This window comes from Erpetoichthys calabaricus, chromosome 15 (genome assembly GCF_900747795.2).
Source record: "Erpetoichthys calabaricus chromosome 15, fErpCal1.3, whole genome shotgun sequence".
Classification (NCBI taxonomy): Eukaryota; Metazoa; Chordata; class Cladistia; order Polypteriformes; family Polypteridae; genus Erpetoichthys; species Erpetoichthys calabaricus.
Window position 1 is genome coordinate 38,814 of NC_041408.2, and position 144,179 is coordinate 182,992.

The following is a 144,179-nucleotide window of genomic DNA, read 5'->3' on the forward strand; positions in this document are numbered from 1 at the left end:
CCTCTTCTACGCAGTGGTGTGCTGGGGAGGCAGCATTAAGAGGAAAGACGCCTCACGCCTGGACAAACTGGTGAGGAAGGCAGGCTCTATTGTTGGCATGGAGCTGGACAGTTTAACATCTGTGGCAGAGCGAAGGGCGCTCAGCAGGCTCCTAACAATTATGGAGAATCCACTGCATCCACTAAATAATGTCATCTCCAGATAGAAGAGCAGCTTCAGCGACAGACTGCTGTCACTGTCCTGTTCCACAGACAGATTGAGGAGATCGTTCCTCCCCCAAACTATGCGACTCTTTAATTCCACCAGGGGGGGTAAACATTAATATTTAACATTATACATAGTTATTGTCTGTTTTTTTTTTTCACCTGTATTATTATCATTCTTTAATTTAATATTATTTATTGTATCAGTATGCTGCTGCTGAAGAATGTGAATTTCCCATTGGGATTAATAAAGTATCTATCTATCTATCTATCTCTACAAATGGCATTACTAAGTAATGGGTTTATCATAATATGTGTATTTACAAAATGATTTCCTCATGACTTAAATAAATCTTTCTGACACTCTGCTTCAGAGTTGCTCATTATGTCCTACTGTAAATGAAATGCTGGGGTAATTGAGAATATGTGCCTCCATACTTTGAACTGACCAGGCCACAGAATCTGAAGGCCAGTACATCCACAAATCTCAATGGGATGAGATTTTGGTTGGTGGTGTGCTATACGTTAGAGTCTGAAGAACACCACATACAGTATGCCTATCATCAGTGGGGGAAAAAACAAAGATCACTCGCCTGAATCAATCTATGGGACGACATGGACTGGGGAGCCTGTCCCCACTTTATCTAGCTGAATCTTGTCACTGGTTGTGGCTGTTGCCATCTTAAAGGGTTGCTGAATACCCCAGCTAAAGTTAAGAATTGTAACTCATCTCACTATGCGGTCCTATGAATATAGTTTCTTGTCTTACTATTATTCTTTATCAACTGTACTCTTTGTACGATATGTTTTTTCACTTTCTTATGTTCTTGTTTCTTGTAAGAGTTGGTACAGGATTCTGATTTGGCTCAGACATTTGATGTGATTGAAGAGAACAAGTTGTTACAAGTTAAAAATATCCCATGTGTGCAAGTGTATGAGACTAAGAAAAAGGAACATGGGCACAAAGTACAATGGAGGCACACTTGCCTCATATTTTAACTCTGATTTGTCAGGGAGGGCGGCACGGTGGCGCAGTGGGTAGCGCTGCTGCCTCGCAGTTGGGAGATCTGGGGACCTGGGTTCGATTCCCGGGTCCTCCCTGCGTGGAGTTTGCATGTTCTCCCCGTGTCTGCGTGGGTTTCCTCCGGGGGCTCCGGTTTCCTCCCACAGTCCAAAGACATGCAGGTTAGGTGGATTGGCGATTCTAAATTGGCCCTAGTGTGTGCTTGGTGTGTGGGTGTGTTTGTGTGTGTCCTGCGGTGGGTTGGCACCCTGCCCAGGATTGTTCCCTGCCTTGTGCCCTGTGTTGGCTGGGATTGGCTCCAGCAGACCCCCGTGACCCTGTGTTCGGATTCAGCGGGTTGGAAAATGGATGGATGGATTTGTCAGGGATCCTGCGATGAAAGGGCTGTACTGGGTCATGGTGGGACCTGAGCGTGGTCATGGACTGTTGCTCAGGAATGACATGACTTAAAATTACTGGAAGAAAAAGGCACATACTAAAGTGTTTGGGTTCATGTGCTGCTCACAAAGGAATGGTACCAAAATAGACAAAATTTGTGACTTTCCCCTTGGGATTAATAAAGTATCTATCTATCTAGACTTTTAATATAAAAAAGTGAGTAAACAATCTGATTTGTCTATTATTTAATTAATAAAAGGAGAGAAAACAAGTTGAAGAATCAAAACTGAATAGGGTATCATATTAGTGCACCATTCTTATCAGAAAGGAACAAAGCAGGGACAGCAGATTTAATAGGACACAAAACCAGCTCACCACAGGTGAAAGTGTATGGGTGACACTCTGTAGATCTTACGAGTTCTTACATAATGCTACTGGTACCATTTCTAGCTAACTACAACTATGTAGCTATCAAAGCAAGTTCATAAAATGGATAGATGGAAGCAAGTGATGCACTACTGCATTAAAAAAAAAACAATCAGGCTGAAACAAAGACGTGTAAGTGCTACTAAAGTGAAAATGTCTGAACATCAATGGGAAATTGAAACTAAAAGCAGCTAACGCGATTTACAGATTCATACAAAATACAAGTACCTTTTGGAGCCGAAGATTCAAATTAAATTATTTAAAAATTTCAAATCTCTTTCAACAATAAAAGGAAACAGCTATAAAAAGGGGAGGAAGAAGAAGAGAATATAGTGCAGTTACAACAAAGGATCATGTATGGCACCAAATAATAAAAGATCAATACGTAAATCAATACAGCAAACAATTCCCCTAGTGAAATGTGTTTGCTTGAATTCTAATAAATGGAGAACTTAGACTTAACTTAAATGTAGGTAACAAGAAGTAAGAAGAGCTGATAAGACAAGATGCCCACAAAGGGCATAAAAAACACAAATGAGTTTAGAGAAGTTATTTTAATAGAATGTGTAGAGCACCTTAAGACAGCATGCTTCGAAATGAATTTTTGAGCTGCACTTTCTGTAACATAAAAATTATATAAAAAAAAGAGGTATCTTTCAAAATAAATAAGTCAATTTTACCTACAAGGTATTTAAGAATCCTGCAGTCAGCATATGGCCATTCAGTATTACAGTAGACTTCATGCTTAATACGGACTGCTGAGCATTTAAATATCTGAGAAAGTTAAGAAGAACAAATACAGCTTCCCTTCAAATATCAGCTTAGGAGAATGTAAACAGAAAATTCTATGCTGGTGTTTTACATTTGTTAAAAATACTAATACATACAAAATCTGGCAGTTTTACAGATATATTTATTTAGTTATTTGAATCTTCACCTTTGTCATCTTCTTTATCCCAGTCTTTCATTGAAGATTTCATCATAAAATCATCACGTAAAATGTTCCAAGATGGCTCTTGTTCATTCTTTATTTCAGCCTAAAACAGTAACAGCAAAGAATTAGAGTCTGATTACTATTCTCTCTAAACTATAATCTCAATTAGTTACATTCTTTTACACTATAAGATATTGGAAATGGATAAGGCATTACCCCAGGTAACACACTAATTTCAAATAAGTGTGCATTGAAAATACTTTACACCATGCATGCCACTATTCACCTTATTAAATACTGTTGTAGAGCAGAAATAAAAGCTTGAAAAAATCTTGCTAGTAATAGAGTAAAATTGCAGCTTTACTGTAATAGAAAAACAGGTTAGGAAGACAGGTTAAGACACTGGGACTCATTTACAAGGAAGTGCTGGTAGCTTATGTTAAATGGGGTAAGGCGAAACATTCTTTAGATAATTTGACAGAAACACTATCCAGGCACAATATTGCTTATTTAATGTCCAGTATATGTGTACATAATGACAAGGGTCTGTTACTTTCAGTGAATTATATCATTTGACCTCAAAAAGAGAACCATAGGCATCTTCTATATACTCACTGACATGTAATGACATGCACCTGAATCGTAAATGTATATCATACAATAATGCATTGATTTTAGGAAAGAGCTCATCACACTTCTGACATTTACCATTGGTATTGACCCCAAGATGGGGTTTAACAAGCAATTCAAGTCAGAGTTATGCAGAGTCCAAATGCAATAACACAGCTGGGTCAAAGGGCTCACTATCAGAAGACAGACAGGCCAAGGCCGTAGTAGCAGAATGAAAAGAGGCTTTTGGGGTTATGTGGAGGTTGGCCAATGCACTGCTTTGCATTTTTTTTTTTTTTTTTTAACTGTTGCTGGCATTTAATGAAAAAAAAATTCCATACAGTGGACATCTTAACCTGGCATTGCCTATAATTTTCAGTGTACAGTAAATCAATTGGCTGTCTCACAAAAGAATTACCGTAAATACCCGCAGATAGGATGCACTTTTTTTATTAAAAAGTAGGCCTAAAAACCCAGCTGTCTCTTATACATGGATACTTTTATTACAAAAATTATACATCTATATATATAATTCACCGAGCCCCGCCCACCAACAATTCACTACGCACGACACAACAGAGCCCCGCCCGCCAAATCTAACCCTCCTCCTACCACACTCGCAAACTGTTTTACACGCTGCATACAGCAATTCCCAAACGCGATTACCCTCCTCCTGCCACACACGCAAACTATTTTACACGCTGCACATAGCGATTCCCAAACATGATTACAGTACCCTTCTCCTGCCACACACGCAAACTATTTTACATGCTGCACACAGCGATTCCCAAACGTTGATTACAGTACCCTTCTCCTGCCACACACGCAAACTATTTTACATGCTGCACACAGCGATTCCCAAACATTATTACGGTACCCTTCTCCTGCCACACACGCAAACTATTTTACATGCTGCACACAGCGATTCCCAAACATTATTACGGTACCCTTCTCCTGCCACACACACACAAACTATTTTACATGCTGCACACAGCGATTCCCAAACATTATTACGGTACCTTTCTGCTGCCACACACGCAAACTATTTTACACGCTGCACACAGCGATTCCCAAATGTGATTACGGTACCTTTCTGCTGCCACACACGCAAACTATTTTACACGCTGCACACAGCGATTACCTTTCTGCTGCCACACATGCAAACTATTTTACACGCTGCACACAGCGATTCCCAAACGTGATTACGGTACCTTTCTGCTGCCACACATGCAAACTATTTTACACGCTGCACACAGCGATTCCCAAACGTGATTACGGTACCTTTCTGCTGCCACACATGCAAACTATTTTACACGCTGCACACAGCGATTCCCAAACGTGATTACGGTACCTTTCTGCTGCCACACATGCAAACTATTTTACACACTGCACTAGTGCTGGGCGGTATACCGGATCATACCGAAAACCGTTTTTTATTTTTTTTATGATATGGATTTTTCTTATACCGCAACACCGGTTTAAATTGCCTAAACGACATTCGGAACGTGGCGCAGCGGGAAACTGTTCAAGTGGGGACATTTTTCACTGCTACACCGCTAAACACAGATTTGTTGCACTAGGGCTCTTTTTCACTGCTACACCACCAAATAGTGGGCGGTAGCATAGGTATGCCGCACGGTGAAAATGGACAGAGAGCCGAAAAAAAATTAGTCACGTCTGTCGCCTGGAGATGCTTTAGTTTTAAAAGGTCAGGTGTATAAAAACTGTTTCTATATTACTGGATAATACTGCAAGCCAAGTTGTACTTGTTTTATTTGTTTTCAATACAGTGTAATGTATCTGGGTACTGTGTAATATTGTGACGACATGTTCACTTTATTCTCGTACTTTGTAATTAAAGTAGAACATCGTAAACTAAACTTCATCGTAAAATGAATATTTAATTTACTAGATTTTCCCAAACCCCGTCATAAGTTATATAGCACATTAAATGCTTTGTGTTAAGTGTTCCCCGAGCTTCTTAAACTGACTTCCTCTGCACTAAGAGGAGGCAACGGCAGTGATCGCTGCACAGAATCCATTCACATGATATTTATGCTCTCTGAACATTTAGAATGCCAAGATAAATACTTGATATAAATAAATGATATAAATTCTAAATTTTCAGAGAGCAGGAATATCATACAGTGAATGGATTCTGTATAATGATCGCTGTCTCCTATTAGTGCGGAGGAAGTCAGTTTAAGAAGCGTAGTGATTAACAACTGGGTCAGGGAACACAACACAAAGCATTTAATGTGCTACATTAACTTATGACGGGGTTTGAGAAAATCTAGTAAATTAAACGATGATTTTAGGATGAAGTTTAGTTTACGACATTCTACTTTAATTATAAAGTAAACTATGAGAATAGAGTGGAAATGTTGACTTTATTCTCGACGTATAGTTTTTTTATTCTTCCCTGTGTCCGTATTTTTTTTTTCTTCACTGTGGCCCTAATACGATTCCGTAGGGCTATACCACAAATACAATTATAAATGCAAGTTGCAGTTGTATTATTTATGTATATAGCTTAGCTTGAAGCAAGGTCCATATTAATGCAGTTTGCCTAAATGATAGTTCAGTTGGTAAAGATGTCATCACCAAGATTGCACTTGTTTTATTTTATTTTAATTTGGTGAATACTGTGTAATGCACCTGGGCTTTTGAAGCCTTGAAGTAATAGTGCAACTATCAGTAATAATACAATTATTTATTTTATTGTTATTATTTATTAGTTTAAATATTATGCAGTTTAATGATGGTAAAGTTGTTTTAAAAGTCACTTTAACTTGTCAGTGGACAGAGATTGTTAACATTAATGGAAAGTGTAGTTGTTTTACAAAAAATATTTATTTATTCCTTTTCTAAAACATGTTCAGTGCAATACAACTTTTGACAAGCACTTCTGGATATTTTCCTAAGTCTAAATACCTCTTTGGATGGTTGAAAATATGTTGTCAAAATTATAATTTAAGTTTTTGCAAAATTTGTTAAATAAAAAGGTTCTATATTTTGACTGCATCTGTCATGCAATGTGATTTCCTTCTCTTCATTAGTGCCACCCCCTTGAAAAGTATCACTTTATGGGGCAATGCAAACCTGTATTAATACTTGTGTGCACATTAAAATGTTTTTTTTTTGTACAATGTACTTAGCCAGTAATTGCAGTGGAAAATGTGCTTAACATCCACTCATGCATGGGAAAAAAATACCGTCAAATACTGTGAAACCGGGATAATTTAGAAAAATACCGTGATATAGAATTTTGGTCATACCGCCCACCCCTACACTGCACACAGCGATTCCCAAACGTGATTACGGTACCTTTCTGCTACCACACATGCAAACTATTTTACACGCTGCACACAGCGATACCCAAACGAGCCTCTGTTCGCCCTCTCTACTTTTCGCATTTCTTTGATGGTACTTTCGGCTTTTCTCCATTTTCTGATTACGCATTCTGTTGGACCAAACTGCTGCTCAGCTGCCCGGTTCCCGTTTTCTTTCGCATACGTGATCACTTCCAGTTTAAATTTTTCAGTATAGCTCTGTCATGTTGTCTTCGACATGTTGACTGGGTAATAATGAACAGCTACGTCTTTAAAACTACGTAATGGGATATTGGACTTCATGATCGTGTGCGCATGTGTCAGTGCCTCTCCTTCGCCTTCGATGGCTGTGTGACGGGGACAGAGAGGAGTGGTTTGAATCCAATTTGAATTTCAAGGTTTGTTTTCAAGCAACAGTCAGTTAGCAGTGCTGCAATTGTAGCTACCGGGGTATGCCTCAGTCCATGCGCAATTAGCCGTTGCCCCCGCACTGGCATTTCACACCATTTCAAATGAAAGTATTTTTCAGATGTAGCGTTGCTAATACTGTATCGATTTTGGAGAATGACACGGCATTTGAAAGCTCATTTTACTATACATCCACCTGTATGCCTTATTGTAACATTTGGAAATTGTTTTATTTTGAATACAGTAGCCTCCCGCTTAAGTACGCACTCGTTTAAGTATGCATCCCAGTTAAGTACGCATATTTTTCCCTAAAATTCTGTGTTCAAGATTTATTAGTTAAACATGTCATGAATCGTCATTTGGCGAAGGTTTTGAAGTTTCTTGCATTTGGCTTTGAGGGAGACAGCCCGGATCTTGCTCTGAAAGGATTCAAACGATTTCTTAAGATCATTGAATGTATCATCAGCTTCAATTTGAACTTCAGAGCAGAGCAGCTAATCCTCGATGTCGAGAGCACGCTATGGCCCTCTTACTGGGTACAGACGTTTTGCTTAGCTTCGAGATGATTTTGCAAGCGTTGAGACTCATTGCCGTTTGGTTTCTTTGACATCATAGCGAAATGCAAGCTATTTGGGAGTGGCGGCTAAGTATGCATAACCTTCGCAGGTTCAAGTTGCGTTTGGGAGTGGCCAAACTAAAGTACGCACCTACCAGCTAAGTACGCACAAACTTCGCAGGTTCAAGTTGCGTACTTAAGCGGGAGACTACTGAATTCACGTCACCGATACGTCATTTTCGCCATCTAGTACCGGTATGTTTCTCGCTCTTTGTTGTTGTTCAGAGATACTCCAGCCTAACACAAACACATTGATACAATCACTGGCACTGGCGGCAGCAGCTTTTAATTAGTACCCCGGTAACACAAAATCAGGATGCGTCCTATAAACAGGTACACAGGTTTTTCCATAGTTTTTAGAGTCAAAAATCCACTGTGTCCTATACATGATATCATCCTATATGCGGGTATTTACGGTACAAAGTGAATATGTCAGTTCAGCAAATCAACAAGCAGCTTGACTTTATATCCAATGAAGACAATTTAGTTTTACTCTATTGTTTGCCAATTTTGATGTGTTCCTTGTTCTACTGGACATTCAAAGCCTTTTATGTAGGGCTGTAATGAACAAATATGCTGTGAACCCCGCAAAAAAGTGTAGGGTCCACAAACCTAATTATGATTGGGAAGCATTGTTCATTTATTTAATTTACCCTTTCATTATTGTGGATATCAACAAGACATTGTTTAAAAACATCTACAATGTTTTTAACCCAAATGTGTAATGCATGACACAAAGTAAATACCGTGTACGCACTAAACAAAAAGAAACTGCCAGCCATAGAAGGGTACTGTACACATCTTCCTTATAATGCACATATGTACTTAACAGCTATGACAAACACAAATATTACAAATATATATATGTACTCTTTGTTATACAATTTGTTAAGTTGTACTATAATTACTAAGCAAAAAAGGACTCTGTATTCTAACATTTTACTACCACTGTCATATCAAGCACCAGCTCCTTGTTGTCTAATCTTCACTTGTGGCTCCTGCGTGCATATTTTGCAGTTCCTATATTTCCGTAAAATCAAGTGCATCATGACTCTCAAACATCACATGCTTAAAAAGATGTGTGAAGAACAGCAGCATAGCAGGTTAGAGGGTCCATTTAGGACCTGGCCAAGGAAAGAAGGAAGCCAGTGAGGTGTGAAGACTTGAGGACAGGGATCCCCCCTTGAAAATGAAGATGATAAGCGGCGTCTGGTCAAGGCCAACACTGGGAGATGATCAGGGTCCTTCCTTAAAGGGAAAACAAATGTTCTTTCCTTTCAATGACAATTAAACAGCTGCTTATGGTGGTGTCCGCTGCACTGTACATCAACTCAATTTTTAACTGGCTTCAGCACACATGGCTCCCTTATTCAAAGTCTGACCTGCTATTGTGGAGACTTACTTGATTGTTCTCTCACAGGTTAAGTCCCTACACAACATTACAAATTATCAAATAATATGAAAGTGACAAAGCAGTGAATGTTACAACAGCAATTTTGAAAAACAAGGTGGGTTACCTAAATATGTGTGATATTATTTAATTGTATGCTTTATATTATATTTAGCCTCTCCCGTATAATTATAATTATGAAAATGTGCCCTGACTGACTTGCATCTCCAGTGCTGGAACCATTAATATTTGGGAAAAATAATGCAAATATCCATTATTAAAAAGGCTGCACAAAACTGATCTGTCTGTTCAACTCCATTTATCAGCTGCATCTGAAAGATTTTTTTTTCTACAGCTGGTGACAGTCACTGCCAACAGAATCTGCTTTGACTCAGAATATGCTGACACATTAATATTTTAAAAACTGGAACTTTAATTATGCTATCAGCATCAGTAATGTGCCAATGCAATTGTAAACTATTGATAACGTGACATGTTAATATTAAAACACTGAATAACAATCAGCATTCTATTATTACAAACATGAAGTTAATCTGCACTAGAAAAGACAGCTGCAGCTCACAGACAATAAAGCACAACTTATGCTCTACTTCCTACACTATGCCTGTAACCTTCTGCTCATACAGCACTTTAAACACACTCCTCACCACAATTATTTTATATACAAAGAGCTTTTCACACAGGAAACCATTAAAAGTCGCCCCTAAAAGGTGACTCAGAAGTAAGAATTTTGCACTTTTATTTCACTGTTGGCTTTTACTGACCCTTCTAACTTTTTAGAAGTCTGGAATCATTTCTCATTTTCTGTGATATGGTGTATTCACTGGTCACCTCAAGACAATTATGGATAACATTACACCTCTCCCTGCAATTGCCAAAACATTCTGTCTGGTTTAATAAGTGGCGTAACATCCAGACACTGGCATTTCAAAGAAACCCAAAAGCACCACTTAACCTTTCCTTCCCAGGACTGGCTTTCATATACAAAAAAGGAAAATTCCTTTACAATTATTATCACTGAGCAGCAAGGTAGGGACAGCCAGCTAAGAATTAAGAGATTTCACAGGATAGGATTACAGTAATCCCTCGCTATATCGCGCTTCGCCTTTCGCGGCTTCACTCCATCGCGGATTTTATATGTAAGCATATTTAAATATATATCGCGGATTTTTCGCTGCTTCGCGGGTTTCTGCGGACAATGGGTCTTAATTTCTGGTACATGCTTCCTCAGTTAGTTTGCCCAGTTGATTTCATACAAGGGACGCTATTGGCAGATAGCTGAGAAGCTACCCAGCTTACTTTTCTTTCTCTCTCTCTTGCGCTGACTATCTGTGATCCTGACGTAGGGGGTGTGAGCAGGGGGGCTGTTCACACACCTAAACGATACGGACGCTCGTCTAAAAATGCTGAAAGATTATCTTCACGTTGCTACCTTCTGTGTGCAGCTTTTAAGTATGCTGCACAGTGCTTCGCATACTTAAAAGCTCAAAGGGCACGTATTGATTTTTTTATCTGTCTCTCTCTATCTCTCTCTAACTCTCTCTCTCTGCTCCTGACAGAGGGGGTGTGAGCTGCCGCCTTCAACAGCTTTGTGCCGCGGTGCTTCGCATACTTAAAAGCCAAACAGACATATTGATTTGTTTGCTTCACTCCTTTGAAGAGGAAGATATGTTTGCATTCTTTTAATTGTGAGACGGAACTGTCATCTCTGTCTTGTCATGGAGCACAGTTTAAACTTTTGAAAAAGAGATAAATGTTTGTTTGCAGTGTTTGAATAACGTTCCTGTCTCTCTACAACCTCCTGGGTTTCTGCTCAAATCTGTAACCCAAGCATGACAATATAAAAATAACCATATAAACATATGGTTTCTACTTCGCGGATTTTCTTATTTCGCGGGTGGCTCTGGAACGCAACCCCCGCGATGGAGGAGGGATTACTGTATCCCAAAACGAAATGATGCTGGGTCAGGCATCTTCCATTGACCAAGAAGCGGCAGAAGTTTATCTTGAAATGCCTGCTGAAACAACCAAGGAGCCGAGTACACACCAGAACAAATATCAAATAATAAAAAATCATTAAGTGTGACAAACAGCCAGCCAGAAAAATAAATACATCAGATGTTAAGGCAGCTAAACACTGACTGATGAATCTTTAGTATGGCAACATAACAGGCTAAAATGTTGCATGTTCTGGGAGTGGAGCTGTTTTGGAAAGAGTGGTCAATTTGTGGATTTTCATTTTTCATGGTTGACGTGGATCTCTGGGCCTACACCATGTTAAAGGTAAGCGAGGAATGTAGTTAAATCTCTGTACATGTCATCTTTTGTGATCAATAACACAAAGCCTTTAGATAACAACAATACTCTCAACAAGTGAACAGAACACCTTTAGTCATTATTGAGTATTCCACACATTCACTGCCTCATGTAACTTAACAGGATAGACTATTGCACGGGTGTGCACGGTTAGCTCACCCCAAATGAAGCTAGCATAGCTGCCTAAAACTCAGTGAGCAAATAGAGCCAGGAGATAAACAGCCTTGCAATCTAAGTTGTTCAATTTAATTGGAAAACGTGGATCATCCTCACTCATGGTTTGGTTTTGAAAAACACTGATGTTGCTTAACTCTTTTAGGGCGGATGTCGACTTTTGTCGACAGGAGGGGTTGAGGGCGAATGTCGACAAAAGTCGACATAGAGGGCGACAATCAGCTGTTAATGGCGACAAAACTCACTGTCACGTCGCAGGCATTCCCTCTGTGCTTGGAGGAATGCTAGACTCGTTGACTCGGCAACTAATCCTTGCGTGTGCGTGAGTTGCGAAATGTAAACAAAGGCAAGATGGCATCGACATGTCACAAGGGAGCGAAGCGAGTGCAGAAAAGAAAACACTCGGCAGACCATGTTTTGCGCATTATCGCGGAGTCGGACTCTGATTTTTCAGAATTGGATTTTATTGACAGCGATCAGGAGATCGAACAAGAGAGTGAGAAGCCGGCATCAGCTGATCGGACACCAGCCGATGCCACGCCAGCTGATCCGCTGCCAGCTGAACAATTCGTGCAGCCGATGCATCTACGGCAAAGTTCGCGTGGGAGGAATACAGAGACATTGATCCGTGGGCTACCGGACTTCACAAGACGGCATGGCTTGCTGTTGGACACGACAGATCACCAGCTGCTGAACTACTTCAGGCTGCTCTCTCCTGATGCTGCTTTTCAGCTACTGTCAGATGAGACAAACAGGTAGGCAGAGAAATTTTTTGAATCGCGGGCTGCGCTTGCATCGCATTCTCATTTTTCAAAGTGGAAACCCACAACAAAAGACGAGATGAAGCGCGCTGTGGCATTACAAATAGAGATGGGACAGAACTGGTGATATAACTTCAGAGAGCATTGGTCCAAACGTGCTTTGTCCCCTGGTGGCTTTGGACAGGTTATGCCGCGTGATGATAGGTACATGCTGCTGCAAAGTTTTATTCAGAAAACTTGGTGGCAGTGGCATGGCACGATGGCAAACGGGTGACTTGTCTCTCTACAGTACACACTAACAATATATGTGAGAAAGTACAGCAACAGACAATTGAAAAGTAGGCACCAAAGCAACACATATTGTAAGCAGTGCAATGTGGCAATGACTGAAATTGGCTGCTTTGAGCGAGATCAGGCTTTGCAGGACTTTGCTGTGTAAAATGTATGTGATATGTATGTGAAATCATAGAGTATGCAGGCTCATACAACATGCAAGACAGTAACATTTGTCAAAAGTAAATATTTTTTGTTGATTTCAATTGCTTTGTGTTTTTTTTTTTAAAAAAGTTAGTTTTTGGAAAAATATTCAGCCCTGGGAGAAAAGAAACAAAAAAAAATTAGCCTTAAAAGAGTTAAAAGACAGTAATCTGCAAACTAGGTCAGAAATCGTTTACTGTTAAAGACAGCTCAACATTTGTTCACCATCTGTGAAGTGAAATTGATATACTACAGAGTCCTGTGTCAGGTAAAAAAAAAATCAGTTTGAACAAATTATGTAATTCATCCAAACAGAGGAGTTTCATTTCCATAAGAAACACATTTTATTTCACAAGCCGCCTCTGGGGGGTGGTCCTTGATTCCAAACAACATTGTTTTTCTTTCATTATCTAAAACACTTACACAGATTCCTGCCTCCTCGCCCTGCCTGTGATGACAGAAGGAAAGGAGCAGTTATTTAAAAAAACAGGAATTCAGAGAAGGCAAGTTTCTGCACAATGCCACTGAAAAAGAGATCAAGAGCTACTGCTGCACAATTCACCTTACAGCAGAGCAGTTTATTTTCATCCAGACTATGATGGTCATGCCCTGTAGTTCAATTATGATTAGTATTTTATTCCCTTTGGATTCATATCTTGTTAACATTAAGGTTAAGTGTCTGTTTAAAATTATCACTTATCAACTCATGGATAACGGATTTCTCATTCAGTTGATTAAGGTGCTTTTTTAACTTTTGGAAACTAATAGCCCTTTAATCAGCACAACATCTGAACAGTTTGGTATTTCTGTAAGATTACCTCTGCTGCTATTGACATATTGCTAAGCTCTCGTCAGAAACAACCTGTAAAATTCATGGTATTCACCATTTCTTTATCAGTCAATTTTACTCATATTGATCCTAATAAAGGTGCTATATAAATAAAACGTATTATTATTAATAAATACTACTACCTCTTAGGCCATTGTGATGAGAGAAAATGGACTGTTATCTGCAATATCCTTCCCCAGATACATTTTTCAAATTAGCCTGTACTCACAAGTTCTGCAGATAGTGCTAATGTTAGTATCTCATAAACGCTGCTCAGCAACCTTTTCCTCCAAAGTCTCATTTTTATCTACAGAGTGTTTAGGTATATATGGATATACGGTTAGGGACTGGGCCACTCTTGGACAATTCTGCCTACCTGTTAAGACAGTATTGGAAGCATTATTACTCCTCAAACATTTACAGCATTATCTAAAGAATCAGAGGGGTGGTATAATACTGAATACAGAAAAATCAATTGTGATGTCTTGTAATGCATTCATTCACCTCGCTATTCAATTAGAAAAATCCTTATCCACTCACTATAACAGAAAATCAAGAAAAAAAAAAAAAAAACGTCCACCCCAAGTGGAAGTGGTTAAAGCAGCAGTACTCAATAGGTGGACTCTGGCCTGGTCTGAGAAGGGGAAAAAAAAAAAAACGCACAAAAATTCTGCGATTTGGGTTATTTGCTGTCAAGCACACAAGAAAAAAAAATAGCACTATGCAAAATGTCTATCTTCAAAGTGCTCATCACTGGTACTCATATCTGGTTCAGTCACAGAAGCTGCAACGCTCTGCTCTGTGTGTGAGCTTGATGACTGCTGCACTAGACCTTATCCTAGCACTCAAGACAGCGTTAATACGTTACACCTTAAACATCTAATTATGTCTTTCTGCAGGCTGCTGTGAGAATATTCACTGCAAATTAACAATGGTTAAACCTCTCATGAAATAAAGTAAAAAGGATGTTTAAAAATGTTCAGCACAAAGTTGCTATTGAAAAATGCATATTTAATGACAAATGGGCTGAAAAACTTCACTTTAATTCTTACCAAAAAAAAAAAAAAAATTAAGATACCGATGTGCCTAATTTTAATCACGGTGCTCTAGCTGAACTCATTTTAATGCAACAGTCTCAATCAGCTTTACTAATTGCCTTCATGAGTTTTAAACACTTGAAATTAAGTCTCCTCTTAGGGCGTTAGGGATTGTGAGAGCTGCAAGGTTCCATTCTGCATTCAAACGGACAAAAACTGTCTGTCTGTGGCACAAAGCATACATTAAAGTGATTTTTTTTTAATTGTCAATAGATGTATTTTTTATAATTGTTCTTGTATGTTATCTTTTCATAATTGGTTTTGTACTTGGAAATGTAAAATAAGCTCATAAAGAAAAAAAAAAACTTTTTTTTCTTCATGTTTCATTTCAAATCTTATTGACTGTCATTACAAATCAACAAAACGATACAAAAAAATACTGGTTACAGACATTTAATTTTTTAATGGTGATCCTAACTATTTCGACACACTGTATTATTGTTATGGTCTTTGAAAGAATATTCCAACCTTTATGATAGTAAAAGCAATATTGAAAATGTATTTTTGGGTAAAAACATTGCTCAATGTTGTAACTTTATTGTGCTATTATTTACACTTACATCATGGTTCCTTCACCAGACTTGTATATTCTGAAAGAATAATGTCATTATGACACATGGAACATGCACTTTCAGACATGCTTCTTGATGGTGTGGTTGCTTTTTTGAAAAAAGTAAAATCGTGAAGAAAAAAAAAAAAAAAACCTGCTTTTTATACTGCTTCAAAATGGTACAATAAGAAATATTTCTTGTAGATACTTCATAATTTTTCCTGGATGTTCCTGAAACTTCTATGGTGTTTGGAAGCTTATTCCAACACTTATGGAAATAAAAACATTTAAAGTACAGTTTTTGGTAAAAACTCCTCTTAAATTTTCCAATTTTTTCTCCTCTAACATGGGTATGTAAAAAATCTGAAAGAAAATTTCCTGCCATTTATTTTCAGGGTTGGAACATGAATATTGGGTGGAGTGAAGTTAAGGTTAGTTAAGCCAAAGTAGCAGAAAACTGGTTAATATACGGTACTCAGTGTGGCACCACATATTACGCACAGCTCTGCCAGAATAAACACAATAAAGCTTTCATGCAAGTCAGTTAAGGAGGGATGGAGTGAGAAGGAAAAAAGGGTGCCCAAAACTTTAATGCTACAAGTGAAGAGAATGGAGATTTTTTTTTTTTTTTTTTAGCACTTATCAAAACACTTTCAATACTTGCAGCAAATGTCTGATTACTTGACAACTGAAAACACTTAACTAATATAGGCTGTGGCCTTACCGTGGTAACTATCTGAATAAAAACTATATATATATAAAAAAAACTTACCGATTTATTTTTCTCTGTTGTATGTGGGTTGTCGCTCATATTGCCTCTTAAAACATTAATAAAGTCCTTTTTGGTTACTGATGACAACATTTTTGCTTTCTTTCTTTCTGATCCACCTGCCTCCATCAGCTTCTCATCCACATTCTTCTGGTGTTTTCTAACCGCATTGAAGAGCTGAACTACTCCTCTAAATGAAGAAGCAATGTTAGATGTTTGCAACCAGTCTATTTCTAACAGAACCTTTAATAGCAAACAGTCAAATGAATTATTAAAACAATGTACAATAACACAGTATATTATCTGAACTGCAACAGTGACTGCAGTGAGCAATAAGAATTTTAATACATTCTTAAATACAAATGATAGCCATTCTTAATAAGTGATTCTCATTCCACTCTAACTCCTTTACTTAATTTTTGAGTTTCCACTGTACTTATTGCATTCAATAAATACTTTGATTGCCTTGCTTACATCAGTGTGTCAATTGGTAAATAAGGCTCTCTCTCACTCTGTTTGGCTGTTTATAATGTAATGAAAGAAAGCTCTTAATTCATCACTTCACAAATTACAGGGCATAAAACATGTAAATACATATATTGTACAATTTTTTTATGATTTACATAATTTTTAATGGTCCCAAATTATGTATTTGCACATATGTTCTTTTTCCACCTTAGAGAGTCATAAAATTTAGTACAGAGGACAAACAGTATATTTAATCTTTTTTCTAAATAAAGAATCCAGTTCTTCAATCTGATAACATTTACTTGTATGAGTAGGCTAAAGTAATGAAACAGAACTTAAGCTACATCAAAATGAGAAAAATCTTTTTTTTTTTTAGTTTTTGACTGCTCAAGTTAAAACCAAGTTATAAACCAATTCTTGAAACAGAATTACAAAATAAATCTTATAATTAAACAATTAAAGGCACATGAAAACTGCACCCCAAACACTGCTACATATTATGTTTAAACAAGTCAATGAACACTTTCTTGAAAAGTAATATATAACTTGAGATAAACATCACATACACACTAGCTAACATTTTAGAACAATTGTGTTATTTTTAATTCTATATACTCTTACTTAATGCACTGCAAACTGTTTCTTAATGAGGCAAAACACACAGAACGGATAGTACACAAAGACGAAACAGAACACTAAACAGAAGGATACAACAAAACACCATAACTTAGACTTCTTAGTGTTAGACCTAAGTGCCACTCAGACTGTAAAAATAGCGCTAAAAGGATTAGTCCCTAGCGTCACTTGGGCAACTGTATTGATGCGTCTTGAATACGTGTTAGACCAGAGGATTACTCTGGCTGTAAAAATGCCAACAGCGTTAGTGCTGAGCATTGCTTGGGAAATTATATTGGCTTGTCTTGCTTAATGACAGATCTGAGTGTTATCCAGGCAATAGCGCAGGTACATGTTCTAATAAATTCATAATGGCATCTCGAAAGAAATGTTTTTCAGCAGCTCAAGTGTCGCACGCTCTTCACAGTGATACGGAGCAGTGATGACTAAATGAATTTGTCTGAGGCAGTGAAATTGGAGAGTGATATCAAAAGTGATTCTGATGAATCCGAAAATGATACTCATGTCAACCACACATGTGCAATGCGCTGTTCAAAAGCTGATCATTCTGGTAAAAAAAAAATCCGCAAGGAACCACACTACTATTCTCTGAGTGAGACACTGGATTGTGCATTTCACCATGCTACAAGATATTCCACACACACAAACACATTTTGACAGTATAAACAGTATTGGCATTATTTTTATTAGTATTTGTATCATTATTATACTTTCTACACTTCTGACTTTGTTCTTTTAGGGTTTTGCACATTTTACAGTAGAATTGATGAGATTTAATAAACATGTAATTTTTCAAACCATAAAATTTAACACATTTTATGTGTTTTTTCAAGATTAAAACGTAATGCTAAGGAAGTTAATCATTCAACACAGGCTTTATCACAGTAATTAGGAAGCTCAATTCACCTGCTAAACAAAAATATAAAATCAATATGGAAATTAAATCACCTGTAATGTAGTGTACCCCATTCTGTTTTACTCCTGCTTGTAATGTTTCAGTAGCGGAGAGCGCATGAAATAAAGGAACGAGGGCTTATACACCGACATCTCACTTCCACTGTGATGTGAATTATTGGCTAGTGTAGATATTTGACATTAACAAAGTGTGAGTATATTCTTGGTACAAGCAGGCAAAAGCGTGTTATGAAATATGGTAGTCATTGCAGTTCTTAAACCCCCGACCCACTGTTGCTCATCTGGTCATACGCTACGTCTCTGCACAGCAAACATTTCATGCAACTTTGCTTAGTAGGGAGACAACACAGCAAACTGAAGGCACCAGAGTAACCTTTTCATATGTGGTGACATGTTTTATCTTTAGATGCTGTACTGCTTAAACGGTCTTCCTAGGAAAATCAAACCAAGTACAAACAACATTGCTGACCATATGCTTCCTCTAATAATTCCCACTCTTATCACTTTCACACAACCTTGCTAGACTACATGGGCAGAATTAATGCAGACATGCTTAGAAACAGTGATGAAGACGGTGTGGGTTTTATTTAACGTACAGATGAAGTTGTGGAAAATAAGTGCTGAACATCATGACAGACTTTTGAATACTAATTTTTATTAAATATAGAATGAAAAATTTGATATTGCCCAGTCCAATGTGGCTGTTCAATTAAAAAAACCAGTCATGGACAAAAGTTCCATCTATAGTTTACCTTAAAAAAAAATAAAATAAAAATGAACTGAACATCTGGGGATTTCTATTTCTAGTCCAATTACAAAATGCCTCATTTAATCATGTGTCCCAGCCGCCACCTGGTGGTTAAATGCTTAAACTGACAACACTTCCCATTTTACCACAAATTAACACGGATACACTAAAAATACATATGTACGCTAAAAACTAGCAAAAAGATGCTTGGTATTGAAGAATTTCCATCTTTTCTTTTCTAGCAACAAACTGACATTGTCTTTTAGTCCTCTGTTTGAACATTTATTTAAAAAAAAAAAAAAAAAAAAAAAAAAAAGAGTGGCTAACTTGATCATAAAGGCACATTCAAGTCATTATTCAATACATTTAAAAATACTTTTACATGCTATATAAAGTTTTTAGAAAACCTTAAACCAATTTATTGATATTATAGATTTCAAAATAATATCAACAATACTCAAATGGATGAACTTCAATAGCATTGATGAATTACTAAAGGAACAGAAACCTGATGTACTTGATGGCCTGCTGTCCAGAAAAAGAACTTTTACCTTGGACAATTTACATGTGTTGTTTGCAGGTTAGCACTGGTCACACAAACATCTCCACTGAAGTACAAATGAAGAATTTAAGAATGTTCTTTCAGTCTTTAATAGGATGTGTTAATAATACCTGGTAGCAATTCTTTGAAGGTTCTTTTCCCTCTCTCTGTCCTGAACAATGTTTGGTTTCACTCTTCCGATCAGTTCCCAGTCCCTTCTTTCACATATCTGTGGCATAAAAAGAAGATTGGAAAATTACAACAGCGAAGTATATTATAGACATTAAAATTTACCATACGCTAAAGTCACTTTGGTTACAAATTTATTGGAAATACATTAAATCACAATGTTCACCTTTTTAAATTGGTTACACACATGACACAGTGTATTAAAAGGCAAACTGAATAAAAATATATCTGACATATATTTAGCCAAATTGATCAGTTTTGTGAAAATTCAAGCATCAGTCTGATTTTAGTACTGGCAAAAATTCTAATAGGCAGAAATTCCCTCTTCAATACAACTTTTGCTTTACCAACACACAACTGAAAATGAAATTCCAAAGTCACCTTTTTCTGCTTTTCTGCTTGTTCCTGCTTCTCCTTTTCTTTAAGTCTCTCCAGCTCCTTGTTCTTCAACAATATAGTTGGCTTGCTTGGCTGGGTTTTCTTATTTAAAATTTTTGCCATGGCTTCTGCCCAGGAGGCATCAATGTTTTCATTGTGCACTCCTTCATGTGTAATTTCACTTTTTTGGTCTGGAGATTCGTCATGATCATCTGCATATTCACACCCCTCAGATGAAGAGCTACAGCCTGAAAACACAACATTTATTTAAATTAAAACAGCAAAACTCTCTCTTTTAAGGTGTCTGTTGCAAATTTCAGAGGAATCCTAAATGATAAAAATACATTGGGAAATGACAATTTCAGCAATGTTTTATCAGAATTATAAAAGTATTGTACTTCTGAACACTCAGATCATTCCTTACAGTTTGAGAACTGATGGGCTTATTACCATTAAAGACAAGTAAGTCTGAACTAAGTAAATGTATGCTGCTTGCCTCAAGGATTCTCTCTTTCTTTCTGAAACACAACATCAGTGAGACACGTCAATCATTCAACTTCTGCATTCATATCCATGTCTGGTGATTTTAATCATGCCTTCCTCTCCTTTAATGTGTGTGTGTATGGCTCAGCTACACCAAGTAAACCTTTAAATGAGATGTGGGCTGATGATGCACAAAGGTCCACTTTCAGCTCAGTGTCCGGTGTTTCTCATATCCATTTATAAGCCCAGTGTGTGACAAGAACCACTGAATACTAAGACAGTGAGAAGGAGGCTAACAAGGCCCTGTGGAAAATTCTGTGGATCACATGGGGTGAGGAGGTTAATTTTCTTACTCGCTATGTACCCAACTGCACAACAACATGCACACACAGAGAATGACTGATTAAAGTTTTTAAGTTTAAGAATAAGGAATTTGAAGAAAGAATTAAGATTTAAGAATTTGTTTTTTTCCCTCACTTATTTCAAAAGACCTCTTGACCATCAAAAAGGTGGCCTTTATAAAGATAGAGTGGGGCTTAAAATATGTCCAGAATATCAGAAACTACAATGACAATTAATGGAGGAGGAACATGAATAACAAGGTGCAACCAAATAAAGACAATCGATAAGATTTGCTGGTCATAAGCATCCAGATGGACCACTGGCGAAGGAAAATCTGACCTGGGCAGATAAAGTGGAACCTGTAATTCAACAAATTTGACTGGACTCTTTTCCAGCATCCTCTGACTCGGTCCTCACACCACCTCAGAGAAGGAAGACGCCAAGTTTTCCTCCACACACCTGAACTTAACTCCTTTACAGCCAAGTCCTCCACTCTCAACTTTACACTTTGTGTCATTGCTTGGGCATCGTCTCACTGCCTTTACCACTTAAGAATTTCCGAGGCCGACGAGTCCAGCATTCTAACCCCCATTACTAAGGCGGCGGGGTCGAATAGCGCACTGAGCCGCTGACCAGTTTGGTGTTTTGCTCGAAAACATGTGGGTAGGCCGCATTAACGGAGGACTGCATTTGTTCTTTCTGTTAATTTCGCACCGTATCTTGAATCACAAAGACAAACTAAAATCCAAAAAGGTATAACGAATGGTACACCGTCATTCACAGAGGCCAAACAGGATGTAAGAAAGCTTGGTTGTGGTACGCCGAGTACTCAATAACTTTGAAATGCTCTCGTCTCCTCTTACAGCTTGGAGTGCCACTTGTGTTTATATATAAAAAAAAAATCACGAATTGCCGTTTAATGAGATGTTGCACAACAGCTAATCACACAGAATCAACAACAAAATGCAGGTTTAAAACTTCATAGAAATTCCAAGCTACAAGAACTCCACGTTCAAACAACCAAACGTTGTTTGCTATAAAATTAGCACTTTACCGCGAATAAACGTTGTCATAAGTATACTGAAAATTACACAGAACAGAAATCAGCACAATGGCAACAGCTGTATTCAAAACGCCGGCATAAAAACACTACAAGTATCCAAACACGCAAGAAAAACGACACCGTGAAATGAGGACTAATTTTACATGCGTGCGAGACGCAAACCTTCTGCATGTGAATCGTCTGAGGACGCCGCCATCGTCTTCCGGAAGTGGACGCTGTGTCACCCCGAAGTTGTCCGCACGCCCCCTCTGAGCCGCAAAGCATCGAGTTCCGCTACATGAATGCAGCCCCACTTTCTCCGACAAGACAAAAGGTGTCATTTTGCTTGGCTTTTCTCTACATTCATAATGGCTAACACGGTACAACACCCTAGTACTACAGATATACAAGACACCGAAATGTACCGCTACTACATGGAACTGAAGACCCGGTGGAAGAAACTGGCACACATGGACAGCGACATCTTCTTCTTAACTACCAATGTTGTTTCTTGTCCTAGAGTGTGTATATAAACATAGGAAACTTCAGTTTCTGTATTACATCTTGCCTGAAGAAGGGGCCTGAGTTGCCTCGAAAGCTTGCATATTGTAATCTTTCTAGTTAGCCAATAAAAGGTGTCATTTTGCTTGGCTTTTCTCTACATTCATAATGGCTAACACGGTACAACACCCTAGTACTACAGATATACAAGACACCGAAATGTACCGCTACTACATGGAACTGAAGACCCGGTGGAAGAAACTGGCACACATGGACAGCGACATCTTCTTCTTAACTACCAATGTTGTTTCTTGTCCTAGAGTGTGTATATAAACATAGGAAACTTCAGTTTCTGTATTACATCTTGCCTGAAGAAGGGGCCTGAGTTGCCTCGAAAGCTTGCATATTGTAATCTTTCTAGTTAGCCAATAAAAGGTGTCATTTTGCTTGGCTTTTCTCCGACAAGACAAAACGTCTTCTTCATTAAATGTTATGGCAGTGTGGTTACTCCTGGTATATTATCGCCATCTACTGTACGGAGTGAAAATTACGAGAGGAAATTCCTCATTCCATTTAATATGTTAAATTCTTTTCTCAAATCCGGTGTTTTTAATGGATTTCATTTTAATGCATTTTTATCAGTAGTGTTGTCTTTTCCCCCCAGAAGATCCTTTAATGATATTCTATTCACTTTAGTTTTGAAGAGACTTTTAACTAGTGTTTGCCTTATTTTTCTATACAGAACACAGTGGAGTAACATGTTCAGTTGTTTCCACTGATCCACATTTTGCACTGCTTCCATCTCGGTGTCTATCTATTAAATACAGGGCGTCAATTTAAGGCACAATGACCTATCCTTAGCCTACTTAATAGTACTTCTCTTCTGTTTTTATTTACATATTTAATAGGGGTAACATTATTATGAATCATATGCAAGAGTCTGTTTTTAACTACATATTTCCCATTTTTTTGCTATAATTGCAAAACCTGACATTTTATACTATTTTTGATTTCATTATAACACATTCCCACTTTCCTTTTCACAACATTTTTAGCTAATGCATTACCAACCTCATTTCCTTTCACCCCATCATTTGGTGGAACACAGACCAACTCTATAAACATTCCCAATGGACGTATACTATTATATACAGTAAATGCAAGACTTCCAGAAGCATAGTATGTCTGGACAAACATTCAACTGCTTTAATCAACATTAATGCTGACTGTGAATCTGAGCAGATAATTACCTGTGGTGGCTTTACTTCTTCTACCCATTCTAGTAATAAAAACACTGCCATCAGTTCTGCTGTGAAGCTTATTAAATCATTGGATAGTCTTTTTTCCCATTCCTTCTCTAAATTCCATTGCATAGAAAGCTGTTCTTGCATTCCCTAAAATATGATCTTTCGATCCATCTGAAAATATTTGAATATATAGTATATCATCCACTTGCTTTGTAAATAATTCTCCACTAAATATTTAATGTTAATATTCATTTCCCCTTCAATTCCAGTAGAGTATTATCTATAGCAGGTTTTCTTAGGAGCCAAGGAGGAACTGCTGGTTGTATAAAAGATATTACATTATCAAATTTTTCATGAATAACTTTACAGAATTACATTTCTCATTTATTGTATCCTGTAAATCATTTTTGAGAATTATATTCCAAAGTTTAATTCAAAATATTGTTGAAAACAAAAAATAACCACGGATGTGGCATTTTAACAGTTTCAGCCCTTAGGCTTTATAAAATATGGCAGCTACAGATAGAACACACGTTCTTAACATCAAGGCTCAGGTGACTGATTCTCGATCAAAGTAATTAATGTAAAATTGATTTCTGGGGATAATTTGTGGATGCCTGTAAGCATAATTTATGTACCAAACAAGGTGATGTTGAAATTTCTTCAGAGAATATTGACTATCATTAAAATGCACAGCACAAGGCTGAAGCAATGTGTAACACTTCTGCCTGATGGGTCAGTTTTCTTTGGATTGAAACTCATGTATGGTCACTATCTGTGTGGAGTTTGCACATCTTCTCTGTGTTCTTTGGATATTCTGTTTTTCTTTCTACATGGCACATACCCCAGGCCTGATGGTAAATTGATTATGTGCAAAACTGGACCCCATTAAGGTGTGCCATCCCATCCAGGATTTGTTCCTGCGTTTCACCCAGTGTTGTTATGGTGGGTTTTGGCACCCTTTGACCTTGAACTGGATAAACAGAATCACCAATGGATGGATTCTCACGCATATCCGTACATATTTTGTAGATTCAAGAAATTTTCGGCTTGTGTGTTAATTTACAAATATTGTTAGTAAAGTGTATCATATTCAGTTTGTTCTTGTCTATATCATTTAATTGAAACAGGCTACATTGTGATGAAAAGACACAGGAATGATCAACCTGATACAATAATATGCTGGTATTTTACCTCAGTGCTCTTGACTGCTTGCTGCTGGGAAACAATTCAGGGAGCCTCCTTTATCAAGACAGACTAAAGGCCATTTCATAATTTCAGGGTATGAAAATCTACCCTTGGCACAGTGACACTGCTTATAACAACCTAAATCACTCTGAAGGAACTTCTCCTAGTTCACTGGGCAGACCTCACCCTCCGAGCTCATTTTTACATTTGTTCACACCGCTGCAAAATTTCTCAGGCTGACATACAGACGGCTTAGCTCGGCTGGCTTCAAGCTTATGGAGAAGCACTTCACCACTATATAGGGCACATCGAACTTCTCGTTTTTATATCTCACGGAAACTGCCACTGGACGCATTTGTTATCTTGTATTTTATTATACTACGCTCAGACGCCGGCCCTTTTATAGCAAGTTGGGCCGCACAGACACACTACGTGACGTTTGTTAATAAAGTTCATTGAAAGACGCGCCGATACTCCGTCACACTTCCGTTTCCTGTTCCTGCATTTCGGTTCCGCCTGCAAAGGCTGCGCTTTATTTTTCTGATGCACGTGTCTCTTTTGCACAAGTCCAGTACTGTTAAATGCAAACGTTAAAGAAAGTCCTTGTATCGTGGTGATACGTGAGGAGGCAGACTGTGAATGCACTTTCTGACGATTGACTTTTAAGTGTAATTCACGAATTATTTTGTGTCGTATACCTACAGTGAGGTATAATTAGCGCTTTTATTTTCTTTAGGCACTGATACATTTCATTTTAAAGAACTGTGGAAAAGACGGAGTCCTGTAATTGTATATTTTAAAATATGGGAGCTTATTTGTCTCAGCCAAACACAATGAAGTCCAGTGCCGATGGGGGAAACGAACATCTGAGCTTCGGATATTCCGCTATGCAGGGCTGGCGGGTGTCAATGGAGGTGAGTCTGGAAAATTAGCTCTTTGTGTGGCCGAACCCCTCGGAACCGAATCCGCAACCACAGAATGTGCTTTAGGTTGATCGAGAACTTGTACAGGTCTGTATTTGACATTTGTTCTTTATGGGTGAATATAAGTTTTCTGTCAGTAAAAAATCGGCCAGCGACCCGGTATTGGGAAAACTGTCTGTCACAGAAAGGCGCTTTGAACTTCTAATGCCTCGTAACATGCGCTGTAAGAGCTTATTATGACATGAAAAATGTCCCTTTTATTTTACTTCAAAATACTCTTGTCGTAATTCTTTAGCTGTGTTTTGGACGATTATGGAAGAAGTGTTAGTTTTCACAGCGGTTATGTTAAAACTAAAATTTTTTTGGTTTAAGTGCTGTGTCTTTTAATAGGCCAGCCTCAAACTTTCAATCCCCTTAGCCTACGCAGGCGTTAACTGTAAAGCAAAAAAGTTTGTAAACAATAAATAGTTATTACCGAGACTGTAATAAATATCTGCTAAACTGAGTGAGATTAAAGAATGTAAAAAAAAAAAAAGTAAATAAATAAAACACTCTAAAACCTAGAAGAGTCAGCCATAGTGGGGAAGCTTCGCGTTCATCAGTCCTTAAAAGTTATTTCATTTCCTATCTGCATGTCGTTCTTACTTTATTGTTGAACCTTGTGGCATTCACAATGTAACCTGGTCATACATACAAGTCGAGATCTTTTATGGCACAGATTTTGTGTTTACTCAATACCTTAATTATAGGGTGTTTCAAAAGCTTGAAGGTACAGGTATGTAATGCTGTGCACAATTGGACGCAAACTGATACGACATATCCTTCTGTACATTTTTGATTATTTTTGTATACTCTTTATTTACAGGATGCCCACAATTGTATTCCCAAGTTAGATGAAGACACAGCCCTGTTTGCAGTTTATGATGGCCATGGAGGTATTTTTGTTTAGCTTTTATTGTACCTTCAGTCTTGGATTGATTTTTCTTGACGTTCGTTTGGTTTTACTGCCAGTCCCTATTGGAATAACCTGTCCTAGAAAATTAATGAAGAGTATTTTGATAACTTCTTCAAGCATGAAACAGTTTCAACTACAAACTCAATTTAAATGAAAATCTTGTTTCAGTGGACTTAGTCATTGGAGGAATTTATTCTTATTTGGTTATAAATGCATCCACAGAATGAAGAGTATCACCTTTATTTGCAAGAATTGGCCCCAAAAAGCCTACAGTTAACAATGGCTATGATTTAGCTTTTATGTGGTCTCCAGTATCTTCTCACCTTAAATGTTTAACTTCTGACTTCTGCTTATCTTTGAAATTAAAGTCTGTGCTGTATTTTAGACAGCTTCAATTTCTGCTTTTTACTGCGATTTACTAAAGCAAGTAGTACACCCTGCTCATATACCAGTTTTATGTCCTTTCCTCCTTGAACAACAGTAGCTGTAGCCAGCCAAACCAGAGAGTTTCTTTTGCTGAAGTAATTGTTTGGGATTTTCGTTGGAAGTGCTTGTCTTGCAATACTTCACTTCTTTTGAACACTGTTTTATATAATAGTGTAACTTTAGTTTAAAATGTTTTGTTGTTAATGTCAAGCCACTTTTGTAGTGATCAACACCTCTTTTAACAGATGAACATTCTTTGTTTATTTTGCACCAGTTAAACCCCTGATTCTCTAAAGAATCGCAAATCCAAGAATGACAATCACTTTGTATTCCCTCTTTGGAGGGATGAAAAATCATGGAGGGTGGGAGCGTCCTGGGAAAGTTTTCATTTAATTAAATAAATATATTTGTACTAAAGCTGTTTCATTTTGGAGCCATGACTCCTTTGGTTCTGGGTTTGACTCTGGGCCGCTGTGCGCGTGCGCTTTCGGCACGGCTTGCTTTTGGCATCCGTGCATATATACAACCTTCGTTTGGTAATGTAGATTCGTATGTACCCTTTCCACACAAAACAAATATGCCACTAATTTTATTCTGGCAAATCAGGTCACTGTAAATTATACATGGGATTTATAAGGAAAATGGTATATGTTTTCTAAACCCCAGCTCAATAGATCTACTTGGCCTGTAGTGACTGACAGATGGGTTAAGAAAAACCTCTCTATATGTATTTAGAAGGTGAGTTGATTGGTTATGAAATAGGCCTGGCATCACCCATCACAGATTGGCTCCTAACATTTGCAGAAGTTTCCTCAGTGCCAAACTGCATCTGTTACTTTTTGGTTTTAATCTTACATGCCTCACAAGAAAGCAGTTAGGAACTTGCATTCGCAGTAGGAGGCGAACAAGATTCCTGTGCTCTGTTTCTTTTAGCAGGAGTGCACGGTAGCTTAGGGAATGCAGCCTGATCAGTGTGTCACTTGCAAAGTTTGAATGTGAAGAGCTCAGATGTATTTGTAGCATCGTAATGTTGTGGTGCTTGCAATCTTTACATTGCTGTTTTAGGCAGCCCACTGTCCTTAAAATAATTGCTCAATGTGGCCACACAGTTTGGAATTCTTTTGTGATTTTGGCAGTTTTGTACCTCCTAAAGGGTCCTTGAAGGTACTTATTTGGGTGATGAAGTATTATCTGGGCGGCATGGCGGCAGTGGGTAGCGCTGCTGCCTCGCAGTTGGGAGACTTGGGGACCTGGGTTCGCTTCCCGGGTCCTCCCTGCATGGAGTTTGCATGTTCTCCCCGTGTCTGCGTGGGTTTCCTCCGGGTGCTCCGGTTTCCTCCCACAGTCCATAGACATGCAGGTTAGGTGGATTGGCGATTCTAAATTGGCCCTAGTGTGTGCTTGGTGTGTGGGTGTGTTTGTGTGTGTCCTGCGGTGGGTTGGCACCCTGCCCAGGATTGGTTCCTGCCTTGTGCCCTGTGTTGGCTGGGATTGGCTCCAGCAGACCCCCGTGACCCTGTGTTCGGATTCAGCGGGTTGGAAAATGGATGGATGGAAGTATTATCTTATACTGTGGGTGATTCATCCCCAAGCTAATGCATCTTGTCAGCAGTGTTGCAGTATTTTTCATTCACCATCTGTTTTCACAACCTGCTTATCCTGGGCAGGGATGCGGGGTAACTGAAGCCTGTCCTTGTGGTGTTGTATTTTGCATAACATGTACAATAAGATTTGGGCACCGGGCAAGGAAAGTGGCAGCATTGTGGTGTTTATCTAGTTTTGTGAGGAGTGCTTAAACTGAGACAACATGAATGGAGCTTGGAGCTTCAAGGGGACTGCAAAGTTTAACACTGTGATTGTAGATTTAAAAGGCCCCCCACCGCCCAATACCCTATACAAATTAACATGCTCCAAAGGGGGCACCCCCCCCCCCCCATCTCATCGTGTAAAAGTAATAATAAATTAGAAGGTAGAAGGAACTAGACACTGACTAAATAGTGTACTGCCAGTAATTTGGTTACACTTCAAGCACTGCTTGTGTATAAATTAGAATGGATTTGCATTGTGCACACAAGATAATACATTGAAATAAATTGATTAAGGAATTGCTTTGATATATATTGTACAGTTTATTTTAAATGCCACTGATATTGTCCTCCTGTGTACACCTTGTACTTTGCAAGCATGCAATACCAATCAACATTCAGTGTTTTCCATTTTTTGGGCCATGTCATTTGCACACATGATAAGAAAAGGCAAAATATGTGCCAGAGCCAAGCCACAATGAAACAAAACAAACTAATTTTTTTTTTCTAATAACACATTCTAAGTCACTTGTTTTGTTCAGAAGATGGTAGAAAGAGAACAGCTTAGGACTCGGTGTTTAAGTGAGTAAAAGTAACTTCTAGTTTATTCATTTATTATTCATGTCCATTTTATGATAAAGCAGATCTACTTTTAAAATTTTTGATTTGTAGGCATTTAAAATGACCTTGGAGTAAATCACCCTTGAGTCATCATCTTAACTTTACCAAATACCACTACGTGTGCTGAGTTGCAGCAGTCTGAGAGATCGCAAAACTAACTCCTTCATCCCGAGCTAAAACACCTGCATGCCATTCTCCCAGTGCCCTTTGTAGACACACTCCATGGTACATATGTAACGCAGCTCATTATCCACAATCCATAATCATCTCGCCAAACCCCAAGGTGATGATATCATAAATGTTTTGAAATGATGGCGTGAACTTTTAAGATGTTGTACAGCCTACTGCGAAAGGTTTATACACACTTCTACCAGATTGTGACCTAACCTTTCCATGTGCCCTTGATAGTGCCCTTATACTTAAAACCCAAGTAATATTCTACATTTTTTTTAGTAAGTATTACATGCATTCTTAGCAACAACTCTATTTTTTATTTGTTTATTACAAGGTGAAGAAGTTGCATTATACTGTTCTAAATATTTTCCTGAAGTCTTAAAGGAGCAGAAGTCTTACAAGGAAGGAAAGCTTCAGAAGGTAAATTTATCATATAATTTTATGAATATTTTTGATTTCTCTAAAAATAAAATAGTTTAATATCTATACTTTTTTTACAATAACATTCAGTTATATTGTTTAAAGAATTTTTGAAAATGTGCTAATATTGAAGAGTGCTGTGGGTTAGGACAGGTGGTGCTGGGGATGTGCTTAACTTAGAAGTCAGTGTATTAGGGTCTAGAGCTCCCAGAAAGCACATTACACATTTACTGAATTGTTACAACTCAAGAAAATTAAACCTTTGAGATATGAGAGATCATCTAGACTATTGTCCTCTTCTGGTTAGCGTATTGCTATGCTTCTCCGTTTTTCACTCACTTACAAAACTTGTTAATGTTACTACCTCAGCTACTTGCACTGTTCAAGACTGTCAAGATTTTTAGTTGAAGTGTTTCTTGTGTTTAGCTCTGCATGCTTTGATTTTAGACTTCAGATAGATAATTCAGTTTATTCTTATTAAGCGCTAATCCACTTGTGTACATTAATTACAAATATAATAGGCAAATACAAAAATATAAGCACAAAACATAATGCTGTAACTTAATTAAAGGTGCCTCTTGCAATGTGTACACAAATAGCATTTTAAATCAATTATTAAAAGTACCTGATTGACACACTGACTGATGGCCAGAAAAATTCTTGGCTATTTGCAGACAGCCTAAGGAAAAACAGTTTTTGATAATGGGTTGATTTCATGACCTTGTAGTCCTCAAAAATTCTACCTCACTGAAAAATTGTTTTTATCTATAAAATTAGAGAAAACTGATGTTTTGCATGTGAACTGAAATCTTATTACCAGTCTTTGGTGTCTAAAAAAGAAAAAAGGTTTTGAAATCAAGAAACTCCAGCAAATCTAGTAGTGAGCTGCATGCAGGCTCTTGTGTTATGTTTGTCTCTTCTGTGTCTTGTCTTTTATGTCAATATATAATCATTTATCTTCTTACTATAAATCTTATGTTCATCATTAAATTGTAATGTTCAGTTTCTTAAAATGAATGTGCTTGAGTCACCATGATGCATGTGTAACAGCCAGGAACCCCTGCCTGCAGAGAAAGGTAAAATAAAGTGGGGGCATTCCTGTAAAGTCAGATTCATTTTTAGCATTGTCAGAAGCAAGGCTGATGAATGGTTGATTGATTGCAGTCAAACTGCCTGTTCCTGTCCCTTTTGAATTTTATTGTTGTGAGTGAAGCAGCAGAGTTCTGTGAGAGCAGTTAGCAGTTGCTGGGATTCCTGCAAGGAGTCCAGCTGAGAGAGTACAAGAGCCTGAATAACAAGTATTGTGTTACATTAAAGAACCATCAGGCCTTGTATGTTTTATGAAGAGCCAACCAGTAGGCCTTTAAACAAAAAAAAAAATGTACTGGCTGACAGAACGGGGCTCCTGACAGTAGCATGTTGTGAAGGAGGAATCTTAGAGAAAGGACTTTGGATGAAAGACTAGAAAAAAAAAATGACAAGATGCCAAACCTGGAGATGTGATGCTTAAGCCGATGTTCATTTATCCACATTGACATGGCAGGGAGAGGTGGGAGTTGTGGACTTGAGGTTTGAGAGAGTAAAATGGAAGGAGAATCACTGGCACAGAGTGGGAAGGGCAGGGCATATTATAAGGTTGTCTAGCGAATGAAAGTAGAGAAAGAAGGCAGTCTGCACCAGTCATTGTTGAGAGACTGCAACTCGTGACTAAAGGTTAAGATGGACATGTGAAAAAGATGAACCTGGAATCTTCACCTCTTCAGGACCTATGGAGAAAGAGGAGATAAGCAGGTAGTGGTTAGCTTTGTTAAAAGCTAAAGAATGACTGACAGTCATAAAGACTGACCAGAGAGAATTAGCATTAGGTGAGCATAGAGATGAGAGAAACTTGATGTTTTAGATTAATATTGGAGTCAAAAAAACAACGTGCTCTTTATTTCACTTCATTTATTTTCTAAAATTTTCCTTTTTCAAAATAATTTTTTTTTATAAGTAAAATTATTCATTTTCTTCTTCTTTCTGTGTACATAGTGCAATAATGAAATGATGTATAATATCAGATTTACTTTTCTAACCAAATAAATGTTGGCTTATGTTAAACTTGTGGCAGTTGATGTCGGCCCTCGTAAATGACTACTGTAACGTAGGCTTCAAGGTTTCTCCAAGTGCCTCATTTATGCTATGGTAATACCAAAGATAGTAACTGTCAGCATGTTTTGGAAATTTATTCAAGTGTAAATTAAAAGTATGTGAAACTATGTTTCAACTTGTTCCTACCATTAATTCATAGTATTTCCTAAAACTTTGTCAGCTGGCTAATATATTTTTACATGTATCATGGTGTTCAAATATGCACATATGTTTTGATGTTACCTGAATTTTTGGTTACATGGATTATGGACAATTTATTTTTTCATTAAAGGGACTTGAAGAGGCTTTTTTGGCAATTGATGCCCGAATGACACAAGAAGATGTAATAAAAGAACTGTCAGAGATTGCAGGGCGCCCACGTAATGATGAGGAAGAAAAGGGTAAAGTAGCTGAAGAAGATGATGGTAATTTGGTTTGTGTTAACTGGGAAGCAAGGCTAAGGTGGACGTGATAGTAACATTAATATTTTTGTTTTATACAGTGCAAAGGTAATAAACAAACTTTTTCGTTTTAGGATTTCATAAGTGACAACTTTAAATGCATCTCATAGAGTCAAGAAGCTGTCAGAAACCAGGTGTTCAAAACATAGCTACCTTAGTAGTTCAGACTAACCAAGTAACTAATTCAGCTGCAAACCTTAATGGCTGGGGGACAGAAGGCTGTAAGATGAATTGAAGTATTGTACTGAACTGGTGTCTTTCCTGGTTATTGACCAGTTCAGGGAAAATTGGCCTTTCAGAAATAAAAAATTCCTGTGCTTGCTGCATATTTAGCTTTATGCAGGCCTTTGCATTACCATCCATTACATACGCACACATCTTTTCTTAGTCATGTTTAAATCGCCCTCAGGAGGGATGATTGTTGAATTAGCTTAACCTGTTTTTAAACACCCAGTGCCTGTTACTTAAAATAAGTACATTTTTCCAACTAACTTGTTTAGAGGAAAACATTTTCGATAAAATATTTGTGTGTGTTGGACCATTTCCACATTTGTGTATTATTAGGAATTCGGAATTAATGTCTGGGGTCTACACAAAGTTCCTGATTTGGCAAGTTAAGTTGCTTGAAGCCATATTTTGTTAGCTTTATGGAAATAAGGTAGAAAGCATCAGAAATATTTATTAGCAGCATAAAAGTACTTTAGTTTGGAATCTTATGATAAATTTGCATATTTTTGGCACCTTATCAATATCTGTAAATCTTCTTTTTGTTTAGTTGATAATGAGGAGACAGCCCTTCTTCATGAAGAAGCAACAATGACAATTGAAGAACTTCTAGTTCGTTATGGCCAAAACCTGAACACCGTGAATACAGTTAGCAAAGCATCTTCTGTAAATAAATGTGTGGACAAAGAAGATATGGAAAATCGTGAACTGCAAAAAAATGCCAATGGACAAAACAGCTCTGAAGAGCTTTTAAATGATCAGTCTGCCAGTCATGACAGTTCTAAAGATGATGTTGAACAGATATCATCAAGCTCTACAAGCCTTGAAAGTGAAGGTGCTAAAAGGGGGACCAGTCTGTCATCTGAGAAACATGAGAAAAGTGAAGAGGAGGTGTCCTCTTCTACAGGTGATTCTAGACCTTCGTGTTCTTCAAATACAGGCAGACTTCAGTGGGGAACTAAATCAAAGTTCTTTGAGGACAGTGAAGATGAATCAGAAGGGGCTGAAGATCAAGAAGAGGAATGTAGTGAGGAGGAGGAGGAGGAGGAGGATGACGACGACGATGATGAAGAGGAGGTGTGTATTTTTTAACTTGGATTTTAATCATAGCTCAGTCACAGTTCCTGCTGTGCTTATACATTCTTCCTGTGTCTGTGTGGGATTTTTGAGGGTGTCTTGGTTCTTAAAATATGCTTGTTAGGTTAATTGGTAGCTCTAAATTGGTGTGCTTTTGTACCCTGTGGTGGACTGGTGGCCTATTCATAGGCAGTATCTCTGTAGCATTGTATATAAAATAATGGATTCAGAAGAGGGATAAATGGTTTTATATAACTTGAGTGTATTACAGAGTAATTTGAAATATAAACCAAATTCACAAAATGAGCAGCATTTATTGACTTGAATGTGGCCTATTGCAAAGCATAGTTGTGCATTAAAGTCGACTTAAACACTAAGTAAACTAATAACTTTGATATCCTGTGTTGCAAGTCGAAGACCTGCGTATAATAACTTGGGTAAATAGTGGAAATGTTAGTTATGAACAAAACAAAAAGTTAAAAAATGTTTAGAATATATAAATGTGATGTCATAAAAAGTTTAGGATACATAGCAACTGTTTACGAAGCTCAAAGCGACTAATGAAAATAATTAATTGAATCATTGCAGCGCCAACAAAGTTATGAAATTTATGGGTTTGTGCTGTTTACTTCTTAAAATATTTATATAGGACCAGCCTTTGTGTGATAATAAAATACTATTTTCTTGAAAAACAATTCTATAAAACAATGTTTTTAAATGCCCAGCAGCATATTGTTCGGCCAGTAGAACATTGTAGATTCCTTTTGAATGCATTAGTAATCTAATTATTAACTCTTTGAGGGCTGAATATTTTTTCCAGTTTTCTGAAAAGCACACAAAGCAATGGTTTCACGCATAAATCAATATAAAATGTGTCAGCACCCGTTTGGCGATTCTGGCAGTAGTGGCTCAAGGACCAGCAGGAATACGCAATGGGCTGGCAGTTTTCGCCCAGCAGTAGCAGTGTGCATTGTGATGGTCTGGTTTGTACCTCTTGTCATCGGTTAGAGGCAAGTGAGGTGCGTAGGTGCATTAGCTACACAGATATGTTCAGCACCACGATCAGCTGATGCTGACATTTTCAATCTGCAGATCATTTACTCCAAATCCGACAAGTCAGTCTGACTTCGCAATATGAAACACAAAACGTCGTCCAGAGTATTTTGCTTTGCGCATTCGCTTTGGGCTTTTGTCAGATGTCGATGCCATTTGAGGGGTTTTCTCTTCGCTACTCATGCACGTGCAGGAAATCTGAGTCAGATCAACGAAGCTAACTTTAAAGAGATTCAAACTAAAACATAATGGCGAGTTTTGTCATAGTTTACAGCTGATTCCCGTCTTCTACCCCTGAATTTTGACAAAGTCGACATCCGCCCTGAAAGAGTTAAATGTCTTTCCATACTTTGATCCCAATAAAGTCATGCTTCATAATGAACAGAATTATTAATGAAAAGAGAGGACACTAAGATAAGTAGCACTCAAGCAAGTGGAAAGTATTAAAAAGATCGTCCGAATGGGTCAAACCAAACAACTTGCTTCCACAAACTACTGTCATTTGTAAAAAGGTGAGGGTGAGTTAAACTGTACATATAGCACTACTTCAAATTATTTTGCACCATTAAACACTTCACCTACCCAGAGATGTTCCCTGTCTCTGTTACCTTGTCAACAAGCATATTCTCTTTGAGGGGTATAGTTCCTTTTGAGACACCATATATTGAAGAAAGTTCAAGTACAGATATGCACAAGGTGAAATATGTAGCCTTGCTAGAGCTTTATATCAGGAAGACCATATTTTTACATAAATGCAGGTTGTTTTCTGAAAAATGTGTATTATCAATTTACCGTTTCAGTTTGCCATTTAATCAATAAAACCTTTAACAGTCTTAAATTACATCAGAAAAATTATCAGAATTTCAAAAGAAAATATTGAGCTATGTTGTGAAGGAGGTAAGTATTCAGTCATTATTTGTCATAGAACCTGGACTCCTTGTGATTATATTCTTTAGGAATGCACAGATATTATGTTATAGAAAACATGAAACTTAACAAAAGATAATTTAAGCCTGCATTTGATTTTGCTTGTCAATATTCTTTTACTGAGGTGAATGAGATCATTTGGAAAGTTGTTGTTGTTCTTTGGATGCCAGTCACACCAGCAGTCTTTTCTTGCAAGTTTAAAAAGGTGTAATCCCCAGTGATATTCGCATGTGCAGTAAGCTCCTAGCCAAACTTTAAATACTGGGGTGAGTGGACTTGAGGAGTCGTGGGGTCCTGCTGCCGCATTAACTCCAGTGTCATTATGGTGGTTTGATTGCCATGTCCAGGCATGAGTGCTTCTGGAATAGACACCAAGGAAAGAGCAACTTCAGAAAATGAATGGATATTTGCATGTTGGTTAAATGTCTTCACTTATTCATTAAGAGCAAGAAGGATCTACAGTATTTTCAACCTGCTTTTTTAACTACACCAAATGCCACATTCTGATTTGTGAGTGTTGTATTTTCCAGTTGCTATAGAACAGAGGTTGGCAAAGTATGACTCAACGTGTGTACCAGTTATTGTCTAGTAGTCATTTGTGCCATAAAGGAAACATTAGTGGTACTCATATGCCATTGTTGGACTATTTTCTGTGCAAAAATTCCTAATTGTTTACATTTTTTAAGTGTTGGAGTAAATGTTCAATTTTCCTGAAATAAACCTTTTTAAGTGCTAATCCCAAACACTCAATATTAAACATGTCAAAGGAACATGAGCTAAATTAAAACACAAAAAACTGAGTATTGTGTCATATTGAAGCTCAGCAAATCAGAATGGTGTTTTACATACAGTGGCAATATAAAGTATTTTAGCCCTTGCATGTGTATATATACATATGTCTTAAAATAGGGTCACATCTTCATCAAAGTTATACTAATGAACAAACACAATGTGTTTTAAATAATGTGCAAATCATTGTGCTGTTCTTCCATACATTGAACATGGAAAACGTATTTGAACCCATAGACTGATGACTTCAACAAAAGCTAATTGGAGTGAGTGAAGACATGACAAATCTGGAGTCCAGCCAATGAAATGGGATTAGAGGTGTGATTTAGTGATCCTTTGACCAATAGAAAGGACTCAAACATTTTGAGTTTGCTACTCACAAGAAGCATCTGCCGACGTGATGCATGCCTAGAAAAGAGATTTCAAAAGATCTACGATCAAATATTGTTGATTTGCGTAGAGCTGGAAAGGGTTACAAAGTCATTTTCAAGAGTTTAGATATTAACAGTCTAAAGTTAGACAAGCTGTGTTTAAATATAGATGATTTAGTACTGTTGCTGCTCTCTGTAGATGTGGGGACCTAGTCGAGATGACTGGAGAGGCACGACACAGAATGCTCAGTGAGTTAAAAAAAAAATAAAAGAATCCGAGAGTAATGGCTGAAGGCTTAATGGAATCAATGGAATAGGTGAACATTTTATGTTCATAAGTCTATCATACACAATACATTGAACATGTATGGTATCCATGGCAGGAAACCGAGGAGAAACTTACTGCTCTTCCCAAAAATTATCACTGCCCACCTAAAGCTTGCCAATGACCACTTTGGCACTTTACACCATACTGTTGCTTATTGTTCCTGGACAATTTCTCCTTATTTTCATCAGTCCACAAAACACTTCTTATGGCATTGTAAACATGAAAACACCCTGACAGTGAAGTACAGTGCAAGGGGCAGTGTGGTTTGAGGCTGCTTTGCTGTCTCTGGACCTGGACAGCTTGCCATCATTAAGGGAAAAATGAATTCCCAAGTTTACCAGGGTATCCTACAGGAGAATTTCGGGGTAACTGCCTGTCAGCTGAATCTCAGTTGAAGGTGGGTGATGCCCTAGAACAATAACCCTAAACATAGAAATAAATTTGCTAAAGAATGGCTTCAAAAAATAAAATCCACCTTTTGGGATGGCCCAGTCAGAGCACAGACCTTAACCCCTTAGAGATGATGTGGAATGACCTCAAGAGAGCTGTTCTCACCAGATATCCTAGGAATATGGCTCAGCTGAAACAATTCTGTGGGGGAAGGATTGTCCAGACTTCCTCCAGAATGTCGATCTGCAGCTTCTGGAAGCACATGCAAGAGGTTCTTAAAGCCAAAGGAGACTTGACCAGTTAATAAGTTCAAGGGTTTGCCTATTCCATAGTAGACTGCGAATGCTGGATGGATTTGTACAATAAAAACATGCAAGATTACAATTGTTTGTGTGTTATTAGCATAAGCATATTGTGTTTTGTGTGTATTTGTGTACATGCTTGAAGATCAGATCACACTTTTTGACCAGTTAATCCAGAAAACGAGGTAATTTTAAAAGGTTCACGTGCTTTTTCTTGCTACTGGAAGTTAGTACATACCTAATCACATGCTATATAACTTTACAGATGGTAATTCTTGAACCCCCTGTTCAGGTTTGACGGGTGTGCCAAAAACTCTGGTCGCAACCCGATTTGGCTGTGACCTGAACTAATTTCCTCCCCATAGGATTTTATGTACAGTAATCCCTCCTCCATCGCGGGGGTTGCATTCCAGAGCCACCCGCGAAATAAGAAAATCCGCGAAGTAGAAACCATATGTTTATATGGTTATTTTTATATTGTCAATCTTGGGTCACAGATTTGCGCAGAAACACAGGAGGTTGTAGAGAGACAGGAACGTTATTCAAACACTGCAAACAAACATTTGTCTCTTTTTCAAAAGTTTAAACTGTGCTCCATGACAAGACAGAGATGACAGTTCTGTCTCACAATTAAAAGAATGCAAACATATCTTCCTCTTCAAAGGAGTGCGCCTCAGGAGCACAGACTGTCAGAAAGACAGAGGAAAGCAAACAAATCAATAGGGCTGTTTGGCTTTTAAGTATGCGAAGCACCGCCGGTACAAAGCTGTTGAAGGCGGCAGCTCACACCCCCTCCGTCAGGAGCAGGGATAGAGAGAGAGAGACAGACAGACAGAGAAAAACAAACAGTAAAAAATCAATACGTGCCCTTCGAGTTTTTAAGTATGCGAAACACCATGCAGCATGTCGCTTCAAGAAGCAGCTGCACAGAAGATAGCAACGTGAAGATAATCTTTCAGCATTTTTAGATGAGCGTCCGTATCGTCTAGGTGTGCGAACAGCCCCCCTGCTCACACCCCCTACGTAAGGATCAGAGAAAGTCAGCGCGAGAGAGAGAGAAAGAAAAGTAAGTTGGGTAGCTTCTCAGCCATCTGCCAATAGCGTCCCTTGTATGAAATCAACTGGGCAAACCAACTGAGGAAGCATGTACCAGAAATTAAAAGACCCATTGTCCTCAGAAATCCGCGAACCAGCAAAAAATCCGTGATATATATTTAAATATGCTTACATATAAAATCCGCGATAGAGTGAAGCCGCGAAAGGCGAAGCGCGATATAGCGAGGGATCACTGTAAATACAATTAATCCGTTCCAGACCGTACAAACTATGTAAATATATATATATATTTTTAAAGATTTTAAGCACAAAAATAGTTAATTATACCAAAGAATGCACAGTGTAATAGTAAACTAAATGTAAAAACATTGAATAACACTGAGAAAACCTTGAACAGAGAAAACTAACATTACAAGAGTTCACGCTACAGCCTTATGAACCGCTCGCTGTAAACACCTTTTTTTAATGAGTTTTAAGCACAGGGAAAAAAATGAAAATTTGAAAAATCATTAATTTATACATAAACATCCATGAAAACTAACCTTGCATGAGTCGAGTTCTGGCATGAAGGAAGTAAGGAGGAAGCTGGGTGGAAAGGAGGTTACAGTTTTGAGGGAGAGTCCCTCTGCGTGATGGAGGGATGTTCTCCTTCAGGTGTTTTCTCTCTTGTGATTTCTTGGTTTTCTGGTGTTTTTAGCTGTTTAGCTGGGGGATCAGACTTCGCGAAATAGCGGTCTAATGTGACTTGCCTTTTCCTACGTATTAAAATTTTTCGGAAATGTGAGACGATATGGTCGTTCATCAGTGTTTAGCACTCTGTTCGCAAACGCTTTGTCAGGGTGGTTCTTCTCGAAAAAATCCTGGCACTCGTTCCATTTTTCCATGATGGCTTTTATTGCATCACTTTTTATAACCGCCCTTTCCTCTTCTTCTCCTGAGGACTGCTCCTCGGTGAGCAACTTATGCAGCCCCTGCTGGAGTTCAGCGAGTTCCTCCGTCATCAGCTCCTCCTTGTGATCCAGGACCAGCTCCTCGATGTCCTCATTGTCCACTTCAAGACCCATGCTCTTGCCCATGGACACAATCTCATCCACAACAGGAGGCTTGTATCTTTCTAAATCCTGTTCAGGAACGCATTCAGGCCAAAGTTTCTTCCAGGCCCAGTTCAAGGTCCAGTATGTGACGTCTTCCCAGGCTTTATTGATGAGGTTGTTGCAATGAACGATATTAAAACGCTATCCCCTGCAAGTTGCTTCTTGTTCAACCACACTAGCAACAGTTTTTCCACCTCTTCCAGCACTTGAGGCCTCTGCTTGGTTAACACTGTAACTCGTTTTGCAACATCCGCTGCTTTAATGGCTTCTTTCTGCTTTAGAATAGTCGAAATCGTAGATTTTGACTTCTTGTACTCAGCGGCAAGATCAGTAACACAAACGCCACGCTCATACTTTTCAATAATTTCTTTCTTTAATTCGATTTCAATTTTCTTGCCAACTAACACTACCACTCTTCACTTGCTTAGAGGCCGTGGTTAATTGCAAAATTATTGCAAAAGCATACGAAATAGAGCACAAAGAGTTCAGTGAATGCATGCACGTCTGTCCGAGAACAATGTACAGGGAAAGACTGAACACATGCAGAAATCATCGGCGCGTACGAACCGGAAGGGAAACTGGCTTGTTCGTCACCCGCATGTGTGGTCGTGAACAGATGCAAAAGTTTGGCAAACTTTTTGGTTGTAACCCAATTTGTACATGTTCCGAGACGTTCGTGACCCGAGGTTCCACTGTGTTTGTTTGTGTATATACTGTGTGTGTATATATATATATATATATATATATATATATATATGAGAGAGAGAAAAGCCAAGCAAAATGACACTTTTTATTGGCTAACTAAAAAGATTGCAATAAGCAGGCTTTCGAGGCAACTCAGGCCCCTTCTTCAGGCAAGGATGCCTGAAGAAGGGGCCTGAGTTGTCTCGAAAGCCTGCTTATTGCAATCTTTTTAGTTAGCCAATAAAAAGTGTCATTTTGCTTGGCTTTTCTCAACACTCATAATGGCTAACACGTTACAACACCCTAGTACTATATATATATATATATATATATATATATATATATATATATATACCCTAAGTTCTTGTCAATAAGCCGCGGCTTATCTAAGGAAAAAAGTTGTGAAAATGAAAAAATAGAATATCGGCTTATACATAAGTCCGGCTTATACATCCATCGCGGGGGTTGCGTTCCAGAGCCACCCGCGAAATAAGAATATCCGCGAAGTAGAAACCATATGTTTATATGGTTATTTTTATATTGTCATGCTTGGGTCACAGATTTGCGCAGAAACACAGGAGGTTGTAGAGAGACAGGAACGTTATTCAAACACTGCAAACAAACATTTGTCTCTTTTTCAAAAGTTTAAACTGTGCTCCATGACAAGACAGATGACAGTTCAGTCTCACAATTAAAAGAATGCAAACATATCTTCCTCTTCAAAGGAAGAAACAAATCAATATGTCTGTTTGGCTTTTAAGTATGCGAAGCACCGCGGCACAAAGCTGTTGAAGGCGGCAGCTCACACCCCCTCCGTCAGGAGCAGACAAAGAGAGGGAGAGGGAGAGTTTGTTTTTCAGTCAAAAATCAATACGTGCCCTTCGAGCTTTTAAGTATGCGAAGCACTGTGCAGCATGTCTTTTCAGGAATCAGCTTTACAAAAGATAGCAACGTGAAGATAATCTTTCAGCATTTTTAGACGAGCGTCTGTATCGTCTAGGTGTGCAAACAGCCCCCCTGCTCAATCCCCATACGTCAGGATCACAGATAGTCAGCGCAAGATTGACAGAAAAGTAAGCAATCTAGCTTCTCAGCCATCTGCCAATAGCGTCCCTTGTATGAAATCAACTGGGCAAACCAACTGAGGAAGCATGTACCAGAAATTAAAAGACCCATTGTCCGCAGAAATCCGCGATATATATTTAAATATGCTTACATATAAAATCACAATTTAAATGACCGCTACGCGCTCGTGTTGACTCGGCGACGCCCAGAGCAGAAAAACGCGCTCCGGCCGCTCCAACCGCGCCATGCGGGGAGTGAGAGAGACGGCAATATCTCACACTCTCTCCCCCCTTAAAGAAATTAAATGGGCGCGAGTGAGACCACTGACCTCCCTCCCTTCTATTAGTTATAGGTTATAGTATGTTCGGCTTATCCATGAGTCCGGCTTATCTATGATACGATTTTATTTTAAAAATTCGTATGATTTTTGGTCTCCGGCTAATACATGAGTCCGGCTTATAGACAAGAACTTAGGGTATATATATATATATATATATATATATATATATATATATATATATATATATATATATATATATATATATATATATATATATATATATATATATATATATATATATAGTAATATATATATTAATATATTAATATATATATTAATATATTAATATATAAGTAAAATAATATACACATACAGTTAGGTCCATAAATATTTGGAAAGAGACAGCTTTTTTCTAATTTTGGTTCTGTACATTACCACAATGAATTTGAAATGAAACAACTCAGATGCAGTTGAAGTGCAGACTTTCAGCTTTAATTCAGTGGGGTGAACAAAACGATTGCATAAAAATGTGAGGCAACTAAAGCATTTTTTAACACAATCCCTTCATTTCAGGGGCACAAAAGTAATTGGACAATTGACTCAGAGGCTATTTCATGGGCAGGTGTGGGCAAATCTGTCGTTATGTCATTATCAATTAAGCAGATAAAAGGCCTGGAGTTGATTTGAGGTGTGGTGCTTGAATGTGGAAGATTTTGTTGTGAACAGTCAACATACGGTCAAAGGAGCTCTCCATGCAGGTGAAAGAAGCCATCCTTAAGCTTCGAAAACAGAAAAAACCCATCCTAGAAATTGCTACAGTATTACGAGTGGCAAAATTTATTTTGCATTGTTACATAAGCTCAAATTTTCATATTATAGGAGTGCAGTGCTGATGAAGATGATGACCAGTACAGCAGTGCTGATGAGGGTGATGACAGTGATGATGCAGAAGAGGAAGTCCTGTTACCGGGAATGGATGGAAAAGAAGAGGTGAGCTTGTTTAGATAAAGTAGGTTGCTTTTTCACAGATACATATTCATATCTAGAAAGTGCTGTTTTAAGACATTTCTCATGACAGACTGTTGACTGCCCTTTCAATGAACAAACCTAATTGTGCAGTTTTCTAAGTAAGTCTGTCTAAGAGAACTTGCATATACTTTTAAACTGAATGTGGAAAGAGCTTATGAAAATATGACAGCAGAATGGGACATTGGATAGAACCTGATGGTTTTGCATGTGGAGTTGGCACACATACATGGGGTTTTTCCCTCATACTGCTTTTCCCTTCCACATTTGCAGAGACACGTAGATTAGAGTGGCTGGCAATTTCAAACCGAGTGATGGGGTCATGTGATAGACTGGTCAACTGTCTAGTGCTGTTTCCTGCCTTACATACAATTCTGCTGGGACAGGCTGTGTCCTCCTGCAGCACAAAATTAGATTAACAAAAGGAAAAACATTCATAAGCACATTTGAATTTTTTGATTCAGCCTTTTTCTGAACACTATTTTTCCAGTACATGGTGATGATGAGTTGGTGCTTCTCCTGGCATCATTAAATTCAATGTAATGTAGCATTACATTCTTAAACCCACTTAACAGTTTTTTTTACATTATCAAATTAAGAAAATGGTACTGGTGTGCATAGAAAGCCCCATCCCTGGTATAGCGTTTTTGTTTAAACTGTTATTTTTATTTAACCCATGCTAAAAGAAACTAATGCCAAGAACAGATTAGACCAGTATATGTCTAGAGAGAAGTAAATTTACAGCTGTAGGTCAAGCATCGGGGACCCCTGGTCAAACAGCAAATTTCACAAACTCTCTAAATGATACAACTTATGGTAGGCAGCATGGCAGAGGCTAGCAAATGTTTACTAGATGGTGGTGGCAGCTCAGTGTTGTGATTTGTGTAGTCCTGTGGCATGAAATGAAGCACCTTAGATTGTAGCTTCATCTTGCTTTGTTGGCTGCTAAGACTGGCAGATCACAATACTTCCAAGTTTCTTGATTATTAAATGGTAAAATTAGCAGATGTATTGAACAAACTCTTATCCATCCATCCATCCATCCATCCTCTTCCGCTTATCCGAGGTCGGGTCGCGGAGGCAGCAGCTTGAGCAGAGATGCCCAGACTGCCCTCTCCCCGGTCACTTCTTCTAGCTCTTCCGGGAGAATCCCAAGACGTTCCCAGGCCAGCCTAGAGACATAGTCCCTCCAACATGTCCTGGGTCTTCCACGGGGCCTCGTCCCGGTTGGACGTGCCCGGAACACCTCACCAGGGAGGTGTCCAGGAGGCATCCTAATCAGATGCCCGAGACACCTCATCTGACTCCTCTCGATGCGGAGGAGCAGCGGCTCTACTCTGAGCCCCTCCCGGATGACTGAGCTTCTCATTCTATCTTTAACTAAGGGAAAGCCCAGCCACCCTGTGGAGGAAACTCATTTCAGCCGCTTGTATTCACGATCTCATTCTTTCGGTCACTACCCATAGCTCATGACCATAGGTGAGGGTAGGAATGTAGATGAACCGGTAAACTGAGCACTTTGCCTTATGGCTCAGCTCCTTTTTCACCACAACAGACCGATGCAGAGCCCACATCAATGTGGGCGCCGCCGCAACGATCCGCCTGTCGATCTCCCGCTCCATTCTTCCCTCACTTGTGAACAAGACCCCAAGATACTTGAACTCCTCCACTTGGGGCATGATCTCGCTCCCAACCCTGAGAGGGCACTCCACTCTTTTCCGGCTGAGGACCATGGTCTCGGATTTGGAGGTGCTGATTCCCATCCCAGCTGCTTCACACTCGGCTGCGAACCGATCCAGAGAGAGCTGAAGATCACAGCCTGATGAAGCAAACAGGACAACATTATCTGCAAAAAGCAGTGACCCAATCCTGAGCCCCCTCAACGCCCTGGCTGCGCCTAGAAATTCTGTCCATAAAATTTATGAACAGAATTGGTGACAAAAGGTAGCCCTGGCTGAGTCCAACTCTCACTGGAAATGGGTTTGACTTACTGCCTGCAATGCGGACCAAGGTCTGACACCGGTTGTACAGGGACCGAACAGCCCTTATCAAGGGGTCCGGTACCCCATACTCCCGGAGAACCCCCCCCACAGGATTCCCATAGGGATACGGTCGAACGTCTTTTCCAAGTCCACAAAACACATGTAGACTGGTTGGGCAAACTCCCATGCACCCTCCAGGACCCTGCCAAGGGTGTAGACCTGGTCCACTGTTCCGCGACCAGGACGAAAACCACACTGTTCCTCTTGAATCCGAGGTTCGACTGTGTGATGGACCCTCCTCTCCAGGACCTCCGAATACACTTTTCTAGGGAGGCTGAGGAGTGTGATCCCTCTGTAGTTGGAACACACCCTCTGGTCCCCCTTCTTAAAGAGGGGGACCACCACCCCGATCTGCCAATCCAGAGGCACTGTCCCTAATGTCCATGCGATGTTGCAGAGGCGTGTCAACCAAGATAGTCCTATAACATCCAGAGCCTTGAGGAACTCTGGGCGTATCTCATCCACCCCCGGGGCCCTGCCACCAAGGAGTTTTTTGACCACCTCGGTGACCTCAGTCCCAGAGATGGGGGAGCCCACCTCTGAGTCCCCAGGCTCTCCTTCCTCATTGGAAGGCATGTTAGTGGGATTGAGGAGGTCTTCGAAGTACTCCCACACCCCACTGCCCCCACCGACCCACAACTTCCCGAGTCGAGGTCAGCAGCGCACCATCGACTATATATACAGTGTTGACACTGCACTGCTTCCCCCTCTTGAGATGCTGGATGGTGGACCAGAATTCCTTCAGAGCCATCCAAAAGTCGTTCTCCATGGCCTTCCCAAACTCCTCCAATGCCCGAGTTTTTGCCTCCGCAACCACCAAAGCCACATTCAGCTTGGTCTGCCGGTACCTATTAGCTGCCTCCAGAGTCCCACAGGACAAAAGGGTTCTGTAGGACTCCTTCTTCAGCTTGACAGCATCCCTCACTGCTAGTGTCCACCAACGGGTTCGGGGATTGCCGCCATGACAGGCACCAACTACCTTACGGTCACAGCTCCGGCCAGCCGATAGAGGCACGGAACATGGCTCATTCGGACTCAGTGTCCTCCACCTCCCTCGGGACATGGTCGAAGTTCTGCCAGAGGTGGGTGTTTGAAGCTACTTCTGACAGGGGACTCTGCCAGATGTTCCCAGCAGACCCTCACAACACATTTGGGCCTACCAGGCCTTACCGGCATCCTCCCCCACCATCGAAGCTTACTGATCAGTTGACAGCTCCGCCCCTCTCTTCACCCCAGTGTACAAGACATGTGGCCGCAGGTCTGACGACACGACCACAAAGACAATCATTGAACTAAGGCCTAGGGTGTCCTGGTGCCAAGTGCACATATGAACACCCCTGTGCTTGAACATGGCGTTCGTTATGAGCAATCCGTGACGAGCACAGAAGTCCAATAACCAAAAATGGCTCGGGTTCAGATCAGGGGGCAATTCCTCCCAATCACGCCCTTCCAGGTCTCGCTGTCATTGCTCACATGAGCATTGAAGTCTCCCAGCAGAACAAGAGAGTCCCCAGAAGGTATGCCCTCTAGCACCTCCTCCAGGGACTCCAAAAAGGGTGGGTACTCCAAACTGCTGTTTGGTGCATACGCACAAATAACAGTTAGGACCCGTCCCCCCACCCGAAGGCGGAGGGAGGCTACCATCTCGTCCACTGGGGTAAACCCCAATGAACAGAGGGTTCAAGTCGGGGGGCAATAAGTATGCCCATACCTGCTCAGCGCCTCTCACCGGAAGCAACTCCAGAGTGGTAGAGAGTCCAGCCCCTCTCAAGGAGATTGGTTCCAGAGTCCAAGCTATGCGTTGAGGTGAGCCTGACTATATCTAGCCGGAACCTCTTGACCTCGCGCACAAGCTCAGGCTCCTTCCCCATCAGAGAGGTGATATTCCACATTCCAAGAGCCAGCTTCTGTAACCGAAGATCAGACCGCCAAGGTCCTCGCCTTCAGCCACCACCCAACTCACACTGCACCCGACCTCCTTGGCCAACTCCTACAGGTGGTGAGCCCATGGGAAGGGGGACCCACGTTGCCTCTTCGGGCTGTGCCCTGCCGAGCCCCATGGGTGCAGGCCTGGCTACCAGGCGCTCGCCATCAAGCCCCACCTCCAGGCCTGGCTCCAGAGGGGGGCCCTGGTGACCTGCGTCCGGGCGAGGGAAAAATGCTGTCCAAATTTTTTGTTCTTCATAGGAGGTTTACTGAACCGCTCTTTGTCTCATCCCTCACCTAGGACCAGTTTGCCTTGGGTGACCCTATCAGGGGCATAGAGCTCCTAGGATCATTGGGACACGCAAAACCCTCCACAATGATTAGGTGGCGGTTCGAGTACGGGACAAACTCTTCTGCAGTGATTAAATGCACTCATCGTTTAGGTTATTGTACTTTCATCCCAATTGTTTATATTATGAGATTATGTTAGGATAGATTATCTGCATTCTCTACATAAAATGACTGTTTAATTGCACTTGTTTCTGATTGATGCCGTACAGTACAACACTAAAATTTGCACTTCTTTGTCACCTTTACTTGCAGCCTGGTTCTGATAGTGGGACAACAGCTGTTGTTGCATTGATTCGTGGAAATCAGTTGATTGTTGCTAATGCTGGAGACTCGCGATGTGTGGTTTCAGAAAACGGGAAGGCAGTAGACATGTCTTATGATCACAAGCCAGAAGATGAAGTCGAACTGGCAAGGATCAAGAATGCAGGGGGCAAAGTTACTTTGGATGGAAGAGTTAATGGGGGTCTAAATCTTTCCAGAGCTATTGGTAAGTCTATTTTCTATCAGATTCTTGAGGTCCATTGTCTTGTTTGAAGTTTCCTGTATTTTTTGTATTTTTTTTTTTTTTTTTACAATTTTGGCATGAAATTTTATGTTGATGTATAGTCACAGTTTTAAACATATTCTTCAATGTTGAAGTCAAGATTGAAGAATGTTTTTGTCTCTGCAATGTTCTGTAGGAACTGTGCCCTGTACAAGTAAGCATTTGGCTCAATGTAATTAATCAGCACTACATCTGGAATTTTAATGTCGCCCATCCAGCTTCATTAATCATTACATGCACTCAGACATAAGTACAGAGCTGCCATTTATCTCTGCATTGTATGCTGTGATCACAAACAACTCATACTTAAATGAGCATTGTGCCTAGAGCACTACTCATTAATTTTTTTATATTTAAATTTCAATGAATGGGAAAATGTCTAAAGTGCCTCAAAATATTTCAGCTTTTTGGAAAACAAAAAGCAACATGAAGTATACATTTTCATTTATTACTGTTTCAGAGTTCTTATTTGTCACTTTTATCACAGAAATTCTTGCCCTTTGCTTTGCTTCCTTTTTGTGTTTAGAAGATCAACTTGTGCTCTCATTAGGTTGACCAAAGCTGAAATAAGAGTTGAAGGACAGTTACAGAAATAAAACACCAACAAGGGTTGTCTGCTTTGTGGATTTTGGACAAAGAATTGATATATTTGTGGCTTTTCAACAATGAGGCATTAGGACACCATCACATCATCTTTGTCTATCAGTTCAAGGTCATCGGTTTACATTTAGATAGATAGATAGATAGATAGATACTTTATTAATCCCGATGGGAAATTCACATTCTTCAGCAGCAGCATACTGATACAATAAATAATATTAAATTAAAGAATGATAATAATACAGGTGAAAAAAACAGACAATAACTATGTATAATGTTAAATATTAACGTTTACCCCCCCTGGTGGAATTAAAGAGTCGTATAGTTTGGGGGAGGAACGATCTCCTCAATCTGTCTGTGGAGCAGGACAGTGACAGCAGTCTGTCGCTGAAGCTGCTCTTCTGTCTGGAGATGACATTATTTAGTGGATGCAGTGGATTCTCCATAATTGATAGGAGCCTGCTGAGCGCCCTTCGCTCTGCCACAGATGTTAAACTGTCCAGCTCCATGCCTACAATAGAGCCTGCCTTCCTCACCAGTTTGTCCAGGCGTGAGGCGTCTTTCCTCTTAATGCTGCCTCCCCAGCACACCACTGCGTAGAAGAGGGCGCTCACCACAACTGTTTGATAGAACATCTGCAGCATCTTATTGCAGATGTTGAAGGAAGCCAGCCTTCTAAGGAAGTATAACCGGCTTTGTCCTTTCTTGCACAGCGCATCAGTATTGGCAGTCCAGTCTAATTTATCATCCAGCTGCACTCCCAGATATTTATAGGTCTGCACCATCTGCACACAGTTACCTTTGATGATCACTGGGTCTATGAGGGGTCTGGGCCTCCTAAAATCCACCACCAGCTCCTTGGTTTTGCTGGTGTTCAGGTGTAGGTGGTTTGAGTCGGACCATTTAACAAAGTCATTGATTAGGTCCCTATACTCCTCCTCAAGCCCATTCCTGATACAGCCCACGATAGCAGTGTCATCAGCGAACTTTTGCACATGGCAGGACTCCGAGTTGTATTGGAAGTCCGATGTATATAGGCTGAACAGGACCGGAGAAAGTACAGTCCCTTGTGGCGCTCCTGTGTTGCTGACCACAATGTCAGACGTGCAGTTCCCAAGACGCACATACTGAGGTCTGTCTTTAAGATAGTCCACGATCCATGCCACTAGGTATGAATCTAATCCCATCTCTGTCAGCTTGTCCCTAAGGAGCAGAGGTTGGATTGTGTTGAAGGCGCTCGAGAAGTCTAGAAACATAATTCTTACAGCACCACTGCCTCTGTCCAAGTGAGAGAGGGATCGGTGTAGCATATAGATGATGGCATCTTCCTTCTCCCACCTTCTCTTGGCATTTCTTGAGATCTGAGAGTTTACTTGGAATTTGATTGGAACTTTGGTCGATGAAGTAATTAAGGGATACAAAATGTCCAGCTTGTAGGGTCCACTTCTGTTCCAGACACTTAAAAGTAAGGGTCCTCCTGTATCTGTTAGTAGTGTACTTCCCACTGTATTGTAGACAGGTAAGTTGTCAGTAATTATCAAATCAGATTTGATGTAAGAAGAATCACTAACAGCTCTAACTACAGTGTTGTTGCACATGAGTGTAATATTTTTGAAAACGTTGGTGAAAGTATAATGTAACAATGTTAAGAAATTTATAAGTAAAATAAATATGTGGCGCAAATCCCAGATGTTGGCTGTGAGGGAATGAACTCCCAGTTCAGCAGATTGTGATAAGGGTGGTAAACCATCAGTTTCAAGTAAGGTGACCACATCTAAAATTCAATGACTGGCAGATTGCTAAAGTGCACTTCTGAGCCTAAGGAGGATTCTAGCAAAAGAACGCTTAATATACGAAATAATGAACTATTTTTTATCAGAGGCATGATGTCCAAGAGCTGCACTTCTTACTGCTATATAGTGTCATCCACAAAATTGCATTATTTATACTCTCTTCAAGCATATGAATTGTAAGCATGTCATATGTGGAGCTGAGGTATTAAGGTAAGCTGCTGCCTGAAGTACAAATTTAACTGGAGCTGCAGTGAGGCTCCTTGAGCAAAAGGAGTTGAAAGATGGGATAGACCATCACAGACGTGTTTGTTTTGTCAGTGGTTAATTTACATGGAAGTTTTATGTGAATTGAGAACCAAACTACTTTTAACACACTGGCAGGGCAGCAAAAATGAATGTTGAATTGTCCAGGCTGTGACTCTGCATACATAAATAAGTTTATAAGCAGACAGTGAAGCATAGAATTAGTTACAATTACATACTTGATATGCAGGCTATTCAGGACTAGAGCAGTGTTGGATCCAAGCAGATGCAGTAGCAGTCTGTTTTCATGGTCTGCTTATTTAGTCCATTTGAAGCTTATGGCATTTGTGAATCCAACGTGCCTTTCATGAGTGTGCTTTCTACATCAGCGCCTTGTACTCTCAAGACTGTCACCCAGCGTAAATCTCTATCCTTCAAATGACAATTTTAATTTGCTCCTTTGTAAATATGAAAATGTGTTCACTTTAAGACTGCCTTCCTCAGTTCACATTGTTATTTGAGGTCCTTTGCTTTAGTCCTTAGGTTTGTACTTTCTGTCTTTATGTAGGAGATCATTTTTATAAACGAAACAAGAATCTTCCTCCAGATGAGCAAATGATTTCAGCTTTGCCAGATTTGAAAGTATTAACATTAACTGACACACATGACTTTATGGTCATTGCTTGTGATGGAATCTGGTAAGTAATTGTTTTACAATTTGAAGTTTGTCTTCTACTGTTCACAATAGACAAACAGTAAAGTGTCTTCAAAAGTTTGTATTAAGACACACTGTTTTGTTTGGATAATGGATGCATATTTTTTCAATTAAAATTTTATTTTATAAAAGAATGGGCAAGCTGGTTTCTGCTATACTGAGTCCAAGTTCACTGTTCAATTGTTGGTCTTGTTATTCAAGTGTTTGCAGGGCAAATTTTTAATTGAACCTTGCTTTGCGTTTTATTGATTTTTTTTTTCCTAAATTAAGGCAAAACAGACTTGCTCAATAATTATTGACATGTGTCAGCTACATAATAAATCATCCATCCATCCATTGTCTCCCGCTTATCCGAGGTCGAGTCGCGGGGACAGCAGCTTGAGCAGAGATGCCCAGACTTCCCTCTCCCCGGCCACTTCTTCTAGCTCTTCCGGGAGAATCCCAAGGCGTTCCCAGGCCAGTCGAGAGACATAGTCCCTCCAACGTGTCCTGGGTCTTCCCTGGGGCCTCCTCCCGGTTGGACGTGCCCGGAACACCTCACCAGGGAGGCGTCCAGGAGGCATCCTGATCAGATGCCCAAGCCACCTCATCTGACTCCTCTCGATGCGGAGGAGCAGCGGCTCTACTCTGAGCCCCTCCCGGATGACTGAGCTTCTCACCCTATCTTTAAGGGAAAGCCCAGACACCCTGCGGAGGAAACTCATTTCAGCCGCTTGTATTTGCGATCTCGTTCTTTCGGTCACTACCCATAGTTCATGACCATAGGTGAGGGTAGGAACATAGATCGACTGGTAAATTGAGAGCCTTGCCTTGCGGCTCAGCTCCTTTTTCACCACGACAGACCGATGCAGTGCCCGCATTACTGCGGATGCCGCACCGATCCGCCTGTCGATCTCACGCTCCATTCTTCCCTCACTCGTGAACAAGATCCCGAGATACTTGAACTCCTCCACTTGAGGCAGGATCTCGCTACCAACCCTGAGAGGGCACTCCACCCTTTTCCGGCTGAGGACCATGGTCTTGGATTTGAAGGTGCTGATTCTCATCCCAGCCGCTTCACACTCGGCTGCGAACCGATCCAGAGAGAGCTGAAGATCACGGCCTGATGAAGCAAACAGGACAACATCATCTGCAAAAAGCAGTGACCCAATCCTGAGCCCACCAAACCGGACCCCTTCAACGCCCTGGCTGCGCCTAGAAATTCTGTCCATAAAAGTTATGAACAGAATCGGTGACAAAGGGCAGCCCTGGCGGAGTCCAACTCTCACTGGAAACGGGTTCGACTTACTGCCAGCAATGCGGACCAAGCTCTGGCACCGATCGTACAGGGACCGAACAGCCCTTATCAGGGGGGCCGGTACCCCATACTCTCGGAGTACCCCCCACAGGATTCCCCGAGGAACACGGTCGAATGCCTTTTCCAAGTCCACAAAACACATGTAGACTGGTTGGGCAAACTCCCATGCACCCTCCAGGACCCTGCTAAGGGTATAGAGCTGGTCCACTGTTCCGCAGCCAGGACGAAAACCACACTGTTCCTCCTGAATCCGAGGCTCGACTATCCGACGGACCCTCCTCTCCATGACCCCTGAATAGACTTTTCCAGGGAGGCTGAGGAGTGTGATCCCTCTGTAGTTGGAACACACCCTCCGATCCCCCTTCTTAAAGAGGGGGATCACCACCCCGGTCTGCCAATCCAGAGGCACTGTCCCTGATGTCCATGCGATGTTGCAGAGGCGTGTCAACCAAGACAGTCCTACAACATCCAGAGCCTTGAGGAACTCCGGGCATATCTCATCCACCCCCGGGGCCCTGCCACCAAGGAGTTTTTTGACCACCTCGGTGACCTCAGTCCTAGAGATGGGGGAGCCCACCTCTGAGTCCCCAGGCTCTGCTTCCTCATTGGATGGCATGTTAATGGGATTGAGGAGGTCTTCGAAGTACTCCCCCCACCGACCCACAACGTCCCGAGTCAAGGTCAGCAGCGCACCATCCCCACCACATACAGTGTTGACACTGCACTGCTTCCCCTTCCTGAGACGCCGGATGGTGGACCAGAATCTCCTCGAAGCCGTCCGAAAGTCGTTCTCCATGGCCTCCCCCAAACTCTTCCCACGCCCGAGTTTTTGCCTCAGCAACCACCAAAGCCGCATTCCGCTTGGCCTGCCGGTACCTATCAGCTGCCTCCAGGGTCCCACAGGACAAAAGGGTCCTGTAGGACTCCTTCTTCAGCTTGACGGCATCCTTCACCACCGGTGTCCACCAACGGGTTCGGGGATTGCCGCCACGACAGGCACCGACCACCTTACGGCCACAGCTCCGGTCAGCCGCCTCAACAATAGAGGCACGGAACATGGCCCATTTGGACTCAATGTCCCCCACCTCCCTCGGGACATGGTCGAAGTTCTGCCGGAGGTGGGAGTTGAAGCTACTTCTGACAGGGGGCTCTGCCAGACGTTCCCAGCAGACCCTCACAACACGTTTGGGCCTACCACGCCTGACCGGCATCCTCCCCCACCATCGAAGCCAACTCACCACCAGGTGGTGATCAGTTGACAGCTCCGCCCCTCTCTTCACCCGAGTGTCCAAGACATGTGGTCCTAGGTGAGGGATGAGACAAAGAGCGGTTCAAACCTTCTATGATGAATGAAAACTTTGGACGCCGTTTTCCCTTGCCCAGACGCGGGTCACCGGGGCCCCACTCTGGAGCCAGGCCTGGAGGTGGGGCTCGATGGCGAGCGCCTGGTGGTCGGGCCTGCACCCATGGGGCTCGGCCGGGCACAGCCCGAAGAGGCAACGTGGGTCCCCCTTCCCATGGGCTCACCACCTATGGGAGGGGCCAAGGAGGTCGGGTGCAGTGTGAGTTGGGTGGTGGCCGAAGGCGGGGACCTTGGCAGTCCGATCCTCGGCTACTGAAGCTGGCATGATAAATCACATATGCTTTAAATGTAAGTTCAGATTAGGAATTCAGAACAATATTTCCAGAAAAGTATGTTAATACTGGCTCTTTCTGAAAAATTAAAAGCTGTTTATATACCACTTTTCAGATGAATACTATTTAGATAGATAGATACTTTATTAATCCCAAGGGGAAATTCACATACTGCAGCAGCACCTTACTGATACAAAAAAAACAAAAACAATATTAAATTAAAGAGTGATAACAATGCAGGTATACAGACAGACAATAACTTTGTATAATGTTAATGTTTACACCCCCGGGTGGAATTGAAGAGTCGCATAGTTTGTGGGAGGAATGATCTTCTCAGTCTGTCAGTGGAGCAGGACGGTGACAGCAGTCTGTCGCTGAAGTTGCTCTTCTGTCTGGAGATGACACTGTTTAGTGGATGCAGTGGATTCTCCATGATTGACAGGAGCCTGCTGAGCGCCTGTCGCTCTGCCACAGATGTCAAACTGTCCAGCTCTGTGCCTACAATAGAGCCTGCCTTCCTCACCAGTTTGTCCAGGCGTGAACCGTCTTTCTTCTTAATGCTGCCTCCCCAGCACACCGCCGCGTAGAAGAGGGTGCGCGCCACAACCGTCTGATAGAACATCTGCAGCATCTTATTGCAGATGTTGAAGGACGCCAGCCTTCTAAGGAAGTATAACCGGCTCTGTCCTTTCTTACACAGAGCATCAGTATTGGCAGTCCAGTCTAATTTATCATCCAGCTGCACTCCCAGGTATTTATAGGTCTGCACCATTTAAGGCACATTACACGCACATTTTCACAACTGGAACACACTGAGTTATCTGACAGGGCAGAAATTCTATTTATGTAAAATTATTCCTGGAACCAGAAAGTTGAATGTAATTGCATGCATATAAAATAATTAAATACATGATTAGGCATTTTTCCACTGTGCACCAAGATGGTTGGTTGTGTTGTGTTAATTGGAGTATCTTAGTCCATATAATTGGTTTAAAATAATTTTATGTACTGGAGGAATTAGGCAATGATAGAATGGGGTGACTTACAGGAACCAGGCCTGCTCTGTGAGCATGGAGTGTTTCAGAGGCCCAACCTTCTGCAAGTTGTCCATGAATGTGTGTAAAGTGATGGCCTGTTGTAAATGATAGTCTTGTACAACACAATAAAAATGATAATAATAATAATTGTGCACACATTTAATGAACCAGATTTTCAATGAACAAGCCCATGTTGTGATCTTTTCTAGGAATGTTATGAGCAGTCAAGAAGTGGTGGATTTTATAAGTGAACGGCTTCTTAAAGAAAAAAAAAAAGAGACAAGTTTGTCTTCCATAGTGGAAGAGGTGAGCCCCTGTTTTCATTTTGCTTCTCAAAAGTTGTCATTTTACAGATTAGTTTGCTTTTCTTTAAGTTGATATTTTACTCATTAGGCTTGTTTCACTATTGTACACACTGCTCTTGTTTTAGGTGGTTCATAGAAGGACTTGTCTTATGTTTGAATTGATAGGTTTGTTTAATTTTAAACATGTAATAACTACTGTTATCCATGGTATAGTTGTGGATATTTTCTGCTATTGATCTTTCTCTCAGAGCTGTATGTATTGAAAAATTTACTGACTAAACATCCATTTGCATTTGATTTTTTTCATCACAAAAACATACGGTATGTTAGTGTAGGCTGATCTGCTGTGATTTTAAAAAGCTTACAGCAAAACTACCTCTCACTTCCTTTGAAACCTGACTCCTGAACTCCTGAAATTTATTTTTTCCCACTTCAGTAAGCTGATGTGTATTTGTAGCAATCTGAAGTGTGAGAGGAATGGAGAAGTCAAATAGTTTGACTAATACTGCATCTTCATTTTGCTAGCCTTTTTGTTTTATAGCATAAGAGGTTAAAATTCAAATTTAGGTGCTGATTTCCAATTTCTTTTATTTTGTATTTTAGATTGCAATTACAGAATAAAATTTCATTTTTTTCCCCACTTATATTTATTTCATACCTTGATATGCATTCAGATTGTTCTATGACCTGCATTGCCTGAAAGAATGTAAATCAGCAGGGCGTCATTGGCATTTCATATCAGGCTTTGATTTCAGTCTTCCTCAAATCAGACTCTTGCAAATGCCCCCATTGTTTTTAATCTGCTGCGGAGTTAAATGATTTCCCTTGTCTATGCTTTTTATCAAATGTAAATACCTCTCTACATTATAGAAATTCCCAAAACCTTTTTGTGCACCCATGCAATCTGTTCGTCACTGTTCAGGATTGTCCCTGTGTTCAGTAAATCCTGTTTGCATTTTTCCCAATCGCTCAGCCATTATAATAGCAGACATGATAACTTCCTTCCTTGAAGATGGTCAATTTTCTGTTTCCTCTTTATCTGTCTCTCTGCCAATTACAGGCAGCATTACTGAATGCAATGTCTCCTCTGGCTTTATTTAAAATTCAGAATATCTGACATTTCTTTGTTTCATTTTTTTGTCAGCCCACAGTTGTAAAATAAGTAAATATGAGACTTGCATTAACACCACATAAATTGAAAACCTAAAAACTGAAGTGATTTTATAGAGCTCGTTGAAGGTTTCATTTATTACTGTTCAGACTAAATTTGATTAGTTGTCAGATTATAATTCATTACACTTTGTTCTTGGTTTGCTATTTTTAAAGTTGTGTTGCCAATATTTTATTGACTACAATTTCAGAATAGTTTGTTTTGAAAACGAATTTTTCTTGTGCCGCAGTTTTCATTGCTTTTCATAATTTGACTGTGCTCTACAGATGATGATAATAAACGAACTCCAACATATTCTGCAAGGGGACTTTCTTATCCTTTTGTTATGCATTCTTGAGTTGCTTTATGGTCATATTTCCAAAGTTAATTTTTTTTTCTTTATATGAACAAATGAAAATATTTTTCCTCTAAGCACTTGCCATACCCCATAATAATTTGATGTCCTATTTGGTTTGCACTCCCCCTAACACATTGAAATCCACTCTCCACAAAACTGGTATTTGGTTCAACAGTGCTAAGATGCCAGTTTGACACTTATTTACTCATGACTTGTCTATTTTGTTCATAACAGTTTGGTTCCTTTTCAATTTTATTGATATTCATTTTTTGTTTTAGTGGATTTTTCATGCAATTCATATTAGGAAAAATCCACTGAATATCTGACAACAGCGCTTCCATTCTATTCTTGGTACTGCTTGTTTTTTAAACCTCTGGCCAGAGCTGCTGCATCGCAACACAACATTCTCAAATGCTGTAAATCTAATTCATGGGGTTGGGGATTCTCACGATGGCATAAGGCAGAAACTGATTTGGGACTGGAGGACCGTTCATCAGAAGGTCCAATCAAATAATGCACATGTACAGTCATGCAGACGTGATTCATCAAGCCTGCATGTCTTTGGACATGTGTGAGGAAACCCACACAGAAATGAGGAGGACATGCACACTGTCCAAAGACCACTTCTGCTACCCACTGTTTTGGAGTAAGAAATTGAGATAGGAGTTTGATACCTTGGAGGTGACCCACTTACTATAATTATCAATGAAATAAATAAACCTTTTTTGCTACTTTTTAAGTCTTGGTACCAATAATGTGTAAAGCATCCTTGCTATTTTCAATATTTAAGTTGTTCTGCTAAGCCGTTAAGTTTTGCTAGTCTATACATATGACATTCACTTATACTTGGTAAACAATAGCATGTAAAATAGAAACATTACAGTGGTCTTCTCATTGGCTAAAAAATAAATGTGGTAAAAGGCATTGCAGCTTATAGTACCCTGTACTGGTCCTTCGTGTTTAACTGTAATGACAGCACTTGCTTAGTTGGGATGCATTAATGACATGCTGCTCACCTGGTAGGAGAAGATGCTGAAAATCCTTGCGTGTCTGCTGTTATTCCAGCGTATTCTTTCATCATCTTGATTTATGATTGTCCACAAAGGCAATTATGGACCTTTGTCTGACTCTGATGCTCACCTGACAACTCCAGCTACCCAAAGAATCTTTTTTCCAGTGAAAACCAAACTTCTATTGACAGAGGCCTTATTTGAGCAAAAATGAGTAAATCAGAGACACTGTGGTAATTTAATTTGCAGAAGACACAACAATTAAAGGCTAAGCTGAGCAGGATTGTAAAAGTTTTCATTTGTTGATGGAGGAAAGACAAACGAGACAAAACTTTCAAGTGTTCTAAAGTGGCCAGAATAAGCACTTGAGAAATAAGTGGGGCGTATATTTTTTTTTAAAAATATATTTAATATTTTGAATGCTTACATACTCGAATGATCCATTATTGCACCCTGGAAACCTAAACAAGACTGCTCTTTGGTTATTTGAATATGTTTCATGTGTGCTCAGCATGTACTCATTTTAATAGAATAAGTGGCAGCAGCTGTGCTGGGGGGGCTGCTCTGCTACTTTCACCAAACACTCCAGTGAACTGGGGATTTGAGTCAGGACATCTTGTTTGGGTCCCCCTGTTCTCACAGTTATGTGCTGCAGAACGTGATTTGTGAAAGATCCTGCTAACTTGTGATTGTTGAAGGCTTGTTGTGTTTTTTCTGAACACATTAGAATGCAGCGCTCCATGCTGATCCTTACGTCTTTCATACTTCTACTTTTTTCCCTGTGTGTGCAACGAATAACCCATTAATTAATTAATGCACAATCATGAAGGCTGTCTGCTCCATGGCCCCTAATTACGGTGTATCGTGTGAGTTTTTGGAAAGTCTACTAGGAATTGTCTCATCAGGACAGGTGGTGGGCATTTCTTTAGGGACTGCAGACTTTCTGTTCTACTAGTAATTGAAGTTACTGAGCAGGCAGACAAAGGGAGCAGACATGTTGTCCTTTGGTACTGGAGATGAAGGCTGACTGCATAGGCTACATTGTACTTTGCTTTTATTTTTATTTTTTAATTGAATGGAATCTAGAAAACTGATACTAATGCTAGGATGAAATATGTCTGGCCAGGGTTACTTCTTATTGCTCTGAGTGACGGGTAAAGATTGTTTTTATTTGCACGACTTGGCTGTTGACAGAAAGCCCAGCGCAGCAGCTCCTTGGTCCACATAGAACTCGCACAGATGCATTCTGGTCATGGCAACTTGTGTGATGTCAGTGACAGCCTGCCAAAGCGGCTAGTTGTCTGAGAAGGGCAGGCCGATGCTGCAGGGTCAAGCTCACCCTTGCCATCCCTCGACTGCAACAGCTGAGTTTGAAAAACATTACCCTTGGCATCATCTTGGAGTGTTTTCAAGTGCAACATTACTTTGATCTTCGAGCTCCACACTTTTATTATTTTTGCAGAGTGTCTCCTTACTTGTAAGGACCATTAACAACTGTATTTGAAAATCATTGTATTCTCTTTCCACAGCTGCTAGATCAGTGCTTGGCTCCAGACACGTCGGGTGATGGGACGGGCTGTGATAATATGACCTGCATTATTGTTAGGTTCTTGAAAAAGTCGAACTGTAGCCAAATTGACAGTAAGAGAAAATGGACAGTTGAAGAGGAGAATGGCAATGTGGACAGTAAGAAATTAAAAACAGAATAAGGTTAGAACTTTTGAATTATCCCTGCCGCTCAGTTTGAATCAAGGAGAACAAATTGTTCCTTTTTTATTTTTATGGACAAAATGTTTGTTTTTGGTACAATTATAGAAACCTCCCATGAACCTCTTGTCTGGTAGAACAATAAAAAAACAATTTCTTGTATTTGTGTGTTCATTGCTCATTTTTTTTTTTTACTTTTTTCATACTTTCATTAATAGTATTCAGATGTTTTGCATCTGCCATTTTGTAATTAAATTAACTCTTTCTCTTTTTCTACCAACTGCCACAATTGTACTTTTGATTTTATTAATTTTACTCATGAAGACCTGCTTTTAATGTAAAAACCACTAAGTGTATTGTATTTCATTTAGTGTTACTTAATTTACTAGTATGTGTTCGACCTTGCAATTTAGGATCTGGTGTTCTTATTCCAATAAATTTCAATGTGAAATAATTCTGGCCTATGATTCAAGTCAAAGCCAACAAGGCACAGCTATCCCATCTGTCTGTTCATGTTTCGAATGGCAGCCGTCACCTCAACTGAACTCGGACACTCCGAACCGCATCACTGTAATGGAGACCTGGTGAGGCAGGTCATTGTGCCACACCATGGAACACACATTTTGTCCCTTTTTTGTTTTTTTTCCAAAACTGACAATAGTTTACATGAACAGCATAGTTTGCCTTGTGGCAGAATTCAAATGTTACTGCCCTCTGGTTCAGCTGCATGCAAGTCCCTTTGCTAATCTCTTTGCCAGGTGTTGCTCTTTTCTCAAGTGACTTCTGGCAGAATTGACTTTAGACAGGAGAGCGGAGTCTGGACAGCATAGCAGACCTTAGCCAGGACCAGCATTGTAGGTGCAGAGTTATTGTACAAGCAGGAGAAGCAGCCAATAAACTGGTATGTTATTTAAGCAAGAAAAAGGTAATGCAGAGAATTAGATTCATGAAAACATAGCTGAGCCAGGAGCTTGTTTTATTGACATCATCGTGTCAACAGCACCATGTCTACTAAACTGCTGTTGAATTCATTTATGTAAATGAACATAGTAACAAGACGAAAGGGAAATTAGAGTCAGGCGGCAGCAGAAAGAGAGAGAACACTTCACTTGTGGAGATGTTAGACACCATAAAAATCCTTTTATTTGAACCCAGAGACGTGCTGGGTGACATTGTGTGTGAGGTTTGGGGCTCAATGGTGCCCCTTGTAGTTAAATCAGATTTACATTACACGTTTGGGGCCCGAGAGCCTTAAAGGGGTCCAGAAGTTCGACAACCAGCAACTGCAAACCCTTTCAAATAAATAGAGATTAGTAGCAAAGACTGAGTGCAGAGTCAGCTCTCTGTACCTACTTAGCTGCTGTATATTATATGAAAATGACAAAGATGCATAGGAGACCTAAACGGCACTATACTCAGACGTTGCTGTGATCATTGTCGTTTTACTGTCCCTGAAAGCCCCTGTAAGCTGGCAAGAGGCACTGGACATAAAAAGCTGAAGTGATTTATAAGCTTTCGGGACACTTGGAACACACAGATGAACTTAAAAACTGAGAGCAGAATGTTAAGCGAAATTAGTTTGCAACAAAAACCTACTGCCACGGAGCCCCGGTGAGTGAGTTGCAGACCACCGCTGTGCTCATTCCAGGAGTGTATTGCAACATTCAGAAAACAAGCATGGGAGGGGAAACTGGCGACTATGAACCGGCATCTTATCCGGTGTCCGCTGTAGCTCCGCGAACTGGAATAAGAAGGGGACACCTAATGGGTGAATCGAGAGGCATCTGTTATGACAATGTAGAAAGATGTATCAAAGAAAAGATTCTAAACACGCTTTCAAAGAAGAGTGCCAAGAAACTTAACAACGAAGAAATGTCGCAACTCGTCACCGCCGTTCGCGCTGACCCATCAAACACGTCAGTCGCATCAGTGACCCGGAAGTGTTCTTTTAAAGGTCGCGAATGCCCGCGCCAAGCCCCCGGATGCACTACCTTTTAACTGCGCGCACTGATATTTTTTTCCGGAGACGAGTATGTCTGTAGTTCGAAGCCACCTCCTTTGTAATTTGGACGCATTGGCGTTGATTTTATACGGTGAAATCTCAGAAGAAAACAGGGTAGTGGCTTAACTCCATGGTTCAATGGACGACAGTTTGAAGGAGGAGAGCAGCCAGCAGAGAGATGAGATTTGGTGTCTGAAGAGGACAGGGCAAAAAACGGGATGGCTGCTCTTGCAGGACAACGCGGAGGTAAACGGTGGTAAACCTTCGTCGTGAAGTGAGCGCTAACTGGACGTCTTGAGCAGGTGTCTTTAAGGGCAGCAAACCGTGCCGCTGATTTGAGATCGGCCACCGCTGTCACTTAACCAGAGTACCTCGAATGAAATGCGCCGCCTGTGTGGCCGTAGCCACGTTCACGCACTCGGGGACATGATAAACGTGAGACAGGGACTGCCGGTTTTGGACAACAAAGCGTATTGGAGAGTTCGTAAACAACGCGCCGCCTTGTCAGTGTGCCGTGGTTTGTAGAGCAAGTGTACAAATAAACTTTCAGGCAGCGACCGTGCCGCGGACTCCCGGCCCTCCTTCTTTTAAAACGCGGAGCTCCTGGCGACTCGCGCTGCCCGCTGTCATCGTGGCCTCTTTCATTAGAATCGTACGCTGATCCGCCTACAGTGACAGCGCATGGTTTTGTTCGTCGCTGTCGGTCACTTTGTCAAAATCTAGACGTTGATTATATTGTTACCTTGGCGACTAAGCGAGTTGTTTTTTTTTTAACTGTTGAACCTTTTACTTTTATGTTGACTGTGTCACGGTGACACTAAGAACATAAATAAAACATCCCTGCGATCTAAAGTCCTCCTTATTGGACATTTGAAGCTGCGCATGCTCTTCAGATAAACAGTCGGTGTCGCAGGCGGTCTTCTGTAGATTGGCACTACTGTCCAGCAAAATTCCGGGGGGTGTTGATGGTCCATGGCACAGGTATGATTAATAACGGTGGTGATCCACGCATTCATCATGAAGACATATTCTCCCTTGTGACCTGCCACACTCCGTACCAATGCACAGTTCGTTTTTTCGACCCCACAGCTCTTTTGAAAAACCTTTAAAAAACTTTGGGATGTCTCCATTCTCTCCCTCACTGATTGGATATGGGTTTTTTTTGGGGGGGGGGGTGGCTTGGAATTAAGGGCAGCGTTTTCTGCAGCAAGTGACAGGCATTTCGGTGGCATCCCTCTGCTGCCCATCTGCATCTCCGCAGATCAAAGGAGGGCTCTACTTGTGCCCTGATTTTTTTTTTTTTTTTAGATCCAGAGGCAAGCACTTGAAGTTCAGATTAGATGATTTTAAGAGTGTGGTGTTGGACATAAACTCTCACATAGAGCATACAGGACAGGAGCAATGGCATTGTTTCATCAATACATTTTACTTGGATCCTAATAGTGAGTGAACTGACCTGGAAAACATCTCCATGGCATAAAAAAGTGGGCATGGTGATCTGACACAACCAACTGCTTCTGCTTCACATGAGAAAATGTTCTGTATTAGTGCTTCATTCAAATCTGTCACAGTCCAGGCTGGTCACATTTCAAATTAACACGTCACAGTATTTTTCATTTTTAAGATGGAGCGAGGCTTGCTTTTGGAAATGCATTATTTTGGAAGTCAAACTAAGGAAACCTTTTTAGGTGCATTGAAATATTAAAATCTGTTTTGGCTTGAAATCTCCCAGTTTAAATGAAAGATTTCTGATTTCTGTATTAAAGGGTGCCTAATAATGGTTCCTGTCTTGCACCCAATTTCCAGGGTAGGCTCCAGCCCTGTGCATCCATAGATTGGATCAAGTGATTTTGAAAATGTTCTGTGAAGATCAATGACAACAACGACAACCATACTGCCGACTGTCCAAGTTCTGGGTACTTCAAGGTATTCTACCAAATGCCAACAGGCTGTTAAATCATTTGGTCATGGCAGGAATTGGCTGTGTTTGTACTCCAGTGTGGTCAAATGGATATGGAGTTGTGGTGGGATGCATAAAGTGCTCTGCTTCGCTGCACTTCACCTTTGTTCAAGACACCTGAGAATTCTAACTGTGGTCCATCTGAAGAGCTGTTAAGGCTAATGACTGACATCAGTAGTTCTTCCAAATCACTAAAGTAAATTTTGTCATGGTAGAAATTATTAAAAAAAACAAAGGTAGTGTTATGTAATTCAAGGACTTTAGTTTGGTATGAGTGACCAGCTCATTTGAGGCAGTGCCTACGTGTCCAGTGCCCACTTTATCCCAGGGAGTTTCTTAATTTGTAGGCATATTGATTGTTTTTTCTATTTGTGTTCTGTAGGTGTCACTTGGTCGAGGACTTGATGTCACACACCGGCTAGTATCCCTCACCTGTCCATTCATGATTTCAAGAAACCACTGCCTTCTCAAGCAGAATGAAGAAGGCCAGTGGACTGTCACCGACAAAAAGGTAAGCAAAACTCTCCAAACAGAGGCTTTTTATATTGATTTTGACACTTTTGCCCTAGCAGGAGCCACTGGCAAACATTACATGGTGGTGATCTTATAACTGCGCCTGGTAAAGGGTGGCACCATTGGTGGACCTGAAAACAGGGCAGAAGTGTAATCAAGAATTTCAGTAGTATATGACAGAAAAAAGGGCCAGTTTAGTGTCCTTAGGTTTTCCAAGGGCTTTCTCATTATCTGAAATTAGCATTTGGCGTTCATTCATAAAATATTTTTAACATGCTCATCCTCATTTGTTAATGTACATTTCTTGTTAGGGAGTAGTCCTTAAGTGTACTTTCCCAAACGCAGTTAATTCACATCTCTAAAGTTTTATTTAATGATTGATTTGCACCTGGGGGAACACCTGATGTCACCTGACTCCATATTTTGTAGGATATATTAGAAAATGTAAAGTAATAATAATAATTCTTGCATTTATATAGCGCTTTTCTCACTATTCAAAGCGCTCAGCAATTGCAGGTTAAGGGCCTTCTTGCTCAAGGGCCCAACAGAGCAGAGTCCCTACTGGCATTTACAGGATTCGAACTGGCAATCTTACGATTGCCAGTGCAGATCCCTAGCCTCCGAGCCACCACTCCGCCTAATGAGACAGTAAAATGTCATTATTACAATTTCAAATCCACTAAATGAAAGCATGGCAGTCTGGTGTTGCAGTGGTTAGTTAGCACTGCTGCCTCACAGATCCAGAATCAACTCTCTGTCCAGTCTTAGTCTTTGCAGAGGTGGCCCATTCTGCACACGTCTGTGTGAGATTTTTCACTGGGCACTCCACTTTTCTACCGTTTGGTCCCTCAGTTTAATTTAACATATGTAGTCATTTTGTTAGATCTTTTATTCTGGTTAGCTGCCTAAATCTAAGGGCCCCTTAGGATGGCTGTGGTATCTTTTGGTTTTTGCTTGGTTGTCAGATCATCTCACTCTTATTTTAACTTGCAGAGTCTTAATGGTGTCTGGCTGAACAGAAAGCGAATTGAGTCTGACGCTGCATGTATGCTTAATGAAGGAGACATTGTTCAACTTGGAGTCCCCATTGACAACATGGGAGCTGAATTTGAATACATTTTCACAAGGGACAAACTTCAGAATGTTTTGCCATTTTTGTTGAAAGCTTCAAAAGAAGATGTGGTGGACCAGAGGATTCAGAGCAGAAAGAGAAAGTTCCACTCGTTAGATGAGGAACAAGTCCGATCAGTTTATTCAAAAGCCAAGATATCAAAATCCTCTACTGATGGCATGTATAAAAAGCGGCACAGTTTCTGTACATTTTTAGCAACATCTAGTCATACATGTGACTCTGAGGTAGCCGCTGGGCCAAGTGGATGTTGTGACGGAGTTGCTGTTCTTTCAGATGAACAAAGTACTGAGTTAAGCACTCAGTGTCACATAAACTTTGCAAAAGAGCCCCAGTGCACAGAGCAAAGTGTGGAGGAAAGGCTGGTTACGGAGCAGCAACAATCTGAAAAACTGAAGACTCCAAGGGATGTAGAAGAGCAAAAGGTAAGTTTAGGTTGGCAGAACGTAAAAGTTAGTATTTCTTACAGTTCAAGTTTATTTTATTGTAAGGATGCCCCATTTGTACTGGCTGGAGTGTTCAGTTTGATAAAAGTGGCACACCGTTTAGGGCTAATGCTGCTCCGCTCTAATCTGTCTCGGTGTAAGGATTCCACATGTTCTCTCGGTGTCCCCTTTCACTGTGTAAACGATTTTTGTGGATTTTGATTAATGAAGCTACTAGTGTCACCATTGACTCTGGATATGTGGGTTAGAAAGTAAAAGGATGAGCACTCAATTTGTTTGTTTGTTTGTTGTATTCTTCTGCATTTTTCCCTTTTTTCTCTTCACAAAATCAAAACATCCATGAAAAATCTCAAATTAGACATCTTGCCCTGTTAAGTCACTGCTTTAACAACCAAGGTTTTGACATTCGTTTAAATCATAACTCCCTCAGTTGTAAGGAGAGGTGACAGATATTTTTGAATAACTTTTAAAGATTATATTGGAATTATTATTTTTTATTTTTAGCAACATTGTGGAATGAGAAATGAAAGTAAGCACTGCTACAGAGATGTTGATGAGATTATTCAGGCCAAGGAAAAAGAACTTCAAAAAACAAAGGTATGTATCAAAATATACGATAGGCTGGCTGATCTTGCTCATCTGATGTTACTGAAGGCGGACGTTCTTTCAGGCCCCTTTGGCCAGCCAAGTGTGAGACATTTCCCTGTTTTCTGAAGTCTGCTCTGAGGCCGGTCATGTATCTTGTGTTCATTTTATATTGCATCATAAGCCAATCTGTGACATATTCAGTGAGGAGGGAACTGCAAGTGGGTCAGTTTCTGCTGAGAATTGATTTGGAAAATGAAAGAGATGCTCCATATGAAATGTTTTTTTTTTTTTTTTTTTCCTTCTTCTTCCCCATGCGATGTTTGTAGTGATGGCTGAGGATGACTTTTATTGTCATGTTTTCAAGAAAATTGTAGCTGAACACAATCAAAACATTCATGAAAAATCTCAAATTACTCGTGTGGCATCATTGAGATATCCAGTTGTATGCTCACAATGTCCCAAACATGTATTTTCGCTAAAATATTGTTAAGTAATCAATTTCCAGAAAATATTCATATGAGCTGCTTTGTTTTAGAAAACTGAATGAGATTTTGGTGATTACCTATTATGTCATTGATCAGGAGACCTGCTCACTGGAGATCGTGGGACCTAATGCCATTTCAACATTGTAGAGAGATGTGGACAGTTAGCAATTAGAAGGTGAAGAATACCAAGTGACAGTGAGATCAGGTGGGCAGTCAGCTTTGTGTTTGTGCAAATTGTGCAGATAACGAACAGAAAGGAGTTTCACAAAACATGGGATGGTGGGGAGAATGAAGATCTGGTTTAACAACCAACAAATGAGGAGAAATGTGGCTCTTCTAGATGGTGCTTTTGAATTAAATGTCCTTTTTTGTGCACAAAAGCATTTTCTGGAAGTCCTACTTTTATTTATTTATATATATATATATATATATATATATATATATATATATATATATATATATATATATATATGTCTGTATGTCTGTCCGCTTTTCACGAGAGAAGTACTTAACGGATTTAGATCGGGTTTTTTTCTATAATATGCTTTAACATTGCGGTTGATTTTGTGACTTCTCTCATTGTGCTAAGAATCATACTTTGCTTGCAGGAGCAATTTATTCTCGGTAATCCGAGACAAGAGGCTGTGGGCCAAGGGGAGGGGGAAGCGTGATGTCAGTAGGCACCCGGGCCACGTTTTGGAGTGGACCTTACCTCTGCTTAGCGAGTGATATCTGTTTATTGATTTTTAAAGTCTGTCCTGTTTCACTACCACACGGGCGGAGCTGTGGGGAACGGCTAGTGTATGTATTACATACATATACATGTATATTGGGTGTGTGTGTGTGTGTGTATATATATATATATATATATATATATATATATATATATATATATATATATATATATATATATATATATATATATATATATAATATGCAGTACACCCCCAGAATTCGCGGGGGTTATGTTCCTAGAGCACTCACGAATTGTGAAAAACCGCGACTTTTGGTTGTGGTTAAAAAATGCCTTTTAAATGCCTATTTTTATAGTTTAAACCCTAAATACAGTATGCCCCCTAAGCACTTTAATTTTGTTGCAAACTCAGCTTAATACATTACCTAAAAACAGAATGTAAAGGTAAACCCGTATGCTGTACAGTACTGTACTGCTATGTCTCCCGCGGTGCTAGAATGTAAAAATTTTTTTTTTTTTGTTCTTTTATTTCACCTTATACAATTTCTTGTATTAGGAATTTGTTAGTTTTCGCGTACCCCTTGGGGTCAGAGTGCAGGGTCAGCCATTGTACAGCGCCCCTGGAGCAATTATAGGTTAAGGGCTTTGCTCAAGGGCCCAGCAGAGTAGGATCTCCTTTGGCAGTGACGGGGATTCGAACTGGCAACATTCAGGATACCAGCACAGATCCTTAGCCTCAGAGCCACCACTCCGCCGCCCTACCGATGTTACTGCTATATGTACTGTAATTCATGCAAGCGCGTTTTCTTTGGTATGCGCTGTCATTTTCTTTGTTATAAGTAGAGTAAATACATAATAATTTCATTTAATTAAAATACAGTAAAATGTACGGGTACTAACCAATGATGAATGATGATGAAGTAGCTGTGCAGTACGATGCAGAGGATTTAAAACTCCTGGTGGCGCCTCTTCTTCAGGTGCTTCAGGAGGAGTCGTATCTTTGTATGGGTCTTCTTCTGGTGGGGTTTCGTGTTGTCGTTTCTTTATAGGTTTTAGGAACATTGTGATGGGAAGTTGCTACATTGTCTCCTGTAGCGAACTGCTGGTACAATTTCCGTGCTTTCTCACGGATGATGTTACCATCCAAGGGGATGTTCTTCTTCCTGCAGTCGGTGATCCACAATGCCAAGCAGATTCCATCCTGACGATATTTTTATTCCTTACGGGTCGTTACCTTTTTGGCACTATCACAGAAAGTTACAGATACGGTACTCCAGATCGCTGCTTCGTTCTTCTTTATGTAGCGTGCGGTGCTTTCATTAATGCCATAGTGGTGCACTACTGCAGCATGACTTTTTAGTTCCCGGAGCAAATCCAGTAGTTCAACCTTCTCCTGGAGTTTTTTAAGCTTCTTCTGGCACTTAGGTTCAGTGCCAGAAGCCTTAGAAGATACAGGGCGTTTTGGTGACATCTTGTGCGTCTGAGAATAAGAAAATGAATACAATAACAAAATGGAAAACACGAGGACACTCAGCTGGAGACGTGTCACAGGGCAGCAGTCAATCAGCAGCAAGGAGAAATGAATAGCGCTCTTGGATTGGCTACTTTCACCATCCCAAACCGGGATGCACAGCACAGTATTGCCACGAAAAAGCCATAAAAAATTGCAGAGTATTTTTGCGCTTTCTGCTAACAATTAATAGTTAGGTTCTAAGGAAAAATCCGTGAATGACTGAGTCCACAAACCCTGAACCGTGACTTTGCGGGGATCTACTGTATATAATTTTGATAGGGTTTTAACCAAAATAGTTTTGTTTTGGAACAAGGACTGTAGGAAGTTTTCTTTTTGTTTAATGATGTGTTGATATTGCTTGCTTCTGTTCAAGTCGGGTTCACATTCAAGCCTATTACATCAAAATATTAGCTATTTCTATTTTGCATGAGTATATGACATTAAACATGATTCCTGTCCATCTCTACACACAACAGGGAGTAAGTCACAAACACAAAAGTGATCATTTTTTTAATAGAATGCAGAAATTATTTTTAATTAATAAGAGTTCTCCACATTTGTCATTGTTAAGCATTTGTGTCACTCCTTATGTCTCCTGACAGCTACACTAAAGGATATCCTGCCTATAAAGATGAAACTGATAATTTAGAGTTCAGCTAAGTCTTATTTGCAGACGAAAATAAAATATGATGAAAACCAGCAGGATGACTGTTTACATGTTTGGCAGAAAAGTGCAGGAAACAAACAGGAGGTTTAAAAGAATACATACCCTATATAATTGTAGTGGAGGATGAGAAAAATGGGGAATCTCATATTGTCATGCAGATTTGAGAGAAAAATGTTTATGGTATAACAGAAGCCAATATTGACCAATACTGTACAATGACAAATGATGCGAAAAACATCCACAGAGAGGGTAAAAAAAAAATCTTAAAATCTCCCATTTTGAACCGAATACAAAACTCTTGAGCGATAAATGAAAGGGAGAGATTACAGTATCTTCAATTAAAAACCACAGTCCCACATGAGCTTGGCATTCCTGTTTATGATGTGCGCTGATATTTATCGAACTATCACTTTAATTATATTTCAGCAAAAAAATAAATAAAATATTTTGCATATTTGAGATATGACTGACAAGTTTATTATGTGACACGAGTAATGTGAATTCCCATCCTCCAGATAATTTGCCACATTGTTTGCCTTTGTACAGCATTGGTATTCGATTACTTCTGGCTTCTATTATCAGTTTTTCTCTCCATTTTGCATGAAAACATCAGATTGAAATTTTTTCTTGGCCTCCACTACAAACTACAGGAGGGCTAAGTGACATTTAAAAAATAACATTTTTTTGTGGAGTTTTCCTGTAATGTCACTTAACTGTGAAACAAATTAGCCATCGCAAATGTGTGTATGTGTGTGTAATCCAAGGTGTACCTTAGAACTGTGCTTCTCAACCAGTAGGTCTGACCCTCTTTTGGGGATTGCAGTTTGCCACCTTGGGAAGGTGAGCTGGATTGTATCTGTTTGTATCTGTCCGCATTTCAAGAAGGGAGAAGCTCTTCTATTTGCATTCATTCCACCAAGGGGGACCTGGCCTACAACTTCAAGTGAGTCATCCGCCATTTTAAAAACGAAAATCTGGGTGTTGGGAATCTAAAGGTTAAGAAACGTGGCCTTAGAAGAAACTCATTTTTTTCCAATGTATGAGTGGTAATTGAATGGTGAGATGGGTGTCATTAGTACAAACATTTAAAATGTGTCTTTTTCTTGGTAACAGGTAGAGACAGAGAAGGCAATAGCACAGAAAGAACAGTTTTTCACTTTAATGACCGATGTATTGGAGAGTGAACTACAGTGTGCCGTCTGCTCTGAGCTGTTTATTGAGGTACGTTTTTTTTTTTTTTGTGGAAGACATTTGTTCAAAACAAGGTAGGGAAAAAGGTTTGTTTTTTTTTTTTCTTTTTTTTTTTTCTAAATGATATATTGTCCCCACCACAGTAACAAAACTGTCCATGAGTCTGAAGAGTCCTCCCTTGTCAGTAATAAAGGAAGAAAATCTTATAGGATGTCAGTGGCCAAAAAGAGACCTGGCTAAACATCTTTGTGGAGAGTCTAAGGGGTAATGTCTTTTGCTACCAGAAGATCCCATTTCTGAACATGTAGCAGTGGTTTGGTCCAACTGACATGTGGCTAAGTAAACAGTTGAATTACAAGTGCATACTGGGAACTGACAATCCAGAAAAGAGTGGTTGTGAAGTCAAGTCACAGACTGCCATAGTGGCTTTGCTGCAGTTTTCCGCTACTGATTGAACTTCTTTTTGTTTGTGCTTTCCTACTTCTTTTGTTATGTAAATTACTTTTACACATTTTTGTTTGCAATCTATGGAGTATGTAAGTATACATTTATTTTTGAAGTCAGTTTTGTGCAATACATTAATCTGCTCCAGAAACTTCAATTGTTTGGTAAATTAAAAAAAAAAAAAAAAAAGCCAACAAAAACCTAAACTTTTCTGAATATTCAAATATGTCCACTTCAGAGTATTAATTGCCCTGATTGTAGAAAGCATAGAGATAACAAAAGACTGGAGGTAACTCATTTTGCCCCCAGCTATTTATCAGTTTTGTTTTGTTTTTTTTCTTTTCGTTTTAAGGTTATTCTCTGTTCAAACTGCCTGGCATTGATGAAATCTTTAGGTGAACTGCAGCGAGCGTGAAGGAGGCTTTAGAACCAGTGGGTAGAGAACGTCAAGAAGCAGGCATGAGACGACCCGCATACGATTCCTATTGCAGTTCAGGCTTCACAATATGACATTTTCACAAAAGGAATGTGCAGCAAGTCTAGTGTGGCGCACTATTAAATTAAAACACAGCAAAATGTATAAACCTGTGCATTTGTACACTGATTTGACTTTAGGTTTTTGTAGATTTCTTCTTTACAAAAAAAAAAAAAAAAAAAAAAACTCACTTTAAATATTAATATATTTGCATGTCAGTAATATAAGACGTGTTGAGGGCATTGACTTGGTACAGTGCATCTGGAAAGTATTCACAGCGCATCACTTGTTCCACATTTTGTTATGTTACAGCCTTATTCCAAAATGGATTAAATTCATTTTTTTCCTCAGAATTCTACACACAACACCCCATAATGACAACGTGAAAAAAGTTTACTTGAGGTTTTTGCAAATTTATTAAAAATAAAAAAAACTGAGAAATCCCATGTCCATAAGTATTCACAGCCTTTGCTCAATACTTTGTAGATACACCTTTGGCAGCAATTCCAGCCTCAAGTCTTTTTGAATATGATGCCACAAGCTTGGCACACCTATCCTTGGCCAGTTTCGCCCATTCCTCTTTGCAGCACCTCTCAAGCTCCATCAGGTTGGATGGGAAGCGTCGGTGCACAGCCATTTTAAGATCTCTCCAGAGATGTTCAATCGGATTCAAGTCTGGGCTCTAGCTGGGCCACTCAAGGACATTCACAGAGTTGTCCTGAAGCCACTCCTTTGATATCTTGGCTGTGTGCTTAGGGTCGTTGTCCTGCTGAAAGATGAACCGTCGCCCCAGTCTGAGGTCAAGAGCGCTCTGGAGCAGGTTTTCATCCAGGATGTCTCTGTACATTGCTGCAGTCATCTTTCCCTTTATCCTGACTAGTCTCCCAGTCCCTGCCGCTGAAAAACATCCCCACAGCATAATGCTGCCACCACCATGCTTCACTGTAGGGATGGTATTGGCCTGGTGATGAGCGGTGCCTGGTTTCCTCCAAATGTGACACCTGGCATTCACACCAAAGAGTTCAATCTTTGTCTCATCAGACCAGAGAATTTTCTTTCTCATGGTCTGAGAGTCCTTCAGGTGCCTTTTGGCAAACTCCAGGCGGGCTGCCATGTGCCTTTTACTAAGGAGTGGCTTCCGTCTGGCCACTCTACCATACAAGCCTGATTGGTGCATTGCTGCAGAGATGGTTGTCCTTCTGGAAGGTGGTTCTCTCTCCACAGAGGACCTCTGGAGCTCTGACAGAGTGACCATCGGGTTCTTGGTCACCTCCCTAAGGCCCTTCTCCCCCGATCACTCAGTTTAGATGGCCGGCCAGCTCTAGGAAGAGTCCTGGTGGTTTCGAACTTCTTCCACTTATGGATGATGGAGGCCACTGTGTTCATTGGGACCTTCAAAGCAGCAGAAATTTTTCTGTAACCTTCCCCAGATTTGTGCCTGGAGACAATCCTGTCTCGGAGGTCTACAGACAATTCCTTTGACTTCATGCTTGGCTTGTGCTCTGACATGAACTGTCAACTGTGGGACCTTCTATAGACAGGTGTGTGCCTTTCCAAATCGGGTCCAATCAACTGAATTTACCACAGGTGGACTCCAATGAAGCTGCAGAAACATCTCAAGGATGATCAGGGGAAACAGGATGCACCTGAGCTCAATTTGGAGCTTCATGGCAAAGGCTGTGAATACTTATGTACATGTGCTTTCTCAGTTTTTTTTATTTTTAATAAATTTGCAAAAGTCTCAAGTAAACTTTTTTCACGTTGTCATTATGGGGTGTTGTGTAGAATTTTGAGGAAAAAATTGAATTTAATCCATTTTGGAATAAGGCTGTAACATAACAAAATGTGGAAAAAGTGATGCGCTGTGAATACTTTCCGGATGCACTGTATGTATACGATACAATGCCATATGTCATATTACTAGTATTTTGTATTGCAAAATTGTTTCTTGCCTATCAAGAAGTTCAATGTGTGACTTTTGTTGTTTTGCAAGTTGTGGTCTTCAGCTGTTCAATTTATTGGACAATTAAGCAGATATCATCATAAATCATCAAATGCCCTAAAGCTAATTTGGGGTCCTGCCTTGCAGAGCCCATCTTGTCAAAGTCAGACAAGGACAAACTGAACGGTCGGTCGCACACTCGCTCTTGTGTGGCCAATTTCAAGTCACCCATTAACCAAGCATTGCGTCATTGGGGTGTGGGAGTGAAAGCAGAACCTGGGGAAGACAGTTAAGACATGCAAGTGTCACACCATCGCTAGGAGCGTTAACACTATTGGACGACATGCACTTTTCTGATATTTCTGCAATCTAAACATCTGAATTAATGCGCTGGAACATTCTTAAGTTTGAAGTGCATGGATTTGTGAGTTTTATGGCCTTTGTTTCAGTTTGACCACCTTTTTTGCATTTCCACCTGTGCAGTGTTCTCTCTTTTTGGGCCAATGTACCAGTGTCTTTTATATAGCACTTTTCTAGAATAATCCACGTGTCAGAGGCGGGTTTAACCCCAGCACCCTTGAGGCTTGGCCTGCCATTTTGTGTTATTTGGTAGGAAGACATCACAGCATGTGAGCCTTCCTGCTTATACTTCTGTAAATGGCATGTGCTCTGTGTCTCCATTTTAAGAACTGTAGACAAGAAGCATGTGGTGAGTTTAAAAGTGGAGAGATGACAGTAACTTGGCTAACATATCGGAGCGCAGGTCTGACTAACCTGTGGGCAGGTGAATTGTGCTCAGTTAACTCGCCAGACCCTGCACTAAATCATTTGTCTGTGCCTCCTTTTTATCTTACGGGAACTTGATTGTTTTGCAGTATTTACTGCATCTCAGTGGGACATTGTTTGAGTACCTCTGTTTACTGGAGGGTACTCGTGTAACACCCTACGCACATGCTGAGGTACGTGGATATCGGAAAAAGGGAAGCCAGACTGAGGTCATCCAGGGACTTTTTATCCCCCCTTTGTCTCTTTGTGCAATTACACGGGGAAGAAAAATGAAATCTGTATATGTTCTTAACAGTGAAAATGGGTTTGGTTTGCTCCAGTAAAAATCAATGACTTTTGTCTCAGCACTGAGCAAAAAGTATAATTCTACCAAGAAGAGTAAAGCAAAAGAGTTCTGCTTTGCTGAAAATGAGACAAAGGTGCAAATTCATTCTCCAGTAACGGTGAAGGCAGACTTGAAACTGAGCAGAACTGTCGAGGTCTTCACACATTGCTGTGTTTTTCACATTCTGCTGTGTAAGTGTGTTTTGAGCTGACATTTTAGTTTTTACTCTGAAGTTGTTTTAATGCTAAACAGTTTTTGATTTTTAGTTGATTTCCTTTTGATGATTTCTGTGTCATTTCACTTGTAGTTGGTTAGAATCACAATCACGCCAACTCCTGCTGATTTGTTTGCACGTTCTAATGCCTTAGTGAAACTGGCCATAGTGCGGTTAGACTCTGTGGGATCGATCATTCATCATTTCATCACTAGTAGAGGTGAACGAAGTTGCCTCTGGTTAAGTGAATTCACACAAAAGGCCAAATACCGACTGCTGTCATTTTCAGGTGAATTTGGCTCCTGGGGAACCAATTTTATTGAAATGTTGTACACTTCAAATAAATTTGTTTGGAAAGTTCAGTTTATGTTGAAACATCTTCAACAGAGAATGCTATACAAGTATTAAACATTTCAAAAAGTCCAGTTTTAAAAAACAAAACACAAAAGTGTTTTTACATTCTTTGTTGAAACAGAGAAACATTCATTTTGACCTAAATTATTGATTATTTCCGTATTTTCAAAGAGGTTCTTCCAGCTTGGACATCTGTGATGGCCGCTTCTGAAGGTGAAGTGCCCACTCACACCTAAGCAGTTTTTTAGTGTTTTAGTGCCAGACTTGAGTGCTCTAAATCACTTGTAAATCTGTGTGCCATCATTTTCAATGACATTATTCACATCCAAACATGTTAGCAGCAAACCGTGCAGATAACCCCTGCATGCGGCAGTTTTGAGTATTTATAGCCAAATGCATATCCAATTGAAGTAAATGGTAACTTGCTTAAAAAGCTCATTTACGTATTCAAAAAAGCATTTTTACAGGAAGTCATGAAGTAAGGAATGAAGCAGCTCATCAAAAATAGAAACACGTCTATATAAAACAGCTGGGTTAAAAAAGTTCCTGTTACTGGATTACATGCAGAACACTCTTTTGTGATTTGGTTGTACAGCTGAGTCTTAGAAAGGCTGGCGTATCGTCCACCAAATTTGCTTCCTGCGATTAATCACTGGCTCTGTGACCGTAAATTGAGACATTAAATGTGCCCCTCAGCATGTGCAGGCTGAATGTATCCGAGTAGAACGTCTGTTCACTTGATTACCCAATATCCACTCCGCTCTAATCTCTTGCTTACTGGCTGTCAGACAAACGGATCACACTCTTACACAATAGCGCTGACCACGGCAGGCAACTTTACTCTGCAACATAACGTGATTTTTTTTGAGTGGTGGGAACAAGCTTCTGTAAATATCACTAAGACACAATCACACATCGCTGTACTTGTGCGCTTATTGACCTCTGTGTGAAGTCCTGGAATTTTTCAGCATGCTGCCGGAGTTCTTTATAGTGAATCCAAAATTGCCCTCTAGATTCCTTTTGCCAAAGAGCAGCGTCACCTCTTCAGTACTGTGATCTCCAGGATTAAAAGCACTTAATCATAAAAGATATTCTGAATTTTAACAATTGCCTCATGACCCACCAAATGGTGTCATATCCCCTGCTAAATGCTTGCAAAATACAATCCCCCAAATATTCTTTCAGAACGGCATCAAAAAAGTTTGAAAAATGGCAAACTGGAAATGTACAATACTCGAGCGTGAGTAGGCCCTACCTGCTGTGGCCGGAGGTTTGGTTGTAGGTCTGGCACTGATCTACAGCGGACCACCTCTTTTGAATGGTTTGCCAGTGCTGCACGAGGCTCACTGTGATCTGTGCTTTCTCTCCAGGCTGTAACGCTGAATTGTGCGCACAGCTTCTGCTTCAAGTGTATAAGTGACTGGAGAAAACGGAAAGATGAGTGTCCAATATGTCGTCAAGCAATAGTGTCCCAGACAAACTCCCTTGTGCTTGATAACTACATTGATCGAATTATTGAAAATTTAAGTCCAGAGATGAAGAAGAGACGGGAAAGCTTGATCAGTGAACGGAAAGCTGAAAGGTACATTTGTCATGACAAAGATTTTAACAACCTTGATTTTATATAAACTAACAGGTTGACTCGGTAGAGTCCAAGTAATCCAGACCTGAAATGCTGTAGCCATGTGCAGTATACGTGTAAGGCCTCTGAGCTTGGATTTAGTGAAGAGAGCAATGGAAGAATAAACTGAATAGAATTGATATGTTTTCCCATGTCTCTGTGTTTGGCTCACGTCCACTACAATCCACCAATCCCAAAGTTGTGTGTTAGGCTGGCTAGTGACACTTAATAGGCTGGGGAGGGAATTTGGGACAGGTCCAATCGGATTGTTCCAGTAAGGTTTAGATGGCACTGTGAATGAATGTGAAGCTGGTTAGTGGCGGGTTCTCTTTCTAGTGGTCAAGTGGAACGACTGACTTGTGGACAAGTAGGATTGCTTGCTTCTTTGAAGATGACCCTGGTCAAGCTAATTTGTATTATTGTGTTTTTGTTTTTCAGGCAAACGTGACCTGGAAGCAAACCTGCCGGTTTTGTTATGCACTAAATGAAGAGCTCTGCTTGGGATGGCATCATTGGATGGCTGAGTTTTAGTTGACAGTGACTTTGGAAATAAATTGTGAATGTGAGTAATTAAACTAATAAAGGGGTGAAACAGTCTATACATAGTTTAAGGAACTCAGTTTAATGAAAACAGTCGGATGGGGAGTGGCTGACGTCCAAGTTGAAATTAAAATTGCTTACAGAAGGCATGTTGCACACAGTGGAAGCAAAAATTCTACTCTTGTGTATTGAACTCTCACTTTTAAGTGGTTATAATTTAAAGGTTTGCTAGCTGTAACCGATGAAGGGCTTTTAGAAAGACGTTTGTTACAGGTGACCAACTGCAGTCTCCTTTTGAGGGCACTTGTTCAGAGCAAGAAACAGGAATCCAGTCTGACCTCTGAAATGTCAAGGAATCATTTGAAGGAGGGAGGACAAGAAGATATTGAAGCTGGCATCAAAAGAAGTTTTCATAATTGCTAGCCATCCTGTTAATTCTGCGTGAGGAAATTGTGGAACTTCAACGGCAAATGTGCTCAGCTGTTGTGACACAAACCTGATCTTTACAATTGGCTCTTTTGGTAAGATCACCCTTGACATATCAGCTGCTATGTGATGAAATGCTCTTTCCGTGTATTTAATTGAAGGAGGTCATTGTGAACCATCCATCAATGCATTTCCTGGGCCTGCCCAAAATACAGTTGTATAGAAGGACATTTCCGAATAATCCCTTGGTCATCTTGGTGCTGTGTTGGGGTTCTAGTCAGGCCAGTACTCTTCAAGAACAGCACTTCACTGTTTCTTTTTTAGTCTTCAGCAATACCAGCTGGGTGCTTACACCCCCAGAACAACATAAGAATAGAGCAGGATATAATGGCATCGGGCAGTGAGTGCATCTTTGATGTGTTCACTGTGCCCTCGTGAAAACAGAAGGCAGCACCTGGGGGTTGTGGAGGATGTCCTGAAAGTAAGAAAGCTCAAAGCTAACATGGGCCTGACAGACAGACAGACTGATCACACACTCTACTAGGTTTTGGCGTTTGTGTTACTACACCAGATAGCCATGCCATGACGCCTGTGCTGCTGGTTCAAGACGCTAATTAAGACATTGAAATTGTGCGAGCACTAATAAGTTTACTTTCATTTTATAATGTTCTCTAATACATTTACTTGCCTTTTAAACGTTATGTAGGTTTTTACTTTTCTCTGTCCCCTTAATCTCCATTTGAGTGTTCCACATACGCCCGATGCTGCAGTTTGATGTTCTGCGCTCCTTATGCAGTGGGAGGTAAGTGCTCTACGTGTACCAGACTCTCATGGTTTGTGGGGCTCTTTTTTTACTGCTTGGTATTTTGTGATGTAAAATGAGATATCTGAAGCGAAGCCACCTCATTCTGTCAAGGCTAAACTAACGTAAGGTGCAAAGGACCAAAAGCTCACTGTCTCAAATATGTCCAGTCACGATTTGTGGATTTAACCAGCTCTGCATTTCTAGAACAGTTTAGGCCTGAATTATGTGATTCGTGAGGCCAAAGATTCAGATAACTCACTACTCCTGCTTTTTGGGGAAGATTTAGATGTGCCTGTTCCCTAAAAAATATTTGACAAAATTCATCTCGGTTATTAGGGCAACCAATGCTCTGAAACAAATCTGCCGATTAGCGGGAATAACACAGAGGTTTTGGTAATTAAGGAGCTGAGCGTCTAATCCTAATATAAAAATCCATAAATATCCCGTCAGAAATGTTAAGCCCATCTGCACTATTTAAAAAGTAGAAAAGACGATGAAATGTTGACAATATTGTGCCATTCCTAGACTAACAATCGACACGGAAGCACAAGTCCTTCATATTCTGCCCAGAAAAGCTTGATCAGACAGCACTGAGGCACTCCAGCTTATCCAGAGCGGTGCCTTCATGACTGTTACCGTTTTACATTGGAGACTTTCTGAGTAAGCTTTTGAAACCTGACATGTTCAGAGTCGCCCAGCGTGGCTTTGTAAGTCAGGGTCATTTCTTCTCTTTTTTTGTAAGGGGCAGTTTTCTTCACCACATTGGAGGGAGATGTTGTACATAATTGGCAAAATGATTGCAGAAGCGTGCCTATCCTTGAAGCAAGGTCTGCTCCTACAACTACCTGCATGTGTGGGTTTCACTTCTTGTTTTCTTTGGCATATAATTACCAGACAATACAGGGGACGTCTCTTATAGTAACACCTACAATAACTCCACGTATGCTGAACACGATGGACGTGCAGGTTAGGTGGATTGGGGATCCTAAATTGTCCCTTGTGTGTGTGTGCACACCCTGTGGTGGGCTGGTGCCCTGCCTGGGGTTTGTTTCCTGCCTTGCACCCAGTGTTGGCTGGGATTGGCTCCAGCAGACCCCCATGACCCTGTAGTTAGGATATAGTGGGTTGGATAATGGATGGATGGATGCTGAACACTTAATCTCATGGTTCTTGGATGTCTTTGCCTCATTGAACAGAATACAATGCTTACGTGAGGACATACTATGTTTCAAGTGCTGCAGTAATGGCAGCGGTACATTTTGCATAATTCAAAGTTTACATGGATTGATCGTTTTATGCCTTCAGTCAGTCACTCCACACCATTTCTTTCTTCAGAAGCTGGTGCTCTTCTTTACTCAGATATGGCAATAATCTCCATGCAGTGGCACCAACACCACACCTGTTGGCGTGAAGCTGTTGTTCCTGCGGTGTCTCAGCCTTCCAAATTTTGCCACTGCTGCAGGGGGGAAAAACAAAGAAAGCACTCCAGCAAGCCAGAATTTCTTGTGAGATCCAGGATTGTCTAATCTCGCTTTCTGGAACAGCCACTGGAGACAAAGCCACAACAAAAGAAAGCCCACGCTTAAGTTTCAGTACATTTTAGTTTCCTATTAGGTAACCGTATTTATTATAAAAGCAGATAAAACAAATAAATTAACAGAATTAACTCCAGTAGATTCCTTGGTTTTCCCACTTTGTCCAGAGGAGGAATGTGTTCTTGTTGCCAAAGCCTGCTAAACCTCCATCAGGCTAAATTACCGAGTGGTCCCAAAGTTTTAGACTGCTGGCAAATCAAAGCCCCCTCCTCTGTCATCAGGCTGGGCCGGGCCTTTCCCTTGGTGGGCCTCCCTATATGAACTTAAAGCATTTTGTCTTGTCGTGTGGTAACCGTGTTTTAAACAGAACAGAGTCCACTCGAAACTGAGTGTACAGCAGTGGCATGTAACCGTATACCTTAACAAAAAAATTAATGCACTTGTGCCGTTCGTGGAAGTGTGAATCATCATGAGAGAGTGCCTGTGGACATCCCGGGCAGCGAAAGGTCCAACGAGAGGTCACCTTTGGGGAAGAAAAGAAACAATTAATCGCTGACATAGCAGATAAAGAAACGGACGGTCCGAGGTTTTCATTCTCTGCTTGCATCAGCAGTCGGTGGTCCCTCAGGGGTCTGGCCTCAGTTTATCTAATTCATATTAAATACATTGATGCTGGTATAGTTAACAAATGAAAAACTGGAAGAATGGCAGACACCAATGAGGCAGCAAAAAAAAAACTATTTAGAAAGACTGGGAGAAGCTTGAGAACTGCGTAAACACTTGGAAAGTGGAGTGTGATAGAAAAGTGCAAAGTGTTACATGTCGGTAAAAGGAACGTCAACTGGGAACGCAAGACGGGAGACTGAGCTACAGGAAGCAACCTCTGAAAAGGACTTTGGGTTTATGTTGGCACAGTGTTTTCATTGTCTAAAAGAGGTGCAGAAGCAATTCAGAAAGGCAAATAAAATGTGAGGTGGTGTCATCAAAATGAACATAAATCAAGGGATGTTATGCTCAAACTTTATAATGCACTAGTGACACTGCATCTGGTGTATCGCCAGTGGTTCTGCTCACCAGCTGCGCCTCCAACAAAATGTCTTCAGCACAGGAGATGGAGCAGGGGCCTCCTCCAAAATCCTCACAGAAATTGACAAGTTAGCTGCATCAGAATTTGTTCAGCTTACATACTTTAGGACTGCATTGGAAATGCATTGACGACTGCTCCAGTAGTGCTTCCTGGCTTCGAAAGACCAAGACATGGAGTGGAAGAAGAAATCTTGAGAAGCGTCAAGAAGGGTCTGGATGAAGTATTGAGACAGCTTAGCTAGTTTGAGTCTGATGGACTGAATGGTCAGATCCCTTATGTTCTTACGTGGCAAAACTCCTTTTAAACACATTCAGACTTGATGAACTTTGACCTTTACCTTCCCTTACCCACAAATGAGAAACAGAAATGAGGCACCTAAAGAATAAGCAAGTTTCAAGATGATAACATCCAGACAACGTCATGCAGATTAATGACACTAACCCACCATTGACAAGAGCTTGGGTCCTAAATCTGGCCCAGTTTATTCAAATGTAATAGACTCGTGATTTGGCACAGTGCATTTATTAGTTTGGTTAGCAGCGACTGTGGATCTTAGACACACATCATTGTGCTTATTCAAGCAGAAACTCAGCCAATTGCTCTGGCACAGCACTTCTTGTTATTTCAGTTGTCTGAAAAGTCATAAGCTTTGTGGGAGAACTTTTCATTGCCTACTGGAAATTGTAAAAAGCGTGACCAGTACAAGAAAAAAAAACAGCAGCACTGGCCTTAAAACTGGACTTTAATGAATTTAGTTAGCGCACAGCTGTGGAGAGAAAAAAAAAGACCCTCAGGCGACAGGTAAAGGTAAGAAAGCTCAACTACACCACGTGCCTACGAAGCCAATAGAAAGGCTGCAGTGAAACACACCTGCATTCAAAAAGACTAAAACAAGGACATGTGGAAGGAACACCCAACTCTGGTGAAATTATTAGGACGCAAGGCGAAAAGACTTTCAGCGAGTGGTAAAATGGACAAGAAAGAACTCAAGTCGGGAATAAACATAAAGCCCTTCATCAGCTACATCAGAGGTTACAATGCCACACGGGGACCAACAGTGCTTCATTTTTTTAAATAAGCAATAATACCATGTTATGACTGTACAATGGTCTCATGCAAGTTGTGTGCACCCTGCCATAGGCTGCCATCTACAGTATCTTATGCCTGGTGCTGAAGCCCTGAGCAGGGTAAGCAGATTTCTAAAAATGGTCTTGTGGATACTCATGCATGCACAGGTGATGCAATTTTATGCAAAGCTTTCACACTCAAGATGGCAAAGGGTCAAGATGCTCTGCAGTACACTGGTAGAGTTGGATGCTAGAACACAAGTCAAGTAACCTTTGTGGGTGTGCTCTTCGTTTTTATAGCACACCATAAATCCCTGCCACTGGCCGTCTCAATGTCAGAAATAACAATCAAATGAAGCTTAAAATGGCAGTAAAGCCATCCAAATAATCTTGTAAATTATTTCCAAACACCTTGCAAAAATGCATGTGCACAGAAGACTCACCTTGATTGGCGGTTTCCTGGTTATGTGAGAAACCAAAAAGTTCATAGCGATGTCTTCACAATTGATGTATTCGTCGACCATGTCACGTATAGCTTGAGGCATCACGTAAGAATACAAGTATGCATAGTACTAAAGAGGAGCAAGCAAAACAGCAACAAGGTCACTCGGGAGGCTCGGACTGCGGTGGAGATGATCAACCTGAACATGTGCCAGCGCCAGTCTGTTATTGACAAATGAAAACCTAATGGGCCACCCAGTGAAGGACTGGCTCTGAACTCATGCAAGATTTTACACTCTTCTGTCCTTTGTTAAAATTGGCCCCCCACCCTCGCCCACTGAAGCACTCCAAGTTCTTTTCATGTTTGGTTGTACTTAACTGTGTGAATGTGTCCTGTGATGGAATGGGTGTTGTGCATTTGTCTCGATTATCCCTCTCCACTTTATATAAATTCTCCATCAGGCTGTATCTTACCTTGTGGAAAAAGGCCGCCCCCGTGAGCACCATTGACAGCTCACATGAATAGTTTGAGTTGTATAGCCAAGACTGGTGGCTTGCATCCCATGCGTGATACCTTCCAGGAAATCCAACTATTCGGTCTCTGGCTTCCCGCCAAACTCTATGAAAACACAAAGGCAAACGCCATGTCAGTTAGTCATCATCCAACCCGCTATATCCTATAACACAGGGTCATGGGGGTCTGCTGGAGACAATCCCAGCCAACACAGGGTGCAAGGCAGCAACAAATCCCAGGCAGGGCGCCAGCCCACAGCAGAAAACACCATGGCGTTTACTGCGAAAATGAGAACAAGCATGATCCTGCTGCACCACTAGCATCTTAAGGAAGATATCTGCCTCATGTAGTCACTCTACTTTACGAATATTAAATATACAAATTACTAGCATCTACATTTAACAAAACTGTCACGTGGTTCTCGTTTGCAGCGAGCCAATGGTGGAGGGGATTACATGGGTCATTCTCGTCTTCAATTCTGTGTCCTGCTCATTTCCTGATTCTAGGTGTGCATCACCCCTGAACACAGACCAGTTCCTAGCCTACAGACCTTTCTGCTGTCCACTCAACAGCAAAGCCAACAGGTTTGGAGGAATTAAGGAGAATTCTAATGCCCTCCCCATTAAACAGAATGAGCAAGATTGCACTGTTGAGCCCCCATATTTTCATCCTCATTTAGTAAGTGGCCTCAGGGAATTTAGAAGAATCCATGGAACTGGCTGCGACACCTGTAGGTGGCAAAATCAAGTTTGTGGCATCAAGAGCTCAACAACTGAGCCAGCTAATTCATGACCCTTGGATTCATTCATCGTTGTGTGGAGAGACAGCACTGTATTATATAATGGTTGTGTTTCCAGAAGGCACAAGGCAGACAGAGGATGGGATGCAGGGATCTACATCTGTAGTCCATAAGCACTTGCAGATTTTTCAAGGCACAGAACGGGTGCTGGTGCTAAAACAAGGCTGGCACTAAAGCTACATCTCCTTAAATTGGAGGGGCACCCTGGCTCAGCAGCCATTATTTAAAGCCTTGAATTATTAATGGTACAAGTCTGAAGGGTGATAAAAGTAACAGGAAGGCAGCCCAAAATAACGAGGATAACAGAAGAGATAAACCTTACCGAAATCCAAACATGATTTCATCATGGCGGAGATGTGCATCATCGTCAATTGACAAGATTGCTTCAGTCTCAATAGCATCCCAAGGAAGGAATCGATTGTTCAAACTGTTTTTTTCAGTTTGTACTACCTACACAAATATAAAAATATATATATCATAACATGGTGGGTGTGTGTGTCAAAAGATGGGCATTATTTTAAAACGATCTTTGATAGGACAGCAAGTACTGCAAACAACAAAGACTTTCAAAGTGAGACAAAATGGCAACAGAAAAGCATTTCATCAAAATGCTACTAGATCAGCGATGGACAACTTGCAGGAACACCAATTTACAGTTTTAAAAAATTAATACATTTTAGCTCAAAAAAAGAAAGTAAAATGAAAAAAGCAATGGACTGCAGAGAGAGACAAGCTCACACCACACAGCATCTCAAGAGCCGGCAGGATAATCCTCTGTAGCCACAATGGGCCTGCCAGCTGCTTTCATTTCAACAACCACTTGAATCGATGGGTAAATGTGATTTGTGGTTGTTCACACAGGCAATTAAACCAAAAGTAATTGTGTGATTATATTTTAGCAATAAAGCTTTCTACATAAATAATGACTTGATAACTAAAGCCACAAGCACAAGAATCTTTCTAGGTAACTGATGAGAACATCAGATTGGAGCAGTTGAAGGAGCATCGAGTCTTGTGCGCAAATTAAAAAAGGGAGCTTAAGGTGTCTGAGGAAGGTTCATGCGATTTGCTGCAGTGACAAGTCAGCAGGTGCGAAGGAAGGCTAATAAAAAATCATGGAATAATCAGCAGAAAATTGCTTAGCTCACTAGTTACTTCTGGTATAAAAGGATGGTCATAAGATTATAAATTAACTGGCACAACTTCTATAGAACTTGAAGACATCCCACTACTGTGCCTACTCGATCACCTCTAATTCTCCTTAAGATGGACATATAATGGCCAAGGACATCACTGAAGCATTATAAAACAATTGCACTGTCCCATGGGCTTCTTCCAGCTCTTTGCTTTTTATGCAACTTTCACTCCCATATTCAAACTAACTGTATCCTTTCTTTAGCGGCATATTAAATCCACCACAGTTACAAGGGTGGAGTGCACAGGTGGTAACATGGCTGCAATCCTCAAAGAGCACAGTCCCTGGGAGAGTGCACCGCAATTGGTGTTCTTGCAAGCTCTCTCTGTATACATTTCACTTTCAGGTACCACTCTTTGGGCCATACTGGCGGGCATGCCTTTTGTGTATAGGATTTAAAACTGCTGTGTGTGTCTTCTGTTGTTTTTTTTAAAATTAAAGAAAATGTTCTGTGCATAATTAATCATCACTTAAAAGTATTTATTGGTACCACCTCTTTAAGAAGGAAATCCCACCCACAAACGAGCTTGACGCACTGAAAAGGCCTGCTCTCATTTGTCAGATTTCCTATGTTCTTTAATGACGTGGCCAGAGATTGCCAGGAACCTTCTCTCACATTAACAGTGGACACATTTGCTTTCCATGTTTTTACAAACTTGAGTGTTCCTTCTTGCACAGTTGCTGAAGAGACTGTCTGCACTTTCTCATACATTTTACAACACACGTCTGAAATGGTCTAATTGGTGTCTTTTACAAGCTATCCCATAATACACTACACACTCCTTACACGTTTCACTCTCCTCTCATTAGACGGATGTTCTACAGGATTGTTTCCTTGCAGATGCATACATATCAAGAGTGTGTGCGTAACCAAAGCCTGCCCAAGTCCTCCATGAGTTAACAAGAAACACTCTTAGTGTAACCGAAGGACCTTCAATTGAAGCGAGAGTTACTCAACTCAGCCTCCATTTTACATGCCTGCCTCATTGTATACCCTCCCAGTCTGCTGTGTATGAACGACTAATCCTGGGAAATCACCAGGCCATTTTGAACAAGCAAATCTTGGTTGGAATAGCTGTGTGAAAAAGGCTGAAGCAAGGAAAAGACATAAAACTGGCAGATGAAGTGGGCAAAACAATAGGACGGCCTTAGCCAGGGCACAGTAAACTGATCACAAGGGGTTCAAGCAAAGACAAACGACCCGCCAGCTTAGTCACAAATGACTTCTGAGGTTATCTAGTCTGGAGTATAAAAAGGGGAAATGAACAGATTGTGAAACAAGGGAGCAAACAAGGAATACAAGAGCGATCAAGCTCAAATTTTAAAAAAGGTGGCACAAGTCGACTCCTAGCAATTGTCTCTTTACAGACTCTGCGTTCCCACTGATGTAAGTGACAGGAGACATGGAGACACTCATATCCTCACACTTAAGGTAGTCCATCTTGGCCCCCAAGATTAGGGTACTTCTTTAGTGGAGTAACAAAAGTGTGGTGACCTGTAACTCTGTGTGAGGCAGAAAACTTCTTGATATAAAATGAATCTCAATACTTTAAATGTTACTTTTCTAAAGTTAGGTTGTAGGTTCCAGTACAGACACAGTCCAACAATGCAATTCACCCTCTGAAAGAAGATCCTAGAAACCAAAAAGGCTCTGCGTGTTTCTATGTTGTAGCTTGTACTCAAAAAGACAACATCCTTCTGTAATAATTAGCAACAGGCAGTCATGTAGAACATTTCAAATTGAGCCTCTGCTAATAAATAATTATATCTGTCCTTAAGGCAGGAGCCCAACAAAAGTGGAATTTTTGATATGAGTTAGAGTGCAGCACACATTTTAATGAAGTATTCCTAGTTCTTTTGAGATTTTAGGATGTCAAACTTTAAACTCCTTGGGGAAAAAAAAATGGATATCAGTGAAAGAGGCGGCCATGACAAGTAAAACACTATCAATCAACCCTACTTAGCATGTAAAGGACAATTTACTTTTTTTAAACTATCAAGAGAAGTGGTTTGTTCGCCACTCAAGCAAGTCTCAGACTTTTCTCTCCCATTTCCAACCACTTACCACGACAGGAACTCCAATATCAGGCCACAACAAGTCTTCGGATGGTGGTTTTGGGGAATTCCACACAACTACCACCTTATTGAGATATGGAAGTCCATTAAGACGCTCCAGCGAATTCATCAGCACTTCTTCCCTTTCATAAGTCAGTATCACCACCGTAAATTGCTCCCGTGGCACGTTACCCCCAAGAGCAGCCTGAAACTCTTTCCCAGAACCACCTGCACCTCCTCCAATGGGCCGAAATCCTGTTCCTGATCCAAGAAACTTGGCTTCAGAGGGCAGTACGGGGTCCAATGGAGTATATGGAAAAAGATGAAAAGGACCTGGAGGGTGATTCCAAGCACGGTAAATATCTGCCGCTGTAAAGGTGAAATTGCGAAGATAACGAGGGGAAGAATAAGGTGGCTCTGTCTCTACTGGACCAAGGTCCAAGTCTCCGTTATCTGCAATGTTAGGATCTGTTCCAGCAGCCTTACCAGATTTATGGGGGATTTCTTGGGCTGACTCTTCAGAAATGGGTGCAGCAGGAATCTGGATACGTGTTCGAAAAGCAGCCAAAATAGTCCCGAAAACAGACTCTGCTGTTGAGAAGTAGGTTTCCCAAAGAAAACGTCCCTGACGCCGCATAGCTAACACATCGTTGTCAGAAATGCTACGTAAAAGAAAATGTACTTCTGTGATACGTGGCTTTGGGATAATAATGGCCGCCTCACTCCAACTAATGAAGTCATGATATGGTAGACGAACCTGGTCGCCAAGAATCACAGGAATGGCTCCTGCCTCTAGAGATTCAAAAAGTCTCATGCTACTGCTTGTGGAGGCCACCAAGCGACTGTCACCAGGACCTATCACTAAAGCAAAAGTGGAAGCCTTTAAAAGTTCAAGCCGTTCTTCACGCTCCCCACATAAAGCCCATTCTGTAGAAATGCTTTGCCTTGGATGGTTTTTACATGTGAATTCCACAAGAACTTGATCAAGATGACTGTCTTGAACAGATTTTAGAGTTCCAATGATTCGATCATCATAATCAGCTGGGGGGTCTCCTTCCATTTCCTCTTCAAAAGACCGTGGCGGAGCTTCCTGTAAACTGTTCTTGAGTGATTCTACCTTCTCTCCTTGGAAGGTGAACAGGTATTTCCTTTTCACTGGCACCTGTGATGGCAACTCAAGAAAGTTGGGTTCAGACAGTGCATGGACCAATGGCGAGATGACAAGATCAAACCCAAGTCGATATTGTTTCTCAAAAAACGTGGACTGTGCCATAACTGCTCTCCCTGTGCTAACATTATAGAGGTAATTCTGTGTCATAGATTTACGGGACAAGTGAACCAACAAATGATTGTGTCCATCAGATCTCCAATAAGGTAGAGAGTGAAGCTGCTTCTCTAAGTCTTCAGGAGATCTGCTTAAGGAATTCTCCTGTACTTCTCCAACTAGAACAATGTAAATGCAAGCAATGGCTGGATCATCGGTGACATAGATGCTACTTTTTGCAGATGCCAAAAAAGACTGTTTGACTAGTGTATCAATAGCAGCACCCCAAGAATAGCTATCCGGGTCATAAACATAGACTGGGAACCCTGAAGTCAATGAGCAACGGGAGTAGTCAAAGCAAGAATGCAATTTGCACGAGTGAGGTGACTTTGGCATAGGAAGTCCCACATCATCTTTATCAGGAAGCAAACGTACAGGCAAAGAGAGTTTTGGCTGGTTTTGTGCAATGAGCTCCTTGTAAGAGTGCTCTGTCTGGCTAATGACATTTTTGAGCTGCAGCAGGTCTTGTTTGGCACTGTCAATACTCTTTTTGCAAGCTTCAATCTTAAGGTTAAGCCGAGCAATCTCCCCATTGAGTTCTTGGCGTTTTGCCTCCAACTGAAGAAGTTCTTCACTTACAGACTCACGGATTCTGCAAAGATCCTGCACATGCTTCACTTCACAAAGTTCACTGCCAGGCCGGGGGCCAAATATTCGCTTTCCAACGTCCTCCGTTTCATCAATTGTAGTAAGATAATAGTGGGCAATCAACGGGAAGAAGACAAGAATAATAAACAAAGTAAAACTCAACCAAGTCAAGCGGATACGGTTAGACCAGCGTAGCACCCATTGCTGCCCGCTACTCCCAGAGCCATTCCCAGCACGAAGCATGGTATTCTTAGTCATTTACTATTTGTGTGTGTATACGTGCAAACATATACATACACGCAGCCATATGCAAAGACATGCATAAACAGAATTAAGTAGGGTAAGTTGCCATGGTGGAAAACTCTTCTTTGGAATTTAAAAAAAATGGAACACAAAGCACAACTTTACTACTTAAAGTCAGACTTCAACGTACTTCAGGGTTTTTGTATACAATCAGAGGTGCTCCAGTGGTTCAAACCAAATGGTTTATCATTCTTACAGCTTCATTACTCAGTTTTGAAAATTCTTAAAAAAAAACTTCATTTCTTTTAACAAAATTAAATAACAGTAGCCAAAGATTAGATTTTCCATCACAATAATATCAATGAAATGTCCACATTTGGAATTTATTTTCTGGATGCATGTTTCCAGAAAAGTGCTGCTGGAACGGAGATAGGCAGAGGTGCTCTTTTTTGGAGTTTTCAAAGTCGGGACATCTGAAAGAGAAAGTAAGAACCGAATTAGCATAATGGACCCACAATAATGAAGATGCCACTGAACAAGCTTACAAAATTTTGGATCAAAAGAAGATGAGCTTTTTGAATTTTAAGTAACAGGACTCTAGTTAACGTATCAATGAAAGGAACAAAAATTGGCAAAGCAAAAAATCTCTGCTCTCGCTACGCTAACTGCTCGCATTTTCTACATTTATTATCTCTTATTCACGTCACAAGGTTTTGTAGCACCTTGGGTCATATTAATACTTCACACAGAGATCGCCTTTGCATGGCGAGAAAAGGAGTGAAAACAAAGTATTCCAAGCATATAGCAGTCAAGGGTTCTGCCCTGTCGCTTCAGGGATACATGTAAAAACTGCAATCGTTGGACAAAGGAGTACAACTAAAGAAAACACACATTCCCAAAGCATCTTAGCACTGCTCGGCGTCCTTCTGGAAGGCATCCTACATGGTTATATAAGTGTTTATAACAGGCACTGGCACTCTACCCAAAACTGATGAAGGACACCACAACTGTTGAGATGTTTTTCTGTTTCACAATTCTGACACACACATCTTTCTGAATCACTCAGTCAATGAGCAATTCTACTATTTTATAGGATTTATTGACTAAAACAATACATAGAGGCCAAGTGACTTCATTTGGTTTTTTGAGTTAACTGAGGCAATCTCCCAAAATGCACACAAGAAATTCACATGACCTTAGTGAAGGTGAACTACAACTCAAACTTCCCACAAAGGTGAATACACTATTACTTGCAGCACTTGCACACTCTTGATAAAATCTCCTTCATAATTTGCTGGTAATAATGCATCATGATGGATTGTATTACTCTGGCTCACCAATTAGCCTTCAAAGTAGCATTCTATGTACTTTATTGAGTACAAAATATAAGCCACAATTTCACCACTGCGCCACCACCACCACCACCAATGATGGCAATAGGACATCTCTGAAAAGGACAGACAGCTTCATCTACTACATAATAAAACGCTATGGTCTGTGTTTGTGTTCGTCTCCGGTCCCTTTGGGCAATTGGATCAGGCTGTTTGGCTTCAGTGGATCAGTGTTATGGACGACAATACCTTAGGAATGCAAAACGTAATTCCAGACTTTTTTTTTTTTTTTTTAAATAAAAAAGGGTCAAAGTTAAAATTGGGCATTTCAACATCAAAGCAAACAACTTACCAAGTGACGCTAGGTCACTAAATACTAACAAGGCACAACAGTCACCTTCAAAAAGGGGAAGGATTTAGAAGAATATGCATGATGCTTTCACAGTTTGTAACTGGGATCATTGGTGGATGTCAAAAAGAAGGGAGGAGGTAAAACACCTCAAAATGACAGAAAGAGCTTTACAGGGAAACAAAACAAATCGACAGAAGAAGCACCAGACGAGAGAGGCGGACACACAAGGAAAGGTTAAGGAAGAACACAGAGTACATGTATGGCAAGAGATTATGGATGCATCAATTGATCGGCCACTGATCGAAATCAGAGGATTTTTCACTTTAAAACACACACCTCAAACTGTGATCAGTAAAAGGGACAATCACAAAAAAATATATATATTTTCAGCTTCTGGTTTTCTAAGCTTTACAGTAATTTAGTTGCAGTGCTCTGAAAATCCAGTTTAGATCCAGTAGATTACCACCTACAAGGAGAATGAGGCTGGACTTGGCCAGACTCTAAGATAAGGCCATTTCTAAGGAGTCGGAACACAGTTTATTTAAGGAACTTGCAGACTTGGGTGTGACTGCTGATCCTAATGCGACATGGGATACCTTTATGTAACAAGACCTTGAATGTTGCCGAGAATTGTGTTGATGTTGCCGGAAGGAGGTATTTCATCTTGCAGGACACCCGGGATAACATTGAGAGGAGTCACAGCACATGGCAACTCTGGTCCGTACTGGGAACTGACAAGAGATGTCTGCGAGGGCTCTGAGTGAAGATAAGTAGGCATTTGCTGGAGGAATCTGTGAACAAGTGACACACCATCTATGGTCGGTCTAGTGACCCATGTCCTGCTTACAGAGGAACTGAAATATTACGTACATCCAAATCTGCTCCTTGGAGAGTCACAATCAGGGTGAATGACAGAACAGTCCTTATGGATGATGTTGCAATTGTGACTCACTAGGCCAAGGCTGATCCTCCAATTAGCAGTGAACTTCCCAATCTCACCGAGATGGCACAGGTGGTGGACCAGCCGAGGACAAGGAAGGCTGCAGGGATCTGTAGTACCCTGGATGAACTTCTCCAGGCTAGTGGTAAAGCGGTCCTCCTGGCATTACAAGCAATCTTGGCTTCCATTTGGGAGACAGGACTTCATCCCAACTGACTGGGAAATGGGACTGGTCACTCTTATCTGTAAAGGGAAGGGTGATCACTTGGATTGCGGCAGCTACAGGGGGAGAACACTGCTCTTAGTGTCAGGCAAGCTCCTCGCTAGGGTCATGCTCAATAGGATCCATGTTCACTTGCTCACCTGCAAGCAACTGAAGCAATCTGGTTTTAAAGCGTTTCACTCAGTTGAGACTTTGTAGCCTGTACACTGGTACTGTGAATGCTATGCAGAATGAAGGCAGAACCACTACGTTCCTCCCAGTTGATTCAGGGGTTCGTCAGGGTGTGTTCTGGCTGCTACTCTGTTCGATACTTGTATGGACTAGGTGTTGTACGGTCATAGGGTCCAGTGGCTGTGGGGCATCGGACAGTGAAGAAAGATTCACTGATCTTGACTTTGCCAACAATGCTGTGATCTTCGCAGAGTCAATGAAGGCTCTGATAGGGGCTCTCTAGAGACCGAGCAAGGGTTCCAAGTTTATGGGCTTGTAAGTGTCCTAATAAAACCAAAGATCCTGGCCTTTAATGACATCTTGGGCACAGCCATCAGTGTGTCTGTCAGCAGACAGAATGTCAACCCTGTTGAGAGGTTTACTTACCACAAGAACAACATTAACGTCTCTGGTGATTCTTTCTACAAAGTGAGTAGATGGATCGCGAGAGAGTGGTGGGGGTGTTGGTCACGAGGTCACTGGAAAGGGGTATGTGGCTCTCCCAACGTCTTTGCAAAAGGATGAAGGTCCAAGTCTTTAAAGTCCTGGTGCTTCCCATTTTGCTATTTTTTTCCCCCTTAAAGACTAAGCCCCTGCACAACCAGACACACAGAAACCTTATGTCCTATGTTAAAGCGTATTTCTATAATTATAGACCACCAAGTGTTTAAATAAAATAAAAATGAAGAGTTAACAAAATGGAATTCTGTAGGCTTATTGTTCGGTGACCATAAAATGCCAAAATAAAACTTACATAAAATACATACTTTATTTTTGCACATATCTTATTACTTATTTATCCTTAAAACAAAATGGCATAGAATATTTTTCATAGTTACATAATGTCACTGTTTTATCTTTTTACTATAAATGTAGTAGTCTTCATATCTTTAGCAACTAATATATATTTATTATATATATATACACACACACACACACACACACACACACACACATATACAATCAATTGATATTGGCAATGAAATGCTACTGCTTAAAAGTAAATGCACATACACTGTACTACAGCTTTTTGCTGTTAAATACATTTTACTATATTTATACAGGTGTGTTTCTTCCAAAATCTCCGCAATACTTGTTTCTTACCAAGGAATTATGCCGCATCACACACAGCAACAAATTAAACACAGAACATATCTTTAGAAAAAGCCTATCGTTTACAAAGCAGCAATTTCAAATTCGTCTTTATTGTTTCTTATTCCATTTAAATTGTGTAAGCTTCTGCATTTTAAGTAAGCTTGCTATCCAAGCTCAATTGGTGCCTGTTTTAATTTAAAGTATAAAATAAATTTCTGAATTCCTTACAGAAGCTTTTCTTGCCACTTGTCTATTTGCACAGGACAACTTCTCAGGTTACTTTTTTTTTTCCAGTTTATTACTCCACTTTCATTAACATAAGGGCTAATATACCAATAGCCTCTCATTCACTGTGAAAAAAAACTGTCCACCCGCCGCCACTGGTTTACACTTCTGGAAGTTTGCTGCAAAAAAAAAAAAAAAACCTACCATAATAGTCATTTATTTTCATTCACCTTTACATGAGATAACGCTTAGAACAGCAGCAGCTGAAAATATTGGTTTTGCTGATCAGCCTTTTTACCAACCACCAATACAGTTTTTTTTGTGAAAAATCAGCTGTTTGATCGGAGTGACCCTAGTTGGCACCTTTGACTTGGCTCAGATGTGGTTCTGCAGCTGCTTTTGCAGAGTTCAGGCCCAATAACATGGCAAGGTTTTTGAAGTTTACTCATGTATATGCATATGGCGCATATTAATGGGTACAGGCATAAGGTTCTTATGTATATCATTCAAATTACTAGAAGCACTAAAGTTCACTTCTTTGAATGTAGCAAATCTCCTCTCTGCATAAATTATCAACTGGAGTGGAGGAAGGCAAAGATAATCTTTTATTTAAGAAATAACCTAACAATCTCTGACCCAATTCTGGCAGCACTGGTTGCAATGTATGAAAATAGCAATTCCGCACCAGGCATCCATTTCTTTATCTACAAGCCCACAATTCCTGAGTAAAGGAATTACTCCTCCATCTAAACTTCCATCTGTGAGCCATGATATTTCAGACAGTGAACTGAACCCCACTGTCGCGTCAGTGGATCACCTGACCAGTCCAATGCATATGGATACGGAAGCAGAAGTCAGCCATGATCACTGTCAAGCCAGCACTCACTGACACAGCCATAGGGGCGGGCACACAAAGGATAAGGGTGTGCACAGGATTAAACACTTTAAAAAGAGAAGGAATGACAGCAATTTACAACTAAAATCAAGAAGGAATGTCACTTGGAGGCATGTGAATTCACACCCAATACAATCCTTTCACAGTTGACAATTATGAGCTCATGTGAAAGGTCACCTTACTGGTCTGCAAAAATAAACCAGAAGCCCACCAGTCCGACTACTGAGTCGGTCACCAAAGAGCTCTGCCTGGACCACAGCTGGTAAAGCTCGTCCATAACTGGATAAGGGGAGTGGAATTCATTCATTTTATTTAGGGGGTGCTGTGTGTAAGCACTTAGGGTGGGAATTCCAGGGTACCCCGACATACGAGAACATTCTTTGCAATACAGTATATTAAGGTACACTGCAATTTAAATCTGCATATAATGTAAATTTTTTTTTTTATTTTTTTTATTTTCACCAAAGCTGGGGGGAGCTTATCCAGTTTATTAAAATTGCCAATTCATTCCACTTAAATCTTTTTCCAATGGTGGAAATGGACTTAAGTCTTGCAACAGTTCCCTCTGCACATTATGGAAGACAGGCCGTCTGGAGATTATACAAAGCTCTTGGCCCTTTAAATGAATTCCTGCCACATTTCAAACTTTGTGCCTAAAAGTTGGCTTGGGTCCTAAAGGTTGTGAAACAAACCACACAGAAATGCACCTTGAGTGGGTCAGACCACCCTAACAAATACAATTTATTTTTGTATAGCCCAAAAAAAGACAGTGCTGCAATGGGCTGTTTTTTGACAGATCATCCCAGCCTTGATACTCCAAGAAGACCAGAGAAAACTTAAAAACACCCCACCACACAAACAATCTTCGACACAATACAATTGTACATTAGTGCAAGAACAGAGCAAAACGCACAAGTAGATTTATCACCTAACAGGATTCCTGTTTCTTCAGAGTCCTGGAGACCTCAGCCATCAAGTTGCCTCTCTCCTACTGGCCATTCCACGGCTGAGATGGTGCTGGGCCAGCCAATCTGATGAAAGGACCCTTCTACCCAATGATTCCAGTGCTCGTCTGTCAGAGAGAACTTTTCCTTAGGCATGCAAACATCTTAGGGCAGTGACAATGACACCAGGTCCTGCTTTATGAGCAAAAAACCCACAGTCGGTCAGCCACAAATTCAAGGGCAGAAGGTGACAACAGGCACGGAATACAGACATGACATCAATGATGTGACAAGTTAATTAACAAACATCTCTCATTTCATTTGATACCACTTGAGTTGAAAACAGGTTTTTATTCCCACCTCACAGACAAATGTGAATTTTCGTTGGCAAGAAAAGCTGCAGATTGATTTGTATCTGTAAAATCCTTTGTGTACATATAGTATGATTAAAATTTAAACGCTGTGCCGCACACTCAATAACTCTGTAAGGGGACAGAATGTTACCCTATCCTACATGAATAAGGAAAATCATTTTCACCTGCAAGCTGTCACTCAGTGTTCAGATTTTGTTTCAGCTTTACACAAAGTCACACGCTGATGACGAAAGCGTGCCCAGGCCCAGAAGAGGAGTAAGGTGACCATGCACTCAGGCATGGTACTAAACAAAACACGCCTAGCATAAATACACCCAAAGAGAGAGAGAAGAGAAGCAAATCTCAAAGTGAATTCTATCAATGATGCCTACTGGTCTGGTGGGGAGGCAGGATCCCAAACTTTTTAAAAAACTACAACATATTCAGGTGAAGCTGCTATTAGGTTATCAGAAACACAAGAGGACATGAGCGAAGGTATCTCATTTGGGCTATCTGCTCTAACTGTTTAATGACACTGACCTGGGACAGAATGAATGTGCATTTGTCACACCCCCCCACCCCCTTTCTTTTTTAAATAAAGTGTACTGCAGCAGTTCCATTTCTCCTTCAGGGTAAATGCATGGCTTTCACCTTCTGCACATAATAGCAGTTCACATTTCAGAAGTGGAGGCTGCTCTATGTTGCCTAAGAAAGAAGCATCTTGCTTGACCAGCTAGGCCACTTCAGACTACTTGCATCAAAGAGAATTGAGCAAAGGAGCACAGCACACATCACAGTCAAAAACATCTAGAAAATGGAAGAGGGGAAACAACCAAAACTTCAGGATGAAACAGTTTAAGTTGGAGAAAAAATAAAAGCAAACTCAGCAGAAATGTCAAGTCTAGCTGAACTGTATCACAGCAATGTCAATGCAAGACAGAAGTAACATCAAATATGTGCAGTATACTACTCAGATTACTGACAAGACAACAGAAATTCACAAACAGATGCATAAAATGATTAAGAAACAAGGGGAGACCTGCCGAAACCAGAACAATGTTGCAGTTATCAGAGGCCACCTGAATTGTGTGCCACAGGGAGGCCCCAATATGTCACAGTCTTAAGACTCAGACTAGTTTTTCTTGCTTGAAACCAGCAAGCACTACATTAGAATTCCAGCCATCCCTCTAATTACCAGAAAAACACTCTTGGCATTTCGACAGGTTTGAGGGAAAAATTATTGGGGGGGCGGAGGTTGGGTAGGGGGCGAGAATTCCCAGCAAGAGTTTGCGCTGCCATTACTGTCAGGATTTGAAATAAAAGCCTCGAGTTAAAAACGCCACCTCAGTTTACCACCCACTTCGTGTCCACGTTAAATAAAGCCTGGAAAGAGATGACAACATAACATCTGAACCTCCATTGCCAGCTGCAAGAACAAGCAAACAGCCTAGCGCATATCGCAGCGCTGGATCCGCCGTCTCGGTGTGAAGGTGACAGGCATAAAGCCCACCACCCCCGCCCAGCGCCCACACGGCACGCCCGCGGCCCGTCTTAAAATGGGCCACACGAGCCTTGCAGCCCCCCTGACTCGCCAGTGTCGCCTATGGACACGCACAGTGCAGCGGCACAGGCGGGACTGATGCGGGCGCGAACGAATAAATCACGGCGGAGCCTCCCGTGCTGACAGGCCCGCGTCCAAACCTCCTCTAATGACACGCACGGGCACAAATCGCGAAGGAGATGCGGCGTCGACGCGCAAAGTCCCCTCGAAGTCGCAAGCAGCGCCGCTCTCGAGGACGTTTCTCTGTTATTTACAGCGTCTGCCCCACTCGTCACAGAACGATGAGCTGCCTTTCCCTTGCTGAACGTTTATGCAGCGAAGCCTCGGATGAGCGACGCGCCCACCGCACGCACACTTACCAGTCAGCGGCAGGTCGTTGCTTGCTATAAATTCCCCACTTCGCTTACTCATCACCTCACGCTCAACCTCGGCAACTGTTTAAGTGAGACGAAGAGCTGCCTGTTCTCTCCATGGCTGTGTTAGGGAGCGACTGAATAAAAAGGCCACTGTCGCGGTGCATTGTGGGGAGCCGGCGAGCGCGCACCAGCGCTGCGCCCTCTGCTGGTGAGCCCATGGGCCGCCCTCAAGTGAACGTCACCTACCGAAGCAGCCGCTCTTTGCAGCTGACATTCCGCCTTGATTCAGGGCGACACCGGCGGGCCTCGTAAAGGGGCTTCGGGGTTTTTAACAACGTGTCCTCCATGCATGTCAGAGGGTGAGTGGACGCCCATGGGTGACTGTGCTTGCGAGATGTCCCCCTCGTAGCGCGGCTTTTCGATTATTTCTGACTGCCTGTAACACAGTTAGCTAGGGGACCGACGACCACCTTTTCATGACTGTGTCAGTTGCGCTGAGAGAATTGTCGTGCAGCAAAACCTCCTTCCCTCGGGGCGTGGTCGAAGTCAGGAGGAGGGCGTGGTCGATCACATATGGGTGTGTGTCAGTTATCGCCAAGTGACAGGAGGGGGCGTTGGGCCTCCAAAAAAGGCGTTACTTTGTGTTAATGAGGCTACTTTACATAAAGCGAGGAGTCTCAATATGTGAAATATGTGAAATCTGCATTTTTTTCTTGGGTGTTGTTGGTGAAAGTCAGAGTGAAACTTATTGTTTTTAATTTAAAATGAACAATTAAGACTACATTTTTAAAAGCCACAAAAATGTGCTGTTGATTTTTTCTTGAGTCGGAAGGAACAGGGTAATGGTGCCTGTCAATAAATAAAGTAATCGCATCCACTAAGGGCCTAGCAAATAACCGAAATTAGGTCTGCCATTTGAAATTGGACCTGAAGGACAGCTGAGTTTGTAGCATACAATGAATGTCACACTACGCAAATTCTAGTCACAAGGTTTATCAGATTTGCCGACTGAGTTGTTGATCTCATCACCAGACCATGTCAATTTACACAAATGGAAATTACTACTAACCTTCTAGCACAGTTGTGCGGACCCCTTTTTCTGACCGACAGTAGCGTACTGCCTGACATACTTGGTGCTGTACTAAAGGTTAACAGCTGTGGCAAGTTTAGCCGCAATCTCTGCCCTCTTCTTGTTTGGTACTTAAAACTCTAAACATCAGACAGACAAGCTTGTCTTCTGATTGTGAGGTCAAAAACACCTGCTTTCCTTAATTTAAGTCGTTGCATGATATGAATTGTTCTTCTGGGTGAGTATTCATTGAATGCCAGCTCTCATGCACACAGAGTCACCCCAACGACTAAAGGCAAAATCAAATCTGTTAGGTTTTTTTGGGGCAACTTGTGGACTAGCAGGACTGAGAGGCTGGGTATGTCAGACTACACGACCGGTGGTTTATAGGAGTGCGCTGCGACTGTTCCTGACTCTTTAAGATTATGTTAAATAAGTGTACAAATTGGAAGTGACTGGAAAAATTGGGTAATGTGACATAGCCTTGAAATGATGTGTTAAGTGAGTTTTGTGATATGGGAAGCTGATGTCACATTACACAAGTTCTTGTCAGAGCGGATGTTAGCCTTGACAACTGCAATTGCTGAGTTTGTCACGGGAGCCTGTCACATTACATGATTATAAATTGGTGGACATGTCAAGTTACATAACTGCGCAGCGACTTTCCAGCACAGTTTCACATTTCCAAGTTACAGTGAGTGTGCCCCTTTTTGGTGACCGCCAATAACACGCTGCTTTCCAGAGCTGGTACCCCCATGAAGGTTTACGGGTATTGTGAGCTCAGCCGCAGTCCCTGGCTTTTGTTTTTCTTCTTTTATTTCTATTCTGTAATGACATGTAAAACACAAAACATCAGACAGATGAGCCTCTCTTCTGTTTGTGAGGTCCAAAACTGTGGCAGTCCTTATTCGTCATAGTTGTATGCACAGTACTTTCAACTCTCATGTAGAAAGAGTCCACCCCTGCAACGCAAGGCAATATCAGACCTGTTTGGGGGTGTGTCACCTGCTCACTGGACTGAGTTGTTGAGTGTGTCACATTACATGACTGGAGGTCCTGGGAGTGCCCCCGATTCGTTAAGATTATGCAAATGTACTTGGCAACTGAAAATTGCTGGAAATGTCCTGGACTGTGACATGACCTTAACATTGCTAGATTGAGAAGCCTGACCTTGTATTATCTAGTTAACTGTTGAAGAAACCATCACATTCTTTCTGCTAATATCAGGTAAGTTTGGATTTCTTGCTTGAGGTTAGCTATTGGTATAAAGGAAGCTCAAGGACTGTTGTTGTTTTCATCCATTTTTGGTCAGAATGACCCGTGCATGACAGTGGACTTGTTCTTTTCCAGTTTCACTCTTTTCTTCAGTGTTCTTATTACCTGACTATTCTTATTAATCGCCTTAGTCATTGGGTGGGCCTCTCTGGCAGGATCTTAAATTGGTTTGAGTTCTTCCTGGTAGGTAGAAAATCCTTTGTTAGTTGTGGCAATTATACTTCAATGACCCCTGATATTCTATATGGTGTTCCACAAGCCTCCATCCTGGGTCCGCTGCTCTTTTCGATTTACATGCTTCTGTTAGGTCAGATTATCTCGGGGCATAACGTGAGCTACCACAGCTATGCTGATGACACACAGCTGTATTTATCAGCAGCACCTGATGACCCCGACTCTCTTGATTCACTGACCCCAATGTCTCACTTGAGTTTCTGAATGGATGAGGAGTAAACTTCTCAAACTAAATAAAGAGAAATCAGAAATTTTAGTGTTTGGCAATAATGGATATAATGACGTTATTAGAAATAAACTTGATGCCTTAGGATTAAAAGTCAAGATGGAGGTAAAGAATTTAAGGGGAACTGTTGACTGTGACCTGAATTTTAAATCGCATATTAATCAGATTACTAGGACAGCATTTTTTCACTTAAGAAATATAGAAAAAGTTAGACCTCTTATAACATTGCAAGATGCTGAGAAATGAGTTCACGCTTTTGTTTTCAGTCGACTAGATTACTGTAATGCACTCCTCTCAGGACCACCCAAAAAAGACATGAATTAATTACAACGAGTGCAGAATGGAATTGCTAGAATCTTAACTAGGAAATGAAAATCTGAGCTCATCCCCCAAGTTTGAGTGTCACTACACTGGTTACCTGTGCCATTTAGAATTGACATTAAAATACTGCTTATAGTTTACAAAGCCTTAAATAATCTCGCTCCATCTTATATCTTAGAATGTCTTTCACCTTACACTCCAAATCGTAACCTTAGATCCTCAAATGAGTGTCTGCTTATTATTCTGAGAGCTAAACTTAAAAGAATTAGTGAGGTGGGCGGCCATCTGCTGCTATGCACCTCAAATCTGGAATAGCTTGCCAATAGGAATTTGCCAGGCTAATACAGTGGAGCACTTTAAAAACACATTACTTTAACATGGCTTTCTCTGAGCTTCATTTTAGTTTAATCCTGATGCTCTGTATATTCAATTAATTATCATTATCATTCATGGTGGCTCTGAAATCCGTACTAACTCCTACTTTCTCTTCTGTTCCTTTTCCGGTTTTCTCTGGTGCCGATCTGCGCCACCACCACCCAGTCAAAGCACCGTGATGTCCTTACATTGATGGATTGAAGGCCAGAAGTCCACATGACTGTCATCATCAAGTTCTTCCATGTGAACCCTGAATACCATGAGGACTGATTGAGGTCATTAGAATGCCCAGAGCGGGCTGGTCAGGTGGTCTCATGGCCCCCTGCAGATTATTTTTTTCTACAGCTGTCTGGAGTTTTTTTGTTTTTTCTGTCCTCCCTGGCCATCGGGTCTTACTTTTATTTTATGTTAATTAGTGTTCCCTAATTTTAATTCTTATTTATTTTGTCTTTTTTCTCTTTCTTCATCATGTAAAGCACTTTAAGTTTATCATTTGTATGAAATTGTGCTATAGAAATAATTGTTGTTGTTGTTGACTGTGGTGTAGCATTAAGGTGTAGTAACCGTTTGGCTGGTTGGCGTCTGCATGTTCTCCCAATGTTCTGTCCTACAGCTGCTTTGGCTCTCCTCCCACATCCTCTTAGGTCGATGAGTGACTCTGCCTTGGCCCTGTGGTTGTCTGCTACCCATGTCAAAGTTGGTTCCTGCCTTGCACCCAATGCTTCCCTTGACCAGAAATTGGAGTAAATGGGTTTAGAAAATTGAGAAATGGTTTCATTATAAGATTAACAAAGTGTCTCAGAACGTTTACAATTTGTGAAAATGTGGCTGAATCAATCAAGAATGGAAACTTTCACAGAGGAAGTCTGTTTCAATGTGGATTTGTCCAACAGGTCGTCCAGCATGTCTGTGTTTAAAATCATGTATTGCTACTTCAGATGGAAGGCTGTTAAAATGACTGAAGTGGAATATTGTATTTAAGTTGAAGCAGCCTTGAAATCGAAGCAGCGGCATTTATATGGTTATAAGAAAGTGCGCTTACCGTTTGTGTTTTGAGGGCGCTGCCCCGGGAACGTGGGGCCATCTAGCTGGTGAGCGCTGTCTGGACACATGTCGAGCCGCTCTAATGGCCAGTATATACGTTCATTTTTACACGCCGGTGTCCTCGCAGCCTGCCCTGCCCGGTTTGAGGTGCGGGTGTGCTTGAGCTCAGCAGAGCCGTTGGCCGTCCTGGGGGGTTTATACGCACGCGACCGATGGGGGTTCTAGTTTAAATGCATAGTTGCTCGGGGCGTGTCCCCTGGATAGGTGCGTGAGGTAGACGGGGTGACACATTGGCTGGACAATCTTGCCGGTTATATTTAAGGAGTCACCAACCAACAGGGGTCGTCAGTGGACCTAAAGGCAAGGGAGGAATAAGCACTGCTGAGCCATTTGGAGGAGCAGTTGTGATTTAGGTGGCTTTGGGTATATTCTTTTTTTATATAGAGTTATATATCTCCTAGTGATCCTTTTTGGTGGAGGTATTGGTGCTGGGATCATTTTGAATTGGGGGTTTGGTGCAATTTTTTTTGTACATACACACACTTGTTTTTGTGCATTTTTCTTTCCTGTTGGAGGAGCTTCTTGAGCCAGAGAAAAAAAGAAGACAACCTTCATCAGTGGTTCTCAATCTGTGGGGCGGCCCCCCTAGGGGGGCGCGGAGTAACAAAAAGGGGGGCACGAAGATGTGAAAAAAAGAAAACAAGAATCAAAAATTTGAAAAATACATCTATTGAAACCAAAACAAATTAACTTAAACTACATTCTGATACCAGATACTATCTCCAGACAGAGGAGCAGCTTCAGCGACAGACTGCTGTCACCATCCTGCTCCACTGACAGACTGAGGAGATCGTTCCTCCCCCAAACTATGCGACTCTTCAATTCCACCCTGGGGGGTAAACATTAACATTATTCAAAGTTATTGTCTGTTTTTACCTGCATTTTCATTACTCTTTAATTTAATATTGTTTTTGTATCAGTATGCTGCTGCTGGAGTATGTGAATTTCCCCTTGGGATTAATAAAGTATCTATCTATCTATCTATCTATCTATCTATCTATCTATCTATCTATCTATCTATCTATCTATCTATCTATCTATCTATCTATCTATCTATCTATCTATCTAGAAAAATAGAGTTAGATAAATGTCGATAAAAGTTAAGTAGGTATAATAAAATATGCATCTATGATATATCATTAATTTAAAAAGAACAAATTGGTATTAGTTGGCTCCTTTCAAAAAACATTAGGGGGGCGATTAAAACTGTTATGAAAACTCGGGTCGCAAATACTTAAAGGTCTCACCTCTCCACTGATCCTGTTCGCTTCATAAACTATCAGATGTCCAGAGTGTAGGCTGGGGCCACTTCCCAGTACACGGGATATCACCAATATGGATGGGTATCTGGGTAAATGAATAAGATAAATACAAGTGATTTGATTTTCACGTCTAACATGGGGGACATCACATCACCTCTGGCTGGGTCCGAGCCGCCAGCTGTAGTTCACAAACATGAATTCAGTCTCTCTGGCACCTCTGCAGTGTCTAAATGGCTTTGAAATGGCTGAGCAAATCAATACGGTGGCATGTGATGAGTTCTGCTTGTTCAGAGGTGACCACTTGTACTCCTCGCTCATAAGTCACCGATTTTATTTATAGTGATTGACATTGTTTTCAGCTCTGGCCCTTTGAATTTTTTTGCATTTCTCACTTCTTTGTTTCGGTCAAGTGATCAGACAGGTGCACTGAGGGTCCGTTACGTCATATCTCAGGCTCTCTCTCTCTTTCTATCGCTCACATGGTCACTCAGTCTCACAATGTGTGGACCATAGCAGTAGAGTGTTGTACTGTGTTAGCCATAGATTGATATGGGAGAAAGTAGGGAGAAATGACACCTTTTATCGACTAACTAAATAGATTACAAATACAAGCTTCTTGCCTGATGAAGGGGCCTTAGCTGCCTCAAAAGCTTGCATTTGTAATGTGTGGACCAGTAATCCTGAATGCCGGTTCATCCCTCCAGGTAATGTAAGATATGCAAAACCGACTGTAGTTTCCTTTTCCTTGAACTGCCATTAAAGAAATGAACAAATGCTTCCCCTGAGGTGAGGATCTGATGATAGTGGGGGTCCCCAGACGACAGCCCAAGATAGCCTGGATGTTAATACTAATTTCACCTGTCTTGGAAAATTTGAACAGTCTTGTTCAACCATTGAGACCAAACAGACAATAGAATATTACTTTAGGGCCAGGGTGGTGTCTCATGAAGGAATGTAAGGACTGCTCCACCTTAATCAACTGTCAGGCAAGAACACAACCGGTTAGGAAAGGAACTCGGGGCAAAGTTCAGCCATAGTTATGAGAGATAGTGAATTGTAATGACAGCCAGTCCAAAATCAATAGCCACCCTCGTACCGCATGGTGCCGGGGTACTGTGACATGGACCTGCTCCAATGGTATCACATGCCTCAAATGTTTCCACAATCGTAACTTAAGCAGATGACACTTTGCAGATTTGGATGAAACTTCAGGCACAGCAAAGTTAGCTGCAAATGTCTGCCTACTTCATGGGGTGCTTTTCACTTTCAAAGTGTGCACTTCAGGAGTCTGCCTCATCGGTTCAGTAAAGACGACCTAAAGTGACTGACATGAAAAGCCACAGAAGGTGACACATGAAGGTGAGTCCCACAGTCTCATGTCTATGACTGGTTTCTAAGTCTCACCTTTAGTGATAATATTACATTTGGGGCCTCTTAGTCTTAAAGAAGAAGGTTTTACACTATTTTTAATTTATGTAAGACTTTTCATAGAGTAAAACTCTATTTAAACTCCTTATACACTTCAGTTTTAGTGACATATTTGTAACAAGAAAGACTGTGATGCAAACATGAATAGTGTTTAAAAGTGTCTTGTAGGGTCTTGAATCTTTGCACTGTACTTATCTCTCGCTATTACTGCCTTGGAAGATGCCCGACAGGAATTCTCAACCACTTCACTTCACGTGCTCCACACTCGTCCTCCTGTCTCAATGTCCAACCGTCCAATTCATATTCTGTGCTTCCTTGGCTCCGCCCCTCCCTTGCAGTCCGTTACCGTGTAGTCGTCGGCCTGGTCCGGATGTTATTTATAATAATAGTAATAATAATACTAATAATTCTACTAATAATAATACATTTTATTTATAATGCACCTTTCACAGCTCAAAAGGCAGTACAAAAATAGTTAAAAACGCAGACAAGCATAAGCAAAACAGATTACGCAAAAATGTACAAACTGATAAGTCTGAAATAAATTTTTCAAACCCTGGTAGTCACCTGACTTGTCGAAACCTCAGAGGAACAGCATACCACAAGGCTGGAGCTGAGAGTGACACAGAGGATTCTCTTCCTACGCCTATGGATGATGGGTTAGGACTGGGATGGACGTTCATTCGTCTTTTAAAGGGGACCACTAGTACACGTGCGAACAGAGTAGCGCAGTCTCATTCTCACTCTTTCTATTTCTCCATGGCTCTGGCACTCATTTCAAACATTGTTGGTGTTGTCCGCAGTCGGGTCGCAGATGTCAACACCGTTTTCTCACGCAGTACATAAGCGGACTATCAGTCTCATCAGCGCACTCTTCTTGTCCCCCCATGGCCAGGCTGCTCTATGCTGCCCTCTGTCATCTACTCATCAACTCGCCTGCGGTGCTCGGGTGTTCAGCCTTAACTTTCAGTTCTCGAGCCTCTCAGGCGCCAGTCCACCATGTGACATGAGACAGCGGCAGCCAATCAGCTATTACAACACGGTAGCCATAGCGACAGCGACTCCTCTAAACAGAAGGACTGCGAGCGGCCACTGCAGAGTGGGTCGCATTTGGCCATTCATACCTGCCAAACCCCCTTACTAAGCTGGATCAGGTAATTTCTCTTTTTATTCAGGACTTTCTGAGCTCTGCGCTTTAATTCGATACAACTGCGCTGATCAGTTCAGGGTTTTCACGGCGCGGTGCCGCAGTGCTTAGCTTGGCCTTCCTGAGTGGGCACGCGAGTAGAGTGCCACTTCAGATGAACTACAGCTGGGTACAAATTAAGCCGAGCAGCGGTCAAGTTGCTTTTGAATTTGTATTTATTGAAAGACAACGCATTTGACGTGGATTGACGTTAATCAGTTTGCCGTGTCAGTACCAAAATTCGCTGAAGACTAACGCAGCTGATTATGCACGCAGTAGGAACACTGTGGCCAGGGGTCCGGGGTGTGCAGTTTAAGAGAACATCAGCCATCACCTGCACGTAACATAAGGCACAGTGCAAGGAATCAAACCATTTTACAGTAAAGCATAGTGGTATATAGCGCCATTCTAACCACTCACAAAATTATCTAGCAGGGACCTTTTAATTTAGGATTATATGACAATTTGGCAGATGGCACAGCAGGCAGCTTCACAGATCCAGGGACCTGGGTTTAAATCATGCGTCTGTGTGAGTGTTCTCCATGTGCTCTCCCATATTCCTAAAAATGTATAGATTAGGTGAACTGGCAACACTAAATTGTCCAGTTGGTGAATCTGCCCTGAAATGGACTGACACCGTGTCCAGGGCTGTTTCCTTCTTGGCATCCAGTGATGTCAGGTAAGACTCCAGTGCCCCACAACCCAGAAACAGAATATTTGGGCAATCCTATGTAAGATTATGATAGTTAAGAATGATTTCTTCATGTCAGAGACACGCGTATGATAATTGAAAGGGCGATCTCAGTTACAGGACACACTCTGGACCCCCTGGAGGTCGTAGTGAAGGAGAGTATTAAACCAAACAGTCATTATGAACAATGCTGCACATCCTCTCTCTGACACACTAACACTGAGGACTTTCAGACAACGGATTATTCAACAGAAGTGTGTCAAAAAACACGACTGGGGTCCTCTGTACCAACAACAGTATGTCTGCATAAAGCCTCACTGGGGCTGTGACAGCCAAAATCAGAACTTTTCTTTCTTTTGAATTGTCCTGCTTTATAGTAATTCCAGCATAAATTCAAGCCAAAGTGTGTGTATGTTTATGTATGTAAGTATTTATTTATTCATTTATTCATTTGTGTGTCTACCTATTTATGTATTTATATATGTAAAGAGCTTCTGTACAAAGCCAAGTTTCTCCTTGGGGACAAATAAATGTTCTATCTATCTATCTATCTATCTATCTATCTATCTATCTATCTATCTATCTATCTATCTATCTATCTATCTATCTATCTATCTATCTATCTATCTATCTATCTATCTATCTATCTATCTATCTATCCATCCATCCATTTTCCAACCCGCTGAATCCGAACACAGGGTCACGGGGGTCTGCTGGAGCCAATCCCAGCCAACACAGGGCACAAGGCAGGGAACCAATCCCGGGCAGGGTGCCAACCCACCGCAGATCTATCTATCTATCTATCTATCTATCTATCTATCTATCTATCTATCTATCTATCTATCTATCTATCTGTCTGTCTGTCTGTCTGTCTGTCTGTCTGTCTGTCTGTCTGTCAGGTTAGATGAAGAAACCAAAATGTAAAAGTAATCATGAATAACAGAGCAGTCAAACATAATGTTATTCAGTGCCTTTCTGTTAGGCTTTATACAATGTCTTTTTAAAGAAAGCACCCTCAAAATACAAAGAAACTAAAATCAGACACGAGCTTTATCAAGACCACTGCACAAAAGAATTAAAAACAGTGCTGCAGCCAACCATTCATTTTTATAGTGCCTTACACTAAACACAAAAATATAATAAAAGTTTGGATGAGAGCAGGCCATGCAATCCTGCTCAGTTTTCCATTTCCTATTCTCCCAAAGTGGCTACAAGATGGTCAGATTCAGACTTGCTGGTTTCTAAAATATTCTTCTCGGCTCCTCACCTTGTCCAGGCCCTTAGAGTTGGTTGTGTGAGTTAATTATTTTATTATGTTTTTTTTTTTTTTTTTAAATGGCCCTTAACCAGTTTCCAATTGAGGCCCCCTTGTTCTTGTTTTCATGGCTGGAGTCCACGCCACTCATCGCCTCATCATTCAGATTATTTCAGTCATGTCGCCCCTTGATGTCTGTCCTTTAGTCATCGCTCAGACCCCACAGTCTTCTGATCGGCCGGTTCCTCTCCTCTGGACTCCCTCTAGCACTGCTTTGTGTTGTTTGCAATGTGGAGACCCAAACTTCACACAGTAGACCAGTGCTTTACGTAGCTTAAGCATAGCCTCCATTGACTTGTACTCCACACGCCGAGGTGCTGTATACGCTAACATCTTATTAGCCTTCCTCGTGGCTTCAGTACACAGGCTGGATGTAGATGGACACCCAAGTCCTTCTCATGAGGTGTATTTCCCGTTTTTACTTCCTACATGTCCTACATTGCATTTCTTTAAGACACCTAAATGTGACTTCTGTCCTGGTCCACCTTAATGATTCTGCTGGCTCCAGGGTTTCTGCTCGTCCCCTAATCTGTGTCATCTCAAGCCTAACAGTTTGTTAGTTGTATTTTGATTGTCCACCATTGCTCTGTCAGCTTTTTATTGAGGGCACCTTGAACTCCAACTTCTTGTAGCCTCGTGTGTGCTGCCACATCAAGGCTTTTCTAATGTTATAATAACAGATCATGTTGTGTGCCCTGCACAACCAGTCAAGAGCTTTTGTTGATTTCTTATGTTAGGTGAAGATGGTGTCCCACAGTTGTCCCATGTTGACTGCCCACCTTTACCGGGAGCTCAGGCTTGTTGTTAACAATGGCTTCTTGAAGTGACACCTCAAGAGTTTTTTACGCCACCCACGGCTCAGTATGGATGTATTGATGTGCCGTCTTGCTGCCCTCCCAGTTTACGTGACATTAGGTGTTTAATGCTGGCCACACTCCCCTCACCACCATCTCGTTTGTATTTCCTCCCCTTACTGCTTTACCCCGAGAAGCCTGAGACAACTGGAACAATGGGAGCATCTACTGCTTCCCTTTTATCCCTTTATTTTATGTCTTCCTCTTTCTACTTCAAAATGTCGCCTTCCTTCTTACTGGTGAATTCTCAAAAAGAAACCTGTGGTGAGGATTACCTGAAATTGGCTTCTGCTTCAGTTTAGTTTGTGATTGTCAAGTCATATCAACCTCAAAAAAAATGTGAATTGAAACTTTTGTATTGGAAGTTAGACTAACTAAAATTCTTTGTTAATGGGAGGGGGGGGGGGGGGGAGGTGGTTTGGGTGGGCACACTACAAAAAACTGTCAACTTTTCTCAGAGTTTCAAAACCCCTAAATAGACATTTAGATAACAAGGCACCGTGCAGGAATAAGCACAACATTTTATCAAGCATAACGCATCATACAAGTGGTGGTCTGCCGGTCAGAGGCTGGAATGGCGCTCACATGCAATGAAGGCTGCAGTCCTCCTCGCGCTCTTCCATTCTGTCTCAAGTGACGTTGTGTTGTCAATAAAATGAAATAGAATTTGCTCATCATCATTCAGAAAGTCTGTGTGACTTTTTAATTTGCCGTGTCAAGACCTGCACGTTTTAACTGATGCTGTTCCTTTGTCATTGTAGGACTTCACCTGAGCACAGGGCCGCCCAGACTTTACTGTTGAGTGTCACGATTACCTGTGAAATGGCTGAGTTCGGGGACAGCGTGTTAGAGGATTTGTCCGCCAGTGACCAACACACAAGCTTTTCAATGAATAGAGCTATGGCGGACGCAGACAAAAGGAAAATGAGAAGGATTATCGCAGAAGATCCCGATTGGTCACTGGCTATTGTGCCATATCTGAGAATCATTTGTTTGCAACATATAATCGATAACTTTGAAAGTAAGTTCCACTTTTATTTTGGTGTTTTCTAAACTATATCTTCATTTACAAATTGAAAGGGTCTCTTTGAAATGCCTAAAGAAGAATGGAGTTACTGGCACGTGTAGAAAGCGACAGTCTCTCTGCCCATCCAGCCTTAACACAACAGAATAAAGACCAAAATGGACAGAATTGGGGCTGCCATGTACAGCCACAATACATCTGGACAGCCCCACACTTGGGCATGGAAAGGCCTTTACTGCCCTCAGTGCCACCATGTATATTCTGCATGGGACTGTTTGCTTCTCCTCTGCTGCTGGTTAGTTCTCACCCCTTCTTCTCTGACACACTTCCCAGCCCAACAGGAGACTCTACTCCCCTGGCACATCAGTAGTATAGCCCCAAAGCACATCCAGGTCAGCTGGGGCTTTCTAGGAGGTACCCCTAGCAACTTCAGAGATCTCTGACAGAGGCGACTGTTCACACTACATTTCCCATGCAGCCATGCCAAATTCCAAAGTGGAGCATCCCCAGAGATGTTCTGCCATCCAGCGACCTGGGAGAACACATCGATCTGATAGCTCTTCCAATATTCTGGCATTGTTCTGCCATCTTTGCTCATCTCTGTAGTGGCCTTGCAGCCCAGGGTTCAGCAGATGCATCTCTAACGTGTAATGAGGATGGACTCCACAGAACAGGAATGGAGGCATCCAAGATCAGACATCTGAGGAAGTAAGGACACTGGTAGGTCTAGTTCAGTTTTTGTCTACCAAGGGTCATCATTGATGGCAACTACAAAACATTTAAAGCTGCTGACCCTGTCCTCAAGCCTCTGATCAGCACCTTGGGTTTGCTGACACAAATGGTCAGATTGTCATCTTGGCAATTCTGTGTCCAAAGACAAATGTCTGCCTATAAGCGGTCTTGTCATTGTGACTGATCAAGCCTAAGATGGTGGCATCATTGGCAAATTCAATGGGGCTGGTCTTGTTTATGGCCACACTGTCATGGCAGGGGGATTAGCACCCTCTTCTGTGCGGTGTGTATGTTAACCTTATTACATTTTACTGAAACACATTTGTCATCGGGCCTGAACTGTGATGGGTCAGATGAATCTGAAATCTGTTGGGCTGTGATGTTGTCTACAAAATCCAGTGAGACTTTGACCAGTGGGACTCTGAGGCTCCAATCACAAGGAACATTTAAATTTGAAAAGAAAAAATTCCTGCCATGCGTCACACGGTCCACCACATGTGAGGTGGGGTGAGGACTCATCTCTGTTATTAGATTTTGCCTTTATCATCATATTTAACTGCAACTTTTAATTGTAGGAAATCCTATTGTGGATGAGCTGCCTCCCACTGATAAAGTTAAAGTACTTGAAAAGCTTTCCACCAAGCTCCCAATAAGTGTGACAGCTAACCTCATCAGCGATGAAGGCTACTGGAGGAGGTGTTCAGTGGAGCGCTGGGGGAGGCGAGACGTTTCTTACTATGGAAACAGCTGGAGAAGAATGTTCCTTGAATGCCACTTGGAAAGTGCCATTGAGCTTTTTATTCCGAACACAACAGACCCCAATGTAATCCTGGACATGGTTCCTTTCTACAAGAATTATGTGAAGAAAATCAGCGTGTCTCAGCTGCTGCCTCCTGTCAAGAGTTCGGAAAACAGACAGAAGGAAGATACTCTATTAGCAGTGGGTGACGGAGCCTCTGAGGAACTCTCAGTCGGCCATTTTGACTTTGGGATGTTGTTAGACAAGATGACCGAACTTGAAGAGCTGCACTTGGTGTATGGTGTCAGGGGATGTCGCATGAACTTCGAGTGGAGTCTTTTTGAGTTCACTGATCAGGACTGTCACTCCTTAGCCAAAGCGCTGAAGTCCTGCAAACATTTAAAGGTAAGGGTCGTGTGACATGATCATTGTGTGCTCCTTTAAATGGCATCACCGCTTTCACATGCCAATCTGAATAAATGGCCAGTTTAATAAAGAAGGGGCTTACTTCACATCAATAATCTCCAGTTTGGCTTCATGGGAGTTGCAGAGTGTGTGTGTCTGTGTGTGAATGGGGCCTGCTGATGACTGGCACCTCGGTCAGTGTTGGGTCCAGCTTTGTGGCTGAAGTTGCCAGGATGGACTCTGCCCCACCCATGACTCAAGTGTGGTCTTCTAGTGTGAATTCTTCCTCATCTTGCATAGACAACAGAAAAGTTAAAGTCATTAAGGCGTTACATGTACTGTATGTATTAGTGGACTTTTATGGGTACACCAGGATGTACTCAATACTTTTATAGTTTAAGCCAAGATGGGTGAAGTATCGTGTGAAGGGTCACGAGATCACCCTCCAGCTAACACTGCACACATTGCAGGCCTCTTTCTTCAATTTGACCAGCAGGTCAGTGGTTCAACCTTCATGGCAAACAACCAGCTGCCTTTTGTTCACAGCTCATTCCCGATGGACCCACTTCTGAGGCCTTGAACGCGTCCATCCAGACTCCATTTTCCCTGACCTCTCTGTGACGCATGAGAAGCTAGCTGTTCTCAGCACTTTCTTACTACCAGTTTGAGTCCTCCAGGTGTGTCCAGTAGGTGTGCTGTTCATCTGAGCCACTGGAGGGCAGTTGAGAGCTCAGTGCTTTTCTTTACCCAGGTGCCTGGAACATATGGCCTCTGTTTAGATGGCACCACTGCTGGCAGAGCAGTGTTAGCCTGTTGGCTACTGTATTTAAAAATGTTTTCACAACATGGGTGTTCATTGAAATATTTGTTAACCCTAATTCCGATATCTCCCACTTAAGTGCACTTAATGTGCGATTTGCTTTCATTCTTTGCCAGGTATCATCTTAGGAGGATGTTGATGAAGTGTTATGCTGTCAAATTCTGACGTAAATGTCCAAAAACCCTTATGCTGATGATGTGGCAGGCCAAATGTCAACCACCCCTCCCCAACTTGCTTTTGGGGTCCTGATAGGAAACTTGTCTTTGCTGAATGAGTCAGGATTTCTGGTGTGACACTTACCAACCCCACAGCCCACCCAACGCCATTGACAGCAGAGGATGTTTGCATGTCATATAAATTGTACAAGGGTGCATGTGTATGTGTCACTAAGTGTCATCTTTTATTATCACAGGTCTTCAGGTTACATCAGAGCAAAGTAAATGATGAAAATGTGCAGACGCTGTGCAGCATCTTCTTGGAACATCCTTCATTAAGAGAGCTTGATTTTTCCCACAACATCATTGGTGACCGAGGGGCACGAGCAATAGGAAAACTGATGAGCAACAGCAAGCTAGAGGTCCTCAGTTTGTATGATAACAAGATTAAAGGACATGGGGCTCAAGCCATTGCATATGCCCTGTCCAGGAATGAAAATCTAACAACGTTGAACCTTCGACTGAACCGCATTGGAGATGAAGGTGGACAGTGTGTCGCTAACGCTCTTCTAAAAAATTCGACCCTTATAAACCTGCACCTTGGAAGTAATGAGCTGACTGAGCCCACCGCCAACTTCTTGTCTAGAGTTCTTATGCAAAATAAATCCTTAAAGAGCATCAACATTTCCTGCAACCGACTAGGACCCGTGAGTAACTGCTGAAGGCCTTCACACCTTTTCTCTTCTCCATATGTGTAGAATATTGAAAATGGTTTTTAATTTTCAAACTCGCATGCATTGCATCAAGTAGGGTGAGGCTTCAGAAGCTCTGCTGCACAGGCAGGCCACACCATGGCTTATCTTTTATTTACAAGGCCTTCGTTCATTATTCTGTTACCAGTGACTGTCACCAAGAAAGACCTGTGGCAGGGCCAATGATGTTCGCAGTCAAGGTGACAGAGACATGTTTGGGGCATGTCACAAGACCTCAGACAGGACGCATGTGGGCCCAGGGAACACATGCAGACTGCACATGGCTCTCTTGAAGGTCAAACCCAGGTTCCTAAAGTTGTGAGGCAGCAGCGCTAGACCCAAGTACACCGAATACTGATGGTGGTGCAGTGTTTAGCGCTGCGGCCTCACTACTCCAGAGTCCTGGAGTTAAGTTCCTGGCCCAGTCACTTTTCAGGCCGAGTTTGAAAGGTCTCCTTTTATTCAAGGGTACTCTGTTTTTCCTCCTTTCTTCCGAAGATGTACCTGTTACATTAATGGACATTTTTAATTTGGGCCCATGTGAGTGAGGGTGGGTGTCACCTGGAGTGAGCTCTGCTGTGAACAGTCGCTCAGTTCAGGTTTGGCGTCTAAAAGACTGATCACGCTTATTTCTTCTTTTCCTTTAAGGATGGTGGGAAACAGCTTCAGGAAGGCATGGCCCACAACAGCTCACTAGTCGAGTTTGATCTGCGTCTGACTGAAGTTGGCCAGGAGAGCGAATACTTCATCAGTCAGATACTCCAGAGGAACAAGGAGACGGCACACAGGACTCCATTGTGAAGAGTAACGTTCATCAACAGCAGCAAAATCCTGAACTGATGTGACCGGACCGCTTCAAGATTCGTATCTCAGGCCTGTCGCTTCATGATGGCCATGAACTGTCCTGTGTCAAAACAAAAGCTTGAGACCACATGTACTTTAATATGAAAATGACCGAGACTCGTAATTTACTGCTCAGTCAACATCAGCTAAGGACTTGGCTTTTGAATAAAGACGCTCACGTTATTGTTGTGCACTCAATTGTATGAAAAATGGTGGGTGTTAAAGTTAAAAGGAGAACGAGCCGAAGTACGAGGGGAGCCAACATCACCTGAGGAGCAGTCAGGGTGAGTTTGCTTTGTTGTTTGGTGACAATTAACCAATTTTTGTGTATCAATAAAGATTTAATGACAAAAGACTAGTTTTTGTAGAACATTTCATTTGCATGCTAATCTAAGAAACTACAATTCCATGCTGTGGCCATAAAAGAAAAGCGATGGCATGGTGAGCCAAACAACTGGATTATTTCACAATATTTTGCTGGAGAAGAGACGTGATTATGCTATTGTGAGATTCTTCTCTTCAATTTTAAACTTTAAAACTTTAAACTTCCCACTTTATAAAAGTTTCTAATAGGACAGAGAACTTGAAAAAAAAAAGTCCATTGGGTGAGAATGTGGAATTTCAAGAAACCGTCAGAGACCACCAAAGAATGGCAGGCAAAGGGAGCATATGGTACCGCTAACTTCGTTATCAGTCAACAAGTAAATTGTGTGGAAAAATACAAGCAAGGGCAGCCAGTAACAAATCAGCCAAATCCAAAATGTTGCTCTTCCATGGATGGTTTGTGGGTTCAAGGTATGCTGAGAAACATGTTGGTAAATATTACATTTTATGATATATCGATAACATAGCTTGTGCGTAGACTCGGACAAAGGGAGCTCATCCAGCCTGAAAAGGCCGCAAAAGCCTTCATAGAGACTTCATAGAGCCTGAGGATGATGGAAGTGCATTTCAGGTAGCGTTGAGGACACCCATCTTCACGCTAAGAGCTGTGGGAATCACGGACTTGAAGTGTTGTCCCAGTCTGCCATTTTCTTACAAACTGATAAGGTCAAGTCCCGTGTTAGCTAAACAACTGAGCAGTCTGTGGACCGAATGGCCTTGTCTTGTTGGCAAAGTGTCTTATGACATTTATATGAAGCTACCAGTATACTGTATCTAAACACATGGGGCCTCCACAAGCTGTTGGCAACTGCATTTTGGCAAGGGGGATTTTGTGCCATCCCAGACAAGTTTGCTCTCCTTGGCTTTTGACATTTCACAGAGTGGCCTGTGTATTCAGCACAGCTCTGAAGCATTGTTATCTAGATCGAAATAAAGAAATGGCTGCACGTTACTTCCATATCCAGCCATATTAAGGAAGATAACACAGAGTCAACTTGAGAAATTCAGTGTTTGTGCTGAAGGGACATTTGCAAAGGAAGCAAACGGTTAAAAGTTGTGAAAGACAGTGGCACCCATGAGGAGCCTAATAGCCGGCACCTTATTAAGCGGTGTCTGATTGGGTCAGCAGACTTGTCTCCAAGCGGCCCCCTAGAACAATTTCAAGTTTAATAGCTTTTACTATGTATTTCATCAGCAGAGCCACTGAAATTGAGCCATCAAAGCCTCCTGGTTGCCTCACGACAGATTTTAGCCTGAGAGTCTACAGTAATTATCCCAGTGGATGTTAGCTTGTGTAGCTATTTCAACCTCGTTCATCATTTCAAACAGCTACATCCAGTCGTGCACCTCTTAATTTTATCAGATGGATTAGCCTCCCTCACTTGTCTATCTTGTGATATTTCTAGGGGCTGAAACATCGCCTTGCGCTCCTCTTTTAATCAGCTGAGTGAGCCACGCACCGGTGCACTCCGACTGACTCCTATTTTCTCGCTCCAGAGTTTGATCTTCAGGGGAAAAGCCGGGTTCAGATGTGAAGGTGAAAACGCGGTCCACTCTTACCTGCAGGCGCTTTCCTTTTGGGGAATCCGAGGCGGCCACATCTCATTTTTTTCTCTCGTCCTGGTGCACTTTGGAAAGGATTACTTAAGTTTCAACTTGGCTGATGTTTTAGGCTCTCGTTTTCATAAGCCAGCTGGCAATGACTTTGGAGCAAATGTGGCAATGTAAAAGTGGCCGTTGGGTTCACGTCTGAAGACTAAAGGACCTTATTGTGTTTATTTGTAGAAATAGTTTAAGGACTAAAATGGGGTTGTCTTTCCATCTCAGCCCTCTTCTATCAGAGGTGGAGTAGCATGGCATGGCTTCACTGTACAGGGAGTCAGCATGTTGTCCTGCCACTGTGCAAAGACGCAGCTGATGCCATGTGAATGCCACGGTGAACAGATGAAAGACGAAGAACAAAGTGAATTAAAAGGATAAAACAAAGGACATGAAATATGAAGGCACTAGCTTTTGACCTCGGTATTAATTTCACCACGAGTAGATCCTCTTTATTGTAGGAATACTAATTTGAACATCATGGCGTCTGCTAGTCATTCTTCTTTAGGTTGGCCAGTTTCACCTCTTCAATATTTGAGCATGTGGGCCATTCTAAGTCACGCAAATCCTGGCTTTTGTTCTTGTTGACCTTTTCAGATGAGTGGCAAAGCCGGATGTGAATTTTGGGGGCTGCTTGTCATTTGTGTGCCTTGAGTGTTCACCCGGCCGGCCTCAGTACACTTTGTAGTTCGATTACATTGTTTGCCAAAGTGTTGTTGGAGTCTTGTTTGGGAACTGCTGTGGCTGTGACTTTATTTCACAATCGGGTGCTTTTTATGAATGAATCTGGGAATAGTCTCTAGCTTTATGAAGTTTTTGATCCAGTCTGTTGCAAGACCCCATGCCATAAAAGTGGGCATTCTACTGGGATTCTGTTTGTATTAGGCTCAGGCATGGGGTTCAGGGTGAGAAAGCATTTGAATCATGGGGGTCCAACACCCCTCACTGACTGTACCCATGGCTGGGGTGATGGCTGGCTGTGTGAAGAAAAACATCTGCCTGCTCTGAACAAGTCTCCACGTATCTCGTGTTCTCATCTTAAAGTAACAGCTGGTACCCACCATACTAATTCACTTCACTTCAGCCATGACACTTCTCCCTCCGCATTTAAATTTAAACTACAAAGGTTCAGCTGAATGCCCTCCATACCTAGTGCCACCTGTCTTTAAATGTGTGCGTTCCATGTCAACTTGCTGGCATTGGTCAGCTGACTCCAGAAGTGACTCCAGGGTTCGGTCAGAAAGGATCCTGGCAAAGAGGGTCCAAGAAGACACAAGCAAAAAGGAAAACCCAGGATAGAAAGAGAGGTGAGAGTGCCAAGGTGAAACATAAAAGGTGGGCAAGTGGGTGAGCACTTAGAGATTCAATGGTTTGGAAAGCAGAAGCAGTGGGGCTGTTTGTGCCCTGCCTTGTTCTTTTCAGTAGGTGGACTTTCTTAGCTTGTCTACCAATAATCATAATCATAAGATGTGGACTCTTCTTCTTCTTCTTTATATCTTCTTGATAACACTCTGGGTGCAGTGTCCACTCTTGGCACTTGAGTGGTCCATTAAAGCCTTGAGAGCAGCTCTGGTGAGATCTTGAGCCAAGACAGGAGGCTCAGCTCTGCCGTTTGTCTTCACCGTTTTAAGTTTTAAGCAGGCACACTCAAGGGCAGATGTGACACTAATATCTGATTACAGTCTGCCCAGTGATAGACTTGCCAGCCTGCTCCTGAAGAAGCTGACCATATTGGTTCCAGCTCAGTCTGCCTGTGTAATACATTAAGTCGATTTAAATCAGGAATGGACACTGCAAACTGCCAATGGGAAACATTCTAATGAAAGGGACCGACTAGAGGTCCACATTTTTTTCTTCCAGAAGTCCTGCAGCTTTACTATGAAGTCTGAATAAACCTGGCATTACTGACGTAGCTGCATCCGGCTTTCACCTTCCCTAGGCAGGGGTGCCAGTCCATTGCAGGGCTCAATCACTCACTCAGTCAGTCTCGGTGTCAGGACCCAAGGAGAACACGGAAACTCCACACAGATGGTGACCATGCTGGGGCTGAAGACCAAGGGGCAGGAGATGCACACCACCTGTCTGGGGTCTCTGGCTGTGGTGCCAGATGTGAAGAAGACAGCAGGGGGCATTACATGAAGGAAGGCTTACACAATCAGAAGTCACATTTTGGTAAAACAAACCCACAAAGCCCCCACTACTCACCTGAAGGGGCTGTTTGCATATGGAGAGATATTTAGAAATATCTGATGGGATGAAAATCAACAAAAGATGTCCAACCAGCACTTTCAGGTCCCCATGTGCTAACAACTTTTGTTAACTCATCAGTTATGTGACCCCATTATTTGACTTAGCTGGTCATAGAGAGCATGAGGCTGGATGAACCAAACCAGGCAGGATGCCTGGCATCTTAGTAACACTTCTGTCTCAGTAGGATTTAATATGGGCAGCACAATGGTTGGCACTGCTGCCCCTTGGGAGGCTGGATTCCAATCCCAGTCCGGCCACTGCTTGCTTTCCTCATGTCTGTCTGGGCTCTTCTACAGGCACGTGACGTGGGTCACTGTTCGAGAGGGCTGTAAACTCACCAAGTAAGAGCGAGTGTGCCATGATATAGACTGGCACATTGTACTTGGTGAGATAGGATAGTCTTCGGCCCCCTACAGTCAGTGATTAAGCTTTGTCAGGACTTCCTAAGGCGCTAAAGGAAGGAAGGCGAAAGGGAGAACCATGGCGATCTGGTTAGGACGTGTGCACGTAACGTTGAACCCAAGTCTCTGATCGCTGGATCGGGAGAAACCGCACACAGCCGGGGCTTCCTCCTGCACTTCGCGCTGCCGTCGTTTATGATATTTGACTGATGAAGTCGAGTTGACGCCATCAGCCGCCGTCGCCGATTTCCCCGCTGACCACTGGGTGGAGAACTTGACTGCAAAATGTCAAAAAATGGAGACAAAAAAAGTGAACCTCGGACTTAATGAGGAGGCGCGACACAAGCAACAAGAATCTGACAAAAACGAAATCAGGGCGCTGCGAGCATTTCAGAGGGATTCGCCGTTTGTGACCCCACTGGCTTCAAGTAGGCGGCCAGACTGGCATGGCGGTGCCGCGCCCGAGCCGATTTAACGCCGGTAAGCACTCGTTCTGGCAGGCGATTTTAAATCCGTGGCGAAAGCGCCGTTCTGTCCGATTGCCTTTTGTCTCCCGTCTTTCGAGCGATGATTTTTGTTTTTAGCTGTAAGCAGAAAACACCGACCCGCAAAGAGAAGAGGCACGTAGGCGGGTGAAAATAGTAAACTTGGACAGGTCCTTTACTGGGGTCGTTGCTGAGTCCGCATTCACAGCCTACTTCCTATTATCTCTCCAGTACCCTTAATTCTTTATTACTACAGAACCCCCAAATGGTTCAACAGACATACAACAGACTACTGTGAGTGCCATAGCGGATGGACTGGTGTCCTAACTAGGATGAAGGGAAATTCTTTTCCCCACTGGGATGCCATAATGAAAGAAAAGGGACAGATGGGCATTCTAGCATGGTTGGATGTTGGTATCTTTCCCAGTCGGAAGGACAGATGAGGTCTGCTTGCCAGGGTTATGTATTCCCCTGATACGCTGAGTGGCAGCATTCACCTGGCAGAGCTCCCATTTGCACACTCACTGGGCATGGGTGGAGTTATAGTCTGAGTGGTCAGCCCTCTTGGAATACTTTGGTGCCACTGTAGGAGAGCAATACTGCAACGTTGGGGGGCTTCCAATGGACCTGAAAGTGCATCCAGTAGGAAGTGTTGTGGCACCAGAAGTACTCCTGGGTCCACCTTAAAACAAACCCACCTTGTCTTCACTGGTAGGCCAGAGTCAGAAGGCAGGTGGCAACACACTTCTGGAGGAGCAGAAAGAGAAGGGAAAGGGCTGTTTATTAATTGTGATTGGGGTGTTTGGACTTTGCACAATGGAAGAAGGTATTGGGAGTAATAAAAGAAGTTTATTTGAACTAGGAACAGTGTCTGGCCTGATGGTGTCTGGGGTTTGGGGCTCAGTGGCGCTGCCTTGTGGTCACACTACATATTCCTCCTCCCTTAATGTTATAACAAGTTACAAACAGTATATGGCTATTTAAGAACAAGAACATCAAAATGAAACAAAGCACACATTCTTGGAAATACTCACGGGAGTAAACATGGACGACCTCTACACCCTAGGGGTTCATTCTGTCTGCCCCTTTATGATTATGAGAGAGAGTTAGCTACAATAAGTCAGGACGCCTCTGTCGTTGGAGTGGGTTACGTCATAAAAGCGCTGCGTGCTCATCCACTAAAAAGGCCTCAGGTAACTTTGGTTTAACAGCCTCAGAAGAAGTTGAGCCAAGAGAGACAGCCGGCTTGGGGTCAGCTCACTAGAACTTGCTACTGGCTCTTTCATCAGATACATGTGGCAGCACACATTCAACATGTCCTCTCCATGTCTGGCTGTCTCATGTGCACACCTTGTAAGAGGCAGGTCTCGTTACTTGAGAGGTACTTCATTTTTGGATGATTGAAGAGCACAGTTAAGGGTTTGCACCGTTCTTTCATCTAGGCCAGAGGTCTCCAACACGTCACTCGCAGCCCCTTTCCAAGTATCTCACCAAAGGGTTAATGAATCCTACATAAATTTGAAAACTTGATTAGTCAAATTTAGGGGTGGGTGATCTTTCCAAAAAAATCACATCACAATCCTTTTAACAGAAAATCACGATCCACAATCAGAATTGCAATCTATCGTTTCTTTTTTTTTTTTTTTTAATGTTATTGATTTTATTGTAATCATTCACTACAAATATATCAATTTTTACAAAAAACAATCTATCTTTTCAATGTGGCATATACTTAAGAGAATATCCGGACTCAAACTCATCAAGACCTAAGTAACATCCATTTTCCAACCCGCTGAATCCGAACACAGGGTCACGGGGGTCTGCTAGAGCCAATCCCAGCCAACACAGGGCACAAGGCAGGAACCAATCCCGGGCAGGGTACCAACCCACCAAAGGACACACACAAATACACCAACACACCAAGCACACACTAGGGCCAATTTAGAATCGCCAATCCACCTAACCAGCATGTCTTTAGACTGTGGGAGGAAACCGGAGCGCCCGGAGGAAACCCACGCAGACACGAGGAGAACATGCAAACTCCACCCAGGGAGGACCCAGGAAGCGAACCATAGGTCTCCTAACTGCGAGGCAGCAGCACTACCCACTGCGTCACCGTGCCGCCCACGACCTAAGTAACACTTTATTTTAAATATCAAACAAAGTTGAATTCAGTTGTTCTCTCGTACGCTAGCTAAGCGGAGTTAAGGCACACGCCCCCAAGCTGACATGTGAGTGAGGAAGGCCCCACCCCTTCTCTTCGGCCCGCCCCCTGCCTTTTTCTCAGATTCGCTCAAATAAATCGGTGCCGCAAGCGAACTCTGATACATAGTGAAATAAGAGAAGTCGCAAAATCAACCGGAAAAAAAACAAGCTGATCTAAATCCGTTAAATAACTCTCTCGTGAAAACGGACATACAGACAGGCAATGGATTTTATATACTGTATGATATTTCAGTAAACCTTCAACATAATGTGCAGTTCAAGTCTCAGCAGCATTCTCAGCATTTCTGGAGCTTAGCATAGCCAGATAACTAGAAGAATCTTCACCAAGCAGCTCTGAAAATGTCTGCTTTGTTTGGGTCTCCATACCTCTGTGAGTCTGACATGAATGTCATGAAATCAAAGTTCAGAACAAGACTGACAGACGGACATTTAAATGACTCCATCAGAGGGAACCTGAGTGGCTCCACTCCGCCATACACCTCAGTGCCAGTCATCTGACTAACTCAACAACACATCACACATGCGACTGGACCTGTGAATAAAGTGACACAGTGACATGTGACAAAATGACAAATGAGTAAGGAATATCTGTGTATTTGGAAATTCATTGTTTGGTTTTGACAGCATTCATGTTTTAATTCAATAGTGAGAGATACACTAGAAAATGCATACAGACATACAAAATGCACTTGCGGATGAATGAAATATTTTTTGTGATGTTTTAATGCAAATATGAGGACACCAACATTTTGTAAATGTTCAGGCAAAACAAGCTTATTCAGTTGGTTTGGGTTGAAATAAGCAATGAGAATAAACGTTAGAAAACAGGAGTAGCTCTCAGCCATTTTCATTTTGTAAAAGTAGCTCTCAGGGGGAAAAAGGTTGGAGACCCCTGATCTAGGCCATTAGTAGAGGGATGATAAGAGCTAGATAGGCGATGTTTATACCATTACCTTATAGGAATCCTTCCATTTCTTTGGACACGGCCCATTATCCTTAAGAATCTGCTCTGGCAGTCAAAAGAGTGCAAACATCTCTCTTAAGGTTTGGATAGTTTTTATTCTGATGTCATAGTGGGCATGATAGTGAGCTCAGGCCACTCAGAATGCACATCTACTGTGAGCAGAAGCATAACACCCTCTGTGGGTCTTGCAAAGTTTCAATGAATATGTTAACATGGACTGGCAGGCCTCTCCCACGGATGCAATGGCACTGGACTTGACATATTTCTGAGGTCCTGGCATAACGACCATGAATTTGCCTTTTCCTCAACATCATAATCAGGTCTGGGCCACGAAATGTAACTTCAAGCCAGCTCTTTTATTCAGATTAGGCCACAAAGCCTGCCTGAGGTGTAACTCATCTACCAAGGAGGTATAAAGACTCACACGCTCCCTCTGGCTGTCACTGAGAGCTCCTTCCCCTGTGAAAGGTAAGGACGAAGATCATGAAGGGTGCTAAGATCCTGCCCTCTCACAATGCGAAGTAGCCATGAAATGTGTTGGATGGTCCTTGGTCTCTTGCTTGATCTGGCGAGTGGTTCCACAATCTGAAAGCAGAAAGTCTTTTGCACTTTTTAATACTCTGAATGTTACTTTAACCCCCTCACACTTCCCAGCTCATCTTGAAAGACAGTCTGATACTTTCCCAGGACTTGGCCAGGACAACTCTGACAGAGACAACCTTGACCTTAGTCCAGTCCATGCATACTTTTTCAAGCCATGACCTTCCCATCATAGCTGGATAATTGCTCTTTTCCACATATATGTTTTCCATATATATATTTCTTTGCTTGGGTCGGCCTGCACACTGAAATGTGAGGTTGGCCTCTGTTAGTAACTCCTTCTGAATGCCCTCACTTCTTGATCCACATGTCAGCCTGAAGGCATCATCCAAATTAGCACCAAATGTTCCTGAGAATATTTACATATCAAGCAATAGGCTCACCCTTGTTCCAGTTCCATTTGTGAAACTTAAATCTTTTGGCTGTTAATAGAGGTTTAGGTGAGAAATTCTTACAATATCATAAAATGACTCGTCACTGCGTGTTTCTGGCCGTTCCAAACTCCTCGGGAAACTAAATGTGTTTTGCCCCTAAATCAGTAAGAAATGTTGGCACTTGTAGGGTCATCCTCAATGGCGTTTGCTTTCACAAATACTCAAATCATGCAATATAAGGACCTGGCTTCTCAATTGTATCATCAAAGTCCAAAATTGTCCCATTATCACTGCCATTGTCACTTCAGTGAACAGCAAAGTCACTTTACCAAAACGAGTTGCAGCTTTTTTAGTTTCCCGTTTCGTTGGGAAAAAAATAATAAAAAAGTAGTTTCACATCCTGAGTCTTATTAATAATAGTGCACTGGAAATCCGCAGCATCCCACCTTTGTCGCCAGTTGTACTTATCTGGCCACAGTTACAAAATGAAGCTTGAAGGTGAACAGGCTCTTTTACGGAGGTTGCTGCCGAGTCCGCGTTTACACCAGCCAAGTATTACAGTCTACATCCTATTAGCTCCACAATACCCATAGTTCATTGCAACTACGGAACCCCCAATAGTTCAACAGACTTACAGGATATTACAATTTTATATACGTAAAAATGTTTAAACATGTCTGTGCTTTTTTATATTGTTATTCCTTAAAACTGATGTCAGTCTGTAGGATTTAAATGTGAATATTAAAAAAATCTGCCTCTAAATGTTCACGGTCATACTGTTATTGAAAGGCCTAGACCCAAATATGCTTAATAAGTAAAGATCAGTTTTGAAATCAAATGTATTGGAAAAAGGAAATGCCCCTCAGCTTTAGCTGCAGCTCAGAGTTCCAGTTTTGCTGTTGCACCGGCCACAGAAAGAGCCCAAACTGTGTGGTAGAAGTCATTTTAATGTCTTCTAGTGAAGGAAGTGCAGCTGTCGTCCTGTCGTTTGATTTAAGCACCACTGACCTCGCTGCTCTGTTACATCGGTTCACAAACCATGTTGGCCTCTCAGGCACAATCCTTGCTTGATTTTGCTCATTTCTATCAAATTGATTTCAGTCTCTACTGAAGTGTGCTGATGGTGGTCCGTCATTAAGGGGTCTTCTGGCCTTGAACCATCACTTATTCTGCTTGATATGCTGCCTTTATCAGCGTTTTACTGCTTGAGAGACCCAAAGCACCTAAGTCCCTAACAATTTCAAAAATACCCACTAGAGGGGGAAATCCTAACAAAAAACCCTGGGTAGTAACACAGAGGACCACATAGAATCTTTTTAAAATAAATGATTTATTCTTAATGAAAATGCTGTGAAATAACATGAAGCTCTGTGGAGCACAAAAAGGAAAAGAGACAATCCAAGGAGAACAAAAGCTCCAATATAGTAATATAGCATAAGGCCAAAAAGCAAGTAAACACAATAAGCATAAGCAGAAACACCAAACGTATACTCACCAACTCCCAAGCACATTCAAATGAGTCCACTGGAATTGTGGGAAAAGCCCGCCTTCAAAGGGACGTGATGGGCAGGTAGCCCCGCCTCTTGGGGAACCACCCACAAAACACAAGGCACATCACAAAGGCTTAGAGAAAAAGAAGTTTAACAAAAATTACACTAACATAAATAAATAACTCAAAAATGAACAAAAAGACACGAAAGACGGATTTGAACATAACAAGCAGGAGGGCGGCGTGTCAGTGCACTTCAGTTCCAGACCCATAAAGTTTAATTTTTAAGGTCATGTCCTGCCTTACTTGTTCAAGTCAATGCCACGTTTACTTCGATGTAATAAAAGTATTGATATGATTGCGAGGAAGAGAACTGCATTGACACACATTTAGAACTAATCAACAAAACTGTTCACTTAGTAATCAATATGGAAAAAGGTTAAGCTTTAAATAAATGAAAATCCTGGATGCCCTGAAAACCTGCAAAGATTTGGAATGTGCCAGGAGCAAACCCTGGAGAAAGTGCCAGCCACTAATCTGCATTACTTGATAATTTCATTTTAGATTGAACCTGAATTCAGTTCAAGAGCAAATTCCAGTTTCAGTTTCAGTAAACTTGTAGCTTCATTCCCGTGTGCTTCTAAAAGATGGTGATGATGGCACCAGCGCTCCTCCGAAGGACCTGAGACATTTTCTAAATCCATAATTTCCCCCAGCGTGTTTTGTTTTTTCATTTTCTTTTTTTTCATTTCAATACTGCGTGCGGAGATTTCATTTCCCAGTCCTTAAACATGACGGATTGCTTAGTTGCTTTTCTCTTAATGCTTTTAGCAGTTCCCAGCAAACTTCATTAATCAGGTGAGCTCTTGGCCTGAGCATGCAGGATGGAGCGGCTAATTTGTCTGATTAGCTAACGACTAGCTGGATAATCTGAGGGCTTTGTGGCCTTAATTACGCCGTAATCTGCTCAGGTTTGGCTGCTCAAAAAGCCAGCAGCACTTTTCTCTTTCCCCCCCACCTGGGCGGCAGCGGCGCAGATTCGTTTTGTCACCACTAGAAACTTTTGACAAATCGCTTCAAGGGCAGACGCACTTGGAAGGATAGAGGAGAGCTGCGGCATATGGCACAATCCCCTAGATGTTCCTTTTAAGAGAACCAGTTTGGGAAGCCTGTGATTTTCAGCAGCCTACTCATTTAATGGCTGGTCTCGCCGTCCGGCTAATGTGATGAGACTTGCCTGTCTGCTGCTCCTGGTCGTTGGCTCCTTGTCAGAGTTCCATGTACAAACTGGAAGGGCTGATTTGAGTCCATGGGCGAGTCTTTTGAGTCATTTTATAAAAGCCTCTGAGATCTTCAGATTGAACAATCAAGTCTGATTTGGCCCTCATTTCAGCATAATTCTAAAAGAAAGCTCACCAGAGGCCTTCTTAGAGCCAACTGTGCACTTCATTGTTTTCTGTGTATTATGAAGGTATTAGGGTTAGGGTTAGGGACTTATACCTGCCAACAAAACCCCTCAAATGGAACTGAGAATCAAAGACAAACAAGCACAGTCCACACTGGACACTGGACACTATCATGAAATTTGTATCTGAACTTTGCTTTCACATATCAGAAATGTTCTCCTTGTGATGGACTGGCATATATCCTGAATTAGTTCCTACCTTGTATCTAGGATAGGTGTGGACCACCCAAAACTTTACAATTGGATTATGTGGCTGTGATAATGCATGGATGGATCTTCACACGTAGAAGTCCAAAGATGGCTGCTGAGATGAATACGACGGTCAGCATCTGTGTGATTGTTTATAAAGACTGAAGCTCACAGCTTTCATGATCTGTACTTTCTAATATATAAATTCTCCCTACAGGCTGTGTCTCCATCTTCCAGAATCCACATCCATCATCTCCCAGGAGGAGATGTTGCTAACATCATACATCTCCATGTGGGCTCTTCTCCCATAGTTTTCATGCATTTTCACACTCGTAGTTGGTTTGCTTTGTTCCAAATCAGTGGATGACATTACTTTGTCTCAGTTCCCAGTTCCCAACCAAACTAAATGTATCAATAAACAACCCCGTGTGCACCTTGTGGACTTCTTTCATTGGGCAGAAAGATTTTCATTCCCAGGAAAATAAACATAATGGAGGGCTGACAGCAGCTGTGTTTGTGCACCGCCACATTTTACGTAATTATTTGGTTAAGTTGCCAAGCACGGTTGCTTTCTGAGCCAAATGTTTGTTGTCGAACAACTGGAAGACTACATGAAAGTTATACGTCGCTATGCGTGGTACAAAAAAGGCGTCTGAAAAGGCAAATGTGTAAAACAACAACAACAACAACATGTATTTCTATCACACATTTTCATACAAATGATGGAACGCAAAGTGCTTTACAAGATGAGAAAGAAAAAATATAAAAATTAGGCAATATTAATTAATAAAAAATAAAGTAGGGTCCGATGGCCAGGGAGAACATTAAAAACAACAACAAAAAAAACTACAGAGAGCAGGAGAAAAAAGAAAATCTGTGGGGGTCCCGAGGCCACGAGACCACCCAGCCCCCACTAGGCATTCTACCTAACATCAATGATCTCAATCAGTCCTCATGGCTTTTAGGCTTCACATGGAAGAATTAGATGATGACGGTCATGTGGACATCTGGCCTTCTATCCATCAATGTAGGGACATCACGGTGCTTTGATCAGGTGGTGGTGGCACAGAAAATGAACAGCAGAGAAAGCAGGGGTTAGTACGGATGTCAGAGCCACCATGAATGATAATGATACTTCAGTGCATATACAGAATATCAGGGTTACACTAAAATGAAGCTCTGACTAAGCCATGTTAAAGTAATGAGTTGTCAGCAGTTTCTTAAAGTGCTCCACTGCATTAGCTTGGCAAAAAGAAGGCACGTTCTGCTGAGGGCACACACCGAGTAGCCGGACTGAGTGAGTTTCATTTCACTGTATGATATCACATATTTACTCTCCAGATACCACCATATGAAGGTAATCTCAATTTAGTTTATCTCAAAACACATGTCTACTGTCTTAACTCTACTATATATTTGTTAATAATGTTCATTCTGGAATGTCTGATTAACATTTACTACATGCCTTAAAATTAGTGCCACTCCATATCCGCATTGCACCTAAAAAGCAGTTTCATTGAGTGGATGTCCCATTTTCATTGCGTAAGATTCGGGGTTTGATCATCGTTGTCACAGGGCACTGCTGTTCATTTCTCCACAGCTCTGTATGTGTTTTGATTGACAAGTGAATTGACCCCCGCCCCCTGTTTGTTATTCAGCGACTGTCCAATCATGTGCGAGAGGCTGTCAGCCTGAGTCAAATACTACACTTGCTCTGATTGACTGGTACTTGTGTGAGTTTTTTCTGCTAATTGTGTCATATTTGTACCTATGTGTTCATTTATTTTTACTTTTTTATTCTTTTTAATGCTTCATGTTAACCCTTGATTAATAATTCTGTGAATGAGATTCCCTAATTACCAACAGCAGACACTTAACTTGATTACCACAGCATGCACAAGTTCATCGATAATGCAAAGTATTTCCTCTAGTTAGCTTGGTCCCACAACACAAAAGGCTTCTATAGCCAAAAAAGGGAGAGGGGAACCATAAAATCCCTGGCCTAAATGACAAAAACAAAATTTCTGTAATAGTTAAAGGTTTTCATTAAAGAAAATCAAAACTAAAATAAGAACAAACAGAGCAGAGTTCAAAATCAGAAAAATCCTAAACATCTCTTATTCATCTTAAACATCTCTGGATCAGAATCCAAATCCAAAATCAAAATCAAATTCAAACGGGGAGCCAGTTGAATTTGTGCATATGTCAGTCCCTCTGGAGCCATCTTACAACATGTTAGTTCTCAGAGCTGCAGGTCAAGGGGGTCCCACCATTGTGCTAAAAATGCAAGAAATAGGGGCAAAAGTCCCAAGAATGAACATTACAGAAAATTGGAAATAAACACAGCAATTCTAAACATGGAATAACAAAAAACAAAAAAAAAGAAAACAAAGTCATATACAATAACATAAATTACAACAGAATATACCCAAGACAATAAAACAAATAAATAAAAAGAAAAGAAATAGGAGATAAAGATCAAACTCTGGCTCCTCCATACCAGAGAACAGATCAAATAAAATGTTAAGAACTAAAGTCGCTACAAATACAAAGTCAGTTGTCACAATGTCATCCTGACCTGGAAAATAAAACACAAGAGGATCACAAAAAGATCACAAAGGAGTGGGTGCCACAGAATGCCTCATTTAATCGTTGCAATAAATAATCAAATAAATATTCTCCAAAGTTTTTAAGCTCACCTGTTTAAATTGCTGACACTTGATATGTCCATTTGGTTGTTGGTCTGGGATAATAGACTTTGGTCATCAAGCTGTCATGTAAGTCATGTTAAGGCTCATGGGGGGTGTGGCTTACAGGCTTCTGCTCCATCAAGGTCATGTCTGCTGCTGATAGAAAGAGATGACCATCAGACTGTGGTGTCCCATTAAACCTTTTCCTCTGTATAATTGTTATACCACAACCCAAAAATGTCAAACACAGGTGACTCTGAATGACCAAAAGAAAAATAAGACCAGGACTCACCTGAGGCAGCCAGGCCCTAAACTCATAAGGCAGGTTTCAAGGCCCGCACAGGCCTAAAATGGGGCTCAGGATTTAACAGCTCAAAAATAATTTGGTTTCATCTCATTGAAACTGCCTTGTTATTCACTGTGATACTAGCAATCACCCACAGCTCTATAGCAGTGTTTCCCAACCCCTTTTCTGTGGTGCCACACGTTTTGAAACCTAAAACATCCCAAGGCACACCACTGTTCCACTAACCACAAACACATTACATCTCATAGACATGCTCAACTGTCCAAAGGGATGGGACTACCGGAGGAGCTGGTAAAAAAGCAGCTCTGAGATCAGAGTTTGCAAACATGTTTCTTGAGGTGTGGACATGGCTGAAACAGTTAAGGACTTGTTCAGCACAGGGAATGCCAGCTTTTAAAAGCCCAGTTAAGTGTTATGGGAACATTTGGAGTGAGGAGAAAATGACAATGACTCGGGTTCAAGAGGGTCTGCTCAAGCAAATGTGATAGCTGAGCTCAGGGCAGCACATGGACTTGAATGGCCTCTTCTCACTGGCCAGACTTCTTAGGCCTCTAACTACACCAGAGTGGCTCATTAAATGATCTATTTTCAGATCGTACTATTGTCCTTGATACATTATTTGTTTGATTGATTTGTTTTCCATTTTAATGCCAAGTTTTCAAATAAAAGATTTAAAAGAAGAATCTCGAAGAGATCACATGGAAAAAGATGCCCGCTGCTGTCAGTACTTTGCATGAATGCATGTGTTTTGCTCTTCCTCTTCTTCATCAAAGAGGAATTCAAAATGCTCAGACAATACTTGTTGTTACAGCTGAAGGATCCCCCAGAATGAGCTGACCGTGAACTTGAGGCGAACTCGTTAACACTACTGTCAAGTATCCCACCCTCTGCGAAACACCGGGCCCGTCTTCACTGCCCCCTTGTCAACATCAGTGGGACCAAAACATGAACGCGAGCTATCAGCATCGCTGACAGCTTGTCATCAGCGAAGATCTCATTAATTTAGACCCAACATTTCATTTATTTGGCATCTGCCAAGCTTCGTCTCTATTCCCATCCTCTATTGGTGCAGACTTTCTGAGATAACCTCTGTTTACATTTCCCATATTTATATGAGTGTTCCTCATGCTTCAAATTTAGCAGTCAGTTGTTCAGGCGCTGTCAGTCCACATATGTGCAGTTCATCAGACGTCGATGTGTGTGTGTGTGTGTGTGTGGATCTGTCAGCTGGGGACAGATCTCTCCGAATTTCTAATAAAGACAGAATCTGTAAAACATGAAAAATGAAAACAAATGGAATATAGTATGTGGGTCCCATGGGAGCAGGGTCACAAAAGTATAGCGGACTGGATTAGTTCATCTATTCACCAGAGTGGCATCTGAGTACCACAGGAGCGTCTTGATATCTAAAAAATGATGGAAAGACACAGTTCAATTTGTCCCACTTTCATAAAAGATAATTAACCTGTCACTCTCAGCACTTTAACAACTTCATTAAACTGGAATGGGAAAGATTGCTTCAGGGAACGCGCTACTGTCTCGCCCAGAACAGGCACAGCCAGGAATTTTTTTCTTCTTCCCCTCAAAGTTGGTAAAGTTGCAAATAAATACATGGAGTGTAAAAAAACCGCCTTGGAGGTTATAAGTAAGAGAGCTGCACAGGCCTGCAGTCTTATGAGGAAGTTAAGAGGTGGACTTGGGATGATGTGCTCCATGGACCTTTAATGGCCAAGTGAAGGAGAGTCAGCCATGTGCAACTGACAGACATCTCCATTGAACGCAGCAGCAGCTTCCTTTCATTCCACTTTCTTCATTTCTTTATTTGTTTTGTTAGGATTTTCACCACCAAATACTTTTAAAGTAAAGGAATCAAGTTCAGTTTCTATTTGTTTAAATACAAAGGTTATGAGCAACATGTTACTCTTGGTGACTCTTATCTGTGAATGAGCGGGGGGTCTGTCTGTGAACCTCCGTCCCATCCAGGGATAATCCTGCCAGAAATAGAAGGATGGGGTCCAGCAATTAGCTGTTTGAGTTGTGGTGGGGACCTTCCCTGCTGCCAGTCCTTGGACCCCCAGTTCACGTCTCTCATGGAATGTCCTCTTTGTGGAGTCTCTTTGCATTTCTCTGGTTTCCTACCTGAAATGCTGCTTAAGGCAAGGTACGCTTGTGCTGGACGACTCTCATCTTGAGCCCACTGTGGCTGGAATAGGCTGGGGCTCCATACATCATTGATTTGGAAAGAAGAAAAAATAAAGATAATTAAAAAAGACACTTCCTTAATTTCCTGATGAAACTCGGGACAAAATGCATGAACTAAAGCTTTGGGTTAGAGAATCTTTTTATGCAGTGCCAAATCTAAACATGAAGGCTGAATCCAAGCTAATAAGAAAGTACGAGTCAGAGGGGAGGAATTCTCAGATGTAAGCATTGAGTCTGTGCAATGCTGAGACTGCACTTTGTATGTTTTGTGGTAATGAAAATGAAAGTAATTTATAAATGCTATAAAAATAAACTTGTGCCTTTCTATGAAAAAAGTAGAATTCATTAGCATTCATAGGCCAAGCTGAACTGGAGAGTGAAGGGATTTCACCGTCACTTAAACCAGTGGCTTTCAATGTGTATTGGCGTCCATCTCATTATTTGGAACACAAGAGTCCAACAGTCAGCCTTGATTGAAGAAAGCCAGTGAGCTCGAGCCGCCTGATCGACAGGCCTTACAAAAGCCCCATCGGGGTCCTATGTCACACTGCACGGCTTTCTCTGATCGAGTTGTTTGGTTGTAATTTGTCCAAAACGTTCTTGTCATTAAGTCAAGCGCTTGTAACACAACGACTATAAAGTTTTGGTTTTGAAAATGGTGTCCTCTGAATGAAGCACGCTTGCTCCATAGATTTGACATATTTTAAAAGATACATTTGGTATTATTCAAGTCTAAGTTACTTTTTCTTTGTTCTATGGTGAAGCATTTTTTATAAAACATAAAGTGACTTTATTTGCAACTTAAAATGGGGTCCAAAAGGCACACGTCCAAATGCAAAACAAATACCTTAAAACTTACCGATTATATCCATTTTTCAAGCAGAGAATATTTTGGAGTATCGATCTTGAGTTTGCACAAGTGCTGAAAAGCAATCTATTAACTGTAATTTTCAGAAAGAAAATATGTATGTTTGTGGGACTCTGCCATTTTAAACAAAGTCTGGTAGCACTCTTCACACCATTGCTTATTCCTGTCGTGGTTTCCTGCGGCTCGATGCTTTGATTCTTACTGTGAATGTTTCTGGAATTCAGGGCGAGATTTTCCTTCAAGTCCAAGTTTATTGTCCTGCGTACAGAGCACAATGAGCTTTTTACTTGCAGGTCTCCTCACACCATGTTTGTAAAAAAAATAATTTGACTTGAAACATACCAAAGCTGTCCTTTCACTTTCACAATAATCATTTGAACATTACAATGAGCGAGATAAAAAAACACAAACAACCGTCTATTGTGCTGATAAGCTCAGAGTGCTGTACACATTTACTAATCTCATCATTTAAAACACAAGACAAAATTAAACAAAAATGCCATGTATGAAGCATGCATATGGACATATCTTTAGATAGATAGATAGATAGATAGATAGATAGATAGATAGATAGATAGATAGATAGATAGATAGATAGATAGATAGATAGATAGATACTTTATTAATCCCGATGGGAAATTCACACTTTAAATAGATAAGAATCAAATGAACAGCCACATTTCTGCATAACCCAATCGTATTCAATTATGTCAAACATGTCTGACTTTTTAAGTGCCTGGGCAATACACTCAGATCTGATATCAGCCTCCACACCCACAACGGCAGGGTAACAAAATGAGTCTGCGTAGATTTCTGTTATTTTAATCAAAATGAGTTGAGAACACCAAACATTTTAGGATGTACATTTGGTTTAGTAGATTGCTATGATTTACAGTCGGACTAAACACGTCTACTATAAAAGGCTACAGACCTGGAAAAATCAGCAAAAGGGAGAGAGGAAGTGCCAAAAACCCCTGGCCAAAATGAAGTAGACTCTTTAGTGTAAGAGCAGACCAAGTAAGTTGAAATTAATGTTAAATTCACCTAAGGGTCTGCTTAATTATAATGGATGGAAGTTTTGCTTGCGGTGGGCTGGCACCCTGCCTGGGGTTTGCGCAGGCTTGCACCCTGTGTTGGCTGGGATTGGCTCCAGCAGACCCCCATGACCCTGAAGTTAAGATATAGCGGGTTGGATGATGGATGGATGGAAGTTTTGGATAGCTACACAGATTCCGGTAGATTATGTTTTATCAAATTGAAGCTCACATATTAATGGAATATTCTTTATATTCTGTTTTATTATTGATTAAACATTTTAGATTGATTAGATGAGAAAGAGCTTGTAAATGGAAAGATAAAGAGGCAAGGAGCTGTCTGACTGTGAGTCCTATTGCATATGTAGATCTTAATGTATGCCATGCTAATATAGAAACTTATACAGAAAACTTAACATAACTAAGATTTAAGTCTTAAATAGAAACATTATAAGCAAAAAATAATATTTTTTGGTGTGCATAAAGAATTTTTCTCATTTTTGTGAACTGTTCTTACCTTGAATTTCACTAAATCTTTTAATACAAAGACACTTTGACTGTGGAATTTGTTGTGTTTACATCACACTTAATGCTCATATCTTTCTAGTATTTGTAGGATCTTTGGAACCATAGGATAACATAGGTGTATTAAGCATTTAAGTTAGTAAATTAAATTAAAATTCAAAACAAACCCACATTTCAAAAATTCCAAAATATCAATTAAAAAAATAATAATAACAAAGCCAAATACTAAGTGCTAAAGAAACCCCAAAAAGCAAAGCCAACACTAACCAAAGCAAACCCATAAAACCAAGAGAGTAAACCAAAAAGAAAGGAAAGGCCAAAGCCAAAAAGATGCAATGGAAAAAGTTAAAAGACCACAGAAACTCACAGGCACTGGAAAGCCAGCATCAGTGTTTCTAAAAGCACCACTCAGCCGTTTGTCCGGCTAGACATTGTGCTTTGTATGTTACACACACAGAAAGTTGTCAATAGACCCAAACTCTAACACTGCGGAAATAAGAGAAGCTTCAATCACATCTTTACCTACCAAGTTTTCAAAATGGTTATGTGGGCAGAACTACTCTGCCTCAAGGGATATCCAAGCCCAACAATAGGCATAAAGAGATTCGGCCCAGTGCTGACAACTGGCTTAAACGTTGATGAGGGTCTTTACTGACTGCATGAGGGGAGGATAAAAATCTCCAGCTGCATGTGATTCACCCTCCAGGTCGCTCAAGTTTGGTCAACTCTGTTGTCACAGTCAGCCAACACATAAGAAAGGAGGTGTTAAGTTGCTACAGCATAGGGTGAACTTTATTAAAAAGTTCTTCAAGGAACCTTAAAATTCAAACCTAAATTGGAAGTAGTAGAGAAAAACCTGACCAGACTTACTTGGATCAGCTACCTCTATGAATTTAGGTGGAAGTGCCAGCCTACACAAAAGTAGCTCATGAAGAGCACACACATGCAGAACTGAAAAAACAGCAAACAACAAAACCAATGAAAAAGGCAGAGTGGCATGCAAACATCATGTGCTCAAAAGGCACACGTGGCATGCTGTGTTGTGGGTCGTGCCCTACAGTTAATTATTTTTTTGTTTCTTGCTTATTATTTTTTTTGTTTTAGAATCACTCTCTGTTAGATTGTTAATTGTTCTATTATTGCATTTTTTCTGTTACATTGTATTGGGAGTGTAAATAAATGATTTCTCTTTTCTGCTAATTATACCATTGAGTGTTTTGAAGGTGGAGGCACAAGATCCCAAATCGGATTACGAGCTCTGGGTGCCTTCTGTTTGTGTTTTTTTTTTTGGTCTTCTGAGTTTTGATTTTAGGAAAGATGTCAGCTTTGTTAACTTTATTAACTTCTGCACTGTTTTGGTTCTTTCTTTGTTCTTTTCTTTTTTATTTAATGTGTGTATTTAGTCTTCTTAGTTAGCAATGTGATATTTTTGCATATTTTTGTATTCTGAACTTTGACCTTTAGTTCCTGATGTTCCCAGTTCTTTATTTCTCTATTTTTGACTTAGGATTTTTGCTAATTAATTTTCTTCTTGATTTTTGGTGGGGAATTTTGAGTTTTTTGAAATTATATTTTGCTTTTCTTTTGGAAATGATTTCTTAAAAATGTATTTGCTTTTGTGTTTTATTTTAATTTTAAATTAAATTGTGTAATTAAACACTTTGCTCTTGCGGCAGTGGTTTGCCCTTCAATTTTTGTATTTTTTAGTACAAATCCTAACAAAGACCACATGACCAGGGCCCCCTGATGTCACAGACTGTATAACTCAGTCATAACCACAGTCCATGATGTCAAGATGTGGCAGCCATTTTGGACCCCTGGAAACAATGATAAATCATCAACAAATGGAAAGCAAAGCGGTACCAAAACATCATAAAATGGCTGCAGGTCCTGACACATTGCTCTTCTTGGCGTCTTTATGGGGCTATTTGGGTTTTCACTTTTTTCTTACTGCAAATTCAGTTTGATGTGAACTGTTTTGATCAACAATAATTAACATGAAATTACAGCAATACAAGTATATGGAAATAATAATTGAGATTTGTCCATCTGAAATGAGGAAAACAAAAACTGTAGTCGACAGCATTGCTGGGGGTCTGAGGTCCGCTATAATAGAAAGCAGTTCTGGTGACCTTCATCAATTGGTGGGCAGGTACAGTCTGGACAGTCCATCAAGATGCTTTCATCCTGGTTTTCCAAAGATCCCCACATGTCATTGCATGAACGACCCATTTGTATTAATAGGCTCCGTAAGTAGAGAGATCAGCTCCTGTGAGCCCAATGAACATCAATCGATGGGAAAACAGAACAAAGATTGAATGCAAATCATAGAAATGACCAACATATCCGACATAGTGCAGAAATGGGTTCAGGATCTCTAAAGTTCCGAGAGAAGATTGACTCCACAGACCGTTTTCTATTACTTAACGTAAAAGGGAAATCTAGCATTTTTCACATTCCTTTAGATAGATAGATAGATAGATAGATACTTTATTAATCCCAATGGGAAATTCACATTCTTCAGCAGCAGCATACTGATACAATAAATAATATTAAATTAAAGAATGATAATAATACAGGTGAAAAAAACAGACAATAACTATGTATAATGTTAAAGTGGTATTTACTAAATATTTTCAATATTTTGTAAACATCAAAAACAACCAAAGAAATACAGAAAAGGATTTAGTTTAAACAAAACAAACATGAAACTTGGAAGAAAAAAAATATGAACTGTAGGCAAGTGCTGGCTGCTCCTGTCGTCACTTCTAAGGACGTTCACGTTCCTTGAAAGCTAAATCACTTTGTGATGCATCATTGAGCGCTTTGCTGCTTTCCAAGCAGATGCTTTCTGGGGTCCATCTGCTCACAGAGTTGTCTTTAACAAGCCCCTTTCACCTTCAGCAAAAGCATTAGAAATGCCGGAGTATTCATTTTGGTTTCATAGGTTTTGTTGGAGATCTTAAAGGGAATAAATCAGTGACACCTCATAACAAAATCTTACATTTCAGTGACTTCAGTGAATGAGGCAACACACATGGAAGAAATGCGATAAGAGCAAGTCAGCAGGAAAATAGTGGACTGGGCTTCCTTTTACTTAGATGTTGTTTAGGCCCTCCATGTCATTTGAAAATCAACTTCAGGGTCATTCTCATACTGTAAGTTGTATGACAAACTACTAGAATTTGAAGAGCCTTACTTGTTCTGAAGAAAAGAAAATATTATCCAGGCTTATGTTTTTGTTATATACAGTACATATTGAAATGAGTGCCTCTATATGTTGGTTCCACTCTTTTGATGGACTCTTTGGTCCCTCACAATTTATAACTGAAGGTCACAAAGCAGGTGAAGGCTACAAGAAGATAGCAAAGCATTTTCAGGTTGCTGTTTCCTCAGTTTGTAATGTTATTAAAAAATTGCAGTTAACAGGAACGGTGGAAGTCAAGCTGAGGTCTGGAATTCCAAGAAAACGTTCTGAAAGAGCTGCTCTTTAGATTTCTAGAAATGCAAATAAAAACCCCATTGACTGCAAAAAACTTTCAGGAAGATTTATCAGATCTTGAGTTGTGGTGCACTGTTCTACTGTGTAGTGACCTTCATGGTAGAGTCAGCAGAAGGAAACCTTTCCTGCATCCTAGCCACACACATTCAGCACCTGAAGTTTGTCATTGAACAACTAAACAAGCCTGATACATTTTGGAAACAAGTCCTGTGGACTGATGAAGTCAAAACACAACTTTCTGGCCACTGTATGCAAAGGTATGTTTGGTAAAAAAAGGGACCAGATTCCTGGAAAAGAACATGTCTACAACTATTAAGCATGGCGGTGGAGGCTTTGGGCTTGTGTTGCAGCCAGTGGTACATGGAACATGTCATTGGAAGAGGGAAGAATGGCTTTAGGTACATACCAGCAAATTGTGGAAGCAAAAATCAGTCCATTTGTAAACAAAGTTGAAATTTTATAGAGGATGGAGCCTACAACAAGATACTGATCTGAAACCTACAATGAAATACCTCAAGTGGAGCAAGATGGCAGTTTTGCCATGGCCGGCATAGCCCCCCCACCTAAACATTGTTGAAAGTCTGTGGAGATCTCAAAAGAGCAGTGCATGCAAGAAGGCCCAAGAATCCTGCAGAATTAGAAGCCTTTTGTAAGGATAAATGGGTGAAAATGTCCCAAATAAGAATGGAAAGACTCTTAGCAGGCTCTAAAAAGTGTTTACAAGCGGTGATACTTGACAACGGGGGTCTTACTAAGCACTGGTCATGTCAGGGGCCCAAACTTTTCCTTCAAGCTCTTTTCATTTTTTGGGTATTTATGTACCTGTGAATGTAATCTTGAATAAAATGTGAAAGAAATGTGTCATCTTTAGCTTTATGCCTTTTGGTGATCATTTCACATTATACTCACTTAACTATTCACTCTAACTGACCTGTTAAGCAAGGGGGCCCAAGCTGTTGCATACCACTTTACTCCTTAGTAAAATGACTCAAGTGTTTCACAAAGTATTCCTTCAGATATTTAACGGAAAGGACTGGCCTCAGGAAAAATATGAATTTGGGTAGCAATGATTCTTCTTCCATTAGCAGTCACAATTTGGAGACTTTTTGTTCTGCATATATCTGTTTTTATTTGTTCAATTCTGTCCAAGTCTGCTTTTGTTATTCTTTTATTTTGCTTTTTATTTTGTTCACAGATGTAGGCATATTGTTATAGTTACGGCTATGGCCGTTGCTGGACATGTGATGTGATGATATGACATGGTGACGTCAGTTCCTAGTTTTCTGTATGGATCTTGGCAGGAGACAACAGCCCATAGGCCTCATAACTAAATTACCAAATGCATGGCTGAAGAGCAGGTAGGGAGCAGCATGCCAGAGAAGCAAAGCAAAGCAAACAATGAAGCTTAAAGACAAAGCCTGTCAGATGTTCCACCACTGACACGTTTTGGGCTGTTGGGTTGCTGTCTCCTGCCAAGGTCCTTAAATTAGTGTTAATGGAGTGATGAGTGGCATAACATGAAGTGTATGTGTGAGTGTCTATGGTGATGTGCAAGTATCAGGGCCAGGCAATGAAAGCCTTGGAATGCTCCTCTGTACGTTTTGGACCAGCCAGTCAAACTGGATATTGTTAACACTTTTTTACACGTCCCCTTTGTTGAGAATTGGGAAGCAGGAGTCTCACTGCCCTCAGGATATACTGACCTGATACACCCTCCTTCTGTTTTATAGGTGAAACCACAATCCGACCAAACCTAAGGCTAGATGGTCACATCAGAGCCCGCTGAGCTGTAGGCACATTTTGTTGTTTAGCAGAAGATGCACAACACAAGAACAAGAACACACAAAGAGTGATGTCATCTTGCCAGTGCCCATTGGCTGCAGTAGCTCAGCAATGTTCTCTGCCACAATGGATTAATTGATAACATAACCAAGTAAAGCAAATAATATCATCACATTTGTCAAAAGAAATATCTTCAGTCACAGTTAATTTAAATTTTACACCTGATTGTCCCAGGCTTTGTGAGCTCGAAGTTATCAACATAAACATCAGCTTGCAAGAAATAAAATGGAAAGTGAAAAGAGTGATGCGGCCAACTCAGACGAAACAAAGTTCAAAAACTCAGAAAAGAAGGGAAAAGAACGGGCGTCGTGCTGCTAATGACTCGAGGAGAAGCCGCACAGTGGCCGTCTCAAAGATAAGAATAGCAGGTCACCGTGACAGATGTTTGAGACATATTGAAAAATTAATTAGCCGCTAGTAGACCAAACGTGAGAGGCGGACGGATCACTTTGTCTGGGCTGACTTTTGTTTCACTGTTCTGCAGCCACCTTAGATCAGATTGACTTGAATCCCGGGAAGGCAGGCAGTTCGGGATTATCTGAAAAGATTACAAATGGCAGGATGGTGGTGGCAGTGCCAGTGGGGACAGTGGTGGCTGCAGCATTTTCTGTGAAACGCAATGCATGATGGGACAATAGAATCACAAGTTGACTAATTGCTGCTCCAAAGTGTGTCTTTACTTCATTGAGGCTAATCTTTGCATGCAGTTTCTCGAGCTCAAGCCTGAATCTTTAAAAAAGCATAGCATTAAGCGGCTTGTCTTTCTGATGTTCTTTCAAGCCACTTTGTCCTCGCCTTCTCACCAAAGCTTTCTTGAATGGTGACATCAATTTCTCAAGTATGTGCATGTGAGGGGTCAGCTCCTTCTAGTGGGCTGGCGCCTGGCTACTGAGGTGGGCTTTGAATGCGTTTCTTAGGTCATGAGATGTCTGAATGTCTCCTCTTAACCAAAGGCTGCTTTTTTCTTCCAGCTTTTATATCTTCTTCTGTTACTTTTTAATTTGTATGCACAAAAGCCCATTACAGTCTCTATTTTTATATACTTTTTATATAACTATCCATTTTTACCTCTAGTTCATCTGTAGTCCTTATGAAGTTTACTAGTTTTATAGATAAAGCGACATTTCAGAAGTTTGAATACGCTGTCACCTGATGTTACCTAAACCGTATGGTTTATTCATTTAAAGCTTTTATAGGATGTTACCCTAATTCACCAAGCAGAACTTGCAGTTAGTGACACCACTGACCTCTTCATGTCCGACCAGCCCTGCTGTTCTCATTTTCCTGGTTAATTTGTTTCTCACGGCTTACAGGCTCAAAGCAGTGGAACCAAAGAAGGCTCCATTGTCCTTTAATTAGGACAGAACAAACCTCTGTAGGCCCATAGTCCATGTTAAAGGCTGCCCTCTTGGGTGCTGGTGCGAGTGTCCTTTCTGAATTAGCTCAGGTTAAGTGACAGTGCCAGGGTTAATTTGTGAGATTAATATAAATGAACATCCACCTGTTTTCCATAGCATAGCTGCTGAGAGCCAGAGTGGGATTAGACACAAGGGGGGTCAGCCTTGGATGGTACAATAGTCCATTGCTGGCCACATGCCTACCCATACTCACACATACTGGACCAGTTCAGTTCAGAGTCAATCATCAGCCTAACCTGAATGTCTTCTGGAAACAGCAGGGACCCCCTGAAAAAGACCACATGACATGGGGAGGACAGAAAGTGGCAGGCCTGGGGCCTTAAGCTGTGAATGCAGAAAATCATCAGACATTTGTTGGATGGCACATAACCTCTGGTCAGTCCACATGCCCACCTATGCTCATCTATGGTCAAGAACGCTGGAGAAGGGGGCTGTGGGTTCAAGCAGCTGAAATAAGTTTCCCAATATGGGAGGACCTCAAAGTGGACTAAGAGGAACCAGCTAGGACATTTTCTAAGGATTCCCCCTTGTCTGTGTACCAGGTACGGCCCAGTTAGAGGTACCCAGGACAGGCAGGAGAGATTTTGAATTTAATAGTCCAAACTATATTTTGTTCTTCTCTACTATTATAACACAAACTTACTGTTGTCAAACCTGCCTACCCCAAATCAGGGTCATGTGAGCCTGGAGCGTTCCCTGGTAGCACTGGGTGCAAAGGCAGGGTGCCAGTCCATCACAGCAGCACTCATTCCAGATCCGATTTGGAGCAAGGAAAACCCACACAGACATGGTGAGGATACGCAAAACAAACAGAGACAACAGCAGTGTAGAGAAGGGACTTGAGCCGAGGACACTGGCTCCACCGGGCCACCATGTCATCTTGTATTATTGTGTGCATGTCATTTATTTCTTCTTAACAGTTTTGTTCCTGTTTACTCTTTTGTAGTCACTTCATTCTTCAGTCTCTCCAGGACTGTGCTGTTTTAAAAGGTGCTATATTAAAGGGCTAGGGACTGAAACAGATTACATTTTCAATGATGGGAACTGCTCTGATGGGCACCCCCCACCATTAAGCACATTTTCAGCTTGTAGTTTAAGATGCAGGCAGTCGAGGAGAATCCTGGGAGTTGATGCTGCCACTCATTTACCATTGTAATGCCAAGCGTAGTCTGTGAAAAAGACGGATCAGATTGATGCGGATCATAAAAACGGTTATGGATCACATTATGGCTTACCATTTACAAAACAGGCAATGAGAAGCCAATGATGTAAAAATATTAACTACATAAATTTCACAGACACCCAAATCAAACAGCACGCAAAATTATTTGATGTTCTGCAAAGATTAATTCTAGAAAATGGTTCAGTGTGGAAAGTCTGAAAGTATGAGAAGGCATTTTATAGACGGCAGGGCACACGATGTGTGGCACCAGTGATGGAGCTCATGGATGTCACAGAGCGGAAATTCGAGATCCACCTTCCTTGGGACTTTGGCCTCCAAACTAGTGACACAAGTGTCCCTTTAATTAGATGCTGGTGGCTGCTTTCTTATGAAATGTCATGCCAGGACAGACTGATCTTTGGATGCCTGCTGCCTGCTGTACTGGTATTTATTTCATCCTCCATCCAGACTTGCCTTTGTAATGCCACAATCTTTTCCTACATCACAGCAGCTGTCTCTCGTATATATATATATAGTGCCCTCCACTCCATCTTGCCTGTCGTACTCTTAAATTTCGTCCTTTTTCTGTCCTCACTGTGATGTCATAGTTGTGTGGGTTCATTTCAGCCATTCTCTTTGGCCCATTTTATTCC

The 144,179-nt window shown here is 41.2% G+C and overlaps 5 protein-coding genes across 8 annotated transcripts; 3 read left to right on the forward strand and 2 right to left on the reverse strand.

Moving 5' to 3' along the window:
* Positions 1-2,570: 2,570 nt before the first annotated feature.
* Positions 2,571-22,369, reverse strand: rrp15 (ribosomal RNA processing 15 homolog). Of its 2 annotated transcripts, none has more exons than XM_028820741.2 (5): positions 22,240-22,369; positions 20,193-20,437; positions 19,754-19,851; positions 16,318-16,504; positions 2,571-3,068 (listed from the first exon to the last, which is right to left on the reverse strand). In XM_028820741.2, the coding sequence occupies exons 1-5, from the start codon at positions 22,271-22,273 to the stop codon at positions 2,949-2,951; spliced, it is 684 nt and encodes a 227-aa protein (XP_028676574.1). In that variant the 5' UTR covers positions 22,274-22,369; the 3' UTR covers positions 2,571-2,948. The 2 variants fall into 2 exon arrangements, with proteins under 2 accessions (XP_028676574.1, XP_028676575.1); XM_028820742.2 differs by lacking the exon at positions 22,240-22,369 and adding an exon at positions 22,069-22,102.
* Positions 22,370-25,480: 3,111 nt separating this feature from the next.
* Positions 25,481-60,741, forward strand: ppm1g (protein phosphatase, Mg2+/Mn2+ dependent, 1G). The gene is made up of 10 exons (XM_028820316.2): positions 25,481-25,906; positions 26,781-26,850; positions 30,231-30,316; positions 32,739-32,871; positions 33,683-34,209; positions 43,428-43,538; positions 48,146-48,380; positions 51,642-51,771; positions 55,967-56,063; positions 60,110-60,741. Exons 1-10 carry the CDS (start codon positions 25,796-25,798, stop codon positions 60,287-60,289), a joined length of 1,680 nt encoding a protein of 559 aa, XP_028676149.1. The 5' UTR covers positions 25,481-25,795; the 3' UTR covers positions 60,290-60,741.
* Positions 60,742-62,142: 1,401 nt separating this feature from the next.
* On the forward strand, positions 62,143-78,233 carry rnf8 (ring finger protein 8, E3 ubiquitin protein ligase). Its single transcript, XM_028820411.2, has 7 exons — positions 62,143-62,535; positions 64,632-64,760; positions 65,756-66,316; positions 66,842-66,934; positions 71,398-71,505; positions 77,386-77,597; positions 78,075-78,233. Exons 1-7 carry the CDS (start codon positions 62,428-62,430, stop codon positions 78,082-78,084), a joined length of 1,221 nt encoding a protein of 406 aa, XP_028676244.1. The 5' UTR covers positions 62,143-62,427; the 3' UTR covers positions 78,085-78,233.
* Positions 78,234-80,994: 2,761 nt separating this feature from the next.
* Positions 80,995-98,905, reverse strand: extl3 (exostosin-like glycosyltransferase 3). 2 transcript variants are annotated; one of them, XM_028820131.2, is made up of 6 exons: positions 98,744-98,905; positions 88,111-90,728; positions 85,173-85,300; positions 84,012-84,156; positions 83,540-83,668; positions 80,995-81,465 (listed from the first exon to the last, which is right to left on the reverse strand). In XM_028820131.2, the coding sequence occupies exons 2-6, from the start codon at positions 90,268-90,270 to the stop codon at positions 81,256-81,258; spliced, it is 2,772 nt and encodes a 923-aa protein (XP_028675964.1). In that variant the 5' UTR covers positions 90,271-90,728; positions 98,744-98,905; the 3' UTR covers positions 80,995-81,255. The 2 variants fall into 2 exon arrangements, with proteins under 2 accessions (XP_028675964.1, XP_051775191.1); XM_051919231.1 differs by lacking the exon at positions 98,744-98,905 and having other exon boundaries at positions 88,111-90,760.
* A 6,928-nt stretch (positions 98,906-105,833) lies between these two features.
* tcte1 (t-complex-associated-testis-expressed 1) lies at positions 105,834-115,905 on the forward strand. Of its 2 annotated transcripts, none has more exons than XM_051919266.1 (5): positions 105,834-105,965; positions 110,842-111,101; positions 112,412-112,980; positions 114,213-114,662; positions 115,356-115,905. In XM_051919266.1, the coding sequence occupies exons 2-5, from the start codon at positions 110,903-110,905 to the stop codon at positions 115,506-115,508; spliced, it is 1,371 nt and encodes a 456-aa protein (XP_051775226.1). In that variant the 5' UTR covers positions 105,834-105,965; positions 110,842-110,902; the 3' UTR covers positions 115,509-115,905. The 2 variants fall into 2 exon arrangements, with proteins under 2 accessions (XP_051775226.1, XP_028676148.1); XM_028820315.2 differs by lacking the exon at positions 105,834-105,965 and adding an exon at positions 106,974-107,188.
* Positions 115,906-144,179: the final 28,274 nt, after the last annotated feature.

Excerpts from the sequence above, each read along its gene's own strand:
- ppm1g (XM_028820316.2), top strand. The coding sequence starts at position 25,796 with ATGGGAGCTTATTTGTCTCAGCCAAACACAATGAAGTCCAGTGCCGAT. Across the intron at positions 32,872-33,682 it reads AGTAGCTGAAGAAGATGATG|TTGATAATGAGGAGACAGCC; the intron begins GTAATTTGGTTT and ends CTTTTTGTTTAG. Across the intron at positions 56,064-60,109 it reads TGTCTTCCATAGTGGAAGAG|CTGCTAGATCAGTGCTTGGC; the intron begins GTGAGCCCCTGT and ends CTCTTTCCACAG.
- rnf8 (XM_028820411.2), top strand. The coding sequence starts at position 62,428 with ATGGACGACAGTTTGAAGGAGGAGAGCAGCCAGCAGAGAGATGAGATT. Across the intron at positions 62,536-64,631 it reads TCTTGCAGGACAACGCGGAG|GTGTCACTTGGTCGAGGACT; the intron begins GTAAACGGTGGT and ends TGTGTTCTGTAG. Across the intron at positions 66,935-71,397 it reads AAGAACTTCAAAAAACAAAG|GTAGAGACAGAGAAGGCAAT; the intron begins GTATGTATCAAA and ends TCTTGGTAACAG.
- extl3 (XM_028820131.2), bottom strand. The coding sequence starts at position 90,270 with ATGACTAAGAATACCATGCTTCGTGCTGGGAATGGCTCTGGGAGTAGC. Across the intron at positions 85,301-88,110 it reads ATATTGGAGTTCCTGTCGTG|GTAGTACAAACTGAAAAAAA; the intron begins GTAAGTGGTTGG and ends ATATTTGTGTAG. Across the intron at positions 84,157-85,172 it reads GAAATCATGTTTGGATTTCG|AGTTTGGCGGGAAGCCAGAG; the intron begins GTAAGGTTTATC and ends GTGTTTTCATAG.
- tcte1 (XM_051919266.1), top strand. The coding sequence starts at position 110,903 with ATGGCTGAGTTCGGGGACAGCGTGTTAGAGGATTTGTCCGCCAGTGAC. Across the intron at positions 111,102-112,411 it reads TATAATCGATAACTTTGAAA|GAAATCCTATTGTGGATGAG; the intron begins GTAAGTTCCACT and ends TTTTAATTGTAG. Across the intron at positions 114,663-115,355 it reads CCTGCAACCGACTAGGACCC|GATGGTGGGAAACAGCTTCA; the intron begins GTGAGTAACTGC and ends TTTTCCTTTAAG.
- rrp15 (XM_028820741.2), bottom strand. The coding sequence starts at position 22,273 with ATGGCGGCGTCCTCAGACGATTCACATGCAGAAG. Across the intron at positions 19,852-20,192 it reads AAGCAGAAAAGCAGAAAAAG|ATATGTGAAAGAAGGGACTG; the intron begins GTGACTTTGGAA and ends TTTATGCCACAG. Across the intron at positions 16,505-19,753 it reads CTTCAAAGAATTGCTACCAG|AGGAGTAGTTCAGCTCTTCA; the intron begins GTATTATTAACA and ends TTCTTCATTTAG.